General features: G+C 35.1%; 1 protein-coding gene, 1 long non-coding RNA gene and 1 other non-coding gene across 3 annotated transcripts in view; all 3 read left to right on the top strand.

The window, feature by feature from the left end:
- LOC127862510 (uncharacterized) overlaps positions 1-920 on the top strand; it is a 1767-nt gene extending 847 nt beyond the window's left edge. The window contains exon 2 of the long non-coding RNA XR_008040661.1: positions 480-920. This is a non-coding gene — a long non-coding RNA (uncharacterized LOC127862510). The remainder of the gene's footprint in view (positions 1-479) is intronic.
- Positions 921-25052: 24132 nt separating this feature from the next.
- Trnag-acc (transfer RNA glycine (anticodon ACC)) lies at positions 25053-25134 on the top strand. Its single transcript has one exon. It is a non-coding gene; the product is annotated as a tRNA-Gly (tRNA).
- Positions 25135-30576: 5442 nt separating this feature from the next.
- Positions 30577-118687, top strand: LOC127862387 (uncharacterized). The gene is made up of 14 exons (XM_052401471.1): positions 30577-31599; positions 81877-82012; positions 82853-82929; positions 90625-90705; positions 101629-101808; positions 103045-103154; positions 106756-106864; positions 107219-107510; positions 109068-109132; positions 109693-109767; positions 110195-110374; positions 113039-113127; positions 113853-113967; positions 114635-118687. Exons 1-14 carry the CDS (start codon positions 31545-31547, stop codon positions 114799-114801), a joined length of 1731 nt encoding a protein of 576 aa, XP_052257431.1. The 5' UTR covers positions 30577-31544; the 3' UTR covers positions 114802-118687.
- The last annotated feature ends 281 nt before the right edge of the window (positions 118688-118968 follow it).

Below are 118968 nucleotides of genomic sequence, written 5' to 3'. Positions count from 1 at the left end.
CTGTAATGTTTAAGCAAAACGAACCAGAAAATGTAGGTTTGCGTTAGTACACTGATTGATATGTTTTCTCAAGTGTCATCCCTTTTTTGTTTAATAAGTGTTATAACTCCGGTTTTATCGCGGTTAAACATATATTTTGAGATAAGCTAACGTTCACATGCTAGTTATTATTAGTGATTAATAACTTTGTATTTGTTAAGTTTGATAACTTAAGCATCAACTCCTTTTGAAACAAAAACTTCTACGGACGGACGGAGAGATGGACGGACAAGGTCATATCCGTAAAGACCTGAATGTGGGGTCACAAGACACACATGGAACAAACATGTTTTGCGCAGTGTACTGACCACCGGTATTTACAAAAAAAAATTTAATCGGAGAGTTTGAAAAGAAACGTACCATTGAACTTAGATAATGCACATTCAATATGAACATATATATTTATATCGCTGCTTATTAATGTCGTACGATAATTTCAGGAAAAGCTAGCGCTAACCGCTGTAGTTCTCATTCTGCTGATGGCGCTGCATTTGACGACTGCCTCGGTGCAGTCGTGCTGTAACAGGTGCAGTCGTAAAAACAAGGCATGCAAGCCCATCGGGAACACGTGCCGTTGCGTCGAGAGAGATAACGTCATCGCTAAACAATTTCCGGACGCTTCCTCGCGTTCAGCAGACGACATACCAGAAGCTGAAATAAGACGCAGGATCCACGGTCATGTCTTGGGAAACATCTAAGTTGACAATCGCTTTACGCGTTTAGTTCCTGCACACAACTGGAAAACAACCAGTGCTTTGCAACATGATTTTGTATTGAATGGAAGCATAAAGTATGCCATTACTGTTCATCGCTTGCCAGCGATCGTTTATAAACATGCAAATACTATGAAATGGATTACTTAATAAAACACATTTTCCCAACGTTTGTTCCACTAATTCTATCTGACTTTGGCATTGACACAGGAACACTACATTTGTATACGTGCATTAGTTCAGAATTGTATTATGTGAGTATCACAGAATCCGGTTAGTGCATTCCTTTGTGCAAACTATCTACTACTCCGTTGAGTTAATTGACATCCGTCAAATGTATAAGTATAGCATATATCAAAGACTTTGTTTATGTATAAATATCCTTATAGGAAGGTCAGCCATATGTACAAAGCAATCACTGACATACCAATCAAATGCCCACACTGTTAAACAGAACTAGTTAACGTACCTATTCCCAACGCCTTACGTTAACCCAAACATATATCAACAAGAGCTTAGCGGTCGGAGACAGATGCTCCCCCCCCCCCCCCCCTCCAAACAGAGCCTTGACACAGGATTTTCTTGCAACAAAACTGACGCACCCCCAGGAAACCCGAAACCTTGTGAGCAGTGTAAAATCATTAGAGCAGTGTTCGGTATTTTACCATGAACTTACATAGGGTAAGTAAATTGGAAAAAATAAAATTGCCCTAGTCCAATTTGAAACATATGTGCCCACTGCCACTTACTATATGCCTCTACAAAGCAAAGAAGTTGCAACAAAATAGTGGAAATTAGTTTTCTTGTCATCGAAAAGGATTATAAAGTCACTGCTTATATAAGGTTTCCTGGTCTTCTCCAGATGATATCCATGTTTTACCAACATGGTCATTATAAACGCAAATTTCTCCACAAGAAATAGTTTTCTGGAGAAACCCTGCTGATAGTTTATGGCAGACATGTGGAAGTTTGTATAAATCCTTTAACTATTGTAGAGGATTGCAACTTGAAGCAGTGTTTCTTCCCTTAATGCCTGAACATGGCCCATTTTGCCCGATCTTCTACTTCAGGGAGCCACATATCGCTCTTTTTTTTTCAGAAAATTTGTCAGGATTTTTTCTACATGTAGGCCAATACCTTTGCTATCAATGTTAATACACAGTTGTTTCAAATTGGACTTGGAAAAATTTATTTTTTTCCAATTTACTTATCCTAAGTTAGTTCATGGTAAAAATTGAACACTGCTCGAATGGTTTTACACTGCTCACAAGGTTTCTGGTTTCCTGGGGTGTGACGATAAGATTTAATCTTATCATATTAGTGTGACTTAGCCACTTAAATAAGTGTTTAGTTGACACAGAAAAATGTACTTCTGTTTAATCATCGTTATAGTAAATGAGTTAAGAATATTATAGTATTATAACTAGTGATGTCAAGTTGATCGAATAAAATCGATTAATCGTTGTTGGATGAGAAAGTCCGCGATTATCGATTCTCTTTATCGATTTTGCTGATTTAGTAGATAATTTTTTTAAAGACTGAAAATGAGATAAATTCAGTAGGCAGCCAGTGGTTAGCATCTGCAAAGTATGAGGCCCATCACTCAATCCTTTGATGACATATCGGACGGAAACCAATTTAACACTAAACGAAACAGTGACCTTGACCTTTGAAATAGTGATCCCTATTTCAACAGGGGTCATCTACTGCCCAAGGTCGATGCACATGTGAAGTATAAACCCAATAGGTCAATTCGTTGATGAGTTATTGATCGGAAACGGTTTTCACACTTATTTTGAAAGTGACATTGACTTTTGACCTAGTAACCTCAATTTCAATAGGGGTTATCTACTGCCAATGCACATGGGAAGTATCAAGCCACTTGGTGAATCAGTTGGAGAGTTATTGATCGGACACGATTTAACACTTAGTGTGAGAGTGATCTTGACCTTTGACATAGTGACCCCAATATCTGCAGGGGCCATCTTCTGTCCAACGCCAGCACATGGGAAGTATAAAGCCAATCGGCCCCTCCGTCCACAATTTATTGATGGAATTTTTTTCCCACTCTTAGTGTGACAATTACCTGGACATTTGATCTAGTGACTCCAATTTCATTAGGAGCCATCTACTGGCAAAGGCCAATGCACATGGAAAGTATCAAGCCAATTAGTCAATCCGTGCACAAGTTATTGATCGGAAACGAACTGGTCTACCGACAGACCGACCGAACGACCGACATCCAGCAAAACAATATACCCACACTTCTTCGAAGTGGGGCATTCCAATGACATAAAGGCACTGTATGCATTGTTGTCAAATGTAAGACCTTCCCCTTTCAAAAAGTAGGATCGATACAATACATCGTTAACGTTTTTCAAATATATTTCTCTTAGCTTCTCTATAAGTAAAGGCATTTTGTAAACGCTGGTTTAGTACCAGCTTACGAATCAACAAGAGACTGTCGTTAATATATTTCGAAATAGTATTGCCACATACTAGTATTTGAAGTTTTCATTTTGTTATTTTTCGACAGCCGCAACCAAGCCACCTTCGAGTAATTGACCAACCATCTTAACACAAAATGATAGACTAAATAATTTGTAAGAAGGTGTATTATACGGTGTCATTTTTGTGGATCCGGTCGCAGTTAATGGAATGGGAGGAAGATAATCATCTCTCGAGGATGTATTCATTTTCCGTCATTTGTCAAAAAGCCTGTCTTGAAATGCGCTGTCCATTAGAATTATCCCTCAATTAACGGACTTTGTTCTTCAGAAAGTCTAATGGCTGACACCAGTTGTCTGGCCACGTGACTATGATAATTATACGTTGTCAAAAACGTCATAAAGCATAGGCTATGTTGCGGCTTCTAACTAGGTATGGCTCGATAATTTCCATTCGTTTGACATCTTTAACAATGTCTTCGCTGCTTTGTTGTCAACAATGAAGGGCGAAATGTTGAATTTTCAAACACAGTGAATGCTAGACTACGAATGGTCTGAGCCCAAGTCCCCGTTTCTTTCTCCGCGAACAGAGTTAACCCATTTATGCCTAGTGGACTCTCCCATCCTTCTTAATTGGATCAATTTATTTCCAAAGTAACTGATGTCTAGTATATTTATTTCTATATTTAGAATATTTCTTACAAAAATTCCTTTAAGAAAACAACTCAGACCCTGATGAGACGCCGCATGATGCGGCGTCTCATCAGGGTCTACGCTGTTTGCCAAGGCCTTTTTTCTAGACGCAAGGCATAAATGGGTTAACAACGTAACATGAATTATGTTCACAATTTACAACATGGAGTTTGGATACTCAATGTTCATATACGGCGCAACTACCATAAGGGAGCACATATTTACGGAATATGTGCTGAAGAGGCATTTTGAACGGTTTACACTATACAATTGACTAGTCCTGGTACAATTGTGAACTATCATCGGCGTTATGACATTTAATTTTGTCCATGATCTACGCCATTTTAGTCCACTAAAAATATGTCTATGCTTTCGTAGGCATGGAAAAGATCAGAAAACTGGACATCTGTATCGCTAAAAGGATGTAAAGCTTCCTTGGGCGAAATGAATATTGGCAATAAACTAACAGTTAATATGGGGTTAATGATAACATAGACACATGTTCATTTATACACATTAATTTGAAATGTTCCATGTACTAATATAAACGATACTATTATCTTTATGTTAAGATTATTGGCCACCTATCTGGTCGTTGCACTTCGTGTTAAAGCTTTCTTCGTACAATTTTACATCATTTAGCAGATTTAGTAATACAACCATTCGTCATTCGTTAAACACCCCGATCATATCATGAATAAATGTGTAATATCTATGCTCGCAATGTGTTACCGGTAATTAATGGCTGACATTGCGCTAGTCGGCTTGTCAGAGAGCATTCCCATATATCAACCTTTATTAGCGGGAGTCCGGATAACACGCACCGCGCAGCTGATATGCCTGGGCAGGCAGGGCAGGCTAATGTCATCCGATGTCACCCGCACAATAACTGACAGCGTATTGTTATCGTGCGTTCTATTAACGGCACTATCGCATGACTGATAAACCTTTGACAGTTGGTTCCTTCTGTCAGATGTCAAGGTAATGTATATTAATACCAACATTTATTAAATTTATACATTTCTCGGTCGAAACAGTAAAAAATATAGAAGGGAAGAAGCATTTTAGCTATGCTGGTTTCACATCTGTTGAATTATACATGTAGTAATACATACGGTATGGCATCAGATGTTACTTCAAACACAAACATGTACATATGAGTCGTATTCTGAGAAAACTGGGCTTAAAGGGGCCTTTTCACAGTTTTTGGCATGTTTTGAAATACGTCATTAAATGCTTTATATTGATAAATGTAAACATTGGATCTTAAAAGCTCCAGTAAAAAATCAAGAATAAAATTTAAAATAGGAAAAAAAATAGCTGCAGCTGGACTCGAACCAGTGACCCCCGGAGTCCTGGAGTAAAATCGCATGAGCCCGCTCGGCTATTCTGCCAAGCATAATCGGCTATTCTGCCAAGCATAGTTGGTTTAAGTATTTTATGCATTATATGAGCAATATTCGTAGTTTCACAAAATTTAACGACAGCAACAGAACTCTCCAAATTATTCCATCGTTTCGCGTTGATACGCTTTATAATTTTTAGGTTTTTAAATCGTCAAAAGATGCATAAATTGGCTATATTAGACCATGGTAAATATTCAGTAATACTATTTCCACACAAATATCATAACTAAAACGAAAATTTGCGAATCTGAACCATTTTTTTTCAATTTTGTCAATTTACCAAACCGTGAAAAGATCCCTTTAATGCATGCGCGTCCACACAGGCTAATCAGGGACGACACTTTACGCTTTTATGGTATTTTTAGTTTCAAGGAAGTCCCTCCTTACCGAAAATCAAGATAAGCCGGAAAGTGTCGTCCCTGATAAGCCTGTGCGGACTGCACAGGCTTATCTGGGACGACACTTTACGCACGTGCGTTATGCCCAGTTTTCTCAGAACGCGACTCATATAAACTTAATGAGGCTCGATTGGTGATTGTCGGCTTGGGTTCTACTTACATGTACCCCGGGTACGGTGAATATACTAAAAGAGAAGTTTTTTTTATATACACATACATATTCTTTCTTTTTCAAGAACTCCTCGATTGAAATGAATAATACCGTTTTACGGTGATCGGTAGCGGCGTTTTACGACCTCGGATTTAGGGCGGGAATACAACTCGGGTAAAGTCTAATATCGACCGGGTACGTTTTAGTATATTTACCGCCCCGGGGTAAATGTAAGTATATATACTTAAGAGTACCCGTGGTACATGTAAGTAGTACCCGAGCCGACAATAACCAATCGAGCTTTAAACCATTTATGCAAAGCGTGTAGAAAAAGGGCATTGGCAAACCGCGTAGACCCAGATGAGACGCCGCATGATGCGGCGTCTTATCAGGGTCTGCGCTGTTTGCTTAACGGAATTTCTGTAAGAAATATTCTAAATATAGAAATAAATATACTATACTAGACATCCCAAATTTTGGAAATAAATTGATCCAATTTAGAAGGATGGGAAAGTCCACTAGGCATAAATGGGTTGATGAGGATGTAAGACAAAATTAGTCATATTTATCATATACAGCAGCAGAGATGTCGACCCAGTTGTTTGTGAACTGTAATATAAAATAATGGCTTGTTTCGATTCAACATAAGCGCGTTGCCTTTTCCAATTGAGATTCTCCTGTAAATGGATGAGTGCACGGTCATGTCAACATATATTCAACATTCATGTTTTTGTATCACAGGGTCAGAGTGTTAATAAAAAAGGAAAAATCCGCAATGCTGAAACTATTTGTTCGCTCTGAATGTTTTGCAATGTACATTTTATCAATATGGATATTATCATATCCTTAATTGGTTATCATCATCTTCTCGGGACGTACTGCAGTATGTGCTTTAGTTTATCCCCACCTGTTCATAACATGTATTCAATATTTGTTGTATATTGGTTGCATGCAACACAATCATTGCCATGACAAAACGACTGCAGAAAGAGTTATGATCATACAAAAACACAAATAAATTAGTTTCATGAAAGTTTTTTGATATTTTATTATGTTTATAGTTTGATCATGTGCCTGATCTTAATTGATGCGTTATATGCTTCTTTCTTTATTTTACTTTTGTGAATTCATACCGACTACGTGAACACTTGAACATAATTTTAATACGCATCTGTAAACAGATCTTATTCTATTTACAAATCATATCTGTAACCTCGCCTAAAAGCAGCATCTGAAGCATGGGTACTTTTGGAAATTCTCAATTGCTTACTTCCAACAATCTTCTTAGACGGACGTGTTTATTTCAAGTTCTTTGTCTAAACTCCCGGTCGATGCTGGAATCCTTTAAAGCGCACTCTGTGATACATACATAAGAAGACACAACCGGGCTTCACGTGTCTTTACACCAATCGACATTTCGCATCTGCAAAAGTTTATATCTTAAATCTTTCAGATCTCTCGAAAATGAGGTCATAAATCTGGCAACAACGTGTATATAATACCCTTTCTGCAAAAACGTGTACATTTTCATACAGGCATTATTGTCGCTCCTAAATCTTTGGTGATTTCAGAACTGACCGGAAAACCCTCGTAAATCAATTATAAATCCCGTCTCTATCGGACCCATGACGCGAACCTGTTGGACAGGAAAGATATTAAACCGATTTTGTTAAAATAATGTTCCATGGGAAAGATAACATAATTATTTCCACATCGCCTGGCGTTAATTGAAATCGACGTATGCAATTGCACGATTCATAGTTAGAATCCTATTTACATTTGCAGTTGAAGATGTAAAATATTGTTCAGTGTTGAATAATTAAGTTAAATGCGTGTGGCAATGCCGGAACAGGTCAAGATGAACTTAAGACAAATGTGAAGGTGCGGATGCAATTTCATAAAGTATGATCAACCACGTAATCCGAGTCCGTGTAATTGCATCAATCGTCATTAACGTGGTTATTAAAGCCAATTTTGAATCGATTTAAGTTTGTCTGACGTTAGTTCAGTTTTTATTGCTTGTAAATTTTTAATGAGAGCAAAAATATGTACAGAGAACTACACTGCATGCTCATCAGCCTTAAGTTGGAAATTATTTCAACCACGATTGTTTTGGCACATCATTACTACCGACTGCAATGCCATATATTACGTTCTGCGGTCACCACACACAACGCCGCTCCCCCGAGACCCCAGGGGCATTGTGCATACATATTGACTGTCACTAGCATTGCTATTGTCTGATAATAGAAGCATGTCAGAGTCTAAGAATAGCGGGAGCAACTTCTAGTGGCTGTTTCAAACGAATTTATCTCAGTTGCGATTTTTGTGTTGTAATACAACCCCAGGAAACCCGATACCTTGTGAGCAGCATAATACCATCCGAGCAGCTTTGTATATTTTAGCGTCAACTTACATAGGGTAAGTAAATTGGAAAAATTAAAAATGTTCAATGTCCAATTTCAAACAACTGTGTCTTAACATTGATAACAAAAGTATTGGCCTACATGAAAAAAAATCCTGACAAATTTTCTTTAAAAAATGAGCGAAATGTGGCTCCCTGAAGTAGAAGATCGGGCAATATGGGCCATGTTCAGGCATTTAGGGGAGAAAAACTGCTTTAATTTGCAAGCCACTACAATAATTAAAGGATTTATACAAACTTACACATGTCTGCCATAACCTCTCAGCAGCGTTTCCCCGGAAAACAATTTTCTGTTGAGAAATTTGCGTTTTTAATGACCATTAGGAATAAGACACCTTATGTGAGCAGCAACTTTATAATTCTATTTCGTGACAAAAAACCTAATTTCCAGACATTTTGTTGCAATTTCTTTGCTTTGTAGAGGCCTATAGTGAGTGTTTGTGAGCACATATGCATACAAATGTATTTTAATGCCTAATATATTATCGATAGTGCCTTTTTAACATGAAGGTTTTTTTGTCACGAAAAAGAATTATAAAGTTGCTGTTCAAATAAGGTTTCCTCTTCTTCTCCAGATGGTATCCATGTTTCCCCAACATGGTCATTAAACACGCAAATTTCTCCACAAAAATAGTTTTCCGGAGAAACCCTGCTGAGAGGTTATGGCAGACATGTGTAAGTTTGTATAAATCCTTTAATTATTGTAGTGGCTTGCAAATTAAAGCAATTTTTCTCCCCTAAATGCCTGAACATGGCCCATTTTGCCCGATCTTCTACTTCAGGGAGCCACATTTCGCTCAATTATATTCAGATAAATCTGTAATCCAGTTCCCAGATTAACAAAAAAGTGTTTGGTAAAAGTATTGCTTATCTTTTAAATGTAAAATTTATTTGCCTTCATAATTTTTCTTTTTTACAATAGGTGAATAATACATTTACCATCAGGATATGTTCAGTACAATAAGCCCGTTCACAATTCAATTACAAGCATATAACGATGCAATATGTTACTAAACTAAATTAAGGAAGAGATTCAGTTGTATATGTTTTGCGATCTTCATTTGACATCCATTAGTCAATTAAAACTCATTTGAAACAAATGTAGACTTTGTCGTAGATATTTTTCAGCTAAACGGATCAAATAGATAAAGGCATACTTTTGCCAATGTGTAAGAACCTAATAAATAAACATCATACTCGTAGATAAAATTAATCCTTATTTAAACATTGAACACGAGCTTCTGCGTGTGGCGTGATAACACGTTACCGAATAGTGTATTGTAATAATTAAAAATTATTAAATAATAAATAATAATTATTTATTGAAGAACCGAGTTTCAATGCAAGTAATACAATTCGGGGTGAACGACATGATCTCTTTTGAATTTATTATACTGATAAAACTCATTGATGTATCACTGCTAATCTTAATTCTAGAATATTAGTATGATTCATTGCATGTATTTCTCAGATGTTAAAATTAAAGTAAATGATGCGCGCTTCATATAAATCTCAAATTCAAATAACGTACAGATTCAGGCAGATGCCGGCAAGGTTATTAAGATGTCTGCATGTCTCGAAGGCTGGGAAAATAAAATGACCTATAGGAAATCGTAAATCAATTAATAACGAAGAATCTTTATCAAGATGTACCAAGAGTTGATTACCTCGCATCTTCATCCACTGGGTTGCAATTTATTTGAAAGCTGAATGTTATGCGTTGTGTCAGCGATAATTTAAATAGACTGATATTAGTGCAGCCTCATAAACTGTTGTAGGGCTGTGTGCCTTTTTTAAATGGTATAATACACATTAAAGTTATGACTTAATAATTATAAGATCCCAAGATCCTAAAATAAAGGGCGTGTGACGGCATACAATTACTGAAAAGTAACTTATTATAGACTACTGCAATATTAAGCTATTATGTGAATGTCTATACTTACTGAAATGTAACTTAAACAAGTAACTACAGTTCTAAGAAATCATGTGAACGCATTACTGAAATATAACTTATAATAGAATACTAAAATATTAAGCAATTATTTACATGCATATTTTTTTTACTGAAGTCTGACATATAATAAACTACTAAACTACTAAGAATGTATGTGAATGCACATAATTACTGCCATGCAACCTATCAATAACTGCTACAATACTTATCAATTGCAAGTCTTAAAAAAGTGAATCGTTATTTAAATGTGTCCTGTGATCTTAAGTAAGATTTTTTTTGTTTATAAAAGTTGAACAGCATATTTCCTATTTAAAGTTTAAATAGTAGTTTTTAATAAATGTGTATAAAATAAAGGATCTCAGTAATAATTACTAGTTTATATGGATAAAGTACACAAACTTTCCACAACAAACGTGTTTATATGAATTTCAGAACGTTTTTTCGAGTTACTGTTAAGGAAATACATGAACATTTGACTACAGCACGAGGTGTGTGAAGTTGGCTAGTAGATAGTATCTATACATGCGGAGTAATGTTTATTAGATTAGTACGTAAGTAAATTAAAGTTGTATTTAAAATATTCCACAAAATTCAATACATACAAAATTAATAAATAACAACACCAAGTTGGTTAAAATAAAACTACCCGACGGATATGTTAATACAACTGCTAGCGAATCTGTTATTTTATTGTGTTTTTAAACATATTTTTAAAATGCATTTATGTATTTTAGTATAAAGGTATGTAATGAATTGGAGACTCGCATAACCCAGTTTAATTGACAGTACTTTTTGGATCGATACATTATAATATGATATATATATAAATATAAAGTGTTGATGAGATTTAAATTTACAGTAACATAATATAGGCATAATCTTCATGTAATCAGCACTAATGTGATAACCTATTCGCATGATAATAAGGACAATGAACAGTGTTTTTATATCGGAATTTAATCAGGATATTATTAGAAGCAAGAAATGTACAATCTGCGCTTTAGACGACATTTAAACCTTCGTAATAATTATACTTTCTAATGAGACACTCATACTTTGCTTTAGCCACCACGTCCCGGGTCACTGCGATCATCTTTGAATGTTTGAAAGGCATGCGTGGTTGTGAAAGCATTTGCTTCATTAACATTCATATATTGAATAATACTGAGGGGATGCACTGGCTTTCCCATTGTTACGGCACGGATACATGCAAAACGATTTCGCATGCATGACCTTTTGGTTTATGATTGGATAATAAAACCATATATGTGCATGTACTCGCATTGGTGCAAACGTATAAGGTACACGTAGAACCGAAGACATGAATGAAGTGAGTATGGATTATTAATTATTTATGCAGTAACAGGTAAAAAGCAAATATAAATACGAAAATCAACAGTTTAAAAAATACCAAATCTAATACTATCCTTTGTTTTGACCGTTCGAAGGAGATCCTGCAGACCAGATTTGTTCGTTTTTGAGTATGCGTTCGTCATGTACATTTGTCCCGTGTCTTTGGCGAATGTTCAATTGCGATTAATCAAAAACCTTGTATCGACGATAACATTTGTTTCTCCTGCAAAAATGACAGGTTTTTTTTTTAAATAACAACCTACGGATAGAAAGACGGGTTTCTCTCTTTAATATGTGTGTGCAGAATAGAATAGTTTTACTCAAACATTGATCAAAATATTCAAATCGATGTACCTAGGATAACTAAACGGTAAGACAAACTCATAGAAATGGAATTAAATATAAATATTGGTCATGCACGGTGTGTTTGGAACAACCACACTCATTAGCAGTTTTGAGTAGTTGAATATAAAATATCGCCAATATTTGATACATGGTGTATGTTAATTATTAATTGACCATCATAGTGACACACGCTGCACTTTTTCAATTCAGTTCCATCATTGCCATTGCTTACCATTGCATGCTAGTATTTGTCCAATCTCAAAGATTTCATAAGTGTTACTACTTTGAAATTAAAACAAACCATGTGATATCGATCGATCAAATCTGCTCGTGGTTTTTATTGTTTTAGAAGTGTTTCTTTTCTATTTACACTGTGGGTTCTGAATATAAAATTGAAGCAAAACTTCCATTAATATGCTGGACAAAATTATTTATTTTGTGAAATCAATGGTTACTATTAATTGCTACCGGAAGTTACCGCTGCTATGGCTCACGAGTTTGTATGTAATCTAATCAAATCGCACTTTAAAATACTATGGTCTATTTTTATATTTAATGATTATACAGATCGGGCTTCGCCCCAATCACGTCATCAAAAACATCGCAGCCTTATCCAATTTATGATTTTTCTTCTCTTAGTAACGTATATCGCAATTTCTATAACAACTTATCTAGTCGCTGACATATTGCAACCCATAATTGATTGACTGTTCTACAGATGAATATCAATTTGGTATGCATCAAAACGGGAGTTAGGTTTGACAGCGTAATCCGGGATCTATTGGAGAAAAGATGTTCGTGTCATCAATCAAGCTGTCCTATATTATGCCTCCCTGATTTACAAATATGGATGCTGATGGAATCTTATCGCAAACGATGAAATCGCTTGTCTGGTAAATCAGGGTTGTTAAGAAGTTTATGATTTATAATCAGACCCGTTTGGCGTGTTTTTGTTTGTTTTGCAAAGTACGACATATACGCAGATGTAGACATCTCAATGATCATTATATTCTTGTTTATATTTACAAACGCGTCCAGTGTCCGCGAAAAAAATCAAACCCATCACTTGTTTCGTGTGGTAAAATATTATTTTTATGCCCCCGAAGGTGGGCCTATAATGATCACACTGTCCGTCTGTCTTTCCGTCACACTTTGCGTTTAGGTTTCGAAAAATGCTCATAACTTCTATGTCGCTTCAGATGTAACCTTTATATTTGGCATGCATGTGTATATGGACAAGGTCTTTCCATACGCACACACATTTTGACCCCTTTGACCTTGACCTTGAACTAAGGGTCCGCGTTTAGGTTTCGAAATCTGCGTTTAGCTTTCGAAAAAGCGTTTTTCGGGGGCATATGCCATCCTTTGGTGACAGCTCTTGTTTTACTTGTCACTCAACCAGTCGGCGTTCAAGTAGGTATATGGCAATGGTTTCCACCAAAATACTGATACTCTGTTACATATGTAATTTCCTACAGATGTACAATATTTAGTCTGAGGACAGACGATTTACACAGAGACATACATTTCTGAGTTGTAACTCTACCTGCACATGTTCAGAGTAAACAATTGCTTACAGATTAACACACAAATAGACGTACGTCTATTATGTATGCAATTTGGTAACTACGCGTAGTATATTTTATGTATTATGATACAACTTCTGCATATGCGTCTTATATTAACTTAGAAATACACGTTCACATTTGTGTAAAGTTTTGCGGAATATGCATTATTCTTTATGTTTATTAGGAAAAAATGTGTAAGAAGTTTTCCTATTACCTTCTGTTACAATACTTGAAATGTCTGACAGTCTAATAATAATTGGTAAACTAAGATATAATGTAATGTTAGTTATACAGATATAAATACGCTTATTTAAAAAAAGTAAATATAGTTCGATTGATGATTATTTATGCATGCAATCAATTGATATTATGTAGTTTCTTCAAACAATGTTGTTTTTTTAAGGACAAAAAAATGAAATATGAAAAAACAAGAACAATTACTTATATGTGAGTATGAACATTAAAGTTAGTTAAAATGAAACTATATGCTTACAATTGTGGTTCACTGTACTGTAAATATTTTGTGCCATGACGTCGACCATCTATTTCCAAAAGGACATAATACTATATCTACATGTATTCAAAAACACTACCAGTATTATTTCTGAGTCCACGAAGATATGGCATTTAAAGACAGCAAAAAAACCAGCTGGGAACTCGACGAAGCTAAACATCAAAAGACTGCATTATCTTTATTTTCAACACCAACACATTAAAGAGACTTGCATGAAACAAGTCCAACATTTATGTTTTACGTAAGCGTGCAGCGCATAGATGCAATAAGTGCTGTCAATTCAAGTGTTCTCTCCCATTCCATGCGAAATAACAGACCAGGTGGAATAAGTGTTTCCTTACGCATGCATGACAAACATGCATATTGCTGCAGACTTAAAAAGAACAAGAACAATGTAAAGATGTTTGTCACGTCTTATTATTCCACGTGCTTTGGCAGACACTGATGGGATACTTAAACAAATGATAGTTATTGCAAATGATGTCACAGAGCTAATTAAAAACAGAACCTAATCCAATTGAAACTGTTGTTGTTTTGGTTGTTGGTGTTGGTGTTTTGATGTGCGTTCAAAGCGTATTCTTTTAAAAGACCAATACTAATTGTTTTCCACTATCTGATTTTAATGATACATTGACTATCAGCATAGTAAGTGCATATACATCTGAATGATACCGGATTGAACACGCGTGTCCAAACGACTTGAACAAGACAAGTATGTAGAAAGTATGATCTTCGGCATTCCAGACTTTGTTCGTGTCCTAACGCGATTCGAATTAAACGATGTTATCACAATTTAATATTAGATTATATACAACATCACTTGCTCGCTTCATGTTACTCATTGGTTCTCTTCATTTATAAGTAATTAATTAATTACTCCAGATATTGAGAAGGCAAACGATATCTTCTGCAAATCGCCAATTTCAATTTCGGTTAATCAAGACAATGTGACGTGCAGTTGCCTGATTGATGACACGCTGTCGACGTAATTTTAACGTCCTACAATTTCGTATGCCTTGGTTTGTGAAAAATGCACGTGTTCATTCTCTTTTGTTTAACTAATGCCTGAATAAAGTTTATGAGTTATGTTAGCTTGCACGGTAATGCAGTAATGCAATTGCGACGCCATTTTTATTCCGTAGGGACAAAACAATCGATTCCAAAGGTTGTTTTGTATACATTGTTTACTAGTAGTTCATGTATTGCCCGTCCGTGCATTGCGTTTTTCGCAAAACGACCGTTTAATTCGATATCAGGCAAGTCGCTTATCATCAAGTTTATACATTTATGTGAAGAGTCAATGTTCCTCTACGTTTTGTCTTCAAGAAGGCAGGGTAACATTTTTTGTCGTTGTCGTTGAGAAAGACGGTATAAGAGCTCCCATAATTATGTTGGTTTTTATAAAAAGAGTAGGCGCATTTTTAGCATACATTGGTATTTGCATAGACCGGAGGCTTATAACACATTCGAGTGTGTGCAGTTAAGAGTTTATTTACAAGTTATCGCTGAAATTTGCACGACTACATTATGAGAAAACCCGTCCCTGTGACATTTCTGTTGAAACTATTTAATTCTGAGCCAAAGTATGTCAAGTTTACGCGGGCTGCGCGGGTATTTGCCAATGAAATAATACTTTTTTCAAAACGACCAGTTTACGGTTGTCAATGAGACCTTAATGTTCACTTATAGACAATTTAAAGGTAATTCATTTTGGATGCCCTTAAAAAATGACATCTGTACTCCCTAAGGGGAATGCTAACAATATACAAAGATCTTTTTCCCGCTCCTCGCGCGCTGCACCGCCTTGTTTGCCGCTCTTAGTCACATTCTGTCGACCCGAAACGGAAGGACGGTTTCCCCAGCATGTTGAGCGTACTGAGTACCGCCGTCCTGGTACACTTCCATTGTTTTCAAAAGGCAATCCCCTCGAAGTCCTAGTCTGCATCGCTGCCCCAGGTCTGCTCCGTCCGTCCTCTACACTGCCACCTTCGCTGATCCGCTTCGCCCGTTCCTCTTCTGGCGATGTAGTGAAACCACAGCATCTAATCCACTTACAGATAAATATGAAATAAGGCAAAGCCTCAAAGCAAGCCCGATTAATGTTAAATAGAAGAAACTAACAAAAAACTTTAATAAAGATGATATTTAAATAAAATTAATATAGGCACTTCCTAACAGAAGAACGTGGAGTTCGTAAAGACTGGTAATAATATAGGCACTGGTATACAAAAATAAGGAAATGAACTTTTAATTATTATGTTAATCAGTAATTAAACAACAAACGGGCCATATTAAAAGGTTTCATGTGACCTGATGAACAGAACTTTTAGCCCAAAACCCCGCCGAAAACAGATTGTCACACTATCAGTTGCCAGCCTTGCAACCACAGGTTTACCTACGAAGGTCGGATCGGGATTCGAACCCGAATCCACCCATGAGCCATCTGATGATATTGATCATATGATATTGGCCTGGGTTGCTATACCAATTAAGCTATCTGACCTTTTGAAAAATATATAGGTAAACTGCAATGCTGTATAATACCTAGCACGATTACCTTGCTTATATTTTTTTTACAAAGAATTACATTTATTTGATATTTTGTTATGAATTAGAACTGTATATTGTCAGTTCAAAAGCTCACATGAGGTAATGTTTGAAAAGCCCACAAAAGCTTCTGTTTGTAAAAATGGTGCTAATTTGACGACTGTGTATAGTTGAGATAAAATCTCCTTATTTTGCACAAATCTGGTAAAATATATATGGTTCGAATACCAACTACGGATAAGAGCAACAGAACAGTCCTTGTAACTAAATAACTCTAATATTTTTATAAGTAATTATCTAAACCATAAAGTGACCTATACTTCGATAAGTATGTTTACCTGAGGAGAAGATATATCGAAGTTGAAAGTTGCTGTAACACATGAAACTATAAACAAATTGTGCAGCAAACAAAAATTGGTATATACCAAGGACATATATATTAATCTAGTATGTATGCCCTTGGCATAACCTCCTTGAAACACTAAACAATCAACTAGAACATACAATGTAAAAATTTAGAACAGCCAACTGTTGATACCTTCTCAATTATAATTTTCAGGTGCACATCATCGTCACTGGCATCAGCAATGATTTCTGCATATTTGGTTTATTTTCCTTTTTGATCATTTAAAGTCAAAGAAATTTCAAATTACCACAATTGAGGAATAAATGCAAGGTAGGTCAGCGATAATTATGTCACCCACCAAAACATGTTATTTAATACCATTAATATAACACTTTGATAATTTTACACTTGTAAGTATGTATTTTTTAAGTACCAAAATACTAGGACTAAATTAATTTGTATATTCCTAACTACTGTTTAAAAGTCATTTTGGTTAGCGACTATCACGTCACCCACCGTACTCAAGGTAGCGACTATCACGTCACCCACCGTACTCAAGGTAGCGACTATCACGTCAACCACCGTACTCAAGGTAGAGACTGTCAAGTCAGCCATCGTACTAAAGGTAGCGACTGTCACGTCAACCACCTCAAAGTTAATGATATCTTATTTGAATTTATGTTTTAAATATGGATAATCACATTTGATCACATCTTTTGATTGCTTGAATCAATCACATTTTATAGTATCTTTAAACATTGCACTATTTGTAGTAATTATAATTTTTTTTTAGAATGTTCTTTACCAGAAAGGTTAGCTCAGATGTCAATTAGGGCACTATCTCCCTCACTATGAGATATTGTCAAAGGTAGCAATATTTGTTTGAATCATGCCATTTTGTGAGGCATCCAAATTAAGCTAAGTTCTTGTATTTTTTTCAATAGAAGAGAATAGATATCTAGAATATAACCACTGATATATAATTTTTGATGAGATAATAAAGATTGGTCATGTTGAAATGATACTCAAATGTGATTTACCACCTTAAATTTAAATGTAATGCATGACTTAGACAGTGAAAGAAAAATAAATACACTAACCTCGAAGGCCCGAATTCCGTGGGGGGTCCGAATTCCGGTGACATTTGTTTTTGTCTCGTATCGCGAGAGTTAAGATGACATCACGCACGCTCAGTTCGGTAAATATTGACAAATGCCAACGCAACTGTCACCTACGAAAAGACGCTCGAAATGAGACCAAAACAGGTAACACTAGTGTATAATGTTTCTCACACCTTAATTTGTATGTTTTCTACTATTCCTAATTCATGGCCCCCTTTAAACCCCTTTATTTGGTCCCAAACTCGCTTTTAAACATGTGACAGTCCGTTTGCATCGCTTGAGTTGACTCGTAGAAGTAGACCGGAAGTTTTCGTATTTTCAATTAGGCCAACCTATTTTTTCTATAAGGTTGCTGGTCGTATCCCTTAGACTACTTTTTCATATTTTTCAATTATATGCAATTAATTGCTGAATGTGAAGATCATGAAGAATAAACTGCTGGCACATATAAATTGTAAATAAGTTAACCTATTTATGTGTTTGACTGTTAAAAGAGTTATTTTAAATGAATATTTATAAGGAGGGATGACACTTTACTCTGTTTGTGTTGTGATAAGGAAGAAAAACAAATGAAAATACAAATGCATAAATTAATTGTAAATAAGTTTATATATTTTGACTGTTATAAAAAAAGAAGAATATTTCCAAGTTTAATACAGAAAAACTAACAAATAGCAGTTGCTTGGCCTAAATACACCATTAGGTTTGAGTAATTTCCCTTTGAATGACTTCACCGGAATTAGGTCCTCTCTAAAAAATGGCAGACAGCTTCGACCAGGGCTACTTTACGAAGCCGAATCGTATTTATTTAAGCAAATATTTGCCAAATTCGGTTTGGTAAATGTATATAGAGGATTTTTCCATCAAGGTATGTACACAATTTTGTGTTGTGTTTGTTTACTTTCACTTCTTTTGAAAAATCGATTCTTACCCCCACGGAATTTGGTCCTTCGAGGATATATGAAATGAATATGAAATCGAGTATTTGACTGTGCAGGTTGTTGTTTTGAAAAGTTTGGTACATGAGTACATGCCGAACCAATCGTGTGTTTGTTCCTTAATGGCAATCGTCCAATAATAATAGCACTTACTTGTTTTGTCATCATTTTAAATAAAAAATGCGAGCAGCCGTCGGTGTTGACACTTGCTATGTACACACAAAACGGTGACGTCATTCGTTACTTGGATAAATTTGGTGAAGACGTCATCGAACAGGGAAGTCCCTGAATGAAGACACATATTTTTCACGAAGAATACTAATGCTTTATTCGAAATATAGTAACAATAAATACAGAGAAGAATTTTAGAATATTAAAAGCCGTCAATTTAATCATTTTTATCTATTTTATCATAATGATCAATCAGGAGACGCCGGTTATTTACTTTGAAAATTTCCAGTTCCGGTTTCGGATATTGCGGATATCCGGTTCGGATATTGCGCGCGCAGATACAAAACTTTTTAAAACAACAACCTGTAGATCTACAGTCAAATACACGTGTTAACGTTATGCTCGCTCTTGAGCCGCCTGCGGCGGCTCTGCGAGCTCGCTATTACCATTCCGCTTGGGGATCCAATCGTCAAGTTCTGTAAGTCAGCGAAGTCAGCGACAGTGGACGCCCCGCTGGAGGGATGACGGTACTCGCTGGAGTAGTAAAGCCTCCCGCAGAAGTTCCCCTATCCGACCATTCTCAGACGCTGTAGAAAAACCAGTATCCAGCTACGGACAAATAACCTTTCCGCTTAACGATTCTTCAAAGAAGTCTTTAAGACAATCTTCTGCGACGTGCACGCTCCAAATTCACATTCCCGTAGCAATCTATACCAGCTACATATGTATTACATTTAAATGATTGGTTGCTTTTCGGTAGACGTGTTTTAATTTGGTAGTATCAGGCCGGGATTTATGTTTGACAGAACTGGCAATCAAGTGATGACCGATTGCGGGAAAAATGGTGCAAGTCATTTATCAAGATGTCCTCATCGGGTTCCAGAAATTTGTACAGACATTGTTTATCAATATTGGCCGTAGCCATCAAGTGTCAATGTAAATTGAATGCACATCAGTGATGAAAACTAATCGAGATCAAATGCAATGGTACATCATGCGAACCGGCACATGTTGAAACATTGCGATACGATTCGTTGACCAGACATCCGTGAAACCGCAACCAATCAGTTAGAAAGGTTACCTAGTAACGAAGAAACTTAAACCCGTATACGGCAATGGCATTTAACTTTTAACAAGTCCGCTGGAAATGGTCGTTTACATATATCTGTTAGCAAGATTAACAAATAAAAGGTTGTCCGTTTGTCAAATACACATGTATAGTGAAAATGACATTATCCAAAATACCCGATATTAATTTAAATTTTGTGAAATTATTTTTTTATTATCAACTATATTGTGTAAAAGATAAGTGAACAATATTGTCAGCAAAGGTATTCACATGTAAAGTATGACATTATTGATTAAGTCAAAGCTGAATAAATTTAATAATTTTTGTAAGTCTTAATCAAACTTTAACTACCTGGTTAACAGGAATAATGAAACTCCCCAAACCATATCAGGATAGAATAACGTGTTAACAGCCGCTTACCGATTGCCTATACAATAAAGGAAATTGTATATACAACATAAAATTAAACATAATGTAATTTAACTCAGAACCTCTGAACGGCCAACCCCAAGCATTGGGAATCGAATGTATGCAGATTAACAACAAAATCTAAAACGAGATGTCGACGTTGTAGGAAAAGCTTACATGAGATAACTCAGGCAACTTAGAGACATTTTTGTTACTTGTTTTTACTTGTTATTACTAATGTGTTTAAACTTTTTCGTTACGAGTAAACTTGTTTGTCTGTCACTTATAATACCAACCGCGAGGCACAAAGACTTAGTTACAACATATAAACTAATTACTTAAAAGAAATAACAAAAATGTGATACGAAGTAAGTAAAAAATATCCCTTCAGGTCGTCCGTATATAACCCACCAAAATGTTAACTTTTACACAAAATTTACATTTCAAATAAGTGCATCCAATCAAAACACTTGGCTTTTTTCTAATTAACTGTTAAACCAGACATAGCCAATAGCAAACAATACATTTCCAGATGCAACATATTGAACTTAAAAAATCTGACATGTGAGAGAAGTTTCTTAAGTACGGCTCAATTGATCTTAGTCGGCTCAGGTACAACTTATGTAAGTACTCCGTGTACTTTTAATATACAACAATATACCCTGCATCATTATAAAAGAAAATATTTGTTATTATTATGATTTTTATTATTAGTAGTAGTAGAACATGTATTATTATTAGTATTGTTAGTATTATCATAACTAGTGGTAGTATTTATGTTTCAACAGTCATACATTGATATCCTTATATATTGCATATTTGTAAGCACTGTATGCATAATCATTGTCCACTTGGGCTGTTATTGGCCTTCTGGATCTGATATGGAATAAACATAAACATAATATACAACAATGTACCCTGGGTACGAGAATTATACTGAAAGGCATGTGACCATAATACGGTGTACTCTTTAGTATATTTTTCGTACCTCGGGTACTTTGTAGTATATTTAAGAGTGCCATGTGTATATTTAATTTGTACCTGAGCCGATAATGACCTATCGTGGAAGCCTCAGTTGGTCGTTGTCGGCTCAGTTACTTTGTAAAAGAACCCCGGATGCTCTAAAAACACTCTAAGTACTAAATTGTGTACTAAAATGTACACCGGGTACTGAAAATACACTTAAATGTACCCGGCAATACCCCATGGTAGTTTTAGTATAATTATTTTCCTTACCCCTGTAGTTTGTAGTATTCTTAAGAGTACCCGAGGTAATTTTAAGTAGTACCTGAGCCGACAATGCCCAGTCGAGCATAAGTAAGCGGGGGTAAAACTTGAAAGTTTGATTGACTGGCCGTGCAGGATTAACTATTCAAATATATGTTTATTACATATGTTCACCGTCAAAGTAAAGAGGGGCTTGTATGAGTCTTATTTGAAATTGTTCACTGTTTATTAACCCATTTATGCCTAGCGTCCTGAAAAAAGGACATTGCAAACAGCGTAGACCCAGATGAGACGCCGCATGATGCGGCGTCTCATCTGGGTCTTCGCTGTTTGCTGAAAGGATTTTCAGTAATAAATATTCTAAATATAGAAATAAGTATACTAGACATCCCTAATTTTCGAAATAAATTGATCCAATTTAGAAGGATGGGAGAGTCCATTGAGCATTAATGGGTTAATAATGTAGAATAGAGCGCATGTTCGGTTGAAAATCCAGAAGATGGATGATATATGGCTCATTTACCGTACAGACCGACGACATAGTCATCGAGTTTTGTTCTGGCATAAATCTCGTCCTGATGCATACCAAATTAATAGCCAGACGTTGGTGTCTCAATCAATTACAGTTGACAACGATGATAGGCGTGTAGCTCTCAAAGGGTCTCTCTTTTTGTACAGTTTATGCATTTTAATGCTTTCTATTAAGATGTAAGCCTACGCGAATTATATACTTTCTATATGTATTCGTATGAGATGTTCCTTTGGAATAACAAGAACCAGATTCAGCAAGTTTTAGCCAGTTTCAGCCGATAAGTCTTTGTGCCTATAGGTTTTCAATGTATGGTGAATCATATTTTGTTCAATTTAACATCAATTCATTACACAGGTGGTTAGCGTGTGGCTATGATATTAATTAGTGAAAACATCATTTTGAATGATAAATAATCATATTATAACGAAAAATTAACTTTTCTGAAAAAAAATATTTCACTATCAAATATATATATAACAAGGTATGCAACTCAAAATCAGCCCAAAACGGGGTGCATCGCTTTGAACAGCCATATCTTCATCAATTTTGCAGCGATTTTCACGATCTCGGTCTTATTCAACGCAGAAATGAATTTCCTTTCTGGAAATGTATATGTCTTGCAATATTTTTACAAATGCTGGGTCAACTTTTAAGAAATAACACGATACACAACACGCATGACCCAGTTGACAGTGATCATGTATTCTTTATGAATGAAATTTCCAGTTGTAAAGACACACCTCCGCATTGGACCAATGAAATCACTCGTATGTTTAAAATGTCAGTTAGTTGAAATGTATGTAAACAAAGGTTTCAAACGGCGCTGGACAGTTAGTCTTGATGCAGAATGTAACGACAAGAACGGTAATAATGTTTTTTCATACGTTTTATTGAATTATGGTATCGAACTACATGAACTTTATAGGGAAGTTGCCCTTTACTCCGTGAAGATTTCAGTCTTAAAGACAGCATGATCACTGTCAACTGGGTCATGCGTGTTGTGTATCGTGTTATTTCTTAAAAGTTGACCCAGCATTTGTAAAAATATTGCAAGACATATACATTTCCAGAAAGGAAATTCATTTCTGCGTTGAATAAGACCGAGATCGTGAAAATCGCTGCAAAATTGATGAAGATATGGCTGTTCAAAGCGATGCACCCCGTTTGGGGCTGATTTTGAGTTGCATACCTTGTTATATATATATTTGATAGTGAAATATTTTTTTTCAGAAAAGTTAATTTTTCGTTATAATATGATTATTTATCATTCAAAATGATGTTTTCACTAATTAATATCATAGCCACACGCTAACCACCTGTGATTCATTACATATATTCTTCTGTTTAAAGCGTCCGGGATGCTTTAATTGTCAAGGTCGGTAAGCAGGTGACACTCATTTTACCTGACCAAAATAACCATTATTAGCCCAATATACACGCTAATTGATGTATGCCATTATCAATTGTCAAATTTTGAAGAAAGTGTTTTTATTCATGAGTCAGAAATCAGTTACTCATTGCAAGACGTTTTTTACTAAGAGAAATGTTGGAGACAGTTTCGTACCTGAAACTGCGTAATTGTTTATCTGTCACTGTACGCCCCCAAAACAAGTAACAAGGCAAAAAAACAGTCGATAGGGTGTGTTTATGGCTTAGTTTAATACTGATAAAATTGACCAGCGTATATATGCGAATAAAACAAATAATTCTCACAGTCTTTAATTCTATTTATTCTATAATCTGAGAATTAATAATAATAATAATAAAATCAACGTTCGTTTGCTTGCCTGTGACAAAGACATTAATTTATGATTTGAAGGAATACAATCACGACGATGTAAGCCGAGATTGTTTAATAAATATCGCATCGGAATAATTATGGTTTATATACGGATTTCAACGATAACGCTGCAATTATTTCGATTCAAAATTGGGCTGACGACATATTCTGCAATTACTACATGCGAACTCTATTGTTCGGTTCTGGGACAATTTTTTATTCGTTGTCCGGTTAAATTTTTTGGTAGACTAATGGGTTCGGATTCACAGCAGTGTTAAGAAAATACATCCGAATCGAACCCGGAACCACGATATCGCCCTGAACTTAAGGTAGCGCACCTCTAATGATTTCCCGCGATTTATTTTACGATCATTGCCGATCTTCAATGATCGGTTATTTCCGAGAGATGCATTTTATTTTTTTCAAAGTATGAATTTTGTTATATGTTTATGTAATTCCTTTAGAATACATTATTTTCACAATTAATATTGACTTTGATCCAAATATCATTTGAAAAAATACGATTTCGCGATTTCTTCAAAGATTGGCGAGCCTTTTTACCTGTTTATTTATGGATATCTAATTTAAGCTTGCACAAATGTGAAGTTGTCGTGGCCTAGTGGTTAAGGTAGCGCAGCTCTAATGATTTCCCGCGATTTATTTTACGATCATTGCCGATCTTCAATGATCGGTTATTTCCGAGAGATGCATTTCATTTTTTTCAAAGTTCGAATTTTGTTATATGTTTATGTAATTCCTTTAGAATACATTATTTTCACAATTAATATTGACTTTGATCCAAATATCATTTGAAAAAATACGATTTCGCGATTTCTTCAAAGATTGGCGAGCCTTTTTACCTGTTTATTTATGGATATCTAATTTAAGCTTCCATAAATGTGAAGTTGTCGTGGCCTAGTGGATAAGGCGGTGGACTACCAATCTTTTGGGATCTTCCCGCGCAGGTTCGAATCCTGCCGACATCGCATACTTTTTGCGACACGTTTTATTTTGTTTTCTAACGTAATTTGATTTAATGTAGCATATATGCTACGTTTTTTGTTTAATATGTTGAAATTTTTATGCACATCCTTCAATTTTAAAATTAAAACAACGTTATGGCAAAATTGGGTGATTTACTGCTGAAAATACGAATGATTTTTATTTTTATTTCAAAAAGTAAACGGTAAATCTGTCTATTTCTTGGTATTTTTGCTGTATATAGTGTTTCTATAAAAACTATGTTTAAAATATAACTTAAATGATACTATTTTGAATTTTATGACACTTTGTTTTTAACCGACCCAATTTTTACTTGGCTGAAATCACTTACATTTCATGGCGCTCTTCCATAGATAAAAAATTGTAAAAAATAAATGTCTGTAAAAGAATACCTATTTCATCTTGTTTAAATTTTAAACACCTTTACTGCATCTATACACACCAACAGCATGATGCCCATATTTGGAAAATTGAATGAATTATTGAACTTTTACATACCCCAGGGGTGAAAATAAACTGTACAAAAGCTGAGCGTGGGGGTGGTTTTGAAAAAAGGTATTTTTTTTTTAAAGCATGGAAAGCCTACCTACAAATGTGCATGTAGTTCAGTGAAATGATGCTGATTAAGAAAATAATTAATTAGATTATATTTGGATATGTGCCCATTAGAGGTGCGCTACCTTAATATACACTTTTTACACGCGTTCTAGAAATAGCCACGTGGAGCGGACTGCACCAGAAGCAACACATGATTTCCAATTGCTCGCGTCGTCGCGTGTCGCGGTGGGTGGGGGGAAGCACGACACCCAGCGGACCAGGTCTCTGAAATATTAATGATATTAAATGGTTTTCAGTCAATCTGACATCAAAGATTGTCCGCAGGGTATTGCCTCGCTGGTGCCTTTTGTGTGGTCGCGTAATGATTTTCAAAGAAATATGGTTGTTGATTATCGTTTTTGCGTTGTACATCAGAGTAACATCGTAAGTACCAGAACATTTATTTGAATTTTCGTTTCGAAGTTTGACAATGTGTGGTATTGACATCACGTGGTAAAATGGTACTAGTTCAAGCAATTTTACATGTTTAACGGCTTGTGAAGTTTCTTCGTCTGTTCTTTTTACTGTTAAAATGAAACTGTAACTTGCTATACGAGCGTGATAACTATTTTTTGACCGCAGAAAAAAATCAGTTAACAAAAATAAAAAATAAAAAATATATCACACATTCAACATTTTCATTTTCAATTGAATAAAAATGTTTAATAACCTTCTTTTTTCCGATACTTATAACTATTCCTTTAATAATTGATATTAAATAGTGAAACTCGAAATGACGCGCGGTATTCACTTTTGTCATTTAACAGAACGCTAGACAAGTAAACGATAGGCGTACAAAAGACAGGTGTCCGGTGTCGCTTTGCTCACGGACAAAATTCATATTTTATCGTCTGCTTTATTCAAACATCGCAACCGAACAAAGATTTATCTCGTTCTTTTAAATGGAACCTGCTTTGAGGTGACATATAATTTAATACGGGTATATATTCAAAATTGACGCTCGACTGACTACCGTTGTCTTTGAGCATGTAACTCTATACTGGTTAATGACCAACTTTCTGTAATTCGACCCTGTCTGTGACATCACGTATTGTCAAAACTCGTTAGTACGTGATTTATAAACTGATTAGTACACTAGTTGACATTTTTATAGCGCGATATATAAATTCTCTTAATTATTATTTTACCAAAACTGTCTACGGAAGACAGGTGTACGGTTTTCGTACTATAGGAATGATGATTATGACAGCACTATTAATTGCTGATTTGTTCTCTCGTTCATTAACAGATGAATGTGGCGAAGTTCATCAGCTGCTGTTGTTATTCTGCTACTGCTGATAATCATGGTGACGTCATAAAAAATCATTATTATTATTGGTTGCTTAATGCTGAAGGATTTCCTTTATGAAGAGTTACGATACTCGTTCAATAGACAAGTTAAATACTTTAAATGTAGTTTTTATTAAATACTTTGCACCAACGCGATTTGCACGCGAGACAACTCCAGCAGCCTTCAATTACATGGAGGGACGATAATTTATATGTTAGCGCGCAAGCACTTTGTCAAAGTAAAACCTGAAGAGAAGTCAATGCTTTTCACATTATTGGACATCTGTGACAGACCAAATCTCATGCTCACATGATTTCACCTGCATCCCTTAAAAGCCCCTATGAATAAACATCTCGCATAAAAATCCCTTTCCGGTGACCCTTAAACCCTTGACCACCTTTCGATGACCCCTAACAGACAAAGAACATTTTATGACTTCTGCTCTTGACTTGATTTTAAAGTGCAAACCCACATTCATCGTTAACAAACAATAATGTTTATAAACGTGTTAAAAAACTAATAGCCATGGCTGCGAACCATTCCAAGCCGATATCGCTTTAATCTTAATCAAATGTCCCTTAATACTCTTTTGCAATAAAAACTGAAATGATTATTTGCTGTTTTCATATGAAAAAGCAAATCATGCCCATATGGTACAGCCAAAAGGGAGTTTAAAACCACGTAGCGCCCTATTTATGAAAAACATATTAGATAGCATCTTCAAATGCCATAAATATCGAGTAGATACGCCTCACTCCTAAACGGACAAATGTCATAAAACTCGCTGGGTCCTTTATGCAAAAAAATGAAAATGCATTTTTATGTCTATCAATTTCCCCGGGGAGATTTTATGTCGATATAAAATAGTTTTATGTTGCGTTGTGTTAAACAGACATGGACGGGAATATTTCTCTTGATTGGCGTCATCTGTTTCCATATGTATGTAATATTTTGGTAGACATTTATGATTATGGGGGAATGAAGATGTTTAATATTTTCCAGGAAGAAAAACAATTAATAAAGCATTTTCTGAAACAGACGTGCTTCCATTGTCGGAATCGTTCCAAAATAGTATCTCTTACTTATAATCTTCACGTGATTATTTTTGTAGATTGCGTATTGAAAACTAAACCCTGTAACGCAATTGAATCGGATATTTTTGTCAAATTTGCATGCATGCACCACACGCAACTAAATCTGTCCGCTGCAAATAATATATACTAGGTGACAATGGATTGTTTAATTTCACACATGGGCATGTGTTCAATGAACTCTCTCACACGCAAATGAAAGAAAAACGTGTCCCTTCGGTTATTACCCGTATTGTAACTTACCTATAAAATAATATTTACTAAGTAAGTTTTCCATCATATACTCAATCGACCTTTTTAGTGACAGACATCTAAGAGCTGCTGCACTTTACATTTAAAGGGGCCTTTTCACGTTTTGGTAAATTAAATCGCAATTATGTTTAATTATGGTATTTGTGAGTAAACAGTAATACTGAACATATACCATGCTCTAAAATATCCATTATATGCATCTTTTGACGATTTATTAACCTGAAAATCATTAAGCGTCGCATGGCGAAACGATTGAATAATTTGGAGAGTTCTGTTGTGGTCGTTATATGTTGTGACACAACGAGGATTGCTTATATAAAGCATAATATATATCACTACTTGCATGAGCGCGGATGGCCGAGTGGTCTAAGCGTTAGACTTTAACTCCAGTGGTCAGTGGTTCGAGCCCAGTAGATGGTTACCTTTTTTTCTATTTTAAATTGTATTCTTATTTTTACCATAACTTTTAAGATCCAATGTTTACATTTATTAATATAAAGCATTTATGCACAAACTTCAATATTTGCCAAAATATGTGATAAGCGTTCAATATAATAAGCAAATGTCGTTAATTTATAAAATATATTATAAGCATTTTACTTTAATTTTAATAACGACATTTATACATTATATAAAAAATGCAAAAAAATCTAAAGTATTTATGATCAGAACCAAAAACTAAAACTTTAATTGAAGCGTACAGGTATCACATTAGATTATCTTGAGTCCATCGTTATTATTATAAAAGGGCCGTTCTCTGTAAAAAATGTGTTTAATGCATGTGCGTAGTGTCGTCCCAGATTAGCCTGTGCAGTCTGCACAAGCTACTCAGGGATGACGCTTTTCGCCTGAACTGGGTTTTTGCTAAGAAGAGACTTTCTGTAACCGAAAAAAAACATTAAAGCGGAAAGTTTCGTCCTTGATTAGCCTGTGCGTACTGCACAGGCTAATCTGGGACGCCACTTTACGCGCATGCATTAAACCGCTTTTTCACAGAGCACGTCTCATACGCATTTTAATCTGGGCCCACAAAATTCTTCAAAAGGGTTCAATCTGATGTCTAGCCTTGTTATTTATAAATAATAGTAATGTTGGTACATCTGCCAAACGCGACACGCGTACATAAATATTAAATTATTCCGAAGTCCATGCAAACCAACAGCTTACAACATTTGTTAATAAAATATTAATAAGACTGGTCCTCTACAAGTAGTAAATTGGCAGATATGACATATCTCGTCATAACGAATAACAGGAACCAGACAAATTGGTCGGTTTATTATGCATAATGCGACACAAGTAACAATACTTCTACTGCAGTATGTATCAGGTTATTTTTGGTGTAATTGACACATGTCATGTTTACGTATGACATATAACCATGTAAACCAAGTATTAAGTAGTCATAATTGCGTATAGAATTAATACTTCTGTATTTGTAGACCTACGTGGACGTTTACACCATGTAATATTTCCTCATAGTATAGTAACGTCGCCAGAAACACAAAATCCTACATAAAAATGGAACCAAAAATAGTACTTAAAAGAAAAACAATAATTGACAGATTTGAAGTCGAACAAAAAGAAAATGCCGATTTGAATAATAACGCTATCAAGTGCATGGCACATAATAATTTTGTAATATGTAGACATTTATATAGAGATAAAAGTATTTATACTTCCATTGGGCAATTAATTTGTCTCTAGACGATCTATATTTTCATAATTTTGTTAATCGAATCAAACAGGTATAAAGTAAAGTATTTCACTTCAATACTTTAAAAAAGGGATGGTAGAAAACCATGCATAATATTGTTAAAGAGTATTGGTGTATTTTTCATTTAAACCGTTTTTCCTCCTGATAGACTATATTTACAGTGTTGATTTGATTAACGAAATTATGAAAACAATAGATCGTCTAGAGACAAATTAATTAATGAAGATGTCCGCATAATCAACGCTAATAAAGCTCGTTAATTTTATCTTATAGATCGTTATCAACGACCATCTTGCATGGGTCATTGGTATCACTCCACACGCGCAATCTTGACGAAAACCACGCCCACCTTTCTGCCCCCAGAAATTTAAATGTCCTTGAAAAATAACGCACTAATGCAGTTAATTCTTATTTATCGTTGTCTTCTCATTTTGAGATAATCTTCTTTCTACATCTCTTTTTTCACGTTTGCAAATTGAAATCTCTTTAGCTGCATAATGAGTATTGATTCGCGTATTTTCTAATTGAATTGCAAATTAGTGCTGATAATTATAGATTGCATGCATGTACGAAGATTTGGTACTGGCCCTCCCTCTTTCGCGCACGCCGAGACCGCCTCTGATGGTTGTATCTATCGCTAGAATGCCTTGGAGAAATAGGTTTGCTCGATAACTCGCAGTTGAATAAACATTCTCCTGGAATAAACATGGTGCTAATAGTTCAGCGCATTGTAGCAGTAAGTGATAATTTACTGGGATATTAACTAAATAGTGACGAGTGTGAAATTCCGAATACTACCATTAAAAGAAGTCAGATACAGGATTTAACTGAAAACGATTTGAAGAGTGTTTTATGGAAGACCAGGTAGTTTAAACTGCTTGTTAGTCAGCTGGTGAAGCAAATAATTGGCCACAGAGAGACAGGCGAGCGACTTAAACCCTCCATTGGAAGTAGCGACTAGCTGCTTTATAAACAATCCGTGTGTCATTGTCGAATGGTTATACAGTAGTAAAGACATTTCAACACTGTGTTCGCTACGATACATGCGGATTTTTTGTTCGGTGATTATGTATAAGCCATTGAGAAACTTGTAAATACGTTCTGCAATATAACACGCCGTGGACCACTGGACACATTATTTCTTGCCTAATCTGCGACTTGGGAACATGTAATCCTCGGGAAATCGGCGTTTTATTGCGTATAATTAAGAAATAGTGGCCGTATAAAAACATTTGGTAAAGTAAAAATAGTTGGTGTTTCTTCTTAATATTTTTGCGATTCTTTATAGATATTTTGAGATACACAAGTACTCGAAAAGTAAGATAAATCAGAAATGAACGTCTGATATTATCTACAAACGCAGATGCTTGAAAGTTGATGGAAGATATTGTCGTGACAGTGTTTTGTGTTCAAATTTAACAGCAGTTTCGGCTGTGGGAAAGTACTATGGAACTTTATATTTGGATTTACCTGCTTGCTTCTGTCATGTGGGCAGTTTCAGGTAAGAGAAGTGAAAACATTTCTGAATTATTTAAAAAGCTGTTGTTTTGATAGAAATCATACGACATACGTGTAGCAAGCTATAGGTACATAGAGAAGTATTTCTAACCAAATAAGTATTATAATTTCAAACATGTAATAAATTGCACAATACTTTCACATTTTATGTGATTTTAAAAATACCTGACCACAGTGAATTTGTTATTTTTTAGACAAACTTATGCACGAAACAAAATTAGCTTTCGTCGTATACTATCGAAATATATCTCATTTGACACGACGCGTATAAAATATCGACCTAAGTCAGTGATTTAGTCACGAATGTAAACTATTTCATGCACATATACTATTTCACCTCCAGGCTTGATATACACATCTACCAAGCTTCAGTAACTTGTATAACACAACTGTCACACGAGTGTCTCTTAAAATTATATTTACCATAGGTTCATAACAATAACTTTAATTTGATCTCAAATGGCAACAATACTATAACTATAGTAGAGTAAAATCATACTGCTTCCTTCATACTTACAACAAAGTTTAAGGTTAACGTTGGATTGTTCACAACCAGTAAATTTGACTAACATGGTATTGAGTTTTCTAAGCTCAATTTAATAACGTCTTATTTATGTCTTTGATGTTAATTATCACATATAAGTATAATTACCATAATCTACAATAATTGCATGCTTAATTCATATTAATTATTTTTGTTCCTTAAGTCCTCTTTAAAATGATTGTTTTTAATTTGTTGATCACAAAGAAACGCATTTTCTTGTTTCTGTGTCTAATAGTTAAATGTACAATTCACTTATCACTTCTGTATGCTTGGTTTATTCTACCAGCATGTTTTACAGAGCATCTCATCATGTTTTGCCGTTTTCGTTAATTGCCCTTTTTCTTCCAATCAACCTGAGTGATTATTTTAGTGCCGCATCACCTGCGAACGAAAACATTTCAGAAATAGAAAACTATGAAACTTTTACCTTCATGATAACGTTCTCCAGTTCCAACTAAATACAAGAATTTCAGATAAAATGATGATTTCGAAGAAACTGAACTTGGCACGTTATTGTTATTTACTGTTATAAAATGAAAGAAAATACTTTTCTGTCTAGCTTTTTATTTTCGTTTTACATTTTCGCACGTGTTAAGTAATGATTTTTGTGTCGTCTCGAGTCTGTATTAGCAACTGTACTACAACGTGCATAAACACAAGGCAAGATAAATAGACATTGTATAATATAGTGATGATTTTATCAAACGAAAATACAAAAAAAAAACACATTTAAAAATGCATTATCCTATTTATATGAGTGTATGATTTATAAAAGTCAAGATTGTCAAAACAACACCATAAATAAATGCTTATTGATATTCGATTACATTCTACGACAAGGTTACTCTAAAGAGTTTCGGAAGACACAGTAGAGAGATAGCACTGTTGCAGCGCCTTTTGACAAGCATCCACTGAATATATAAAGGCATTAAAAATAATCCGTATGTATGAGACATTCCTTTTTAGGTATTAGCTACAATGGAATGGCATAACATTAAGTACAAAACTTCACACTAAATTGAACCGAGCAGAAACATTTACATTTCGCTCACATTAAAACGACTTTCATGTCATTCGAACTATGCTAGATGCAAATATCTAAGCTTTAGATGAAACGATATTGATTCGTTTTAAATGCCACATCCCTCCATCTCTTGAATGTTCACACCATCAAATGAGGCGGAAAATATTTGAGGGACATTTAAAAGGCGCATCGCATCTATGACGGGCTAATATAAGGTGATGTTAGATAGCAAATAAGTATTACTGTAGAGAGTTAGAGCGCATTTAAACCTTATCAAGACATATCCGCGCTTTTTTAGCGTATAAACTCTAAATAACTCCTGGTGTAGATTGGGTAAGGTTAATCGAGTGTGTATAATTTGTTGTATTAAAAAGCTGTTGCAATCCAATTAGAAAAGCTTATCTTGTATAATCCATAAGTAATCAGATTAATAATATAATCATCAATAACATTACATTATTGTAAGTGAACTAAACACAAATAAGAACGTATCAAACGAAAAGTGAACTTTCTTGATTGATAATTAACCACATAGCTATTTAGCAATATTTTATTTATATGATAAAAACAGAAAGCATTATTACAGCAATACTGGTTTGACGGCAGTAATTCTTATAAAATAATGCAACGGAATAGCTCATAATTTGTTTTAAGTCAAGCTGATAGTTATACGACGCGAAAATCTGCAAATTGCAAACAATAGAAGAAAAACATAGTGAATACAAATATACAAATTCATACAAAAAATACACGATTCTCTACGAATAATTTAGCACACACTCTTTAGCATTTGCATAATTTTATTTACAGCAACGGCTTTTCATCAATTAATCTAAATTGGGGTTTTATCACGTAAGTTGAAATTGTTCAACTTGTTCACGTAGATTTCTAAAATATGACACCTCGTTTCATTTATTTATGCATTTTCGAATTGAGTTTTTGTGTGGAAAACGACAGACTTTTAACATAGAATTCACATAATAGGAGTGTTAGGTATAGTAGTCACATAGTTTATTAACTATTACCGAAGCCTAGGTCTAACCCGGGCTCATCGATTTTGTATGTTCAGTGAACTGTAAAATTGTCGTACTGATGAATTGATTGATACTTGTCAACACCGTAGCTCTGCTTTTACATTTGAAAATGAAACACATGTTACAACTTTTCTTCTTAGCTACTGTTATGAGATGTTAATTTACCAATAATTTGCCATTAAAAATTGATTGTACACAAAGCTGCACACGAGCAGCCAGTTTTTGTAATATTTCTTTAACCTTCCATCTGAGTGCGTTGTGTGTGTGTGTGTGTGGCAGATGTTAGAAATGTAAGATGTCATCTAGAATGATGACTTTATTGAGCGCTCTAATTAGAAAGCAATACTATGCATTAATTGGGTAGACTTTTTCTCAGGGCTGTGACTTTGTTACATCAGGACACGATATTCAGATGACAGCTATGAATATTTAATGCGTTAATAAATATTGTTAGTGTTATTTGCGAACTTCTGTTCTTGACCCTTTATAGAGCATATCAATTACACAATCATATCGAGAAAGAATGCAATTGCTGCCGCTACGTCGATAAACACCAAAAGAAAGAAAACAACGACAAATCTAAGACATCTTCATCATCACCACCATCATAATCATCATCATCATTTACCATCACTTTTTACACGATACACGACTTACAACACCGTCTCCATGTTTTTAAAAGAAATAAAATCTTCACGTGTCTCCTAAAGTATTCGACAAACCAATCCTTCCTTTCGTGTTATTATTGAATGAAGATCGAAAACTGACACGAAATACCAAATCGCATAATACCATGGATCATAGATTTCTACAACTACTAATCTGTGTTGGTTATTCTATAATAAATTACTACAGGTATATTAACACTCAAACATGGTTGATGTCAATACAGATTAGTTAAAACCGCTGAAAAGTTTAGTGTCATCTTCATTCATGAGTTATTTCAGGACTTTTTTGATCGATGCCTCGGAATTGTTATTTATATTAAAAACATGTATTAGCTTCTCATATGTTATTTACGTAACCAATTACACGAGCATGTTATTTTTTGTCCAAGTTGTTTATTTTTTGACGCTCCATTTATTTAACTTAATAACACACGTACAATTAGTTATGTTCTGATTTATATGAATATTTAGAGAAGGAAAAAACTAGTTCCTTTGTCTCCGAATGCAGGTTTATTAATTCTGAAACGTGCCACTTGTCTTTATTAAAGCGATGGCAGCCAATATGTTACAGAATCTTCCTGGGGGTATTCTGACTGTAAATTAATTATTTTCTTAAGCGTAAGCAAACACACCTGGTGATTTCTAGATGTCATATACTATAAGAATTAGAAAAAAACTGAACAAAATTAATACTGTTACGCATAGCATCTGTCTTGTTAAACTAATGCGAGGTGGCGGTCTTTCCTTGAGGTTACATTCCACCAGTTTCCCTGCTAAGATACGATATCACCTATGATTCCCATGTCACTAATTAGAGAACCAACATGCGTAATTATCAAACACGGAGAAACGAGCGAAAACACGCGGTCTCTTATTTGCTCCCTTCGAATCCCCGTGTATTGCAATTGCATTAATGGCTTATCAAGATGAAGCGAAAAATAACGTACATTGTTTTACAAATTATTTAATCATTTGATAAGGCTGTAAAAGGATAAGAGAATTTAAGAACGTTTTGGTGATTAATAAGCCCAATTTTATACAGCTATCAAAAAGTAAACATTATGCCCACCAATCTAGATGTTTGACTAGATTATCACAGAGCCAGTCAGCAGTTTACATAAGAAAGTATTTACAAGACATCCTAGCCTCAAACCGACGTGCAGAATTTAATCAACTCTTGGGTTGGCCCTAATAAATTACCGATTTAACATTGTGTCTACAGAAAGACGTCATTTAATAACAAATTGTATTTATTTAAATTGTAAACTGTGCATCATTATTTGCTCATGTTCTTTAATTGAATATCAAATCTCTGTCTTGTAATAACACGAAAGAGACCGCTTTTTTAGAACACTGCAATGGAACATGTTAACCAAGTCATATTTTTGTTACTAATGTAATGTTTACGAATCATAAAAGAGGAAACTAACAATATACAAGCAATTGTTATTTATATTTCAATTAATGTGTTTTTTACGCATTTCCCTGTAAGAATCTGTTTAATCAGTGATGCCATTGTTTGCACAACTGTTGGAAAAGGAGTAATAGTGTTTCATTCAAACCACTACAATAACAGTTACATTTAATTTCTACGTCAATATTTACCTATCAGCTACGCATACATTAAGCGATAAAGTGAATGCACTGAAGGCGTATTTATGTCACATTTAAGTCCGGAGGTGACCGTGTCAAAATGCCCCGTGTCAGTCGCATGTCTTGACCGGTTGTTTGCACGACATGTGTTTATGCATATGCACGCATGAGCACTTAATACATTACGAATTGCAATTTAATAAATGAAAATGATGACATAGATTAATACAACTTAATATTATATCCATCGAGCAGTTCTGATAATATTTGTTTTATAATTCGCGCCAATAAATCAACAGCTTTTAAGTGAGTATTGCTTGTCTCTAGTGAAGTAGATAATCTTAAGATTTCGCATTTAAACGTCAGCGGCTTGGGTCAATGGGTGACCTTTAATGTTGATCCCACGAGGCTCCGTACACAACGGCGATTGCCTGTGTTATGAGACACATTATTACCACAGCCTTTGATTCATTGCCAGTAAATGTATCCAGACAGAGCGGTAGCCTTGCCACCAACCGTCAGACCTCGTCCGTGATTGCACAAATTACAAGTCAGCTGCTCTTCCAATATTATTAGAACTAAAAGCAATATAAACACAAACCACTGTTTTGCCGGTGGTTTTAAAGCTAATAGTTTGTTTAACACAAATTAGCCCCGCGGTTTCTCCTACTTGGGCAAATTACATTCGATTATTCTACGGAGTATCAAAGGCCTTCGAAAAATCAATAAGCAACAATAACAAAACATTATTCCATATCCGCAGACCACATGCTGATATTTCGTAAGGGCTGCTCTTTATCTCTCCATTGATAAACCCGGTTAGATTTGTTGTCTTTAATAAGCAACAATAATCAAGAGCGCCTAGACCTTTGCCATGTGATTTTCATCTTCTCTGATATCTAATTCGCGTCTAATATCGATTGAAGATATACTTTTAATGAGAAGCGGACCACACCTGTGGAATAAACGAGATTTTGGAACAGAAGTTCAGAGGGCGCATAATTGCATCAAGTAGCATCTCTTATCCTACTGACTCTACAAGTTAAAAAAAACAACGAGTAAAAACTGTTTCCAGTAGCTCTAAGTAGTAACTGTATTTTTAACTCCCGTTTCCACCATGTGTCTATATTTGTTCATCATAGGAACATGTGTCTTAACACTTCAAAAGATGTTTTCATTTGTAATGAGATCGGGAATCAATAACACCGCGATTTTACTATCAACATCATATGAGAAACGTAACGAAGCAATAAAGAGCGAATTGTTCGCTAATTTTTACTCGAATAATTGCAAAAGGTGCATTTGATCAAAATACATTTCCACAGTAAAAGTAGAATAATCTTTTTTGAGTATCTGGAATTAATCAAAATGTTTACCTTGTTTCCCTATATTTAAAGTAATATTTTAGTCGTTTGTATAAATATTATACATGTGACATCGACCTAAAAGTGAATGGGCAGTATTGGTCCACTTTTTCTGAGATTTAGGAATTATTTATATATACTAGTACCTAACATAAATATTAATCATGTAGTGGAGAGTCGCCCATCGGTGCTTTTTGTACAGCGTACTTTGTGATGAATGTTTTATAGCATCAACAATAGTTCATACACAGCGAAGACAGGCTATGTACTATTTGTTATTCCCAATAACAAAATCCGTTCTGTTGATGATATGGCTTCTGATGGCAGTCTTGTTGACTGGCAGTAATTCGCACTTATTGATTGATATTGCGAGAGAAGGATGTAGCTCTCATACAATATCAAATGCTGTATTGAGAAAGCTGCGAATCCCGTAAAAGTTGTCAAAGCTCCGAGTCTATCTTTGAATGGATGTCTGAATAGACGTGAGAAATATGTGAATACTTATAGAGTACAGTTAGTCGTATCCATAAGTTTTTATTAAGTATTGTCGTTAAATGTCATACCGGGTACAATTCTTAGTTTTGTGGGATTATCTTAATAATGACAACTTAAGACTTTACTCCTTCCAGATGAACATGATGAAACTAAGAACACGCACGATCTTATCATCTGTCTTTTTTCTATTTGCATACCACACTTTTATTGTTGTTCCCAAATGCGATTACACCGGCTACAGAAATAGATCTATTGTTTCAACGAATACTGAACAAACAATACAGAAGTAAGTTTTACACCTTTCCATTAAAGAAAAGACAAAATAAATATTCTACCGTGGGTATCAGTTTTCATTTTGAAAATAGTAAACATTTCAACTGTCTAGTTGCTTTGCTAATCCATGTAATTTAATCAATGTTCCTATTGTTGGCGCATTCAATAGCCTGGTCGAATAGTTTTCAACACGCAATAGGGAAATTTCTTATTCCAAGGTCATATATGGACTTTATTGAAATTTACACATTTTATTACATAGCGTATGTACAAATAAAACCCTAGATTGTATTACGTTCAATTTCCTATGAACATCTTATACTGACGTGCTTTTATCTCAGATTTAAGACTGGTTTAGTACTGAAAAACTAAACGTAATTAAATATAATAGATCTCGCGTTCGGTTTATAAAATGAAATGCATTCAAAGCACGCGCTTTCATTATTGAATAATAATTGCCAATCCTGTTTCTATGCGTATCTCTGGGAATTAAGGAAAAATTCATGAAACTAGATTTTGTACCACTGAGAACCGTAAATTAGAAATAATAATTGCCTAGCAACAGTTTCTGAAATGATGGTGGTGCTACTAATTAGTAATTAGGCATGTTCATGCTTAGTGACAAATAATGGATTCACATAGGTTTTCGCAAGTAAATTATGTCATAATTCCGTGCGACCAGTGGTTATCACAATCCTCCATTTTCCAGAATTTTTCATATCTGCATTCTTACCACATGCTTCAGAGTTTGATTCTAGGCGACATTGACCACACGGTATGTACGGTATATAACATATCATAAATTTGATAGTTTTGTACCCGTTCAATAGTTTGTATTGAATACGAATTGATACTTATTGGATAAAATATGTACATTGTATTATGAAAAAAACAACAACATTCATGTAAGCCTTTTAATTTGATTTCATGATGTGATAAATTGTTGTGCCCGAGTAAGAATGCATTTTAGGGTTGTAACCTCACAAAACATCTTCGAATGGCGTTAACGTCATTTCGCATAAATGTTTAAGCTTTCAAATAACAATTTTGTGTGCAAACGTTGACAATTTTTTTGTAGGCCCCTTTAAGGCTTTAGAAAACTAAACGAACTAGATAATAATCATCTATGCCGGACTTTACTAGACTTTCCTAGAAAATGATAAAGAATGTAACCTTGATGCCATTATACAGCTATCTGATCTAGGGTCACATCAGAGAAAATGGAAGAAACCCTAGAGAGGCTGTGTTAAATGTCGAATATTGTGAAGTATAAGCGACTACTTCAAGAACGCAATTGTGGTGGATCTGTTAGGGCCTTATCAGCATTTTAATGTAGACTCAGGAACGAGCCTTTGTAAAGATTCAGCAGAGAGCAATAAAAGGTTACAAACGACCTAATCACTCGATTCTTTAATCTGTCGTTTGGTTTTCTTCTCGTGTGACAGGGGTGCATATTTTAGAATAAATAATATGTTTAAGCAGACTTCTCGGGAACAAAGTTACAATAAGGTGTATTAATTTAACATAATTAATTTACACATTTTAACATTTATATAATTATATCACATGGACACGTGTAATTATTAATGGGTACATACATTATAATATAGTATCGATTAAGTTTCACCTATAAAGTGTATTCATATGCGTATTGGTTAAACGAAACGTTAATTTACATGTGATGTACCTCCAGGGGATACATCTCCATCAAGAATTGTATATGCATTGGTATAACTTGGTTTCCGAGGTGTATAATACTCTGTTATTTGTGTCCACTACAGTCGATAGATGATAATAAACAGTTCTGGAAATATTAAAAAATGCAAACGATACAATTATCATTACAGTTATTACTAATAAATAATTTATCCTTTCTCTTTAAAACGATAACGCTGTAAATGATGAATCCGGGTTTATACTTATTATTATTACTATTGACAACAGCAGAACAGGTTAAATGTGTAATATAGCATGATCCACATCCAGTATGAAGAGCCTCAACTTTTTTCTTCGCACTTTTTATATATTTATTCGACCATATGAAATATTACTTGTAATAAAACAAGAAGTGAACCCATAGTGTACAATTTTAAGTATTTGGTACTTGAATAACCGTTTCCTGACAATAACAACACTGTTTAACACATTTGCAACCAAACGATTTAGACGAATGCACTGAAATCTTCTGTAATAGTCCTTATCTTGTGCATAAATTAAATTTGATACTTTTTTCATCGTAAAACGCGTTTTGTTCTGCATGCAATCAACACATCGCACATTTTCTTAGACTGAGATGCCAGTCCACGAATATCTCCATCTCGGTAAAAAGAAACGGGTCTCGGGTTGCATTTTGAACCTTGCCGTCGAAAATCGTTTGTGGATAAGGTTTCGCAAACGAAATTTATGAACGCGAGGAGGTGAAAGATTGGGTGATAGCGATGCAAATGCGGCAGATAATGGTCTAATTGTGTTGATTGAAAACGTAAGAATAGCAGCGGGAGTGAAATGGACCTGACCAAGGTTGCATCGTCGATAAGTTGAGATTTGATTATGAGCAGAACGGAGAAGAGCACAAAAATTGTTGTTAAACTTGTCATTATTTCAATTTATAAAAAATTACACATTATTTTAATTCATTATTTTATTCTACATTAAATACGTGCTCTAAATATTTGATATACATGTACGTGTATTCACGTGTTAGATCTACGCATAATAAGCTCATGCTATCCAATAAATCTGTTGTTATTGGTTCTCACACTTTGTACAATGTTTACTTGTATATCTAAGTGCCTAATATATGTGACAAATTAAATCTCATGTCGATAATTTAATATCTAAATTGAACCTTGCATGAACTCACTGAATGTGGTATGTCGATCTCACTTTTCAACTTCCAGTCATAGGTACGTCTTTATTAAATCTTGTACTACGCTCATTTTTTCCCAAACATGTTGTCGAAGTGCTAAATGTTGTTTAATCAAATAAAAGATGAATCAAACCATGGGCGTTTGTTTATTATAACAAAACGTCAATGCAGCACTCTTTGCCTGTTTAAAATAAACTTATAAATGCGACCAACACAAATAAAATCCATTTACGACAGCGACATTGTGACAGGCAATTATTTAAAGGGATGTCAAAATAAAGGATACGAAATCTCGAGAGAAAGATTTAAACCGTTTTGCATTTTTCTATTTCCAAGATAGATGGGTTTTTATTTTCGTTCCGCTTGCAGTTGACAATCGCATGAAAATTATCGGCAAATAGGGGTCACTGAATGCTTCATTAAGGAATAACTTTCTCGAGCGAACTATATCTTTCTTTTCATACGATGAATTGACAGGGCTCGATCAGTACTCAAAGAAAATAAAAAAGGAAGAAAGAGATAATGAATTGCCGTTGGATTATAATCGCCAGCGGAAACTTGAAATTAATTGAAATTGATTTGATTTACTGCTTTCGTCTGCTCATCATGCGAATCTTTGGGTTTTAATAAACACAAGCCATTGGAATGCATAGAATTGTCTTTTGGACAGGAGTGATGAAGTCGCAGACGACAATTTTTGGCATTGCCCAAGGAATTGTGGGACAGATTGCCTAATTATGCAAGGACGGTTAATATGCACTAATTCAGTGTTTGCCTCCAGTATTAGGACTAATTTGAAAGGCTAATGATGGATATTGGTGATTTTGGTTGAAAAAAGAATGGATCCAAATAAAGGTTTAGCCAGAAGCCATTTTAATCTTAGGCCACACTGTCACTTCTTTGCAAAGGTTGTGGTTTGCCGAGCAGAGCTACATAACAATGACAAACCTCTTAATATCTATTTGATGTTCCCGATTTCCAGATGTTGCGTAAAATTTTACGTAAGCGATTGGTTGATCAATCATAAAATGCCACGACAATATTGCAGAGAAGTTTTTATAACGTTTTAAGCTTGGGTAACATCGTTATTACCTTACGCATTCACGTTCTATAATTTGCCAAATAGCTTCATCTAATAAGAAAGCCCTTTTTATATACACGCCCATGCTTTCAAACAGGAAAATGTGAACAAAAGGGACACATAACAGACGTTTCCCAGCGTATCTCGTAAACATATGTAAACCAACTATATGCATCAATTGTCATAAAACTTCACCAATATAAGAAGCCTCCAGTAACCTCATGAAAAATTTACAAAATGCTGTGCCGTATCGAACGCGGATGGTTGCGAGTTTATGTTAGAATTTTTTTGTTGCTCGAAGGCGTCCAGTCCATACCAGTCCACAGTGTTGAGACTTCGGGGATGAACATTGTGGGAATTTTACATTTGTATTGCATTTCTGTGCACGTGCATTTAGCATGTGTTGAAATGTATTAAATCAACAACGGTTCTATCTTATTGTGCATTGTATCAGAATACTAGAGTCTACTTTGCAAAAGCTTGCCCACTTGCATTTCGGGAAAAAACCAACAACACACGAACTGTCTGTTACCGTAATTGCACCCTTTTTGCAAGACAGAGCCGGTGAGTATAATGCAAGCAATACTACACAGGTGCATTGCCACAATCATCAACCTTTGAAAGCAGGACATAACTAAGTCCACCTGAAGATTAAAGTTTAAACTGCTCTTTTCAGTTGGTGTTTACCGAGCAATTATCGGCACTTACTTTTTCAAATAACCGAACGTGTTTAACGTAAACAATAAATAAATGGAAAAACAATTTCCCTTTATACACTGGTGAAATGGAGAGTTATTATAGTGCACACAATGCATTCATACAGAACCATTGATGTCATCAATAATTTTCGTGTCTGTTTGTGTCAAAGTTATTCAATTATTTAGATAATAGTATTGGCAGTTTTTTTATCTAAAATGCACAGCTATTCCGATGCTAGTTTCATTTAACGAGTACCCGGTAAAATCTTACATGACACAATAGCTCAATCGCCTTAAAATGAAAAGTATTTCTTCCGAGACTGCGCCGCTTTTAAAAGGTTTCCAATCTGATTGAGCCAAAGATAGCAGTAACAATTATCAAAACTGTGCATATAAAGGCCTGAAATTTGCGAAATCAATTATATACGCCATGGCTAAAAAGTCTTTTATCACATGCATCGGACCGCACGACTGTTTTTGGCATTTTAAAGATTGCACCTCACACGTTCAGTGTTTTGATAATTGATATAATCATTTAAATTGTGTTTTGGAAAAAATATAATATCGAGTGCGTGTAAGACATCCTTTCCATCAATTACCTCTAGTGAAGAACTGTAAAATGAAATGCCATTTGATATGTTCGAAATGCATTTATATGTTTGCGTATTTTTATTGTTCTTGAATTTATAAACGGAATGTAGAACAGAAACCTCAACATGAATGCGGAAGATACGCTACGGTGGTCTTACCGTGCAGCTTCAATCGACGCAGAGTTTTTTCATTTGGCATTGCAGTCGTTTCTGTGAGTTCTGCTAAGGTAAATCAAGCTTGCAAGGTTGAATGTCGTAAATCATAAAAGGGGCGTCACAAAATGCCGGATAGCATCATAGTTTCCTCGATTTATGATCAGTTTGTACGACATAAACTATTACTTATCTTGGGAATATCGTCGTCTGCCACGTTTGAAGAACATCACGGCTACGGTGGCGAGAAAGGAAGTAAGAAATCTTGCTTTCCTTCGACGTGAAAACAAATATTTTTTCCTGACTGAGATACTTTGAGAACACAGATGAAAGCTTTTTGAACCTGTCTCTCAAAGGATGAGACATTCAGTAAATACTGGCTAAATAAAAATATAATTTTATGTGAAGTTTAATAAATCACTAATATTAACAGTAATATAATAAACGACACACCCACATTTTTTTGTGTATTAATATCATGTAACATTATATGTATCTTAAATGCAGTTCTTTATGTTCTGTATGTGCAAAATCTTACATTTTAAAAATCAAACAAGAATGTGACTTTAGGACAAATTTGTACCCTTTATCTTACAATATGGAAATGGAAAATGGTTCACCCGAGACTGGCCATGTCATGTTTTATAATGCAATTTACTTTATTTGCCTGTACATAATCACAATAAGCGCCTTATTAGTATCGGCAATATTTATGTATAGTCTTAAGACGATTTTATTACGATTCTAATAGACTTGCAAATTGCAACGATATACTTGTACGGAATACTTAAACGACAAAAACCCTTAGTTCCACACGTAAGACTGAAATATTAGACTCCCACAATGACAAACTCTGTTAGTTGATCATAAATCACATTCTTTGAGTGCCAGTGTTGGAAACCGCCGGACTCTACGGTGGTAGATAATGGTTTCTAGCACGTTACTGGTGCCCTCATGCGATTCGATCCCTAGGCGTTGTTTCAAAGTCATATGAGTGGCTCGTTTTCTTCGAATGTTTAGGTCCATTTGTAAAAATAGTGCGTGAACATAAGACAGATCACGTTAATTATGGTCTTGAACTTTATGGACGTTATATATTTTTGTCAATAGCCATAAAACAGTTATGCTCACTTGTAGTTTATTAAACGAATATGTCGTTTCTTTACTTAAATGTTCTCGTATGTTTATGTGCTTCGTTAAGTGGTGTTTTAGCAATTGATTTCCATCGTGAGCATTTAAAATAATTGAATATAAATAATGGGTCTATGAGTGTTCAAGCGTATTTATTAAGGGATATTTTTTCTCCATATTCTACATTGAAATTGTCGTTTTTGTTGCGACCAGAATTAAACATGTGCCCCCAGAGGAAGTGTGTTGTTCGCACTGTTACGACATAAAAAAGAAGGATCAGGTCACAATTGTCAGTGACCATAAATCATATGCACCTGTGTAATGCAGATAACCGCTTGGCGTTCTTATCTTTCAAAAGCATGCCGGCTGTCGTCCTCTTCTGGGGTCTGGCGCGTAATTAATAACAGGCGATGTTATGCGAGGTTATCTAAAAGCAGTCGCGCAATAGCGATAAGGCGATATAACTTGCAGATAATTATACGTTATTGTTACATAGCGTCAGACAGGAATTATGTTAATTACTGTCCAAAACAATATATATTATTGCTATATATATTGTAGACTCACAAGCAAAGCTTCTTACTAAGAAGATAGTGGATCAACGTTTGCAAGGTTCCAGACGTGATTATAACATAACTGGGTCCCAGAAACTAGATCAGTCGCCAGTTGGCATGAGGAATAGAGGCTGAATCATTTGTGCTAATTACTGAAGAGCTTTACCGTCAAAACAGACCTGCTTCGTTTGCGTCTTTGATATTTGAAAAGCAAAACTCTTTTTTTTTTATTTGAAAAGCAAAACTCATTTTTTTATTTGAAAAGCAAAACTCATAATCGTTCCGTTTTGTTCACGTTGCATTAAGCATTTATTAAAAATGTTAAAGAGCTTCAATTCATTTTGTAGAATTATCGAAATACATGAACATTTATACATTTCAGCTGTATCGCACAAATGAAAAAGACGTTAGTCTGTCATATGAGACCATTCAGATCCTGGCTTCTGTGATGAGGTTATAAATTATTCTGTGAAAGTATAAGCTTTGCATACCATGTTAATTATCCATAAGTGAACTTATGTAATGATTGTTAAGAACAACAGTTGTAAATGTGTACACACAAGAACCAACGAAAAAACCTTACTATGTAATCAGTGACACCACGGTACATCGACCTCAAAAAAGCAACAACTTAGTTTATAAACTTCATTCGCGTCCCTTATGTATTAAACATTTCTTTAATTTAAATATACAGACCATCAAAAACAAATGCATTTACTTACACAATCCATGCATATGAATGATCGAAAGCAATCGTCTGCACGTGTAATTATCGGAGATGAATCCACCGCCATCATCGGTCAATAAACAAAGCATAGTTAGCAACTGGCGAATATGTCGACAGCGATGACTTTATTTCGAGAATCAATCGGGCACCATTGATCCAGCATCGTGTTTTAACGGCTTCTTAACATGCAAGAATATACAGCTGAAATGGTGTTCGGTCGGCCTGGGAAATGGGCTTGTATCAATCACGCCTGGTGGAATGGCCTTAGATCACAAATGTCACTGTTCTGTATTATGGATGCTGATATTATGAGGTTATTGTTGTCCTGGTTTCTGTTGAGGATGATCGCTGATAATGTGCCTTTAGATTGCGGTTTGGTTCGTGTTATTGCTAATCAAAGGGGGGGGGGGCAGGGATTTAAGTTTAAAGTCAATATAATTTTTAAATAAAAGCCAAATGTTAATTTTTAAATAAAAGTAAATTTTTAATTCATAAATAAAAGTCAATTGTAGGTCTATTGTTTAGTGTCTCATTTAACCAGGACCAATAACAGATTTAATATTACATGTATATATATATATATATATATATATATATATATATATATATATATATATATATATATATATATATATATATTTATACATGCATTAAATACATCATTTACCGGTATATCAAGCATTCGGGTTTGAGTAAGTCTTTTCTGTTAATAGTTTACCAATGTAACACTTCACAGCATACTAGGCATGCTCGGTTACGGCGTAACCTTTAACTTCCATTCCCTGTTTTTGCAAATAAGATGCCACGTTATTTTTGCGCCAATTCCCTTAATTTGGCCCTGTCCTCTCGCGACCCAAAATTCATTAGTTTTCAATCTGATGTGTTCGAATATAACCGAAGACAAATAACTGTGGAGACAAAAACGCCAAACTTGAATTTAGATTTCGAGAGGAAGAAGTTTGACAGACATCTCCATTGTGTCTGTGAACATGATCAATAGCAATCAACGATTTTAGCATCTTAAAATTATCCTAACAGCACACAACTGTCAGAAATCAACGGCTAACGAGTCGCTGTTAACGTTTTGAATTCGACTTGTCATAATCTTCTCAATTATGTAGAGATACACTATTATTTCGCGGGAGACAAATTTTTGTCCATGGTACTCGAAAATAGGGTGCAATTTGTGGCGTATCTTTTGCTTCCTGTCCAGTAATAAAAATGCGAAATTGGTAGATAATGACTGAACATGACTAGAAAATCTATGTATATATTTTCTAGTCAGTAGTAATATGTAGCGAGGTAATGTATGTTGAGAGCGTCTATAAATTATTTTTACATAGCTATATACATAGGTTTATTGATATATAGAGTACACAATTAATACCTAGTTGACCTATATATCGTATAAAATGCCTAATCAATGACCAATCCTTTAGAACTTTATATCCCGCATACATTTTGCATTTTTACCTCATCTATTGTTTTTTGAAATTATGAGCCATTGTCATCACCTTGGCGTCGGCGTCGGTGTCGGCGTCGGCGTCCGGTTAAGTTTTACGTTTAAGTCCACTTTTCTCATAAAGTATCAATGCTATTGCATTCAAACTTGGAACACTTACTTACTATCATGAGGGGACTGGGCAGGCAAAGTTAGATAACTCTGGCTTGCATTTTGACAGAATTATGTGCCCTTTCTATACTTAGAAAATTGAAAATTTTGGTTAAGTTTTTTGTTTTGGTCCATATTATTCCTTAAGTATCAAAGCTATTGCTTTCATACTTGCAACACTTACTAACTATCATAAGGGGACTGTGCAAGCAAAGTTATGTAACTCTGACTGGCATTTTGACAGAATTATTTGCCCTTTTTATACTAAGAAAATTGAAAATTTGGTAAAGTTTTGTGTTTAGGTCCACTTTTTTTCTAAAGTATCAAAGCTATTGCTTTCATACTTGCAACACGTACTAACTATCGTAAGGGGACTGTGCAGGCAAATTTATGTAACTCTGACTGGCATTTTGACGGTGTTTTGGTCCACTTTACCCCTAAAGTATCATAGATATTGCTTTCATACTTAAAACACTCGCAAACTATCATAAGGGGACAGTAAAGGACAAGTTGCATAACTCTGGTTGTCATTTTTACGTAATTATGACCCCTTTTTGACTTAGTAACTTTGAATATATGGTTACATTTTGTGTTTAGATCAACTTTTCTTCTAAAGTATCAAGGCTATTGCTTTTAAACTTCAAATACTTTCATGCTATCATGAGGGTACTGTACCTGGCAAGTTGAGCTTTACCTTGACCTTTGAATGACCTTGACTCTCAATGTCAAATTATTAAATTTTGCTAAAATTGCCATATCTTCTTTATTTATGATTAGATTCGATTGATATTTGACAAAACAACTCTTACCTGACATACCACAATAGATTCCACCCAAACCATCCTCCCGCCCCCCCCCCCTGAATCCCCCCTCAATCCCCCCATTCTTTTTTAAATAAAGATCATCTAATAAATGACCACCACACCCTCACACTATACCCCCTTACCCCCACCCCCAAAAAATAATTTTTATGCCCCCGGTAGGGTGGCATATAGCAGTTGAACTGTCCGTCAGTATGTCAGTATGTCAGTCAGTCTGTCCGAAAAAAACTTTAACATTGGCCATAACTTTTTCACTTTTGAAGAAAGCAACTTGATATTTGGCATGCATGTGTATCTCATGGAGCTGCACATTTTGAGTGGTGAAAGGTCAAGGTCATCCTTCAAGGTCAAATGTCAAATTTATGGTGTCTGTCCGTCCGAAAACTTTAACATTGGTCATAACTTTTTTAATATTGAAGATAGCAACTAGATACTTGGCATGCATGTGTATCTCATGAAGCTGCACATTTTAAGTGGCGGAAGTTCAAGGTCAAGGTCATCCTTCAAGGTCAATGTCATCCTTCAAGGTCAAAGGTAAAAAAAATAAGTTCAAAGCGGCGTTATCATGAAGCTGCACATTTTGAGCGGTGGAAGGTCAAGGTCATCCGTCAAGGTCATCCTTCAAGGTCAACGGTCAAATTTTTTAATTCAAAGCGGTGTTATCATGAAGCTGCACATTTTGAGTGGTGGAAGTTCAAGGTCATCCTTCAAGGTTAAAAAAAAAATTGAAAGCGGCGTTCTCATGAAGCTGCACATTTTGAGTGGTGGAAGTTCAAGGTCAAGGTTATCCTTCAAGGTCCAGGTCATCCTTCAAGGTCAAAGGTATTTTTTTTTTATTTCAAAGCGGCGTTCTCATGAAGCTGCACATTTTGAGTGGTGGAAGTTCAAGGTCAAGATCATTCTTCAATGTCTAGGTTATCCTTCAAGGTCAAAGGTCAAAAAAAATATTTCAAAGCGGCGTTCTCATAAAGCTGCACATTTTGAGTGGTGGAAGTTCAAGGTCAAGGTCATCCTTCAAGGTAAAAGGTAAAAAAAAATGTTTTCAAAGCGGCGCAATAGGGGGCATTGTGTTTCTGACAAACACATCTCTTGTTTTTTTCAAACATGTATAAAAACACAAATATTTATTATTATTATTTTATTTTTGAAATACCGTTCAACCATCCCACCCAAGCACCCCCCCCAAAAAAAAATAAATATTTGTTTTTGCATTTTTGAAAGGAAATGTAATAAATGACCACACCCCACACTATACACCCCTCTCCACTCCACCCCTCCCTCCTTTGTGATTGAAATTGAGATAGGTCCCTACACCTTTAAAAAGAAAAATAGATGAGCGGTCTGCACCCGCAAGGCGGTGCTCTTGTTTGTATTTTGTTTTCATTGACACACAGCCGCATGACTCGTTGACATAGGGACTATACCAAATGACCGTAATGTTTTTCCTTGATTTTTATTCATAGATATGGCAACTCAATATTCTAATTAAATGCCAAAAAGTACATAACGTTAAAAAGAGACATGGGTATTCATAATAATACACGTTTGTATAACGAGCTTATTAAAAAAATGAGTAAAAACATTGAATCACTGTTTTAAATTTTAGATATTAAAAGAATTAAGTGTGTATTACTTGGAAACAATTAGAAGTAGAAACAAACAACGTTCTTGATAATCAGCATCAATTTGGTGCACCAATTATAACATGCATACATCACTTTTCTCTCACAGCATTAGCCTGTAAATAGTCAGTGGAAGCTATTTACGAAAACGTAGTTTTTTGTTAAATGGAAAAAGAACACAATTACAGCTTTCCACGTAACACAATATCCATTTTCCAAAGTACCGAGCCACCCAGGATATTTTGTCGAGAAATCAGATAAGAAACAGTAACTCATGTGTAAATATACAAACCCGGGTGGAAATTAAATTTTAGAGCTATGTCAGTGAGTTCTAGCATATGGTTATGCAATTAGAGTTAAGAAAAATCATTTTTTATATATTCACCACTTGCCTGTCGTTTCCCATTTGTACCAGAACTCCCCGGTTGCAATATGGTGTCTAAATTCAAGGTGTACCGATGCGAATCTTACAAGTAATTTTTTTTGCATGATTCGTACCCACAGGGTTTCATTCCAATAACGTTAGGAAGTGTTAATGGTCAGACCATACCGAGCTGATTGCTATATCAATTATGCAGATATGCGGGATATTGTAGATAACATCAAACCTGTAGATTTGTTCCTTAAAATAATCTCTGGCTCAGAATTGTTACCGATGAAAGATTTGTTGCTAGGTTTAGGAAAATTAAACGTTTTAGTGTGTTGAATGCTTTACACTTTCATGTCGTAAAAAATGTCCGAATGAATTAACGTTTGATAACATTTTAGTATGTTATTGTGAATATCTTTATTTAAAAAATGTTTCAATTTTCTTTATAATTATTAAAAACCTTTCGTAGAAAAAATTGAGTGTTTGAAATTACTTTGCGAATCTATTAAAAAATGAAACACATGGTAATGTCAGAAGGGGTTCTCTTTCTCGTAATTATGTTAAAGTTATATTGCGAAATTCAGACCTCTCATCGATTCTAACACATTTCTTGGGTTTCAACTGGAGTCAAACAATTCCACGCCTATGGTTCTGACAGCGCTTACGTTACACGCGTCAGTAACTCAAGTCATTGGCACGTGTATCATTTTCCAGGCTTTTGACGAACGAACAGCGGTAACGAATTTAAGTTCCTGAATTTTAATGGCTGAAATAGCTACTTAAGATGTGGCCACTCGCCCTGTTCCGTTATCTTTGCTGCCAAACGTCTGCTAGCGCCCGGGGACTACTGAACAAGACATCTGTATGACCAGCCGCATTCCAATTTTCATGACAGTCATGTTCTAACGGCTAATAAATGTCAATGGTGTATGCGTTTAAGACCACATGAGCACTTCTCAGCATTAGATGCGCCAACAAAATGCGCGCTAGATGCAAGATGTATATATTGACATCGGGTGGCAATATGCGACCGAAAACAATGCATCATAAAAAGCATCGGTTTCGCACGGGAATGGGCCTGGAACAGATACATGATTGCACTCACTGAGACGTCATGGATATGATTTGAGCCGTGCTCTGTGAAAAGGGGGTTAAATGCATGTGCGTAAAGTGTCGTCCCCGATTAGCCTGTGCAGACACTTGACGTACTTGGCATTAAACCTCTTTTTCACAGAACACGGCACATTAATATAATTCCACTGCGGCCAAATATATGTCAAACTAAAGGACCGACATGAAGAATGAAAGCTCACATTAAGACACCTGGTGTAAGAGCTACTTTTGACGACGTGGGCACATTTTGAACATATCTTGCAATGCAAGTCTATGAAAATCATTTTACGACATCATACTGGTGTGGCAAATGAGACTATATGGCATTGTATTATCAAACTTAGTAGCGGACCACTACCCAATGTTAAATACCAAATGTTACAACCATGGACCTTGTCCTTTTAGAGAACATTTATATTGCTAATTAAGGCTGTATTAAAAGTGTTTCGCCTGTGGTAGGCCAGTTTTGCTCTGGTAGAAATAAAATCATACCTTTTTTCTTTCGACAAATAATAGACAAACAATTTAAAGAGTTAGTTTCATTATCTATCGAATTAAAAAACCCGCCTAAACACAATGTTTTTCATCACTCATATTAAGCAGCCTATTTGCATGACGTCCACTAGAATTTCACAGATTTGAACGACCACGTTAAATTTTGTTATATCTGCAACAAATCGTATTTCCCCAACGGTTTGTTTTCCGAGAAAACATTCCAATATCAGAAAGAAAGGAGTCTTTTACATTTCTCATTTCCGTCAATATGTGTATGCTGATATGTTAAACTTGACGTCGTCGTCTTAACAAAGGATTGTCTTGTCTTATATTCTGTCTGGAAGACCTGGAATCAATGGTTACGTACAACAGCGTTATCTTCAAATCATCGGGGGACTCTGGCAATTATGAACTCTGTCAATCATAAAGAGCCATACTTCAGAAAGTAATCGCCGTATGTCATTTTTTATATGGTATCGGGTCCTGAAGAGAGATATCTGCGAAAACCTGTGATTTCTATGTGTCAAAGACGTTTTAGCTTCAGTTTATGTTATTTGTTTAGCTATTGATCTGATGTCATTCGGTTTTGGATTTACATATAGTGCGTAAACAACAACCATGTGAGCAGACCATTCATATTTTAAATTTAATTAAATACAATAAAAAATAGGAACACTCTTCCGCTTGGGTTTTAATTCAAAATGAATATTGAGTCAACAGTATGTTGTTTGCAAGCAAAAACGAACGAAATGAGCAATATATGTACTATAACTGGCTTCTTTATTATCCCCCGTCATAGGCGGAGGGATATTGTTTTGGCGTTGTCCGTCCGTCATTCCGTCTGTCCGCCTTTCCGTCCGTCCGTCTTTCCGTCCGTCCGTCTTTCCGTCCGCCCGGAGCCTTATCTTGGAAGTGCTTTGGGGGATTTCATTGAAACATGGTAAGTATATATATGGATAAGAGGATGATGCACGCCAAATGGCATTGTATACCATCTGTAAATAACGGAGTTATGGCCCTTTGTATCTTGAAAAGATGCTTTTTGTGTGTGTCCGAGGCAATATCTTGGAAGTGCTTTGGCGGATTTCATTGAAACTTGGTATGAGTATGTATATGGATAAGAGGATGATGCACGCCAAATGGCATTGTACACCATCTGTTAATAACGAAGTTATGGCCCTTTGTATCTTGAAAAAATACTTTTTTGAGTGACAAATATAACCCTTTTGTGTACAGAAGCATATTGGCGGGGGATATCAATTCAACGAATTTGCTTGTTTGAATAAAATTCTGTACCGGAAACAAGTATTTTTTATATTGATGTTCAGCCACCAATCATAAAGACAATATATGACAGATTCATGATTTTGGATTCGAACCAATGATTCGAATAATAAACACCAATCATAAAGTGACTCAGACCGCTGATATCTTTATGTGTGAGTTCACTATGTTTGATATGAACACATTTTTTAGGATGGAGCGTGACTTTTTTATTAGTGCATAATGCTAATAATTTTAAAAGTTTCTTTTTGCAGGAAATGGACTCTGGGTGTGTTCTTTGTCCGGCTTCAGCGTAACCAAATTTGAGATAATAAGATTTCTCTAATATGATTTAATTAGCAATCGGCGCGAAATTTCATGACCTCCACGATTTCCATGACCTGAAGCTACAAATTAAGGGCTCTAGAAATATGTCAGAGGCTTAAACGAAGCCGCTGTAAAGCGTAGAAAACAGCTTACAGCAAATAACCGCATCTAGAAATCAATATTCAAAATAATTAAGGCATCTTGAGTCGGGAAAGTGAAGGGCCCTTGAAGGGGATCGGAGTGTCTTTATTGATTTCGGAAACGTCTTTGATATATCTGTCAGGCATTATCTCTTCTAGGTTTGTAAAAATCAAGCTTTTTGTCCAGGGAAAATTAAAGAGAAGAATTAATATGCATGGCATTCTTTAGGATTTCACGACTAATATTTGTGGAAGTTATTATGCGTTTGTTCACATGTGCATTGCGTAATGCAAGATAAACCAGTAACTCCACTCCCGTTGATCTCTTGTACAAATACTGCGCATGGAAATGTGTTGTTTGCGTTCACGATTAAAGTGTTATTTACTGATGATTATAATAACATAGCAGAAGTTGATACCATTGTGTAAGAAAACAGAAGGTATATTCGCATGAAATAACATGCATTTTTTTAATCAAAAGAATTCAAAGCGCCTACAGAGGAAAGCTTTGATCGTGAATTATTTAATAATACGGGGCTACGGATAAAATACACTAGCGATTTGTATTACTGAATGGTGTTATTCGTTTCCCAGGGGTCTATTTTTACGGTTTTAAGAGGTTTATTGTTATAACCAGTGGAGTTGTGTGACATAATATCTGTAACACACGATTAAGGTGGAGACGTCGTAATGAATAATTCTTTGTAATTGTTACATCCTTCACGGGTTGCCACTAGTTATATGGACTCCCTGATGATTTTTCAACAACGGGATTACAAAGAGATTTGCGGGGAAGATTTTGCAATCGTTAGCTGAAGGAAATGACAAATCAAGTACATGTACTTATCATTTAATATACACAATTCCGCATGAACCGATTGATATTGTCCTCCCTCCTGTTTGGATCTGTAACATAGCAGTTCAGCAGAGTGAAGATGCACGTGATGTTTGCTAGACATCAGTTCATATTAGTTAACAAAATACAGGTTATTACCAATAAGTCAATCCCTTAACTGTAAGCTTTCATGCCAATCTTGGTTTCCTTAATGACTTCAGTCCTGTTTTAGCGGGACCTTTTGACCTCTTGAGTTCTAGGTTGTCATTTAGAACCATTTATCAAAGATCCCCGATTTATAACTACCCATTCGTGCACGCCTTTACATCTGTTTGACCAATTTATGAGAGTAGCCACCACGTGACCAATTACAGACGCAAATTAGTGCGCAAGTCCATTTTAGGAAAAAACTGTCCAATAATTCTTCTACTCAGAGACTAGAAGGGTAATTCGGACATTAAATAATCCGACTGATTCTCTCGCTACAAATAAAAGGAAGCTTTCTCGGACATTAACTCGTTCAATAGCCCCTGTGTGTAACATTAGCAGGTCTGTTTAAGAGTTTTAATCTCAGTAGCAGATATTGGGTGTCAATTCTTGTGACCTGTTCTTATGTAAATTAGCTTTATAGCGTTTTATATTAGACGCTTAATGGTGTTGATAATAAGTGTTCTTAAGTAAATACTTGACTGTCGAGACGAACCAAATCCCGACAGTACTCCAAGTCCGGTCAACCACGGTGACATTTGGACATTACTTCAGACCGTAAAGCAGTAGAAACAATATTAAACACAGGTGCTAAGAAGATTTGTTTATACAGCAAAGATTATTATTGTTAGATTGTTAACTTTGCAATTTGCAGGCATACAGAATGATTCTAATCCGAGGCAGTTACGGGAAAATGTAGTTTTTTTTAGTCCCCTACCGGTTTCACCGGAGGGGACTTATGGTTTTGTCTCCGTCCGTCCGTCCGTCACACTTTTCTGGATCCTCTGATAACTTTAAAAGTTCTTAATATTTTTTCATGAAACTTGGAAAATGGATAGATAGCAATATGGACATTATGCACATCATTTCATTTCGTTCCTACGTCAAAAACTATGGTTGCTATGGCAACAAATAGACTAGAAATACTGCTGAAAATGGTGGTTTTTCTGGATCCTGCGATAACTTTTAAAGTTCTTAATATTTTTTCATGAAACTTGAAACATGGATAGATGGCAATATGGACATTATGCACGTCATTTCATTTTGTTCCGACGTTAAAAATTCTGGTTGCTATGGCAACAAATAGACTAGACATACTGCTGAAAATGGTGGTTTTGTGGATCCTGCGATAACTTTTAAAGTTCTTAATATTTTTTCATTTAACTTAAAACATGGATAGATGGCAATATGGACATTATGCACGTCATTTCATTTCGTTCCGACGTCAAAAATTCTGGTTGCTATGGCAACAAATAGACTAGAAGTACTGCTGAAAATGGTGGTTTTCTGGATCATGCAATAACTTTTAAAGTTCTTAATATTTTTTCATGAAACTTGAAACATGGATAGATGGCAATATGGACATTATGCACGTCATTTCATGTTGTTCCTAAATAAAAAAATTTGGTTGCTATGGCAACAAATATATATAAAAAATCTGGAATTTCTGACAATGGTGGAGTCGGTAGGGGACTTATATTGCTTGACAATAGTCTTGTTACTTATAATAATGTTTATCCGCTGTATAAAATATATTTGTAAAAGTACATAATTATACCCCCACAAACGAAGTTTAGGGGGTATATAGGAGTGAACTTGTCGGTCGGTCGGTCGGTCTGTCTGTCGGTCCGTATTAAGTGTCCGCTCTCTAATTCAAGTAGTTTTCATCCGATCTTCACCAAACTTGGTCAGAAGTTGTATCTACATGATGTCTAGGTCAAGTCCGAACATGGGCCTTGCCGGGTCAAAAATTAGGTCACGAGGTCACTTAGTACGTTTTAAACATTCAGCATGTTGTCCTCTCTCTAATTCAAGTAGTTTTCATCCGATCTTCACCAAACTTGGTCAGAAGTTGTATCTAGATGATCTTAAGGCCAAGTTCGAACATGGGCCTTGCCGGGTCAAAAACTAGGTCACGGGGTCACTTAATGCGTTTTTTAACATTCAGCATGGTGTCCTCTCTCTTATTCACCGATCTTCACCAAACGTGGTCAGACGTTTTATCTAGATGATCTGAAGGCCAAGTTCGAACATGGGCCATGCCAGATAAAAAACTAGGTCACAGGGTCACTTAGTACGTTTTACACATTGAGCATGGTGTCCGCTCTCTATTTCAAGTAGCGTTCATCCGATCTTCACCACACTTGGTCAGAAGTTGTAACTAGATGATGTGTAGGTCAAGTTCAAACATGGGCCATGCCGGGTCAAAAACTAGGTCACGGGGTCACTTAGTGTGTTTTAAACCTCACCATGTTGTCCGCTCTCTAATACAAGTAGTTTTTATCCAATCTTCACCAAAATTGGTCAGAAGTTGTATCTTGATAATGTCTAGGGCAAGTTTGAATATGGGTCATGCCGGGTCAAAAACAAGGTCACGGGTCACTTAGTGCGTTTTAAACATCACAATGTTGTCCGCTCTCTAATTCAAGTATTGTTCATCCAATCTTCACCGAACTTGGTCAGAAGTTGTATCTAGATGATGTGTAGGTCAAGTTTGAATATTGGTCATGCCGGGTCAAAAACTATGTCACGGGGTATCTTAGTGCGTTTTAAACCTCACCATGTTGTCCGCTCTCTAATTCAAGTAGTTTTCATCTAATCCTCACCAAACTTGGTCACACGTTTTATCTTAATGATGTGTAGGACAAGTTTGAACATGGGCCATTCCAGGCCTAAAACTAGGTCACGGGGTCACTTAGTGCGTTTTTTAACATTCAGCATGGTGTCCGCTCTCTAATTCAAGTAGTTTACATCCGATCTTCACCAAACTTGGTCAGAAGTTTTATGGAGATGATCTCAAGGCCAAGTTAGAACTTAGAACATGGGCCTTTCTCGGTCAAAAACTAGGTCAATGGGTCACTTAGTGCGTTTTAAAAATTGAGCATGGTGTCCGCTGTTTTTTGTGAAGAAGACATGCAAAATATTATGTGTCAATGCGGCATGTTGGGGTATTCGTCACGTCTGTGACAAAGCTCTTGTTAGTTATTCCTACAGTCTTTATTGTATATGACGTTGTAAGATAACATTCATTATCGAATACACTTAGAGGCATAACTAGAAGATTTTTATTAACAAATTTAAAGTGCAATAAGTCAGTCAAATACACGTACTTATTTGCTACAATAAAAATGTTATAAGAATTATTGCCATTCAAATCTTCTTTTTCCATGTAATTATTCAAGGCTTTTGCCTTCATTTTTTTTTTTGAAATCGGAGCAAATTAAGAATTCTTGTATAGATATAATTCTGAGCGCAAAAAACAAACACACGCGCAACAGGAATTTAACACGCGACACGCAAACCATTTGATACAAAACGTTGCCTTTACTCTGAATATCACTTAATGTTCTCTTAAATGAAGATTCGGTCAAGGCAGACAATATAACGTATCGCTTACAGAATTGCCGGGTGATATATCACCGCTCCGGCTAGCAGACCTTATAGGACTTCATGTAATGTACATTAGAAGTCCAAAAGGTCGGTGTTAACAGGGCAGACAATGACTTCTTAGTGATTAAATTACCAACCAGTATTGTGTGTTTCATGTTGCCCATTTTCAATATTGTCTTACTCGTCTGAGCCCAAGTCTTATCTGTCGTTTTCGATGGTGCGATCGACGATAACACTATATTTCGTCATCAAGATGTTAAATACCCGACTACCTGTTGTCGCGAGCTAGTGGTTGTGAACGGGGCCGCTGTGTTCAAACTGAAAAACGATCATCAGCTATTATTCGCAACGGTGAGTAGCCATTATGCTGATAGTAATGTTTTTTCTGAAGAAAACAATATGAAGAATATCTGGCCACAAAAGGATAAAGGCAACAAAACCTAAATATTTTTTTTAGGAATTCATAATGAACAAATAGACAAACAAAGACTGTGTCCCGAGACGTAAACGGTTGAGACAAGGTATGCGCACTGTCTGCATTCCAGGTTCATGGGTTTCTTTTAGTTCGTTGCAATGCGCTGTACTGATAAAAACACAACATACTCAAAAATATTCTTTCTTTCTCTTTGAATGTAAATTTTAATAATTTATCTTGTAACAAATGCCACCATGATGAACACAATATATAAATATTAAAGAGAAATATGTACGAACAAGCGGTCGGTTATTTTATGGATGATCATAACTTATGTGATCACAATTCTTAAAATCAAACAATAATGAGGTCTAGTAAAGAAGTAAGCAATTCATTTTTCTTGAAAATAACAACTTTAAACTTTATTTTAAACCTGTGTGTGTACCATAGATACGTTTGATATGCTCGATGTCTGGGTTACTTAACTTTATCCGGCGAGACTGATCATGGCAGACCTAACAAGACTCCAGCTGTTCCTCTCTTTTCTGCTTTATTTATTTGTACGTTCCCGAATCATTCCTCCCATACGTTCACCCTTTGAAACAGTAAGCTGCTTACTAAAACATGTACGGTATTTGAAGAGACACCTCTATTTTTTCGACTTAACGAGGGTCTAATCCCTATTAATCCTAAAAACCCTTGTTGTACAAATAACCGGTTTCTTATTTTAATTCCTCAACGTCTTTGTTACAATTTTCGATGATCCTCCCAGCTTTGCTGTGGTGTTTCCACCTTTGTCGATGATGTGTTTATGGTCCCTTCATTGGGCATGCCTCGGGCATGAAAAGAGGTGGTTGTACTATTTGTTAAGTATCGCATTATTCCGCTGGCTTACACGCAAACTCTCGGATTCCTAAGGAGACACCTACGATAAAAGGAAAGATACATTATGAGATTATTTGCTATTGAACTATCGTATGAATAAGATAGCCCCCATGGCAGGATGAAGTGTTTTCTTTTACACGATATAAGCTTTTAAAGTTTCCGCCAAAGGTCGCCAGATGTGTGCAATAATAATAGCAAACATAAGTGCCCTTAAAAAGCATTATGCATTGTCCTTTAAGCTTAAATACACTGTTTACTTCAATAAAACATACATTTTGTCGCAATTTTTGAAAGTACACAGAAGGGCCATCATAATATATATGTGTTTACCCGGAACAATTTCGGTTTATCAATTCGAACTCATTGATGACTTCACCATGTGCACCATCAATCGCGATTTATCTTTAAAAAAAAATTGACCAATGATTTGCAAAACAATCCTCAAACATGTGTGAAGAACTAGAACGTGCCTACGAATGCAGCAACCATGTTTCGATACACAAGCCCGGTTAGATCAGGCTTAATGATACGCCCCGAGCCATCGTAATTGCTTAAATTGCACATTTTGTCACGGGTTATCTTACAACGATTGTCAATCCATGACCGGGCACAATTGTAGATAATTATCAAGCTTTTAGTCCGATCGTCTTAAACTGTTCATTATATAGGTGATTTTTTTAGTAGTTTCTGGTCATTTGAAGTACCAATCCAGCATGGTTTGAAAATGAATGAAAATGGTCGGGAAAGTTTGGATGATCATTGTTGTGAACGGATTACTAGTAAATCTTTAGCTACCACCACAACCCCCGCGCCATCACCACCATCATACTGCTACTGCTACGGATTCTGATTCTGCTACTGCTACAGCTCCTGTTACTACTGCTCCTGATGCTGTTACTGTTACTTCTACTACTTCTACTACAATAGCATAATTTTATTAAACAGTTGACAAATATAAAATTTCTCCAATTAACATATGACTCCAGGTGAAAGCCAAGCACCTGTTGTATCCGTCATATTCACTTCCTGTCTCAATCTAATAATACGCGAGTAGTCCCAGGCCTGTTATTACCCAACACTAAATTAGGGCGCATGTCAGAATTCAGAACCAAGTAAGGATGTCATGGCGTCCTCTCATCATCTTTCGTAGCCCCGGGGGAGTGGGTGGAGTAACAAACTGATGGATTTAGGAGAAAATTATATAGTGCGCTTCGAATTTACTTAATTATAGCAATGACGCATCTAATCTGGTCATCAAATAAAACTTGGTATGCCACTTAAGACATTACGTCCAGCAATAAGATGTTCGTACCAAGCGTATACAGTCCTAAACCTAGATGTGAACTCGGTAGGCTGTTCTATAATCACCAGTCTCAATAATCAGTCTTCGATATTACGTCCAATTTTGTATGACTATTTTGCCCATTCGTAGTGTAGGCGATTTTGCCTTTTATGGGTTACATACGCGTTTTACATTATGTGTCAACTGACCAACAATATATAAATCGAAAAAATCATCCAAATGATATCAATTCATTATAGTAGGTTTGTTCATCACGCACTTGCTTAGTTAGACTATATTCGAATAAGATCAGATCTGTATGCTTATTTTGCATGTTTGACTGGATGTTGAAACGAATCATCTTCGTTCGCTGTACCGCATGATAGTTAACTTTCTCATAAATAAGATCGTCATTTGACGTATAAAAAAGCAAACGCCATTTGAATTACTAATTCTGTCATTTGGTACACGGAAACAAGTTTGTTATTTTCAAACAATGTACATAGCTGTCGAGTGACAAATGTTACTAAAACGCTGCTTGGCACGTTGATTTATACGGCGAAGCGAAAACTTTTCACCGCAAATGACGTAAGACGTTCATCACGTCAGCTAACGTAAAAACAGGCGCGCCGTGCGTAATGAAGCGAGTGTTGTGACTTGCCTTTGAAACTTTAATAATAAACCAAGATTGAGAACCTGTTGATTCAATTTGAAGTTATGAATGTAGGTATAAAACGTAATGTTTCATATAAGTTTGCAATACATGTAAGATCAATGAGTATGTGGCCTAAAGCACTTGTGAGTAATCACTCAGGACGCGAACATATATCACAGTTAAACTTTAAAATAAATGAATGACAATGTTTTCCAAATACTTTTTAAAACAAATTATATTGGCCTGGTTATTACTGTTCATGTTAGGGAAAAAAAGATGTGTTTAATTGTTATAAAAAGCATGCACCGTACACAAATGTTATGAGAATCGCAATGTTTGAAATCTTCAAATATATTCATATTCTCTTACTGTCACAGACTTATAAGACAGCAGTTCCCTTGCGGAATGTTTCCAGGAAAATGAAATTTCACGCGCATGCTTCTTATTTCAAATCTTAATCTTGCTATTAAAATCTGTGAGCAACGTTCTTCGAACGTCTTCGACTAAATACCGAATAAAGATTGATTACATCCTAGTGGAAAATTGTATGAATTTGAATTATTCAATGTTTTGCCACTTTATAGTGCTGCCATTTGAACGCTTCCCTCCTTAAAAGGCTTTTAAATCGTCTTCCTGGAAGACAAGCTTGGAAGAAGTTTTTTGCGTTCCGCGAAGATGATTGTCTTAATTTAATGTAAAATTTCTGAATCCGTGTGCGCTTAGAATCGTTGGTTATTAATAAGTTATGTGTTGGGGGATTTGCCAATTGCTGAATTGATATGACATTGACATGATAGCATACACTTTTCTATTGAATGGGCTAGTATATGCGATTGAATGTTCAAATGTACGAATACTCTTTGTTATAGTTTGTCATCTGTTTATCTAACTAAATATTTTGCTATGGCAATGTAACATATGTAACTTTGTAGCTGTTAAAAATAAAATAATATTTATTTTCCAATGATTGAAAACTTAAAAGATATAATGGGCGAAAGTCGACACAAGCTTTAAAAAGGTATATTCGTTTATTTGTTCTCAAATATTCGTTTGTGTTGTTTTTAATAATGATTTATAGAGGCTGGACAAGTGAAAGCGAATAAAACAGCGTTTTAATCGAAAGCGGAAACCAATATTGAAGTAACTATACCATTGAACCAATTAGAAGTTGATATTTTTCGACACAGAATAGAAGAGTAATTTCTCAAGTACTTATTCGGAAGGCCGCACACTTTCTAGATTCGCTAGATCACTACCCATCGACCGCCTGGGAAGGGTCAAGAAATTATCTTTTATAGACAGTGTTCTCCAACAAGACGTGTGACCCCTTGAAACGAGCCATTTAGAGCAAGCATTGTACTATTCAACGACGTGTTTCTCGCTCTATTATTCAAACTGGCCAGTTGTTATGCACATTAAAGTGACCAACTGGTCTTGCTTTGTATGAGACCAAATTTTGTGTCTGGGTGTGCCACGAATTTATTTAGTACAATAAGATGGTCTCGATATTTCATTAGAAGTTGTTTCTAAACTGTTCTGTCTTATCTCATAAATATGCCTTAAAGACAGAAGTCATTTTGAGAAATATTTTCTGACAATGGACAGAGAAACATGAAAAAACAAACACACGAAAATGATATTTTTTTATGTTCCTTCTGTTGAAGGTTTAGTTCTAGTTTTGGTAAAATAAATATGATTGATTTTGGCGTTGCAGACCACAGAGATCATAAGTCTAAACATTGTTCAAGATCTTAGGAAATGATGTCGCAGCTGATCACTTTTTATTTTACTTCGCGTTAAAAAAACTACTTTACGTTAAAAAACATGCGTTAGAATTTTTTTTTGTATTCACGTCGGTGTCGCGCGAAACTTTGGTTTTAAGACAATTATTCAACATCGTGCAAATGTCTATTAGCAGTCTCTTATTGACCATTGTCCATCTAACAACATGCGCTCGCAATTAAATTACTTGTACAGTGGGAAATTAAATCGTTTCGCCAATAATGAGGACAAGGGTCATCTTAAACACGCCTATTAGAACATGCCAGACGAGAATCGCAGTTTTTATTAAAGCCGAACATTGCCTGAATCAAAATTCTTTACTTCTTCCGTTCGGTCATTTATTTGACTGCAAATTTCATTGGATTTTATCACTTGCAGTCAATTGCGATTCACGCGATCTTGTAGATTGTATTGTTAACAAGTGTCAGTGAAAACTTTGTGACAGATTGAGCACCTTTCAATTTCGCACCCCCTGGATATTTATTGGAAGTCATGTCGTGTCGCGTTCGATCGCTCCACATCCCTGGGGCATCTGCGCAACTTTGTCTGTCAGCAGATGAAATAAATAGCAATCTCAGATATTATCGCCAATAACGAAATATTTAATTTCTAAATTAAACACTTATTAGTAGACATTTGACAGGCGGTAAGCTAAAACGCAAATAAACGTTTTTTTATTGAAGTATAACAATTGAAGTAAGGTTACTGATATCTGTCGCGATGTGTTAGTGATAGTTCTCAACGGACCGATAAATGCCGTGTTGTTGTATGGCAATTAAACATCAATATTTTTTATTACAAACCACGATAATCCTAAATCGATGTTTACGTAATGTACGCCTGAATGTTAGAAATCTGAATAATACATAATCAGTTAAATCTATGCGTATGATGTCTGTTTGTAATCGCGGCACAAGATACGAATATAAATGCTTTCAAAATTTATATTAAATATAAGAAGAGGCATTTTATATTGAGAACAATTTATACCCATATCAATTGTAAATAGCCGCGAATGCCCTTTGACAAGTATTTCCTGTAAATTATGTTCAACAACAAAAACAACACAAATGGCGTTACCAATTATCAGTTGTTAGGAATGTTTTTTTGATTCTCACAAGTCCCATTTTAGTATGCCCAGTGTTCAGACACGTTGGGTATGGCCTACCACGTAGTTTATAAAGTGCTTTCTTCGAGATAAATGCTTGCATACCCACTGGGCTACGTTAATGTTATGCATGAAGAAATGCATGTTTTCACCAACGTATGTCTGTAATGTATTTTCTGGAATTCTACAAGAGAATTGACGGCACACTGTGATAAATAATTGGAATAAGGGATGAATTTAATTGCGTAAAAGGCGGACCACCATGGTTGCAGAATTGCATAAACCGAGTACATAAATCAGAAACCGTGACATGGAATCCATTAAACGCGTGTTCTTAAAAGGCCTGAGCATATGGATGTCTGTCGATAAACTAATGACAAAGCTTTGTCATGAACTAGAAAACCCCATATTAACGGATTTCTCAGCTAGTGAACAAATGACCACTACCGTATTAACGACCCAGTAATGGTCATTTTTGTGATGGTCAGTAATCACGTGACAGCTCCCTAGGGGTCGCCAATCAATGCTGGAAAGTGACCACGGGGATAAGGTTGCAAATACAGACATCACACTGGCCAATGTATTTGTTTTTTTGGGCTCAATACAACTAGTAGCTATGGCAATAAGCACCAATTTTGAATACTGTAGTAATATTTTACATTACACGTTTAATTGTATACCAGTATCGTGTGTGAGATGGTTTGCTATCCTCATGGTTCTTGTGATTATGACGGAACAGCATTACGTTCTACTTAAAAATTTAATGTTTTCACAGCATGTCAGTTAGTAATGCTCATAAACGTTTTCGTTGTTGGCGCATAAATAAAGTATATTTTTAAATGTTAGAAAAATATTGTACCGGGTAAAACGAATGCTAGCAATCGCCATAATAACGTTAATACAATGCCTGTCTACTGTCTTCATTCGTCTTCTGGTATTTAAATATGTGATTGTTATTTACTCGCGCGAAATAATTCCCTAATAATATTCTGCGCAATATTGAACTTATTGATAATTATCCGCAGATTGCACGTGTCAAGACCATCTGTGCACGATTTGACTTCGTTCCATTATTTGTCAACGACACGTGTTGCACAACTCTCAGTCGAGTGTGCTAATCAGTATACAATTATCTGGCGTACAATCCAAACATTATTGAATTATAACCGCCCAAATTTGTTTTGTCCGAATATGGATCAAATCTATTGATATCAATTTTAAGGATCACCGAATCGGAAAAAATCTCACGCTCGAAAATATAATTTCTGATGGGATTATTTAGAAATCGTGAAAATTCTATTTGAGGTCCGCGCAAATCTGTTCCCATGACAACAAAATCAAACAATTTTCGCCCGTTTGATTCCATATAGTTTCCTATAGGAGCCAATTAGCCCACTCAGTGGTGTTCGAAGAAAACTCTCCGCATCTCTGCTGGTATATTGATCAGGAAATCATATTTTCTGCTCTGTTAACTCTATTTATGTCAAATGATTTCCGCTAAAAAATCGTAAATATTCCTATCTGACAAGATCTCATGCACGAAATTCAAGCGCATGATTGATGCCTGCTTTATGCGACTTGACGTTAAGGCTTTTAACATTTTTTAAAAGACGACATAATTCTAATGGAGACGTAGGGGTATTTCAAAAGGAATCGTGGACCGCTGGGGTTGATATAACTGACTGTCCACGTGTCTTACATGGGGGTGGGGGACACTGGTGGAAGCGTTAATATGTCGAGCTTTGATATGTTAAACGACTAATGCTAAGTTATGAGCTGCGAAATAATTGAGTTGACTTGATAACGATCATCAGCATTATCAGATGCATATTAATTGATTTATTATATGATATTTGAAATATTGATTCATTTTGAGAGTTACATAGTTTTTAAAACAGAATAATGCACTATCGTTGATGTTTTAATGATGATATTGGAGACATATCTGTCCACAAGAGCGCCACACATATAGTCGGGGACCAGCTCTAAAATCCGGGCCTTATTTGAAAAGCGACCATAGATTAATGGTATTAAGGTAGCGCACCCCTAATGGGCACATATCCAAATATAATTTAATTAATTATTTTCCTAATCAGCATCATTTCACTAAACTACATGCAAATTTGTAGGTAGGCTTTCCATGCTTTTTAAAAAAATATACCGATTTTTTCATAACCACCCTCACTCACGGCTTTTGTCCAGTTTATTTTCACCCCTGGGGTATATAAAAGTTCCATAATTCATTCTAATTTCCAAATATGGGCATGCAGTTGGTGTGTACAGATGCAGTAAAGGTGTTTAACATTTAAACAAGATAAAATAAGTATTCTTTTACAGACATTTATTTTTTACAATTTTTTATCTATGGAATAGCGCCATGAAATGTAAGTGATTTCAGCCAAGTAAAAGTTGGGTCGGTTAAAAACAAAGTGCCATAATGTTCAAAATAGTATCATTTAAGTTATATTTTAAACTATTTTTTTATAGAAACACTATATACAGCAAAAATACCAAGAAATAGGCAGATTTACCGTTTACTTTTTGAAATAAAAATAAAAATGCAACATGCATCATTCGTATTTTCAGCAGTAAATTACCCAATTTAGCCATTACGTTGTTTTAATTTAAAAAATTGAAGAATGTGCATACAATTTTCAACATATTTAACAATAAAAACAGCTTATATGCTATATTAAATCAAATAACGTTAGAAAAGAAATAAAACGCGTCGCAAAAGGTATGCAATTGCTGCAGGATTCGAACCTGAGCGGAAAGATCCCAAAAGATTTCTAGTCCTTCGCCTTAACCACTCGGCCACGACAACTTTAGAATAGGATAACCTTAAATTAAATATCCATAAGTAAACAGGTAAAACGGCTCGTCAGTCTTTGAAGAAATCGCGAAATCGTATTTTTCAGATGATAATTGGATCAAAGTCAATATTTATAGTGAAAATAATGTATTCTAAATGAATTAGGTAAACACATATCAAAATTCGAAGTTTGAAAAAAATAAAATGCATCTCTCGGATATAACCGATCATTGAAGATCGGCAATTATCGTAAAATAAATCGCGGGAAATCATTAGAGGTGCGCTACCTTAAAGGGATCTTTTCACGCTTTGGTAAATTGACAAAATTGAAAAAAGTTGTGTCAGATTCGCAAATTTTCGTTATAGTTATGATATTTGTGAGGAAACAGTAATACTGAACATTTACCATGGTCTAATATAGCCATTATATGCATCTTTTGACGATTTTAAAACCTAAAAATTATAAAGCGTTGCAACGCGAAACGATTGAATAATTTGGAGAGTTCTGTTTTTGTCGTTAAATTTTGTGAAACTACGAAGATTGCTTATATAACGTATAAAATACATTATGTATAAGTACACGGCGGAATAGCTCAGTAGGCTAAAGCGTTTTTACTTCAGGACTCTGGCAGGACTGCAGGGGTCACTGGTTCGAAACCTGGTCCGGGCAACGTTCTTTTCCTTTTTTTAATTTTATTCTTGATTTTTTACTGAAGCTTTCACGATCCAATGTTTACATTTATCGATATAAAGCATTTAATGAATAAGTTAAAAAAATGCCAAAATCTGTGAAAAGGCCCCTTTAATGGTTCATTGTCCAAAGCACATATTTTGATAATTAATTCATATAATGCTGTCGAAAATCTGCACAACATGTAATTGCTTACTTTGCAGAACACTTGCCTTTATTGCGATGTTCATAGTTCAGTCAAGGACTATAGAATTTAAACCGTGGTTAACCCATTTATGCCTAGTGGACTCTCCCATCCTTCTAAATTGGATCAATTTATTTCCAAAATTAGGGATGTCTTGTATATTTATTTGAATATTTAGAATATTTTTTACATAAATTCCTTTAAGCAAACAGCACAGACCCAGATGAGACGCCGCATTATGCGGCGTCTCATCTGGGTCTACGCTGTTTGCCAAGGCCTTTTTTCTAGACGCTAGGCATAAATTGGTTAATTTAACTAACGGCTAATTGTGATCAAATTTGCCTTGCTTATTGGAAAGCCTGTTTAGCAATCACACGAGAGCTCAATAAATCAAAACCACAGTTATCGGTTAGTTAAGTAAGAGAATCTATACATGTACAAATCCTTTTCGCTAGGTCGAAAGCACAGAAGCTGGCTGCATATACAGTGGGTTGTTAAAACATGGTTGACTGTAGTCGGACGAGCATCCGCAGAGATTATGCATCTAAAGAAATAACTGCGTAACAAAGCGGCGCATTGACCATCAGGACATGTGAAAACCGTCTGGTGGATTGGTGGAAACCAATCCAACATTTTAACTATAATTGAATTTTCCGATTTTCTTTTTACAGCCTTACCCCGGGGCGAGCTGTTTAACAGAAAATCAAAGAAAGTTAGCCATTTTCTCCTAATTAGTTTCGTTTAGATTTCTTTGCAGCAGATTTATTGAGTCTTGGAAAATTTAATAATTCACGAACAAGCTAGCCCCAGGCAAGGTTCTATAAGCTAAACGAAGAATGATGTCCTCAGAGTCGTTTCGTGATGATGAGAAAGAGAATTACTAGTATCAAAATTCCACGTATGTCGTAACATCCATTCAAATTTCTTTCGGTTGATTTCTATTGATGGTTATCTCGAGGGTTGCGTTTTATTTTCTTTATTCCCTTTGCATAGATAAATAAAAAATATTTATGGAACACGCTGAGAATAATGGGAGAGCAGTGTGAAATTTTACTCACGTACGAAAAAGGTTATTTAGCCAATTTATATAGCCACAGTTACTGTAGCTAAATTTGATTATTTTTAATTATGCATTATCAATCAATCGCGACATAAAATTAAAAAAAATCATAATTGTTAAGTACGTCTTATAAGCGTTAACATTTTATTATTTTTAGCTCGGCTGTTTTCGGAGAAAACCCGAAGTATTGTCATAGCCAGCTCGTCGTGTCCGTCGTCCGCGTCGTGCTAAAACATTAACATTTTGTTAAGGTTTTTAACATTGGCTCTTAAATCAAAGTTCTTCTACCTACAACTTTGAAACTTCACATGTAGCTGCACCTCGATGAGTTCTACACGCCACACCCATGTTTTGGGTCTCTAGGTCAAAGGTCAAGGTCACTGTGACCTCTATTTTTTTTTATCTGACAAGCTTTCGCAGCCGAGCGTGGCACCCGTTATGCGGTGCTCTTGTTTATCTTTTTACATCGCCGTTTGTCTAAAATAGTGACAAAACGGTGAGATTAACGAACTTTTGCTGCGCTTTGTTAAATGTTTAAAACCCTTCCGTAAATATGGCCATTTGGGTGTTAAAAATATTCCATAATACCATATATAAAACATGTTGCGTTTTTGTTAAACTTCACATTATAATTGATTTTCCTTTTATTAAATAGCGTAAAGTAAGCTTCAAACACGACGAATTTTACGTCAGTTTGTGTACTCTTTGAAGTGATTTTAATAGCATTAATGACTGTTTCAAAACATGCATTACTAAATACGCCCCTGCACGCGTAGACTTTTGTGGCCCCACTGTGGACATGAAATTTTCCTCTCTATCAAATATTTTAATACCAGACCATATCGTTATTGTGTTTGGACAAATCAACTGATGACGTTTAAAGTTTTTGATTACATCAACGGGTTTTATCGCAGTTACTTTATGAATAATGGATAGTGCATGTTGTTCTATAATCAGAACTCTTCATCGTCATATTGGCATGGTTTTATTACAGTTTGTAATTTGCACCAAAACAATCATAAAAAGACGTTCACAAGTTGATCATAAATTTTTTATGTACACATATAACAATGTTTTGTGAAACCAATCAAATATGATTTCGTTTTTGATAGAAAGTGACGCGGATTTTCATAGTCATTGACAACTGTAACCAGTACAAGGATGATTCTGTTAAAGTGAAGTTATTCTTACCATTAATAAGCAACAATTCATCTAAATCGATAGATCTACTTAAATTCTTTTCACGTCTTACTCCTAAGAACTAACTAATTGAAAAGCAGTTAAACTATTTATGAAAATGTGAATTGTTTGACGAAAAGGGGCTTCGTTTGGGGTATATTCCGGTGGGATGTGCGTTTATGCTCCTATTTGCTTGACCTTTTGCGCAGTGTTATTTTGAGTTCGCTTTGGTGGGAAAAGATATGTTGCGCAATGTCGGTTGATTCCCAGCGTCTCAATTCACACTTTTATGAGAGATGATGGAAAGCATACCATGCAAGTAGTAAAACAAATCGACAAAAACATCTCTGTACCACGTGTTGCTCGAGAAGGGGGCCCATTTCAAACATGGTTTACGATAGTCGTAAATCTGTAGTCACTTTACGGCTATGTTGGTTCAATATTCGGTATAAACGGTGGGAGATGGCGCATTTCGAAGAAAATTGGCAATAAACTTATATCGCCACATCGCCAAAATACGTAACGAATTTGCAAGACCTCTTAGAACAGACAGCTTATAAACAACGTCAACAAGTAGAGATTGTGGTATAAAGCGCGCCGGGAGTTCGAGATACCGCGAGTGATTTTTTTCCCCAAAAAATTATGATGTCGTTTATTTATATCTTAGATAATCTTAAATTTATAAGAATCATAAATAAGCATGTAATCAGTTGTTTTACGATATCCGGTTTGAGTAATACGCAATAACGGTCTGTTGAAGAAAGCATACTTTTTCGGAAACTCAGGCATTTCTTTACTCCATTTAGTTTCTTAAATTCACCATGTATTCGCTATGAACAATCTTGATACCAACATTCCAAGGATATTTATACATCTTTTTGTTTCTTACAACGTGTGATTGTGTACATACTTAATGCTCTTACTTTGGATTGACTTCAAATGTATTTGAATTTTTTGGTCAACATGATTTTGCAGAGAATGTGTCAAGAAAACATGTTTACATCCATCTCTTTTTCGGGAGCAGTATTGATGTACTAGTAATAGGCAATTTCACGTCACTTAATTGAGAGAAAAATGGTTTGTAAAGTTGTCTGATATGATATATCTTGTTTCGGAAACGAATCACCAATCCTTTCTGTAAATCCATACATAGCCGCGTGCACAACGATATATTAGACGTTTCTTGCATATTAACCCTAACTAATATTACGAAGATAACTATTTAGTCGCCATTTGTACCTGCATATTATTCATAATACAGAACACGAGTTATAGTGATTGGCAATAGTTGAATTTTTAAATTCCAACGAATACTATAGCATCTATATGTTTACACTTCGGATTTATACATTTACGTATTTTACATTCCAAATACTTATACTGAAAACTTGTTAAAAAAATATAAGCATCAAAAAGCAACGACACCAGCAGAGCAGCTTTGCAGATTATAACGAAAACAACAACATTACCATCAGCATTAGAAACATCATTAGCAAATACACAATGACCCATCAAGCAAAAGCCGAACTTCCACACGATTATCAAAGGACAAGAGAACGACAGAAAACGAGAAAGTACCGTAAATACAAGGACCATAATGAGAGCATCAAACGACAAAGAAAGAAACACACACTTATAAAACAACAAGCAAACATAGGAGTTAAAGAACACCGTCTATGATGCATTACTCGGTGCGAACAGTGAACTCAATTACAGGAAACATCATACAAAATCAATAGCTGACAGTCAACAGTAACCAGACCTTGTTAGTGTGGGAAACGTCTGAAAGAAAATCATAGGCAATGATTTAACGTCTAAAATGGCATTTTAAAGAAAAGTCGCGATTAAATCTGCAATTAAATACCGGAATGTATGCTCTAACAAAGCATTGTAAAATTGCTAATTTCCTGGGGCTTTTATTACATGGAAATAGCGGCGTTTTCTGCTGCCTCTTTTCTACAGGTATATTCATTTCCATATTCATTTCCGATTACGTTGGAATCGGAGAAGTATTCAATATGTCCGTAAATTTACGTCGTTATTTATTATAGTTTACTTTTGACGTGGGAGCTCAGTTTCACTTAATTTTGTAGTTATTATGAGTCACATCTTGAACTATGAAAGAGTGGTCGTGCGCGCAATAGCAGCACATTGTGTATGTTTAAATGCAAATTTCAATAGACAGCAAGACAATAGTACTTGTTTCCTTCGCGTTTTTATAACATAATAAAGAATGTTAACTATATAGAAAATAATGTGTTTTTGTATGGAGATAATAAGGCTCGATTGGTCATTGTCGACACGGGTACTACTTACATGTACCCCGGGTGCTCTTACGTATACTTACATGTACCCCGGGTACGGTAAATATACTTAATCGTACCCGGTCGATATTAGACTTTATAACATGACCTACGCTACAGGAGTGAAATAACGTAATGCTCAATTTTGTTTATTACACGGGTGTTATTACACTAGTTATATAACTGTGAAATGACGTCATTTTTGTGACGAAATGACGTCATTATTCCAGCGAATTTCTTCAGTTAAACTATTTTACAATGTGAATAAACGGTAAAAAGAGCATAAAATAAAAAGAAAATGTGTTGGTCATGTTATAAATAGAATCTTAGATTCGTGGTCATTTTGTATTGAATTTATTAAACTCGTCATCCAAATAAAGATAAAAACTCGACAAGCCTCATTTTTATCTTTATTTAGATGACTCGTTTAATAAATTCAATACAAAACGACCACTCTTGCAAGATCCTATATGTACCCGAGTTGTATTCCCGCCCAAAATCCGATGTCGTAAAACGCGCTACGGATTATCTTAAACAAACTTCTCTTTTAATTTTTTTTGCATCAAAATGCTTTTTGAGTATGAGTTTCGATAACATAGAGGCCATTTTACAGAAAATTGACATAAATGTGAATATAATTATTAAAAAAGAATAGCCAACAACGACCGATTTAGCGTTCAATTTCCCGGGTATGTTTTAGTATATTTACCGTACCCGGGGTACATGTAAGTATACTGAGGAGTACCCGGAGTACATGTGAGTAGTACCCAAGCCGACAATGACCAATCGAGCGATAATAAGCATTAAATGGATGTTGATGTATTGCAATGTAGATTTCCACAAGTAACGTATTTTGAGATTGAAATGCAGAAAAATAAATATTGTCGCATCTTGTTAAATCACAATCAGTGTGTATACCTCTACTTTGAAATTCCTGAGAATGCGAAGAAAGGCTACTTACATTTCACGGAACATGATCATTAAGCGACATTGAAATGACTTACGGAAATAACTTTTTTTTCACTAGACATTTATACACCGCCCGTTTCGTGACTTTAGTACGCCTGTCAAACATGACGGGATTGCGTTTCCCAATAAAGATTATAAGACATAGAATAACATATGTCTAGTTTTCTTTGCATGGAACATTGAATGTTCGTTACAATATAGTTTTCATTCTACTATATCATAAAACAGTCAACATAAATTTGTGCGCATTTAATAAATATCACATTAATGTGGTATTATTTTCCATTCGCTTAGATACAAATTTAAGTGTGCAATACAATATCAGTTTTTATAACATTTACTTTCTGAAGTGAAATAGTAAAGGCAGTAATTGTTTCTTGCAAATGAATCTAATTTATGGGTTTCTTACAAATATTACAACTAATGGGAAGTCTTCAAACTGCGGAAACTCCCCAAATGTATGATGTTTTATTTTAAAACATAAATGACTTGATTGCAAGTATATTTTATGAAAGCAATTATTCAACGTATAATTATAGGCCAATACAATTCAAATTTAATTTTAGCATACACTGTCCCTATTGAACATCGACATAAATAAAGGAATCTCCTTTAGCGGCCAGCGATCCATCGGAACTCTCACGTGTGCTTGTTAACGACAATTTTGGGAAACACTGTTTCTTTCAGACATGTTATATTTTATGGGCGCGTACAACGAAGATCGACGTTAAACAGACTGATGAATTCGTATCATATAGTATCATATGGGCCGTGTTCTGAGAAAACTGGGCTTCATGCATGTGCGTAAAGTGTCATCCCAGATAAGCCTGTGCAGTCCGCACAGACTAATCGGGGACGACACTTTCCGCTTTTATGGTATTTTTAGTTTCAAGGAAGTCCCTCCTTACCGAAAATCAAGTTTAGGCGGCAAGTGTCGTCCCTGATTAGCCTGTGCGGACTGCACCGGCTAATCTGGGACGACACTTTACGCACATGCATTAAGCCCAGTTTTCTCAAAACACGACTCATATTAAAGGTGCTTACATAGGACACACGCAGATACCACATTCTCTGATGATGAGCGAACAATTATCTGAGTGTTTCGCAACACAAGGGGATATATATATATATATATATATATATATATATATATATATATATATATATATATATATATATATATATATATATATATACACGTACTGATGTTGGAACATGTTCATTATTTCGCAACAAATCTTATCCCACAGTTTTATCATATTCTTACAAAATTGTTTTTTTTTTACTTAACGCAGAATAATTAGTTTTCGTTGTTTTGTTCTTTACATGTTTATTTTAAACTATTATTCGTTGACGGTAGCATCTTTGCTAAGAATACCTTTGTTAGTTTGATTTATACTCAACACATTGTTTCACAGTGTGTACCGGTACATCTTTCTTGTATTCAATTGGATATCAAGAATCACGACAGTTGAAATTATATCTTGTCGAGAATCTGCGTCTGCCTGTCTGTAGAATTCATTAGAAGAATCAACACGTTTCTCTGCGTTCATTGTTTCCTTCCAATTTTAGTCTCAGAAATCGCGGATTTCTTCGAGGCTCTGATCTTTCGAATGAGAGGTTATTGATTGCTGCAGACGAACTTGATAGCGTTATAAAGTAATGAAACCTTGTATCTTCTTCCGAACCTTGAGTAGTTCGCTAAAATTCTATCATACGTTTTTCGCGTGATCTTGTAATTCTATAACGGCATTATCATTTTCATATTTTTACATGTTTAAGTTTAGAGGCTATTCAGATCAGGTTTAGAGACTTTATTCATCGTCGGAGAGACGTTTTGCTGTTTCCAGACATCAAAGAGTATTCGCACCGGGCTTCCGGCGCGCTTGTTTAGAAACGCAGTGCCGTTCTGAATAGAAACCGGGGTCCATTTCCTATATGCTTGTTTAGCTGCACCGATGTACTTGTTACTTGTGGTTCACTGGTAATCGACAGAAAGCTTCATCGAACTGCTATTTTATTCCCGATGAAAGATTAATTCATATACAATCGCTAATGAGTACATTTTCATACACACAGTAATTCACAGGAATAGTGTGGTTGTTTCTCTTTATATCAGAAAAGCCGAGTGGATTATGTGCTATGAATTGCAATTTAAAATATCGATCATCCTTGATCCCTTTTTTGCATGACGCATTCACATTTTGTAAAATTCATTGATGCAGAGGTCTTCACAAAGCGTTCAAGTTGCATGGTATAAAGATGTTCAAGACATAGTGTTATGTACATATCGTGTTATATGTACGCAATGAAACAAAGTAAAGAGCCAACAACACTTTATTCCGCTGTCCGCTAAGTATATATATATATTTAAAAGCACATTTTATTTCTCTTTTGTTAGTCATATTCAAAAGTTAAAAGTTAATATTGTACGTGTTCCGGAACAATAAAAACAGTGTTTTTATTCAGTGATGTGCAACACAACGAGCGTGCTTGCGTTGTCATGTAGTTTCTTCGTTAACTTCCGAAAACGTATGCAATCGTGTACATTCGTGATAAATGTTTGTTTATTTATTCAATCCGATGGTTATGTATTTTAAAACTGATTAAAAACATAGCGAGTGTATGAACACAATTACGTACAGACAAAGTTACGTCCAACCAAGGTACGGTATGCAAACATATGTTGGGAGCGTCTCATGCACATGTTAGTGAAAAAATAGTTAGCGCACAGTCTAGTTGACAAGCGACACAACATGACTGTTTACTTATCAACGAAAGGGTTTTTGCATATTTCATATGGAAGCAAAAACCATAAACATATTTTATAATTCTTTTTGATAAACCTTTTATCAAAATGATACAGTTGTATCCATCACATTTGCTTGTTTACATTGCGAGTCAACTTGCGACAATATTGAGACCATTGGTCCAAAAGTTTGGTGTAGTGCACACTCATGGAGTTTACCATAACTTTAAAATTAATTCAAAGCAAACTTTCTGAAAAATAATGGTCCGTGAGCTACGCAAATGAAAACGAGAATTTTCCAGCAGACGGCACCGTCATGTTTAATTGCACGCGGTGGCTAATGCATATTCCTTTTCCCGGCGAGTGCAGGCGACGTTTTATGACAGTGAAACGTTTCTTGACAATGCTGGAAACTGCATTTTGTCACAAGACGCATAAAACCATGTGCTCTGGCACATTGATGAGCCATATATTAACAGTTGGAAGCTACAGGTGATCTGCATTGCAAACACGGTGATCTACGAAAGCAATCAATGGTTCTATTAGAGTTGCGGGACAAAGCACGTGTTGCTTGTGCGTACGAGCGTCGCATGGGGTGTTGAAGTTAATTGGCGTAAGCATTTAAATATTGAAGGTTCTGGGATTTGACACAAATACATATTGTATTGAAAACCAGAAAGTATTTTCATCATTTCTTGGACGTTTCTTTGTTTACTTCCCGATCCACTGATATCATCTGCGGTATTCAGTTCCTTTTTAAATCCCAACAAATGTGTATGCGGTAATAACGTACTGGTATTGCAATTTAATTGTATTTGCATTTTCAATCATCGAAGACGCAAAGGTTCCCGAGCAAACAAGAGACCCAAATAGTGAAGACTTAGATAGTTTAATGTACAACTACATTTAAATAGTGGCTTAAAGATTTAGCAACTTAAATAAACAAATATGCATGTCCCCAAAGTGCCCCTGAATTAAAATCGACCAACTGGATGCATACATCCTCTAGGAATACAAGGAAAATCAATCACAGAGGGAAAATGTGCGGCCGGACCATGTTAGCCTAAAGGGGAAACTGTACAATCAGGGGAGGCTCGCTATAAGACCAACCGCAAAGTTGCTTTGCCTCTGGACTCGTAGCGGCGATCGGAAAAAAAGAACACATGTATTAATAACTTTATGGAATTAAACGAGTACGCCATAGTGATGATGTGAAATAAGATAATACGTGTATTACAGCACAATCTGTTTTAAATTTATTAGTATTTGAACACATGGGATGATTCTTCTACTTTCAGATTGACCTTTCAATAAGCGGAATCAACAAATAGCATTTTCCTCAATTTACCCTCTACATGCAAAATTCGATTTAGCTCGAGCCTAGATACAATGATTGCACTCGACAACTGAATACAGTTGTACACTGTTAGTGGCCCTAAGCACGCCATCTGCGATGCAGGATTATCGACGCGAGGGTTTTCATCTGAGTTGATTGTTTAGTCGCCGACGAGAGGCACGTGGTCTGAGTGTCAAATGCAAACGAAGTACTTTTATTTTAAATTGATATCGGTGTTCTGCTGTTGTATTTCTTCATTCAGAGTCTTTATGTGTAACCGTGTTTGTATCACTGCACTCATGTCTTTGTCGCTGTACGATATCAACATGCCACATCATTTATAAATGTGACCTACCGTTGGCCTTATTTTTAGTATACTTGACAATCGTTGGCCATATTATACTATTGTAGTTCAATCGTTATCATTATGTTAATATACTTGTACGATCGTTCCACTTATTTCATTGTACCATTACATATAAAAATTTAATAATCTATTGAACTTTGACAACATGTACAAATGTTATACCAACATGCTTTGGAAAGCATTTATTTGTGTTCCAGTCATTCAGTTATGTTTTGATTCGTGTCGGAATATGTCTCACAACCTAATTGACGCAGATCACATGTCTCCGGAACAATTACTGATATTGGTCAGTTGTTCAGCTGCGGTGATTGTTTGTTTATTGTTGTCAATCTTGCCGATGCCATGGCAACGAAATCCAATCACGACCCCGAGGGGCAACCCTTAGCGACCTTAGCTGTGTTTTGTGGGTAGAAGTGATGTCCGCGGTACAGACCTGGGGATTTTTGTTATCACAGATAGAATTAATATATTATAGAACGAATACGTTTGCATTATGAACACGTGACCGCCTTTTTAATACCGAGAAACTACCGTTCAATAAGTAGCTGTTACCCCTTTTTGTTTTTCTCCTATAGGACATTTATATTGTTGGAAACTTTGCGATGTGCTTTTCCAAAGTTTTATTTTTTTTAAATAAACCGTATTAACTTTTTGCGTCATCGACTTTAACTCGATCAAATAGCTACTAGTTTAACAATATAACACATGTTAAATAATACATTAATTAATCATGCCGACATCTGTTATAAAAGATTGCCACAACACTTAGCAGATGTACTAATAAATAGAAGAAAAAAACATCACAACATTTAACATTCTACTTTTTTATCTGGAAGGTGTCATGTTTGTTTTCTCGTTATAACTAAGTGTATAAATGATGTATGTAGCTTTATAGTCATGCGCATTGATATCTCGAAATAATATTTAATACATAAACAATCATTTATTTGTAGCATAAACAATATATATAAATCGTAGTTTCTTGTTGAGTCGATGGTTCATTTAGAGTCGTGGTTGTAGAGAATGCGTGAAATCACGTGATAGAACGTTCCCATATTATGCAGTCGTTACGGAAAAAAAGTTTCGACCAGGTCACCATCTTTTTGCTGATCAAAAATTCGACAAAAGCATGTCAATATTGTTATTTATCAGAGTTCTTATAAACTCTCCTTTATTTATTGTTCATATAGTGTTTCTAAGTAACACAAAATCGTTTATTTATGAGTATTTTCCATACTACATCGTCTGTTGATATTTTTTCACAAGAAATTAACAGTTTTAAGGCTGTTTATAGTATGCAAATCTTAAAATTACAAATAGCCAATCAGAATGCACGGCTCAACAAGAAACCTATTTTCAAGATGGCAGTTTGACACCATCATCACAATCAATTATTTGTTATTATTAGAGACGATTAGCATTTGAAAAAAGCAACACATATAAAACCCAAATGTTAATAATTATGTTTATAGTGATTCATAGTAATATATTTATAAAATATTTGTGATCTAACACCTTTATGCAAATTACCCACGACTCAACATAGCATACACATAAGTGTTACGTTAATGATAACAACTTGCTTTAGTTTCCTTTTTTGAAAGCCTACAACGCAACAAATTTGATTCCAGACACAATGTAATAACATGACGATGCCACATATCACGTATGTTCTAACCCTATCTGAATGTAATAAATAACCCGCTCTAGTACATTAATCATAGTTAGTGCTTATCTGAAAAAGCCTTTGAGTGATTATTCGCCAGAAAATAGCTCCATTAGGCTTGTTAGATCCAGCACAATGCGCCCACCGCAAGGTATCATATAGCGAGCGCCCCTTACAGAGATGATTTAGGAGCCATCTGCATTGCGACTGGCAGGAGGTAATAATCTCTATTGACAGAGAGGTGGAGCGCTTCTATAGTCATGAAATAAATAAATATTTATTCTTCGTTTAGCACATCACCACCAATCTCCTTCTCGAACTTCGTTAAGTAATATTAAATTTTGCATCAAACTAAACTTTATTGCGCGTATGACCTAACACGTTAGAGGATGCAGCGTATGACCTAACACGTTAGAGGATGCAAGAAATTGCGCGTATGACCTAACACGTTAGAGGATGCAAGAGGACTTGTCTCTGATACATGCGCATCTCTACTAAACACTCTGAAGTAAAGCCCTCAATCTACAACTGTACAAATACCATCTAATTATATATAATTAGATTGGATTCAATAGAAAGTACTTTGTCCAAATATAATCAATAGATTCGTTTGCGATTGAAAGTTTAACAAATATCATGACAATTGTATCATGAGAACTATTTGATATACAAACAATTGTATCATGAGAACTAGTTGATATACAATACAATTATTTGGATTATTTGCAACTGATAAGCAATCAATACGTGACCAATATATCAGATAAATGTAATCCAATTAATGCAATTACAGGGTAGAAATGTGCTTTGAAAACACATTTTATATGAATATCACCGAAACCTTCTGTATTACACAAAACGTTTATTGATATTTTTTTCGAGAACAGGACATTACATTTCCATTGAACATATAATAAAGATTCTGAACACATTTGATAACTTCTTTTTACTTTAGAGAGTACTACTTTGTTCGACGAATCCTAGTAGTTTCAAGCTGCTGTATTATTTTTAGTAATATTAGTTGTTTGCAAGTGCATAACTAAACAGCAGAAATAAGAATAACCTCTTACACGTAACATGCACTCAGTTTCGTCTTCGAGGAAAACTGTTTACGCATGCTAACGCATAGTTACTGACATTTACGCATTTGCGCCCAACGATAGTTCACAAACCTGTTGCAGAATTCGTTCCGCCAATCTTGTCTTTACGCGATGCTGGAAATGCTTTTTTGGTTGAAACACGCCATTAATCCCGTTTTGCACCGGTGTGATAATGCATTAATCCACGTGTTATTTATGTTCATTATAAAAGTGGCATTATGGGAAATCGATCTAAAGATTACGCGCTACGTTGAATGTTAATTAAGTGATGATAAAAAGATAAAAAAGATATGGCGGATAATAATCTTATTTTTTACATGCAATAATCGTATTTTTTCAGTCAGAAATATCGGCGTCAGATAAAACATAGATTTATCTTCAGGAAATACATTATAATGGTAATGATAGGGCCTTTAGATGCCGTCGTATGTGTGGAAAATTAAGTGTTTTAGATAAATATAACCCCATTAAAATTTTCGTTTAAATGAAATACATGTATTGAATTACGAAATGCACATATTATTATTAGTCACATTCTTAAAATAAAAACTATTTTATAAATTTTTTACATGATGAACGGTTTTTTATTATCTTATTTGTGTTCGTGCCCATCATTTGGTTCGTTTCTTGTTCATATTCTTCGACTTATTTTCCTATTAGTATTTTAAGCATAACATCTGATATATCGTTGCAATAATAACGTCAAGGATTCTTGTGCTTGTAGGTTCGGAGTGTCAGTTCCCGGAAGAATGGCGCGGGCGATGGCACGAAGGAAGGCGTACAGACATCAGCATCAACAGCATGTCGCACAAGGGGACCTGCATAGAACGCGAGGGAAACAAGTACTTCATGCTCAATAAGTACTTAACACTTTCTGTAGAACTAATAGCAGTTGTAGTCGTAATTGAAGTATTAATGGATGTTGTTATATCAATCATCAAGTACATCACAGTGCTGAGTGTTTCAATCGTAGATGTTATTGTAGTTGTCGCAATCGTTGTGGAACTTGTTGTATTTTTATATTAGGTAGACGTAGTTTAATTTTAGTATCCCGGTAGATGTTGTAGTACTAGTAGTTTTTGATGTGTTGTATGTATAGGCGCTGGTTATGTTTAAGTATCCGTAGAGTGCTGCAGTAAAACAACGGAGTATTATAAGGTTACATTATACAAATAGCCTTGTTGAATTCTAATTGGTCGAAGTGTTGCTTTATTGGACCACAATGCGTAAATGCATACTGACGAACTCTTATTTATTTTGTAATAATATTGGTCATGTTATTGATGTTGGTCTAACGAATTATCTTTTATAAAATACGCCGAACTGAATAATAATTTCTACGTATATATGCGATAGTGTTGATGTTTCACTTTTAATTATTTCTTTTAATACACGCCAATCTTATAATAATTTTTATAAATATTTATTCTGATTTGTTTGATTATAATATTATTGAAGTTGCACTTATCAATTTCTCGCTGAGAACGATTCACAAGCCATGCTTATCATTGGCAGCAACAGGAATACCAGGCATGTTTCAATCGCATGCTTAAGTCCTCCATGCGTCAAATAGCTAATTGCCGAGATTGCATTTGCAAGGCGCCAATTAACAAAAGGTAATTCTGTCGGTAATCTAAGAGCAAAAATTGTTCAGTATTGTCATGGTAATAATATTATCAACACCTTTGCTTTATTTGCAGGGATTCTAACAACCGAAAGTGCTTCAAGTGCCTCGTGTTCATTCAGTGGCATCCGAACCTGCTGCAGTATAAAGAAAGTAAGTAACTTACTCAATAAGAAGATCATCATTTGACTTTAATGCATTTATTGACAAATTAAGTTCATAAGTAACTTAATACGTGTTTAAAGTTGAAAATATTCTAGTCTCTGCAATAATGTGTCAGCAACAGTAAAACATTGGTTTAAGATCACTGTTGACGCATCGTTTGCTTATAAGCTTGTTGTTGCGTTCTTCGTTGCCCTTGTTCATTCGTTTGTTGATTGATTAACTGGGTAATTGTTGGCAATCGTTTACAATTATAAATACGACTCTAACATTTCCGATGGATTTAACGTGTCCCGTCCATTTTTTGTACAATGTTTTATATCGATTAAACATTTAGTGTATTGTTACATGAGTTAACACAATACATATGGCTCAAATAAAGTGATTAAGTATTATTATGCTCGTAATTGATTACCTGGAACATTTTATGCAAACTGATGACAGGTAATCTATAGATTAGTCATCGAATGAGACATTGCCCTTGTTCAACATGCTTGTTTTGCATAGGTTTAAATTTATTTTTGAAATCGATTTCACGACCTCTTCGTTTAATTCTCAAGCAACAGTCGACACAAAGAAAAGTGTATACCACTCTATACATAATAAATACATTTTCAATGTTGTGGGTACATCCACAATGAATATATTTAATAAAGATATTCATATTGGTCGAATAATGAGTTGTTTCAAACATTAAAAAAGCAAAATGAAAATATGGAAGGATTTGCTAATTAGCTTTGGGGTTTAGTCCAACTTATTTATCTAACTTACTTGTTCATAAAGCTTGACAATGTCTCGACTATTCCCATTAAAATTGTGTAGGAGCTTGTTCTTTCTACATCGGTTGGTTTACGATATATCGATCAGTGAACAGCGAACGGTTCGATTGACATAATACGCAACAAATGCTACGCAATGAGGGGCAATCTAGTCTCCGATCGATCTTGTTACACTGCGTACATCTGTGACTGAATTTCTCCGATCAATGAGTCGAAACTAGTTATGACAATTATTTTCTTACGTGGTTTCCACGGTTACGGCGCGGATGAAGGAAATTATTTCCTTCAGACTTTCTATAGAAGCTCTTCATCACAAAGTATATGAAGTTATTGAGGTCAGTGCAAGTTAGAGTGGTAGATAATTACGAACAGCGATCGGGTTTTTTCATGTCAAGATTAATATACTGTAATCAGAATCAGAATCTTTGCAGTGAACCGCGTCACGTGATCACCCGTAAGCATGTGCTGGACAATATTTATGAATGTTCGCGAGACCGCCCTTTCAGATTTTTCGCAGCGATGCCAGACGAACATGGCATTTTGGTGCAAGCGGCTTTGATCATAGTGCATAAATCATGGGCGGGTGGACGCTTTAATTGATTTAGCAGCTCCGCGTATGTCAGACGCCTGAGATCCCTCGGACAGTGGGCATAATCAAGGGTATCTTATATACTTTCCACAGCCAGGGTCCAGACTCCAGTCAACTGTTAAACACTCGTGTACGCCAAATTAGAACTCAAAGGATTTCCGAAATTCCAGTCGTGTTTTAAGGAAAGAAAAAAAATAATACTCCCCATTCACGAATTCATCCGCGCGGTCGCCCTTTTGAGTCAAATGATCCGCATATGAGGTTCTCATTATACATGCAGTAGATATGCAAGACATGACCTCATATCAATCAAGTTGAAGGCCAATCAATGAGGGTCCAGCTGCAGTGTTCTTAGCGTTAGAAATGAAGATTCGCGCAGCCATTATTCTTCCCTGGAAAGATGAGATATCAGTGAGCGGAGCTAATTGTACAGTGATTTTTCACTGTTTTCTCGACGCATTCGTGACACGCTTTCTTGGAGCTCGTTCTTCTTTCCAATGAATCACCGTAACAAGATTGTCTTTTAAAAATTACATGTATCATAGATCCCGTCAAAAAGGAAACTATCTATTTTTGTAGTCATTGCGGAATACTAGTCACGTTCATTATTTTTCTGACGACTGGGCCTCCGCGTGTTGGTTTTACAATACTTTCTTATTCTGGCAAAAACTAACACTCTTAATATGTTAACGAATAGAATCGAGTCATAGAGATAGTGATAAGTAAAATATTGTACATGTATAATAAGTAAAAACAATACACTATTCGTTATTATAAACGTATTGGAAACAATCGATATGCATTCGCTCGCTTTTAATAATGCCGTCAGACATGTTGCCTCTGTCGTCATTGTAGCTAGGCAATACTTCAAGACAGAGCTATTTTGCAAAAGCGAGTCCGAATATATTACAACACAACTACGTGAGCGTCCAAACTTGAATTACATTTATTTTTACAAGTATAACATTCGTTATAAAAGGAACCCCGTTTTTCCCTTTATCACCACTGCTCTTATATATTGCATTATATCTCAGATCAGCTAGTATGAACACTTTTACCAACAGAAAATATAACGACAGACTTAATTAACTGTGATTATTCAACCGTTGTGTTCATAATCATAATTCTTTCATTATCGTTTGAAAGGCATTGGAAGTATGTATCTCGTCTGCCGACAGGAATGATAACAATGTTAAGGACTCTTGCTGTTGCATTTTGTGCGATAACGCTGCCAACATATTCTTGCAACATAAATATTTACCTAAACATCTTTACTATGTCAACATGTTTCATTTTTGGGGCGTCAATTTAATACTTTTATGTTTTAGTGCTGCAGACGCTGATGGTTGCGATTTATGAATTTTGTATACATTTGTTATTGTACTTTTTTTGTTTCGGACGGATGTTTATAAAATATTACGATTCTTATGTGAAAATGAGGAAGGTTTTTTTTGTGAGCGCGTTTAGCGGTGTACATTTGCATACGTTATATAAAATGTGTTTTTCGTTTTATTAAGTTCCGGGCTAGCATCAATTCTTCCTTAAAGTGAGTTTTTATGAATCAATACATATTATAATAACCATGTGAAACGATATGAAAACGACAATATGTGATATAATTAAGGAGTTCAGTCACACACTGTAGTCAAGTTATCTTGAATATTTAATTGCATTGCCGAGTAAATTTATGGGAACATTTAATATTATTTTTACGAATTTTGCAGGATCTGGTATTTAAATACATCCATAAATGTTAATCTTACTCTATAAATGATTGGATGTTCATATCTTAGATTTCATCCTCTTGTTTGTATTAGTCTAAATAAATCAAATCCATATTTATGCATTCATACCACAGCATTATTTAGTTAAGAGTTTTCTGTAAAACGTTTCAAAGTATCTTGTGGAAACATTATATTAAACGTATTCACATCGACGCCGTGTTATTTATTTTGAAATATTGAAATTGAAGCAAAAGAGCTAATGCAGCTGTAGCCATGTTGTGATATGCGAGATTCGACGAGACGTTCCGAGAATGCATTGAGAAAGATTGATTTCCATGGTAAATGAAAAACGATATAATTTCTTTTCTCCCTTCGACACGTCTGACCACAGAACGAAGCTGAGTAAATACAAACGGACATTTTCGCGTCAAAACCCATCCGTCAGACCCGACATGACCACATTACACGGTAATAGTCCGTCAGAAAATAGCCCTTACTGTTACTGACATAGCGGATTAATCTGTTGCCACTTTCTGGGTTCCATCATTCGACGCGATATATCGGAGATGAAAATCTGAACGTATTATGCTACAATTTAAAATCTGCATCGTGTTTAATGTATACAGGTTATTTAATCGATTAACCTTGCGGAACAGATAGAGGAAACCGGTTGTTACGCCATTTTGGAACTTGCTACCTTTATCAATTGGACCGAAGAGCGCAGACGATTTTAAAACTCTAATGAGCCGTCACGTGGTCTTGTTAGAATTCCTGAAGCTATCTGGAAATTTAAATTTGAATTGAGTGGTAACTGGCAAACACCCCATTGACTTTCATTTTTTTTCACTGGGTAAACATTTCATGACGTAATTTTAAAGAAATGGTTGTATTTTGTGTGGGTTATATTTCATGTATCTCATGGATCCACCATTTTGAGCTATTTCAACGTCATCTTATGCAAAGCAGAAATCAAAGTCTTGAAAACACTTATAACTAACAGAATATATATATTTTTAAATATATCTACATGACGTTTGTCCAACTAGACAAGAGATAAGCGCGGAAGAACGGATATAGGGTCTAAGTCAGCTTCCTCTAGGCCTTTCAGTTTCACGACCCTGTCTCGAAGAACGTTGAGTGGTGTTCTTTTTCAAGATGATTCAAGCGGGTGCTGCTGCTGCTCTGTATCGGGAACTATATAGTTAATCTGGATTATCGGACTGGACCGATAAATGTATGTTTATTAGCTTGAATATAGTTCTACAATATGCCTCTACATACGTTACTATAGTATGTATTTACATGAAAATGTGCCCATTGTGTGATCTAATTGTTTATTTTCTATGGCCGTTTAAAAAAAATCAAATTTAATGAGAGTTAAGTATGTTGTTTTTGTCTTGGCAAGATCTTTGTAGTTGAGCCCAAATGGCACTGAGGTGTATGGTGGAATAGAACTTTGCTAGGAGATGTATATACTATCGGCTGTTTTTCCCATTTTATTACGCCTCAAGAAAATGCGCGTGAAGAGGCTGTGGTAAGGTTTCGGTATAAATGTTAGGTCTTATCTACGTTAATGACGCTTTATTTCCTAGCTTAAATTTTCTGGTGACTGTTATCGGTCGTTGACCATGGGTTCCTCTGATTGTCCGTCATGTTCAAAGAGAGAAAAATGTTCATACAAAAAGTACAACATATCTCGTGTCTGATTGATTGCATGTGATAGCATTTGTACCCTAATTAGGTACATTGTTTGAAGCGATAACAAACGGATCGATGAATGGTGTATTAGTGCCCGTACATATTTTCACAAAATGATGGAACATAATATTAAGTTTCGAATGCATATATGAACACATTCGCCAATTATGTTATTTAATCATATTTGGTGTTAATAATAGCTTTTTTGAAGAAAGTGTTTTGTAATCCTAAATGACTAAGGGCAACATTATATCATCTAAAGGACGTTTCTGCAAGTGATACATGTGCAGTTTCATCCACCGATCTCTCCGTCTAACACCAATAGCGATTCTGGCGTTGCAGAGTTTTATTGAAGATCATTTTGAATCGCGCCCACTGTTAAGAAAAGGGTTATTAACTAGATCCATAAAAAATCGGAAGACAAAAAACGTAATAACGAAAGATAAACACTTGTGTATTATCTTCATTACAAATGATAGCACGTGAAACAGGTCTGATCTGGTGATTTGATTACTCCCTCAAAACGTCCGTCAGGTTAGCAGGCGATCACAAGAAATGATAACTTGTTAAGTCATTTGATAACTGGTCTTAATACACTGATAATATAGTTTTTTTCTGATCTTGTTTTAACGTATACGTGTGAAGGATAAAGTGAAGTGAATTGCATTTGCCACCAAATGTTGTTTGAAGCTTAATTTATGCTTTTATTACAATTTTTATTTAAAATAATGTAAATGTATTTAGAAACATTTACTTGTAAAGGTATTTTACGAACGCAACATCAACATTGGATTCACTTTCATGACCTAGAAATTAATACTAACTTGTTAATGCTAACTTGTACATTACATCTACAGGTATTGCTTTTTGTAAACGCGCATATCCACTACGTTTGTATATGGGTCGTGCTCTGTGACGACACTCTGAGACGACACTTTCCGCTTTCATGATATTTTTCGTTTAAAGATAGTCTCTTCTTAGCAAATATCTAGTTTGGGCGTGAAGTGCTGTATCATAAAAGCGGAAAGTGTCGTCCCTGATTAGCCTGTGCAGACTGCACAGGCTTATTTGAGACGACACTTTAAGCACACGCATGAAACCCCATTTTAACAGAGCCCGGCTAATATTCAGGACAAACGGCATGACACGATTGCATAGAAATGAGAAGTACATTTCTATACGATACCAAACTAACTTGCCGCGATTCTCTCTGCAACAGGTTATTCTTAATTCCGTTGGGAAACTTAAATCATTTTTCGGAATGTTTTCCACACAATTATCCGCAACACCGACGAACCGTTCGCAAATTGATAGAAAATAAACCGCGCTTTTGTAAATTCGAAAGTTTGCACTGGCGCAATAAAACGAGACGGTTAAGAGATTTGGGCGTGATTGGAAATGTCAGGTTCATACCGTGCTAACTTACATGATGATTCGGTTATGTTCATAGCTGGTGATAAAAAGCTACGTTTGAATGCATGAGAAGCGAACTTGCTTTTTGTTGGTACTAATATTTCGAAGTTATTCTAGCTACGTTTTCACAGCTGACGAAGTCGCATCTTTAAGTAATATCACTCACTGTAATGAAATGTTTATGCGTGGGCATAACGTCTATTGTAATATGATATATTTATTCTATCTTGGGCTTAACATTTATACTAAACATATTTAAAGAACTATTTTATGATAAGATGACAAAAATCATCCAAATATTATTTTCAACATAATTTACCTTTGAAATGCTAAAACCATGGACAAATATTTTCTTTATCAGAAACAACTGTGCAGAAGTAACTTATAAACGTTTACATTTTTCGGTGAACATCGCCATGTTGTTAAAATGATAGATCTTGCTCATGAGACATTCAATGGTAAAGTGTGCAATTTCAATGTTTGATTTTGAACACTCTGCAGTCTGGTGATCCTCTCGACGAACGTTATTTTAGAATGTCATCTTTGATTGTCCATGATTGACTTTCATCAGATTTTGTCTCGTTCATCATATTGACATTGTTTATAACTTTCGTTTCACGGTTATGTCTTCTAAAAAGCTGTTAATTGATATTCGTGACACAACTTGTTATATATTTAGCAAAAAGCAAGAGTATTTCGTCACAACCTCCCGAAACATTGGAAGTAAGACTCACTGGATTGCCCTTCTTTTAACAACCAATTCTCTCGAGTTTTATTCCGGTTCCGCTTTACGTTTTACTGCTCGTCAAGTATAATTTTATTGGCCCAACATCTTAGAAGAAATTACTTCTACACTCGAAGCAAAGGCACGGCTATGATTTTCTTCCAAGATTTGTCAAATAAACTCAAGTTTCGGCTAGGTTTGATTGTGACAGAGGAAGATTATTTGTAGAATAGCAATCGACATATTGTAATTGAACCGGAAATAATAAAGCTGTTTTTGCTATAAAAATTTATAACCGTGGAAATTAACGTTTACCGAACATTTCCAAATAATGTGTGTGACCACAGTTGAAATAAATACCAACACACGGACTCTAGATGAGACAATATACGCTCCGTGACCAACAGCAAAAACACAAGTGATGTTCTTTTAATTTAAAAGAAAATCCAATATTCAAATGATTAGTTTGTACACGTTTGTGTTTATGAAATATCGTGAACAATGACCTGATAGCTAAATTGTTTGACCGATCAAACTAATGAATAAACAAACAAACAATTACATAAACAAATACTTTTATTATTATTATTATTATTATTATTATTATTATTATTATTATTATTATTATTATTATTATTATTGTCATTATAATTATTAATATTAGTATACGTAGTAGAAGTAGTAGTTATAGCAGTAGTAGTAGTAGTAGCAGTAGCAGTAGCAGGTTCTTCAATATTATTATCATCATTATCATTTCAGGCCCATGTTGGTACGAAGAGTCGTTCCATCACGTGTGTAACCTTATCAACGGGGACGCTCTGCTGCATACCCTCGTCAAAGGTAACTTAGACGCAAGCTCGCTTATATGATTGGAACTACATAACTAGTATATGTATGTATATGCCTGAAGCTTTAAACTGTGCTGAAAAAGTGTCTGATTTTCCAACTATATGAAAAAGTATTTAAAACATCTGACAAATAGTATTTAAACATGTAATTTCTTGAAGGGTTTATACGGCTTACACTGTGATGTTTATTTATTCCCGTGTTATGCAATTTTGGGCCACTATCGTCAAGTCATCTGTGATGTATCACAATCGCGAGCAGCATTAATCTGATACAAAACAATTTTTCGTTGGCATAAGCATTTTAAACTTAATTCCTATATGCTTAATTCCTAGCATATCAAAGTTTAAGTTTCTGTGAATTTTATTTTCGAATTTAGTTTTCCAAAGGAATGAAATCATGTTCTTCGGTTCTTGTTCCTTATGAATACACCTTTTCGGGCTTAAAAGTGTTCATATTTCAAAATATGACGAGTGAGACTTTTAAATATAAAGGTGTTTGAAAAAAATATTTGTTAAAAGTGCGTTACAGAAATTTTCAGTATATAAGTTTTAGTGTTACCTGATACCATATTTTATTCTTGTTGACTTGTTTTTCGTTTTGTGACATTAAGAAAAAGTCACATTCAGCTTCATAGAGATAATATAATACTTGCATTGTTTACTTTTTTGGCAATATTTGTTCTCGATATATTTTTATCCCCACGCTTTTTGAAAAGCGTGGGGATATTGTGGTTATCTCCGCCGACCGTCCGTCCGTCCGTCCGTCCTGGCCACTATCTCCTCCTACACTATAAGCGCTAGAACCTTGAAACTTACACACATGGTAGCTATGAGCATATGTGCGACCCTGCACTATTCGGAATTTTGATCTGACCCCTGGGTCAAATGTTATGGGGGTTTGGGTGGGGCCAGGTCAGAGATTTTCACTTATTGGTATGCCCCCGATATGGTGCATTGGCCATAACTCTTGCAATATTGATGATAGCAACTTCATATTTGGCATGCATGTGTATATCATGGAGCTGCACATTTTGAGTGGTTAAAGGTTACGGTCAAGGTCATCCTTCAAGGTCAAAGGTAAAAAAAACAAATCCAAGGCAAATAATAAGCTTTATAGGGAGGTAAGTAAATAACCTGCCAAATGATATAAAAAGGGTGGCGCAGAGATTATTAAGTATTCAATTGTTTGTGTTAACTCATCTGTGAAATGATTTAGCTCATCCATCTTATGTTTATACAAGGGATTATAAAAAATTGGCGCAAAGGGACACCTGTATATGAGAGAAGAGATATAATGCAGTCAAGCATAAAAAGCATGAGGAACTCATGGAATAGAGCCTCAAGAATCTATAAAAGGGCTGATACTTTCAATTTGTGCAATTAAAATTTTAGACTCATTACTGAAAATCTGTCAAAATGTTCAAGTGGGAAAAATGTGAGAAACAATTTAGAGCAAGATGGACATTGTTGTGTACAAGATTGCTTTAGAAAAGTTCTGAGACGCTACTATTTAGTCAACCATTTAACCTCAAAACATAACTTTTCCAAAACAGGAGCAAGAAGATTGGCTATAAGAGAGCATGTTCAGCCATCTCATAAGTCATTCCAATTAGGATGACATGTACATAATTGACTACAGTGAAGTTGATTCATTATTAGATAAGGAGAGCAGGATGAGGAGGAGAAATTAAGGTATAGATTTTCACTCATTTTTTAGGTATTTTACATTAACTTCTTCATTTCTACATTGAATTACTTCAAATTTATTCTGAACATCTCTTATGACAATACGGTCAATCTCAACTATGCTTGGCCCCATAACCAACCCTGGGGCGCCCCTGTGTCAAACATGCGGCGTGGGAATACGCGTCGGCCTCTGCCGCGCCATTTCTAGTTTAATTTGTTCTTGCGCGTTATAATCCGAAATTATTAAGACTAAATGTTTTCTATAGGCTAATAAATGACAGTAACAGCTATACGTTTCTACAGGATGTCAATTGAAATGTACATCACACGATAACATTTGATTTAAAAGACATTTACAATTGACATTTGATTTTACAAGATTAGACGATATTTAAAAATTTAAATTCATTATTACCGATGATCGTTAGATTTTATATTACTCCTTGTAGTACGAAATCAGAACATTTCCTGGAGGCAAATGAAAGCAATATGGTAAAGTAGAATTTTCTTTGAGCGATTGAAATATAAGACATGTTTAAAAGTAATGGGAAAATGCGCAAAGTAAAAGTATTGGGCGTTGAACCTTTTGCGTCATTTGTAATTAGTTACTATACCCCAATGAGTCAACATTGATGCGTTATACAATCCATAATACGGTACCAAAATGTCAAGTCTGATTTATAATTTGTAAAGATATATTTCAATTTATGTCCCAAACAGGTACAGTTGGCTTAAAGGTAATATCATGTTCGTTCTTCCCCACCGTGATTGGGACGGGAGAGGTAGGGTACGAATATCACATTACCGCGATTACTAAATAGCTGTCACTTTTGACTAAATGTTTTTGATGATAGACTGCCTTTGTGGTCAACCATAAAAGAAGATGCAACTTGTGAAAATGTATATGTTACTTTCAGTTTGAATATACATGTAAACTTTGATATTAAATCACCATTGTTAAAGTTACATGACGCCGAGTCAAGCGTTTTGTATGTTCATGTTTAATATAAATAGTGCGTGAAATGTTTTATTTATCTGGGTAGATTAAGTTTTGAGAGAGAAAAAAAACAACGACAGTATTACGATGAAATTGACATTTGATGCAATATTTACTTTCAGATTATCATTAAAATACAAGTTCATAAGTATGTTTAGACGTACTTAACCTTATAGTTGGTTGGAAGGAATGCTTATGCACGTTTGATTAGTATATTATGTTGTTGATTGGTAGTCCCATGAAAGAGGCTTGTTAATTTGAAATATATTGAAACTATTTACAGTTTGCTGTTGATAACACGATTTTAAACTATAACAATATTCCAGTTTTATGTAATAAGAAGTTTAATTCAAGTGCATGTGTGTACTGATTTATTATTTCTAACACATCTGTGAAAACGATAAATTACGCCCAAAAGCATTTTGTGCAACCCGAGCGACTGATTAAATAAAACACAAAAATAACTCATGAATTTACATAAATGTTTTAAAATTAAACTATTCGAAAACAAGTATTACTTGTGTAAAAACAGATTAAGCAACATTACTAGATATTCAATGTCACTTCTTGCGACGCCTTTCGCCGGAAATGCGGATTGTTTTACTGGATTGTTTTATTTGAAGATGATATTCGTATGTAAATGTACAGTATTAAACAAGCTCGTCACGCGTTTGTTGCATCAGTGCTGAAATTAAATATGAATATGTGAATTTAAAAAGTCAAAGATACGAAAATAGTGTAACTGTATGATTCCATTAGTATAATGTAGATTCGTGACATTGCCCATAATTCACTGCTTAATAAGAAACCACGACAGGAAAAGACTTCCTGAGAGTTTGTTAAATGTGGATGAAACCATATTTATTTTCAAATACCATAAATTTATCTGAAACTAGACTTACTCAAATAGATGGTAGTTAACGAGACCGATGAGAAAGATTAAGTGCAAAATTATATATCACCTTTCTGTATTATTAAGTGCATTTCATCAGTCACATGTCGTTCAGTGAAATGGCCACCCAAGTAGAAGTATTCATAATTATGGTATTTACACATACATCAGCATGAACAGTTCTCTCGATGCGAATCTTAATAGAATTGTCAAAAAGCATTACATAAAATCATTCAGTATAAATGTAAAACCGTAGTGTGTTCTGTCGCCAAAACCGCTATACCAGACCCGTTTGGTGTTCGGTAAGTCATGTGAAAAACGCTTCTAATTGGCAATGCATAGGCGGTAGTATTGGAAAGGTCAATCTTCCACGGGAACAAGTTTTCAAATTATTCTTTAAAGCCTCCAGAGAAATGGCGTGGACGTTCGGTAATTGCATTTGCAGGTCTTTTCAAACCACGTTATTGTCCAATTGTCAACTGGTCAAATACAAGGACAAGCGTTTGACAAATTCTCGTTGCTGCCAATCTCGTTAATAGCTCACTAGCTCACCTAAAATGACCTAAGCATAGCGTGCTCATGGTGAGCTTTTTTGATCGCTTTTTGTCCGTCATCCGTCTTGCGTCATGCGTCATCAACATTTACTTTTTTTAAAACACAATAGAGGCAAGAGGTAGTGATCAATCTTCATGAAACTTGGTGAAACATGTGTCCCAATGATATCTTATACGATTTTAAAAATGGTTCCGCTTTTTGTTGAAAAACATGGGAATCTGTGGGCAGGGTATTGCCCTCATATGGCTATAGTAAAACCGTAGCAACACTTTAGATCTAAATTAAACTTAGTAAGAACATTTTTTCCAATGGCTTCTTGGTTGAAATCGAAAATACTCTTGCTTTGTTAGCCAAAATTATTTGTCAATATCCAAGAAACTTGGTCAAACAGTTGTCCCCATGAATAAGCTCGCACTTTCTCAGAATAGTCTCCTTCGTTTTAGTCTAAAGTGAGCGCCTAAAGGCCCATGACAATCTTGTTTTATAATGTTACATTTAATAATGTTCAACTTTTTGAAGACATCTTAACTTTATTTGCTATGATTTTCTGTATCAGTTCTTTTGCATTAACATTGTAAATCTTCATATTAAACGTTATCTGAAACATATGCAGATACATCTTAAAACTATTCTCTTTTCTCTTTTAGTCTTAGTTTTAATTTGTACCATAGCGTTTTGTCTCTTGTTAATCATACGCCGTGGCTCGCTATCAATTTCATATGATAACTTAGGAATCAATACAGTTTTCATTAAGACACATGGAAGCCTTAAGCGTTCGTGCCACAAGGTACAAAAGGGCAGATTACCGAGCAATAAAACAAATCCGTTCTGACTCATAAAGCTACACGCGTTTTCCTCGGGTTCGTTCGCGCGTTACCATTACACGTGAGACGATTTGATAACAGCTTCTAGCAAAATATAAACAGTCAATTTGAAATTATCTGCCACAGAAGCTGGTTTTATTTAACATTTTTCACATATTCATACCATCACTGCTAAAGCCAAACAATCTAATCCTTATATTGGAAATACCAAAATAAAGCCAGGAACGTCTAATCATACATGAGATATACGAAAATCCTGAAATGCGATGAGAATTTCCTGTGAATGTTACTTTCAAAATGTGTCTTATTGAAAAGTCGTCCGATAATTTGAAGTGATGGTCATGAACTGCGTTTGACTCTGCTAATTGGGAAGCTCTTTCCTGTATTATCATGTTTCTCTCTCTACATCATTGTTGACCCTAGTGCATAAGCCGCGATATTTACATGTTAGGACATTCCCCTTTTAGGCTGGTTGAAGATACGTGCATTTATATGTAAAATAAACAATGTACGTCATAAGTGAAGTTATGATGTAATAAAGCAATTACGCAAAATGCGAGCAACTTATTTTTGTTACTTTACTTTATGTTTTTATCGTTTTGGTGATTATTTAGCCCTACCGGGATATTTTACTTTAAATACTGTAATTATACGTTTATCAATGCATATTAAGTGACATAATTCGTAGAGATGTGATAAGTAAATATTTTTGATTGCGTGATTATCAAAATACATCATTGCTAGAAAGTATGAATACATGTATTATCGAATATCAAGGCATTTTAATGTTCTCATATAAATTTTTCACACATTTCTTCATGCATTTAGATATGAAAGAGAACACGCAGCAACCCGTTTATATAAAGGTCATTGTAATTCTATAAAATCAGAATTATAGGTTATTATTTGTATATTTAAAGCTATACAATAATAAAGTATTAAACACAGAAACCATCGCAATATAGACGGACTTGCTCATTATGATATTGTCCTGAAAATCCAGAATTAATTTGAATAACACACTCTTCAAATTATATCAAACGGAGACAACGATACAATTCCTTGTTTATATAAATTTTCATCCACTTGTGGCGAGCAAAAGTAATTTATTTTTAAAGTGTTTCGAAAACCAATAGAAACACTAAAATATTGTCTCCATTCAAAGCTCAAACAAAGCATTCAAGTGGTGAACCTTATGAATCGTAGCCGGTTGTATACATGTACACGAACATAAATATGTGTGAATTTACCGGTAGTAGAGAATTTGACATAAAAATGTATTAAAATCTAGTTATTATAAGGGATTCTATGTCGCTTTAAATATTGATCCGTGATTGCTGTTGACACTAGTTAAACAATTATATATATTTATTTTATGCTTTCCGGTGGTTTATAGAGAAATATCAGTGAATTAAAACTGATAATTTCACTGTTTCAAACAATGAAAATTATCATTGAAAATAATCGATAATTTTCACTGTTTATGTTAAATGTGGTCATTTTTTTTGACGAAATGACGTCATTTTCCCAACGAAATTCTTTTGTTAAACTCTTTAACAATGTATATAAACTGTGAAAAAAAGCATTAAATAAAAAGAAAATGTGTTGGGTTCGGTGGATTATCGATTTTAATTCACTCGTGATCATATAAAATATATTTTTTCACTTGTGGCTGCGCCACTCGTGAAAATATTATTTTCCATGATCACTCGTGAATTAAAATCGATAATCAACCGAATCCAACAAATATCCTCTATGGAATCATTGGCATGGGATTCCTCTTGAACGGAGTGCATTTATTATTACTATGATTCAAGAGAAGAACTTTCCAAAATTACGGATAAGGTGAACTCAAAATAGAAATAACTACAAGATAATTTCAGTTTACTAATACATTATTTTATATTTCATTATACTGGCGTTAATCCGGGATTCGATCAACAATCGACATACTGTGGCTTGTCTTGATATACAGAAATACTTCAAAAGGTTACACCAGAAAGCTGTTTAAAACGTCAATTTCGTTGAAAGAATTAACCTGACATTCGCAATTACACATAAACCCTTTTATCGAAATCGAATTTATTTCTCATAAAATCGTACTGGATCAGTCCATGATTAATAAGATTTACTTTGTAATTGCTTTATCACCAAAGCTGTACTCGTTTCACGAGGATCAAAAGAGTCAAGTAGACTTAAAACCTCGAGGAATATAAAAACAGGCGGCTCCTAAAGATTGTACTATTGATATGAAACATGCAAATGTCTTAACTGTCGGAACGAATTTAAAAACAATTTTTCTCTCAACATTGAGTTTTGATGCATGAGCTCTATCCTGACACGAGTTGTGTACTTGTGACATAATGCACATGTGATACGTGCTGCAAGTTGTTTCAAGATTTCCTTGCGTTGTTTTTCCCAAGTAATTGAACAGTTAAAAGTAAAAGTATTTAGTAAACTTTTCTATTCTCGTATTTATGAGTCATGCAGTCGTAAACGTATACAGTTCTCTGCCGTCTTTAGCATTCTTTGTGGGTGCGGTCAATGTTAATGACACTCGGGAGATGTTTGTTTCTAAAATTGTTCAGTTGAACGATCTTTATTAAGAAAGACACCTTTTAAAGCACTCTTGAATATCCATCAAAGCACCTGGAGCTGTACTCGGCTGGCTCTCAGTGAAGATATTGCGCCTAGTTCATGGTATAATATCGGTTGATAAAAAACTTATAAGGTTGTAATTATATCGAATTCTAATAAAGTACGAGTATGTTTTTATATTTATAAAACGAAACAACATCACTCAAGCACATAGTTGCTATGTGAACACACATTATGTTCCAATAAAAATATATAATATTTAAATTTGGTTAAAACTTACAATTCGTTTTCATACTTGACCACAATTATAAAAACATATTGTCAACAATTAGAGTCTAAAGTCTAGGTTCAATTGACTCCCTGGTTTTGTTTCTTTCAGGTCAATAATAGTTCTTAGTATGAACGTTTTGGTTAAATTTATATAAAAGGTAATACACGACCTTCATATCAAAGACGAGTACAATTAATACATACACTGGCATTAAGACCCATTACACGGGCCTCGTAGATAAATGACCACACGTTGTCGTATATGGAAACACATGTCCAGGCTTATATGAATTTCATAGCGTCATGTGGCCACATCGCGTGCTCTATGATTAGAGTCCGTATTTATGGTCAACGGAAGCGGCGAACATTTTTTCTCGTGTCATATTTCCTATAATCGCATCGAGTCATTGGAGAAATGGGCGCCGTAATTAAATATTTGTTTGAATACGCTCTTATAATGGAAGTTAATGAGGGCCGCTGCCTGGGAGAAATACCTTTTATACGTCAAGATGATATCCCTTGTCATTCGAGAACACTCATTGAAATATGCTCCAGGAGAGGTAGGGAGGGCTTTTAGGAGTTGTTAAGGTTTCTTGAACTTTCTGAACGCCTCAAAATGATTCTCATCAATGAGGCTTGTCATGCGAAAATGGTTCCAATGCCATATGCGGCGAATAATTGCGCAGTCTCGTCAGGTGCTTCGCCATGCGCTATATTGATGCAAGGTGTCGTGGGCTCATTAACGGACAGAGCCGCACCTGACCAGACTGTGCGCCTGCGCATGCCTGCCCAGAGCTTTGCTGGTCGCAGATGGCATTAAACCCATTTTTCGCATGACGCGGTTGGTATAAAACACAATCTGTACAACTGAACAAAATAAGATAAGAAGTTGCGATATGGATATTTGTTTAAATAGCACACAGCAACAAAGACGTTTGTCCGACCGCGTCATATATTTGCTTCTAAATAGAAATGCCTTTTACGAAAAGAAAACAGTGGCTATTGTTGGCCATGTATTGACCTAATATTTGCCATTTGCTTCATTGTAGAAATACTTCATTAAGATAAAAAAACGCTGTTATTATAATTTCCATACGTATTGTTTAAATTCGTTTTTGTGATTTTGTTCTTTTGTTCAATCCATCCACATGTTTGTGTTAATCAAATATATGTAAGTTTAAGACATTATGTCAGATTTCATACTTTGAAGTCTTTTTTGCAAGTAAATTATATAAAGATATATTCTACTGATAAGGTTTCATGAGATGCACATTAAGAATACACAGACGGACCATAAAGATACTGCATGATAACATGTACCGCCAACATGCCATGGTTACATTTTGGCATTCGATTAAACTCAACCACCGTCCATTCCGGACCCATAAATTTGTAATAACTCTAAGGGTTTTATTTTCCTCCAAAGAAAACCCATCAATTTTCAAATCATTACAAACCCATTTATAAAACTCGTTAAGTCCTTTTCTGCTATATAATGCATGCCATAAAATAGCGTTTACGTCAGCGTCCTCGTAAAACCGTTATAAAAGAGTTAGAATTTCCAAAATATTAACTTTACATAATGCTGTATTCACTTTGAAACATTTATAATTCAGGGGCAATTTCAATTGTATGTAAAGGCTCCCAGTTCATGCATCGTCATCCGATACGGAATCTAGAGACCAATATTAGACAAGAACAAATGGGATTTAGATTTTGTATTCAATATTGCACGTGTAATTGGAGCCATTATTACGCGCTCGTGCATAATGCCAAGAGCTTATGGGCTGTAATTCCGGGATATTCGTGCGGTAATCCGAAAGCAGAATTAGGATGAAAAAGCCGTCTTGTGGCATGTTTCAGGGGTGTGTCCCTAGCAATTTTGCTTGTTTATATTGTATTTAATGCTCAAGCCTTGTTGAAAGGATAAATGATCACATGGATTTGAATTTTAAGAAGAAGCATAAAGCTGACTTGAATTGTCTTCGAAAACTGGCAGCACTGCAGATTGTAGGTGTGTCTTCATATGTTAACTTTAAGGTCTTGTATGTAAAATATACAGAATTGATGATTTATTGAAAAATCACACACATATTGATAAAAAGTAATGTTTATACAACGTGAAGATGTTAAACAAATGATATTGATTTAGTATTTATTTTATAAGGCGACAGTTTTTCTATTGTAATATTAAAGATACGATTTTATCTAGTCCTATATTTCCACTTGTTCACTGCACTTTTTGGCACACCACAAGAAGGACGGAATACAAATAAGACTGATATATCTGTCAGTTACCAACAACATCGTTGAGAATTCAAATAAGATTTAAATCGGATTGACCAAATCTCATTATGTTTTGCAATCATATCGCTTTTGGTTTGAACGCCAAACATGTTTGTCATCCTGCTGCGCGGCGTTTTATTGCAGGGCCGTCCATTGTTCACTTCATGCTTGGGAAATGAATATTTCATTAAAAAACGACGTGTAAAATTATATCACATTCTATACATGTATGATGCTGTAATCCTCACACTTTGTAACATGATATTTATAATGAAATTTTAAATGAGTGGAGTGAAATATTTAAAATTTCGTCGTAAGGATATATTTTTGTGTTTTCAATAGTTGATGTGTTACTTGATTAAGGTGCATTAATTGTGTTCCTAAAAATATTTTTGACGAGTTACATATAATAAAAGTCATATCGTATAAGATTTGGGTCGCACATTCGTTAAAGTCACAAACTTTTGCATAAATATATCTACATAGAGTATGCAAGAGTCAAACACAACCAAACGCACTGCGCCGTTCACGTGTTTGTTCGCCTCCAACTTATAAGCACTGAGCAATAATGGAATGTTGAATTGCTTGAACAATCAAATGTATTGTTTTTGCACATATCAATACTATTTTGCAGACCATTAATTATGCTTAGTACTACAATATTTTCATGAACTCCTCGTGTTGGTTTATTAACAATTTTTATCTCCTTTACGAAAACACCAAGAGATCCAACTATTTCCTTTTATACCTATATTTATATAAGTTTGCATAATTTGTCTCTTTACAAACCCGTGTTTCTATTTCCAGCCACCAGTAGCCCTCAGCCTTGCCCCTTCCAGGGTTCCTACACGTTCTCCTACATTAACGGCACAATGAGCAACTTGCCGTGCGAGTCTCCGATTTCTGAGGTGCGCGCATGCGCGGACGAGTCGAAATTTAAATTCGCGTACAAGCGCTGCAACGGCATTCCTGGAACATACGACAAAGGTAGCTTGATGAGCATTTTAAACCATTTATGCCTAGCGTCTAGAAAAAAAGGCCTTGGCAAACAGCGAAGACCCAGATGAGAAGCCGCATGATGCGTCGTCTCATCAGGGTCTGCGCTGTTTGCTTAAAGGAATTTCTGTAAGAAATATTCTAACAATAGAAATAAATATACTAGACATCCCTCATTTTGGAAATTTTATCCAATTTAGAAGGATGGGAGAGTCCACTCGGCATTTTTTAAAGAAAGATATTGTGTCCTGACACATGTGTTCTCAAGTTGTTAATAATTCCGATGTACGATAACCATAATAAACCCAAGAATGACGGCTTAAATGATGTTTGATCGACCGACAATTTAATTTGATGGAATACGTGCCTTATATGCAAATCATGACGAGAGTTTGCACTTTTGAAAGTCTAAATTGCCTGCTACTTTCTGTTTGTAATATTGTATAAATATCCCTAGGCTCTCAATTTAACTACGTTGATCGTAATTTTTTTTCCCCAAATGACTTTGAGTAAAATTCATATTGTTTGCTTGGTTTCTGCGTCTTATTCTTTATTTGAACATAATGAATTTGAAACGTGTGCAGAATCGTTTACGATATCTTAGAGATATCCTTCTACAGTTATTGACTCCCTTACCAATTAATATAGAAACTACAACAAAAACAAAATTTATTTAGAATCCCAACTGAATCAAAAGGCGGTTTACATAGCCTTTTGTTGACGATGTTATGGAAACAAAAGACTGTTTTCCTGAGAAAACTTTCATAAAGTCGACCAGAAGATGAATATAAAAAATGTGTCTTCCCCTTCACTGTATCTGTTCAGAATTTAATTAATCCCTTGTAAGCGAATAATTTGCTAATTGAAGTTCATTGCTTTGAAAAAATAAATAAACAGGCTTTTTGCAGTAATAGCCGTGATACGTACGTATATATATATATATATATATATATATATATATATATATATATATATATATATATATATATATATATGTATATATCAGTCGCGCTTTTGTAAAAGGGGGTTTAATGCATGTGCGTAAAGTGTCGTCACAGGAAAGACAATTTCCGCTTTAGTGTATCTTTCGTGTACAGTTACTCCGATCAGAGCGGAAATCCAGTTAAGGCGGAAAGTGTTGTCACTGATTAGCCTGTGCGGATTGCACAGGCTAATCTGGGACGACACTTTACGCACGTGCAATAAACCCCAGCGTCTTGTCTTCAGAGGTTGACTTCCAATGTATGGCCACTTGGGAGAACGGTGAGAAGTACCTGTACGGAAGCTTCTCCGAGCCCTGGATGACCCGTGTGGAAGATTACATGTACAGATGCTTCGTAAGTAGACATCTCACTTTCCTGTGTGCTAGCCTTATGTAAGCTATAGCCTCGTTTTGATACATTCTAGACTCGGTATCATGTGGGCTGGGCTAACATTCAGTTTAGCTTTACTTGTTTTGTTTTATATGTTTGTCTGTGCGTTTGTCGTATTCGCAGCTTTGATTGCCAGTTTATATAGCGCCCATGATATGCCTGTCCATGTTAACATGTCAAACTTTGCGTCAACGTCAGTCATTGTCCCATCAGCCTGGCAGTCTCTGGCGGCGTGATTCAGCAGCCGAGCGGTCATAGTGGACGAACTTTCTTAATAACTTAAATGCTTTTAAATACAAATACCCGGTATGCCGAGATGTATTTTGCCTTAAATATCAAAACGAATGAAAGAATGTAGGAAGAAGTATTGCTACGAATTGTGTATAAGGTATCATAAAGTTCTTCGTTTTTGTCTTCAAATTTGTAACACGTATTGCAGTTTTTTTTCGAAAAAATAACAATGGACAAGGGATTTAAATGATAAATATTTCATCATTTGCATTCACGGTCCAAGACAGACATTTGCGAGTTTTTGCATGTCTATTCAGCAAACGCTCGTTTAGTTGTCGGATAATTAATACTGACTGGTTTATGGTCATTTTCGTATTGCTCGGATCTAGAATTTTTTTCCACGTGTTGAAAAAATGTGAGAATAAATTCAGCGTATTGTTGAGTGAAGATCGTAATAATTACAGTAGCACTAGTGTTCAAAAGGATTTCATAACATTTTTATTCTGTTGGGCTTTTTGAAACGATGATCTTATCTTTTTTACCTTAACGCATTTATGTTATCTAATGTAGTTTTATTTCATACCACAAACCGTAAATTGTTATGTGTTACATATTTTCTCAATGAAAACCAGATGTTTGCGATGTCATAAAATAAAATTGTCGTAAATCGTGCTCCGTTTATAATTAGGACTCCATGTTAATGCATTTAAAATATTGTTTAACGTGTGAAAAATATTAGCATAAGCAAAACGATTTTATTATTGTATAGCGACTTGAAACGTTGAAATAAACTCTTTTCTCAGCGGTATTTAAATGTTACATTTCAAATTACTTAATTTGGTATAAAGAAGATATAATAAAACGCAATGCAATTTAATTGAAAATATAAGTAAACCGTTAAACATCAAAGACGGAATACGATGAAAGAAGTGTTTCTTCCAGCAAAATGAAATAACTACTTTTACATTTTTGTTATTTAAAGGCCAATAAACGACGTTTTCAGTTATATTTGTATGAATTTAATAAAGTGGACTCTATGTTTGACTAACAGCTCATCAAAAAGACCAATGGCTGGTTAGTTACAGATTTGTAGCACGTGACTGGCGTTTAATTGAAAGGGTATTGACCGGATGCATATTTTTAAATTACAACGGATACTATCTTTGAAAATGTGTCGAATCTAGATTTTTGCTTTGGTTATTCCTATCGGAATTGGAGTCTTTATATTAAACTATGTTTAGTTTTGTTTGTATTGCCTTTTCCCTTTTTTTAAAAACATTTTACACATGTAAGATTGATTGTTTTCACTACTGTCTGGCTTTTGTAACAGTCTTGTGATGTTGACAGGTTGATATAATTTGAAAAATTTACTTTTCAGTGACTTTGATAAGACCTTTCTAGTGGCGTGTATCCTTTAATCCAGAACAAACGCACACGTTGTAAATAATGTATCTTAGCAATGGGAGTCCACATGATTCCAATCTTTCAACGCTCGCACGCTGTGCCATTTACAGATTTGCGTAGTTTATGACAGGTCTACTTATGTCAGATTTATATCTCGTCTGCGAAACAATATTTACAAGCATCTGGTTTAGGAAGATTTACCGCCGGTATGTTGCATAATAGGTTGCAAGTGTTTCTGATGTTCATATTTTAACTGCGCATGTCACTCGAGACATTAAACCGCCATTTCTATTTTTGAAAGCAGACGTAAAAGTGCTGCTAGGTTCTTAAATTAAGAGTTTTCTACTTCAAGTATCAGACCGAGGTTTGCATCGCTTCTCGTCTGGTTTCCTCGCAAGTATATGTTCACATAATCAGGGATAATTGATGGGAATTTTGAACTTAAGAGTTACCAGTCGGTGATTATTTTCAGATACTTGGATATCTTCTGATGTTATCGTGTTGCATCTTAACTTGATTTAAATTTATTGCCCTTCCATTCATCAATAGAAAGCGCATATGTTAACCGCATTTAAACGTTAATTATTTTGTATGCCCTCGGTAGAGTGGCATATAGCAGTTGAACTGTCCGTCAGTCTGCCAGTCTGTCCGTCCGTCAAAAATCTTTAACATTGCCCATAACTTTTGCATTATTTAAGTGGTGAAAGGTCAATGTCAAGGTCATCCTTCAAGGTGAAAGGTCAAATATATTGCTTCAAAGCAGCACAGTAGGGGGCATTGTGTTTCTGACAAACACATCTCTTGTTAGCTCGGCGGTTTTCGGAGAAAACCCGAGGTATTGTCATAGCCAGCTCGTCGTCCGCGGTCCGACGTCCGCCGTCCGCGTCGTGCTAAAACCTTTACATTTTGTTAAGGTTTTGAACATTGGCTCTTAAATCAAAGTGCTTAAACCTACAACTTTGAAACTTCCACATGTAGCTGCACCCAGATGAGTTCTACATGCGACACCCATTTTTGGGTCACTAGGTCAAAGATCAAGGTCACTGTGACCTCTAAAAAAATAATTATGACAGGCTTTCATTTATTAAAAACTGCACCCGCAGCCGAGCGTGACACCCGTTATGCGTTGCTCTTGATTAAATTAATTTTAAAGATGATAACTATTATCACAAATCGTCTGATTGCATATATAGGAAAAATGAAACGTCAAAACATTATTAGAGGAGAAATTCTTATTAACCCATTTATGCCTAGCGTCTAGCAAAAATGCATTGGAAAACAGCGTAGACCCAGATGAGACGCCGCATGATGCGGCGTCTCACCATGGTCTGCGCTGTTTGCTTACAGGAATTTCTGTAAGAAATATTCTAGATATAGAAATAAATATACGCTCCGTGATCTAGGTGACCGATTGCCTGCACAGTCCAGGGCATAACTTACAACACGACCCAAAACATGAAATAGTTTGAAGCTTACGCTGCGCCACCGCCAGTAAAATCGACGTTAGCATGAAATAAGAAATACGTGAAAAACCTATTCAATTATCTAAAAAGACAATATTGAATGATCACGTCAGTAGTATCAATCATCCGTATGTATGACTGTATTTTTTTTGGTACTGTATGCATAGCGACATATTAATGTTTAAATGGGAATTCACCATTTATTCGCCAGCAATATTGCCGATCCCTATATAAGCCGCGCTGTGAGAAAACGGGGCTAAATACAATCTGCTATAATTGATTTTTTTGTTTAATGGAAGCCTCTACTAAACGAAAATCTTCTTTAGGTGGAAAATGTGGTACCTGATTAGCCTGTTTGGACTTCACCAGCTTATCTGGAACGACACTTTGCGCAAATGCATTAAGCCCAGTTCTCCCAGAACGAGGCATATATTTTTAATACTTACAAATGTCGTCCTATCTTATAGATGCACAGTTTCTATGGTACCCATGGCGACATGTCCATGTCGGCGGACGCTACGTGTCAGGGGCTGCAGAGCCCCACCCTCGGGTCGATCTCCCTGAAGTTCACTAAAGGTGGGTGGCTGGGATTCTGTGCACTCATTACCTTCTCTCAAAATATGTTTCTGCTTATTTCATTTCAATACATTTCAAATCCGTTCGGTTCCTTATTTATTTATTAAGTAAACGTCATATGTTGGCTTACAATCTACTATGCTTAATCCCTTCTGATTATTTGGATTTAAAAGCAAGGTTTTCGTGGTATGGCATGCTTTCACGTTCCATATATATTTCAACACTTTTCTTTTTGAATTTTTAATGAGTTTAGGGTCTATGCTTGGTAAACTTGTATAACAAATAAATTTAATTTAAATTTGACTGAAAATGTTCGCACATGACGATTTTAACCTTTTTCGTCACTCATTTCAGATCTCAATCAGCCACGCGGAACATGTCGATTTACAGATATTCTCGTAAGTCGCAACAAGTGGCGAGACTTGAGCGGGGCTTGGTTCCTCGAAGTTGAGGCCGGGCTACAGGTGCTGCGCCTTAAGAGCCGCAAAACCGGTGACGTCATCAAATACGCGGAGGTCGCGAGCGCGTTAGATACGTCGACTACGAAACTCGTTATCAAGTGCGTCCAGAATACTTACACTGCGCAAACGAAAACGGCCAACGTCCTGCAGACGGATTACATCACATACGTCACTGACGACGAATGGTGATTTACGTTTGATATTAATTGAACATGTACTATTTGTTCAGATAATATTTTGTGAAAAAAATGTCAGTGCACTATAGGTCCCCCAAAGGCATGCCTTATTTAAAAAACTTACTGGGCAGCTACGGCCAATTTATTGCGCGTATAAGCATTGTTTGGATGGCATTTAAGTATTCTATACTCATTTGTGATGCTAGATATAAATATATATTTTATAAATAGTGTCTATCCTATTTATATCATAATGTTATATATATCCATGTCTTTAAATACCAAGCTTTTACTTTAGTGACCCAAGGGAGGGAAGCAAAAATGTGAACTCTTTTATGGGAACAACACGTGACAAAACCTGAACACCCTCGTGCGCATTCACACACAGATGATTGTTTTTAGTTATTGTTTTACAAATGAGCCGCGCTCTGTGAAAAGGGGGTTTAATGCATGTGCGTTAAGTGTCGTCCCAGATTAGCATGTGCAGTCCACACAGGCTAATCAGGGAAGACAATTTCCGCTAAAACTGAATTTTTGCTAAGAAGAAATTTACTTAAAACGAAAAATATCATACAAGCGGAATGTGTCGTCCCTGATTAGCTTGTGCGGACTGCATAGGCTTATTTGGGACGGCACTTTACGCTCATTAATTAAACCCTCTTGTCACAGAGCACGGCCCAATGTTAATATCAACGGTAGAGCTGTTCGTTTTGAGGTATATTTAATAGAAATGCAATATCAATTCTAGAAGTGCGCAATTCGGTACGATTATATAAAAAGGTTATGCGGAAAATGTGTCATCCAGACCCCAAACTTAAAATGAAGGAGTTCCCATTTAATCCAAGATGACCGCTATTTTTTTCTAAGTATAAAATTACAAATGAGCAAGTAAGTTCCGACGTTGTTCTGTACAACCCTTGCGATGTCTGATGTAATTTTTCAACTTAAGCGAGATACTTTAGGATAAATTACTATACATAGTTTGAAAGATAGTGCATAACTTTTGTTTCAAACAACAAAAGCACCATAAAAAATCTATGTGTTGTGTGTCAAAATATTTAACGAAGAAATTTTGCACTAATTAGCATTCCGTGGCTAGGACGTTGCCATGTTAACAAAAAAAACACGCACAAAAGACTAGAAACCATAATAACAACGACTTGAAAAGAAAGGGTTGTAATTTAAGTGATTACATGCTATGTATTGTAAATGTATACCTTCTTGTTGCTAACAGCACGCATCATTTGAACTGTCGTTTAAATATTATATTCACCATGCACTCAACCCCACGTGCTTATTATCTAACAGACATCATGTTACCATTTTTTCAAGACCTCCTGTTTGCATATTTGAAGCCAAAACAATTGTGATCGACGACATTAGTTGTATATCATATTACTGAATTCGCAGATGGCACATACAACATCTCAGAAAGTTATAAAAGGCACACATTAGAGAATGTTTGTATGAATGCACTATACATGATATGTAATTACTGTAACTTATCGTATTATTTTGCGTCATCGTTGTATAACGCATAGTCTGAGATTCCCGTTTTTATTTCAGCAAATCCGGGTATCAGTGTGTACGGTTGATCAAGAGGGACACTAATATTCTTGAAATGTACTTAGGTACGTACGGTGTTATTAACCCGGTTATGCCTAGTGGACTCTCCCATCCTTCTAAATTGGATCAATTTATTTCCAAAATTAGAAATGTCTAGTATATAATATTTAGAATATTTCTTACAGAAATTCCTTTAAGCAAACAGCACAGACCCTGATGAGATGCCGCATCATGCGGCGTCTCATCTGGGTCTAGGCTGTTTGCCAAGGTCTTTTTTCTAGACGCGAAGAATAAATGGGTTAATAGTTTCTTGCCAAACTTTAAGTGTTTTAATTACTGTATGTGCGCCTTTTAACATAAATACTGCAATGCATGCATTAGATTGAATCGTGGACGTGAAACAAGGAAATGATAATAAATTATGTTGCACATGAATTTACGAGGTAATTAAAAATATCTATTTTATATTCAAACACTGTACAACGCAATGTATCGAGCGAAGTTTAAGATAAAAAGCGCATTAAAATATTATTAAATCTTAATCTTGCTTGAGGATAATTTACCTCATTTTAGTATATGCATAATTACAAAACATGCACGTGATTTTATTTGTGTTTCACTATAGGTGACAGGTTAAACGGCACGGTGGCCAGTTGTACAGATGCGAACTTTGAGAATGCCAAGAAGGATCTGCTGATTCGTACGTTCAACATTTTTTTCACGTTTTCACTGTTTTATGTCAGCAACATTTTAAGTACACGTTTATATATAATTATGTTAGGATTATATTTCTGATTACGTTTCTAATAGACACCTGGTTGATCACACTACAAAACAACGCTTATGAATTATGTCAACAATTAAACTTGAGTATTATGTTCATCCTTCTGTTATAACGGACTCTAAGTAAGTAGCGGTTGCATAAGCTGAACAACATTCGTTCCCTTTATTTCGCAAGTTTTTTTCTATAAAAGTTGTAATTGATTTCTTGCTTAAAAAGTATATAGTGATATTTAAGGTCATTAATTTCATAACAGCTACCGGTAATGCAAATCTATAAACGCAAATAAATAGTGGTATAAGAAAATTCCGTGTTGAATGTTTAACATTTTAAATGTGCATCCCAGCGGACGTCAATGACGCCGGCCAATGTAGCATCACCCGGAAGGGCGTATACACGTACCAAGACAAGGCGTCCGAGTGCACGGGTACAGTGAACATCGGCTGTGCCACGCCCAACAAGATCACCATAGATACGCGCTGTCCCAACCAACGCAGGGCGGTAGCGTCCACTCACACAGAGAAGGGTAGGGGATGGATTTCATCGCGACATATGTACACGTGTTTGTGTGTTTCGGTTATAAATTGTAACTCTTTATTTTATAAATCGGATTCAACTAAAATGATTGCCATTATAGAGCTACTTGTATTTCGTTTCAAATTTTATTTTTTGAATACGGGTTTCATATCGGCGACACAAAAATATATTTGTATTAAGAAAAAATTGTATCTCATAATTTATTTATTAACATTTTAATTACATGTTACAGTACACATATACACATCGAACACATACAGGAATATCTATTAGTTTAGTAGTTCAGCTGGTTTATTTGAAAAATGTTGTACAACTCGATTAGAGATTTTTTTTGGGGGGTGACATTTTCTCATCTATTTGATGGTAAGAACTGCTGAGAAAAAATATTTTAAAGCTGAATAATGAGTATCAATGGTCAATATTTGATTACATCTCGATTACATTGATTATTTTTTTCTTATCATCCATCGCACCACTTTCATTGTTATTGGCGTCGCTCTGGAGAGCGGCGACAAGTATGTAATGCATTTTTTTTTCGCTTATGGGAGGAGAAGTTATTTTACGGATCATTTATATATTTTTGTTTTAAGAATATCTTGCATAGTGGTGATTTTTTGTGTAAATTAGTGTAAATAAGTACTGCATTTGTGCCTATTACATTTATTACAACATTTATTGCCAATAATGCAAAGCTAATTGTTTAAATCAATAACTGATCCACAACTGATCACAGGGGAAAGATCACAGGGACTGGAAATACGCGAAACTTTCTGGTTTTGTATAAAAACAAAACATAATCAAAATATATTTATTTTGTGGTTTTTCTAAATTGCTTATTTAGTGGAGAATCAATGTAGTACGATATTTGACGACCTATCGCGCAAGCAAGTTTATTGGAAAGCGTAGTGGTACGAAAACGTACAATGTAATAGTTTATTAATAGACATATAATAACGATCGATATACATAACTTCACCAAGTAACAGTACATTATTGATGTCGGCCGGAATAGCTCAGTTGGGAGAGCGTTAGCCTGAAGTTGTTAACGCAATAATGATCTAAAGGTCTCCGGTTTAATCCCGGGTTCCGGCACGAACGGAACAGTTCGGCGGCTGACAATTTTTTCAGTCAGGTTAATAAATATAATAAAGCTTTATTTTATGTAGACATTTTAAAATCCATTTAACTACAATTGGACATTTTTATTAAAATTAATAGATGCCGCGTGGTGAAAACGTTAATTAAAATTTCTTGCATCACTGAAATATCTTATAAAAAATACACGTGTTTTTATATTAACAAATAAATGCAAACAACACATCTAGTATCCATGTATTTTTATGGTTGTCTATCATAGGCCCTAAGTACTATCCCTACCACATATAGAGCGGGAAGCGCGACACGTATTATTGATTGTAACAATGAGTTGCGATAAAGGAAGCAGCCGCTTATCAAGGAGGAGCTTTGTCCCAGCAACCCGTTTCCCTAGAGTCAAGCACTCCTCGGAGTTTTTTTTTAAGAATCACATATAGAGCGCGAAGCGCGACACGTATTAATATCCAGGTGGTATGGGCCCTATAGCATTATCCGACCATCACGTCCATAGTTTTCTTCCTTAGAAGTTAAGAAATTTTGAAATCGTTGTTCGAAGTCCAAAATTTTCATCCGATTGTTCCGAAAATTGCACAGGTTTTTTATCAATAAGGACCCAACTCAAAATCTATATGAGCAATATCGGACCATAAGTCCAGAATTATGTCTCTTTGAATTTAAAAATAAAAGTGAAAAACTGCTTGGTTAGGTGATTATGTCAACATTTTTCATCAGATTTTTTCCAAACTTACAGTGTCTTCATATCAATGAGCATTACCGCATTTAAAACGAGAAACATCGAGACAATAAGTCCAGAATCTTTTCTATTAAATTTGACAAAATAAACAATTTCCACTTGTTTCAAAGATTTCACAACTTTCGTCTGAATCTTTCCAAACTTGTGAAGTGTTTTTATATCAGTATTACTCGAACCATATTGAAAATAATGAATATCGGAGCAATAAATCTATTATGATCTTTTACTGAATTTCAAAGTATTGTGAAATGCAGCTTCTTTATGCAATTTACAGTTTTCATTCATTTTTTTCAAACTTGTACAGTGTTTTCATATCAATGAGTACTCAACCCCTATCGTAAATGAGCAACGTAAGAATAAGTTCAGAATCATCTCCCCTTGAAGTTGAGAAGAATATGAAATTACGCTTACAAGATGAAGCAGATTTTTTAATCAGTTCTGTTCCATTAATGAAAACTGCACACGGATGGCAGTAAAAAAAGGAAACCAATGTAAATAAAATGAACTATGAAATATGTGGGGGTTACAACACAAAATCATAGATAATGGTTATTTGGGGGTTATAACACAACATCATAAATAATAGTTATTTGGTGGTTATAACAAACAATTATAGATAATGGTTATACCAGTATCTTTTTCTATTTTGTTTAAAATAATCGGCCAATATATTAATATTTACAGTAGAAAAAAAAATCGTTCCATGTAACTTCATTAAGTACCTTTTACACTGAAATTCCCGACGCCCTTTGATGCTTTGCATCAATACTTATCTTGTTACTGTTTGTAATATATCTATTTTAGTGGAGATACTTGACTGCTTGTACAGCTGGACTTCCGGTTCTAAAACCTTTATCATTATCCAGAATGGGGAGCAGCGAGCCAAGTGCTTGGTGAGTCGCAAGTTCTCTAAATACCCAACTTTAACTCATGTATGCCTAGCGTCTAGAAAAAGGCCTTGGCAAACAGCGTAGACCCAGATGAGACGCCGCATGATGCGGCGTCTCATCAGGGTCTGCGCTGTTTGCTTAAAGGAATTTCTGTAAGAAATATTTTAATTATAGAAAAAAATATACTAGACATCTCTAATTTTGAAAATAAATTGATCCAAATTAGAAGGATGGGAGAGTCCACTAGGCATAAATGGATTAATGTAGGCGTCGTCGCAATAAAAACGAATTTGTTGAGAATAGCGCATAAAGAACGTTTTTGTTCGATTTACCTTGTTGTGGAGATTGTGTCGCCACATGTTTGTGTTCGATTTACCTTGTTGTGGAGATTGTGTCGTCACATGTTTGTGTGATACGTTTACAAGGATGTATGCCAAAATTATTTTGGTTGTTAATTACATCAGCTTTTATTTCTTTTTGACGTTTTTAAGTACATACAATTATTCGGATGTGTTACCAGTAATGGACCCATGTAATATTTGCTTAATTTGTTTGCTACATTTTTCTTATTTACTCGTGTATCTTCTCTAAGCGTGAATGTATCTATTGCATAAATGAAGAATTATGTAATTTGCTGGTACATTTTAAAAGCAATAACATAGTCTTTTAATGGGACGAACTATTTTCCCGCGGATCCATCTTTCAGGCGCTGTACTTTTTCTTTGCAGACGTTCATCGACACAGAGATTGGCGTGGTGGAACTGCAGTCCGATGACAGCTGTCAATCAGACAGATGGACAGTGAGCAATCAATACATCAATTACGTGCTGTACTCGCCTCCTGGTAAGTACCACGTATTCCTACGCTTTTTTTTCAAAAGCGTATACCAACGAAAACACATTGATTTACAGAATTCGATTGAAAATCTACTATGAAAATAGATTCGACTTGTATTTGTTGGTCTGGCAAAGGACGTGTACTGGGTATTAGATTATATTTGTGTACGCTATGTTACAGAATTGTCACTTATCCACATTGTAGCGTTTAATAATAAATTGTGGCAAGTCAATCCATGTGTTTTCTTGATAGCAACCTTTAAAAACGCCGTTAATTTACCCGAACAGAAGAAAGCTTTTATTTATTTAGTAATAAATGGATAGTGTTAGCATACGCGTTATTTGGTCTCTTAAAGTTTGTTGAAATAAGCGCGTAGGTCCAGCACGACTCATGTGTATTTTAATACATATTTGTATAACAGCAATTATTAAGGTGAGAAATAAAAAGGTAACAATAAGTAAAAAGAAAAAATAATTTCAGCGATTTAAATGACTGAAGTATTTGACAAATGATGTAATAATCGAAATGGTGTGTGTATTTGCGTGTTTTGTCGTCTCTGTCGTTAAGAGGCTAACTGAAGCTCCCTTGTTTTTAACCTCCTGTGCATTCAATGTTGTTATTTAAAAGACTTACAATAAATCATTAACTCGCTCAATTGCTTGTTAATTTTCAGACGCATGTGGGGGAAGCGAGATCCAGGCGGACCAGAACACGAGTTACGAGAAACCGGATGTGGAGAAACACAGCGACACTATATCACGTGCAGTGGGCTTAAACGCGGGTCACTTAGCAACGATATTTACCTCCATATTGCTCCTTGTGATGTTTCGAGTTAGATGAAGACCATTCTTAGACCGTGTATTCATTCCACCGTTGTTTATATGTCCGCATAATCAGTTAACCGTTACTTAAGTTTTGGAGATTTACACAGACATTACGTCGCTGACGTTACGTTCTATGTGACGGACACAATAACGCGACGTCATGTGATCACTTGATTCTACAACGATGTCCATTCAGAGTTCGGTCTCTTGCTTCAAATGCTATATGAACGGTGATTTCGCATGTTTTAATGTAATGTCTAGAGCACGGTATTTGAACCCAAAGGAATGTTGAAATGTATTTACCAAATTTTACAAAGGATAGACTAGAATTAAATAAAGTTACAAACTTTACGGCTTGCAAATTTTGCATGTTTATGACATATTAAATGCCAAAATGTCGGCGGTTGGCCTTGAAATGTCAATACATCATGTTGACAAGCAGGCGTCTGAATAGTACATGCAGAACATACAAGACAATTCAACAAAATTGAATTTGACAACATTCATCGTAAAAAAATGTCAATGACATTGAATAATTTAAAGGTCAAATATGTGTGTAAAGTTCAAATGTCAAGGTCGAATTCCCGTGTGAAGGTCAAGACTTAATGTTAAGCGAGTGTTCTAGTCAGTGAGCCCTTGGTTGAGAATCACGTGCAAATCCGACCGCAGTGTGGTCCAAAATGCTCCGAATAATGATTAGAGATTAACGTTTACTACAAGCATAATATTATGAAGGTTATATGTATTATATTATTATAAATTTCGTTAATTATTTATACGATACAAATATATGTGAATTTTTATGACATTTGTAGACTATAGTAGTGTACATGATGATATCTTTGAACGGTTTTGTCGTTCTTGAATATCAAGAACGACGTTTTGTGGTTAATATCTTGTATTATCATTATTTTAATTAACCTGTAAGGGATATGAGACAAAGTCTAAATTGCTGTAGTCAGCCAGATGGTCTTGCCTGATTTGATGATTTGAGATTTTTTTTTTATTAAACATGTTTAGGCTGTATTCGGTAACGCGGTTTGTAAATGATGGCTCCTTGTCATTTCGGTACGTATGCTGTTAGCAACAGAAGGTCACTCTACAAGATGGTCCACGCTAAACCCACTGTAAATATTCATTTTGTCATGAAGATGATTGTTTTGCGTGTATGGCCTAAATTATAAATATTAGACTGAAATAAATCTCTTGAACCTATATCAAATTATTTCAATCACAATTATATCATTTCAAAATTTGGCCGTCGGTAAACTTGGGAAATCTCGTTTTGCACATGTGTTCAAATTTTAAATATGTGTGTTATTTTTGTGTTCTTTATTGTTAAGAAATATGTTTTAATCGTTTCTGCTCAAAATATTTGAAATTATTTTCAGGGCTTGATGGCAAGACAATTTATTTTACTGTTTTCTTTTAATTTTGAAAACAAATTTGAAATGTTAATTTTTTATAATTTAAGCGCAAAACAGTATAGTAAACATTAAAAAATCAACCTTACCAGTCCGTTATAGAGATAATTGTTTATAAATTACTTGAAATTAGTAACGTTATGGATTAGGTTATGACAACCGATAATTCCCGTTAAAACGTTCTATTTTATTATGAAAAATCTATCGTAAGTGATATTATCTGATATCCATAATCATAATCACCATTTATATGATCAAAACGCGATATCATTTTCGTCGATTCGTTGTCGACAGTCAGTTTGCCAAAATGCTAAAAAATATCATTTGTTTTTATATACATTGTGACGCGTTTTGTACGATGTATTTAATCAGTAGAAATAAACAATTGATGTATTGACATTATATTATAATTTGATTACTAAATATTTAAAGATACGAACGTGTTTAGTCATTTGTAACGTGTCTTTTTATGAAAATTTTTCGTCATATGATTTTTTTTCAGTTTAATTTGTGAATCAGTTTTGTAAACAGACTCCTATGTTAAAAAAATAATGCGTGTTTGCATCAAACGAATAATTGATTATTTAATCAATTAGTCGATTAAATTATCGAATGATTTTTCCTCCACTTGGTATTACGGAAAACAGGGTACATAAACTGTATACCAAATCTGAATGTTGTTATATGACCTTGATATGTGTTGTACAATTTCATGCGTAAATTATCAGGCTTGCTTTTATTGGTTACAGTACTTTAACTTTATTTGGGAGTTTTTTTTCTACATTTTAAAATTTACAATCGAAATTGTATCAAGAGTTCCGTATGGACACACACATGCTTAATTTTGATTTCACGTCTTTTTTGTAGTGTAATCAAGATAACTTATCACTATACTTTAATTTATTATATATTTAGAAATGTATGATACCTACATAATTTAAGTGTCTATAAAATTACATGATATATTACTATGTTAATTATTTCTTGTTTGTAAATTATTTTTCGCAGCTGTCTTCTTTTGCTTGCTTCGTTAATACTATATATCACATGAAAACGAAATTGAGGTTTATCTTGAAAAACATTTGTTTGTGTTCAAACATATCTGTGCCGCCACGTTGTGTGTATTATATAATGTCAGTGTTTACTTGCCGTGTGACTGTTTTGTGTCGTTAACATTCTGGTCATATTGGATAGCAGTAAGACTTGCATGTATAGCTGCAGCATATCGATTCAGACACTGAAATTTTAACTATACATTGTGCAGCAAATGTCAATAAGTTAAGACTTAAATATTGTATATGTACAACTATAAAAAGAATAGCAATGGCTAATGCAAAATAATACTTATATGCGAAGGAATTTCACATATAAGATACAAAGCAAAGGTCAGTTTCGATTTTTAGATAAATAAGCATTATATCTGATTTAGGTTGTTCAATCAAATCTAAAATTGATTTTACAGTTGAAGGGAATTGATTTGTGTGAAATATTTTTCTTATAAATTAAATGCTTTAAGTCGCAGCATATGTTCAATCTGGTAGCATCAAACTTTACATTTCTTTTAGTCACCATATAAGGTAATAACTTGTAATTATGTTATATAAAATCAGGCATTGCCTTAAATTACAGTCAACTAGCGTATCAACATAAAAATGCAAACATTTAAAGGATTTTAATATAGAGGCACTGTGAATGTTCCCAAATACAAATGATATAGTATTATGTTATCTTACCAACGTATAATACTAAACAAAACGTGTTTGATGCGTTTGTTATGTTTGGACGATTATGTAACGGTAGCTGTAACTCCCCACTATTATGTAACGGTAGCTGTAACTCCCCACTATTCAATATTGGACGATTATGTTACGGTAGCTGTAACTCCCCACTATTCAATATGGGGTTGCGTAATAGTTCGTGACACTTACTTTGCTCAACGTTCTGCGAAGATTGAATATCGATGAGGGCGACATATCAATCAATAACATTAAACATCGCAAAATGTTGCCCACATGTTTCAAAGAGGTCAGCAGTATGTAATGCTTAAATATCTTTTCAATAGTGAAGTAAGTAATGCCATAATATGAACACGACAATCGAAAACCTTTTTTTCAAGATGATATTTGCATTTTACAACAATCTAGTTTTGGCTGAACGTATTGTATTGGATTCTCAGCACTGTACGTCAAATTATATACATTGACAAGTATTTCATAGTGTTTAAAGCATATTTGTTGCAACAATCATCTATGTACCAGACATGTCATATTATTCCAAAGTTAATATTTTTTTCTCTTAAATAATGCGTTCGAACATTTTAAAATGTGCTTAATATATAGAATTATCCAGTATGACCAGACGATTATGAATGTATTGTGTGATGAAATATGATGTGTGAAAAGTACTGTTATTGTTCTATTTAACACAATTTAACTGTGATATTTTTGTAATAAATAATAAAATATTTTTGTAAATCCAGTTCTGTTGTTAGTTGTTTGTAATTGCATTAAAACGAAAAAATGTGTATTTTCTAAATATGAGAACACTCTCAGACCCGGAATGTTGTATTTTATTTCGAACGACTATTTTGTGTAATCAAATATTTAAACGACTATTTAATTGACTTTCTGGAGAACAACATGCAATATAATAATCAAGCTATGAACAAAACGATCTGCATTAGACATATTTAAAATGTTGAAAATAAAATAAATGAATTCCTGCTTAAATTACGTATATTTTGAACACGATAAATAAAA

Source organism: Dreissena polymorpha, chromosome 16 (genome assembly GCF_020536995.1).
Source record: "Dreissena polymorpha isolate Duluth1 chromosome 16, UMN_Dpol_1.0, whole genome shotgun sequence".
Lineage (NCBI taxonomy): Eukaryota > Metazoa > Mollusca > Bivalvia > Myida > Dreissenidae > Dreissena > Dreissena polymorpha.
This window is presented reverse-complemented; position numbering and strand designations above follow the sequence as displayed.

Coding starts and splice junctions, on each gene's coding strand:
- LOC127862387 (XM_052401471.1), top strand. CDS start 31,545: ATGGAACTTTATATTTGGATTTACCTGCTTGCTTCTGTCATGTGGGCA. Junction 82,930..90,624: donor CCTGCTGCAGTATAAAGAAA/GTAAGTAACTTA, acceptor TTATCATTTCAG/GCCCATGTTGGTACGAAGAG. Junction 109,133..109,692: donor TATTCTTGAAATGTACTTAG/GTACGTACGGTG, acceptor GTTTCACTATAG/GTGACAGGTTAAACGGCACG.